We start from the raw sequence: 144,179 nt of genomic DNA, 5'->3' as shown, positions 1-144,179 counted from the left end.
GCCCCTCACGGCTCTTGGAATAGATCAAGATATCATTGATGAAAACAATAATGAACTGATCGAGATACGGCTGAAACACGCGATTCATGAGATCGATGAAGATCGCTGGAGCATTAGTCAGCCAAAACGGCATCACTAAAAACTCATAATGTCCATAACGTGTCCTGAACACCGTCTTATGTACGTCCGATTCCTTAACCCTAAACTGGTGATATCCAGACCTAAGATCTATCTTTGAAAATACCGAAGTTCCTTGAAATTGATCAAAAAAATCCTCGATTCCGAGCAATAGATACTTATTCTTCACTGTCACTCTATTTAGCTCTTTGTAATCGATGCACAGTCTCATGCTTCCATCTTTTTCTTCAAAAATAGTACTAGCGCTCCCCATGGAGAGAAACTAGGGCGAATAAATCCGTTGTCTAGCATCTTTTGAATTTGATCTTTTAGTTCCTTCATTTCATCGGGTGCTAATCGATATGGTGCCTTAGAGATCAGCCCTGTACCGGTCATCAACTCAATAGTGAATTCCACCTCTCGCTCGGGTGGGATACCAAAAACATCGTCGGGAAATACATCCGGAAAATCCTTACCTACCTCCACATACTCAATAGTTCCACTGTCAGTGTCGTGTGGTGATACAATACTAACAAGGAAACTTTGGCAACCCTTTTGAATGAGCTTCTTTGCACGAACACATGAAATAATATGCGGCATTTGATTGTTTTGCGCCGCCTTGAAGACAAATGCTTTCCCATTTGGTGGTCTAATAGATACTGACCTCCGCCTAAAATAAATAGTGGCCCCATTCAGTGTAAGCCAATCCATGCCTAAAATAATATCGAACTCAGGTATATGTAGTACTATAAGGTCCGCTCGTATAATAATCTTTTGCAATTTAATTTCCACATACATAATAATGCTACTAAAAACCATATGTTCGCCAGAAGGCACTATAACTTTGAATCCCGACTCCATGTCCACTGGTAAGATTCCCAATTTCTTCACAAAGGATTTAGATATGAATGAGTGCGTAGTCCAGAGTCTAGTAAAGCATAAGTAGCTATTCCTGCTAGCAATATTCGTCGTGGTAATATTTGTATTATTCTCGATTAAAGCCATACATATTAGGAATTTCATATCATCTAGGCCCCTCTAATTTCCCATATTAGCATTTCAACCCCCTTGAGCTTTCATAAATTGCTAGTTAGCCCTTTAAGTTTCGAAAATTTCCAAGTGACCCCTTAAATTTTCGAATTTTGCAATTATGTCCTAGGAATTTCGAAATTTTCTAAATCTTTCCCCAACATTTTTCGAAAATTGCAGTCTAGCTCCTTAGGTGTTCGAGGATTACCAGTGGCCTCTTAAAATCCAAAATTTGCATTATAGCCCTTGGAAATTTCGAGTTTTTTTTCCATACCCCTAGAGATTTTCGAAATTTCTAAGTAGTCCCTTTAATTTTCAGTGTTCTACGATTTGATCCATATAATTTAGTGTTCACAAGAATTCAATTCCTTAACCCCCAGAATTTGAACATGCAATTCTATTTCATCAAGTTCCATGCACCTCAATCCAATTCTAGTATCCATGCTTATTATTTCGAGAGATAAGGCAGTTTTAAGTACTTGATCAATAGTTTTTACTTGTAATAAGTATCGTGTCTGGCTCCGCTTGCATCACGTAAGCCCTTTCAGTCATGGTTTGCTTGAGCTTTGGGTAATCATCAGCCTTATGCCCCATTGCTTCGCACTTCAAGTACTTGTAGGTGTTTCACATGCACTTTCCATAATGATGGCGATCACGCTCCTTGCTCAGTGGATTCTCAGTAGACTACGGGACATTCTCTTTAGGTGGTTGTCCTTGTGGTTTCGGTTGTCCCGGCCGCTTCGGTGGCCCCGTATAAGGCTTCTTATTATGCTGACTAGCTTGATGGGTAGTGATTCCTCTTAGCTGCAACTCTCAAACAATATCTTTCAGTTACTGCTCGGCTCGAAAAGCTTTGGCAACAGTAGTAGTATAATTGACATGATCAGTGAGCATCACATTGCGATAGATCGTGGGCCTCAATCCATCAAGGAAGTGTCAAAATTTCTCCGCCGCATCATTCGAAATCAAGGGCACAAAATGACAGCCCCTATCAAACTTCTGCACAAACTCGGCAATTGATAATTCCCGCTAGCGGAGACTCATGATCTCCCTCTTAAGCCTAGAACAGACGTCAAAAGTGAAATCTTTATCATAGAATACCCTCTTGAAGTCTTCCCAAGTCAACGTCGCTAGGTTTACCTCTCGCTCTGCTCCCTCCCACCATAAAGAAGCGTCGCCCTTCAACAGATAGATGGTACAACGAACTCGGTTTGTGTCCACCATATTCATGTAACAAAAAATAAGCTCCAAAGATCGAATCTGTAGAGCCCAAAATAGTACACGTAAACCCATACATTTATTAAATCGTTAAATTATTTATTTAAATTTTTAAAATGATATTTAACGATGCTAGATTTATGATTTGCATTATTTTAAATTATTACATGTTTATTTGATGCACGTTAAAACGTTTTCTTGAGTTTTATGTATCAGATGAATATTCGATACGAGATAGGGAAAAGAGACCGATGACTATTTAGACAATTTATGAATATTGTGACATTTTATTTCAAGTCAAGAAATTGATATTCTAAATGATTAATGAAATTTTAAGCATTTTACAGCCTAATTTAATTTATTAGGTGATTTTAGGATTTTAAACTTTTAAAAAATACTAATTCGATTAGTTGGAGATTTTAAATCTTGAAAATTTCACACTTGTGCATTTTATTTAAAATTAAGAGTTCTAGTATGTTAGGGGTGAATTATTATTTTATTTATCATGTTAATTAGTTATTAGTATTTTTATTAAAATTAATTAACCCCTAATTATCTCCCTAATCAATAACTTACACACACCCCTACACGTTTCTATACTCCACACACAAACTTGGCATTCTTTATTTTGATAAGAAACTAAGGTTCTTAGAGTATTCAGCAACCAAAATTTACCCTTCGATTTTCTTCAGTACATTCACGTTTGATTATAGCAAGAAACATGCCACAAGTCGTCCAGGATCGATTCTCGCATTCCCTCGCATTGTTATTCGTCGTTTCGTGAGTATAATCTTCAAGGCATGTATATTCTTTTATTTTCTGCATCGAACTTTTCGTAGTAAGTATTTTGATGCTTATTGTGTGTAAAAATCCGGTTATGTTATGCAAAGTTTGAGTAAAAATGGTTGAAACGATTTTGAACAAGTTTTTAGATCTAAAAAACCAAATCTGTTGTTATTTTGAATCCTTCGAATTTTAGGTCGGCTTTCTGGAAAACCTTTCAACATGTAAAACGTAGTACTTTTTGATACTTTTGATTTGACAGTAAATTCGTAATTTTCGGACAAGAAACGAGGGAGTTATGATCATTCTCGTGTGACTGCTCAAACTGTGATGTTATAAAATATGTTCTTCATGTTTCTTGAGTTTTATTGGTTGCATGATTTGATGTAAATCGTCTGGTGATCATTGTTGCGCTTAGGTATGTCATGGGTTGTGGTCAAACGCTAATCGATGTTTTGTTTTGAGTCGGTCTGGGTTCGGTTACATTAGAAGTCATAGGGAAGCGAATGGGTAGAAGATGACATTTTTGGGGTTTTGTTCGCGCAGGGTTAGCACCACAACGATGCATTTGGAGCGCTGCAGCTTCATGCAAGGTAGCAGCCGCGGCGCTGGTTGATTGCGCCTAGGCGCTTGACCAAGCGCTGCAGCGCTACACCTCAGTGCTTAGGCGTTGGTTTAGTGGACTTCTAGCTTCAATTTAGGTGCTATTGCTTCATTTAGGTATTAATACGTCGTTGTGTCCAAGATTAGTGAGGGTTAGATTAAACGTTACAAATTTGAATAGGGAACGTTGAACTTTGGTTTAATCGAGATCTGTGTCTTCCATTGCTTGGGAAATGTTCATACTCCATGTCAAGATTGTTTCGGGGTTCGTGGTCATGGTTTATTATGTTGATTAAACGTGGTCAAGTCCTAAGTGGTCTAGAAAGCCAGAAGTTATTTAATTACTTCGGTGGTGAGTTTGATTGGTACGGTTAAGTTATGAAATTTTAAGTTGTTGGAGTAAAGTATTAGTATGTGTGTGCGTCAGTAGCCCAAGCGAGATCCAACGAAGCCCTCAACGCTATGTAAGTATGTTCGACGTGCAAAAAGAAAATGTTTTATGTTTTTGAGGTATGTAATTTGTCTTGTGACCAATTATGAACGGTTTTGGAAGCCGGAGAACATGTCTGGGGACCTCTCTACCCCGGTAAAGCATGACCAGGTTATGATCAGGATTGAGAAGCGGTAAAGCATGACCAGGGACAAATCCACCCGGTAAAGCATGATCGAGGATCCTATGTATATGACAGTGGACATCCCTGCTAGCCCAATACTAGTGGTTTAGTCTTATCAGACACATTATGTTATGGGTCACTTGCTTTGAAACATATCTGTACGCAAAATGATGATGTTTATACATGTTTAAGTATGTATGATGCAAGCATGTTTATGAAAATATTTATGCATTGAAGGCACGTCTATGTTTATGTTAGTATGTTCAAAGTTTATGTATGTATGTGTGCGTTACTTTAAAATGTATGTGGTTTTTTAATGTATTATTTGTTATTATCAGTTTATACATGTTGAGTCTTTAGACTCACCAGACTTGATCGAAGCAGGTGAGGATCAGGGAGTTGGCTCGGACTATGCGGAGGCCTAACCTGAGGACCGCTTTAGTGTCAAGATTTTTATGCATGATAAAATTGTTTGCTCTGATTTTTAATGAAGTTACTTTATATTGTTTTAAACAAGTACTCGTTGCAAGTTCGTTTACATTTCAAATATTTGTTCAAGCATTTTATTTTTATGGCATTTTGAATGAAAATTACTTATTTAAGAAAATTTTTTATTTTCCCAAATTTTAAGTATGTTTAAAAGTACGGTACGTTACAGAATTCATCCCTTAGCAACGAATGGATCCGTAGTGCCAGAAAAATCCCCGGGGTTCATCCTCCTAAAACACTCATAGAATGCCTCTGGTTGTCCCCTCGCAGCATATCCAACATGCTGCCTAGTAACTGTGCCATGCCTCACGTCCAGCATCAGTACCATTACGAAGAACTTGTCTAGGAGGCATATCTGTACAAGTCGTCCCAACCACGTAACCAACATGCACTTAATATTTAAAATATCATGTACCGCTCTATATCATGAATCATGAAAGATTTAAAATAATTTTAGAATATAAAATATAAAACAAATCACTTATTTTAGGCGTGACTTCTTGAGTTTCTCGGAGTGACAGTACACTACTCTTTGGGGATCCTCGCTCTGATACCAACTGAAACGTCCTCTATTTTTTAATTTTAAAATCCTACTAATTTTTTTTTATAAACAATATTTCATAAATTAATAATAAAAATAACTTAACCTTTCCATAAATCAAAATAGTTTAACCTTCAAAATTTCAAGTGCACAAAATTCTCTAAATCGTCAATTAATAAAATTCGATTTCACCCCTTAACATGAACAACCAAACTTCAAAATAAGCATAAAAATCTTTAATAAAATCATTCACGAAATCTTTTAAAACTTTGACTATCAAGCTAGTGTGAAAAATAAATGTCTCACGGGAATGTAATGTCGGACTCGATCCACTCAAGTGTCAGTGCCTCCCTCAATAACATCATCACCTGCAACATTAAAACCTAGTAAGTCTAATGACTCAACACGTCCTCAACATGAGTAACAAATAATTCATATACAAGCACATGCATTAAAATCATATTTTTACTTAAAATAAGCTTGTAAGCATAAATAAACCGTAAGTCGTCAAATCATGAAAGCTTTCAATCATTTATCAGTTTGGGTAAAGTTTGATCCTTGAAAGTAACTAGTCTTTTATTCTTTGGTCGACTGATCAATCTCATCTCACCATTTCGCATGGGGAATGGCAATAGACATCGACGTAAAATGGAAATACAATCGTCGGGCTCCCTCTAGGGCCTATTCCCTCCCGATATTCCCAAAAATCATGTATCATATCCTCTTTGTCACATCAATTCACATCCTTCAAAATATTTTTCATTTTTCTTTTTTAAATCATAAAATATCATGATTTTCCAAAAATAGAATTTTTACAGTAAAAATTGTACAACTTCACCATAAATCATAAAATCTCATATTTGCATCAAAATCATCATAATATATCATTTAACATGCGTTATGACCCTTCGGGATACTGCCAAAACTTTTCGTAATACTCAGGTATAAAATGATTGTTTTGCCCTTGGACGTAAAATTTTTTGATTTTAACTTTTTCTTAATTTCATTGACTCTAGACCATCCCAAATAATTATTTGAGCTTAAATTTAATTTTTAATATTTTTATTTAACGTAAAATCAAGATTTTTCGATTTAGTTTCCTATTTACTAATTCATGAAGCGTTTAATTCTCGAATTAATTCAAACTTTAATATTTTCTTCCCAAATTTTAAACATAGACTTTTATTACCTAAACCACCCTCATGAATCAGTGAATCGACCTCCGTGGACCATGGCTCAACCATTTTTTTCTACCTTACCCAAGTTCTAACCGTGTAATCTCCCTCGAGGAAACACCTGACCAGACCACCTAGGTACCCTACTGAACCCTCTTGACCCATCTAACCAGACCCTAGCCAACGCCACAACTTCATGCATGAGCCGCGACCGTGACTTAGGAGACTACCGAACTAGGACTCTTCTACGTGATGGACTTGGAATTGATGATTCTAAACGATTTACATGATGACATCATCTTGTTTTCAATATCTTACTCATTTTACGGGTTCAAAATGAATAACATAGATGATAACCTTGAAGAACTAATCAATATGCTTAAGACTTGCGAGGTTACCATAAAGAGGGAAAATGTTGTTTTCTTAGTGGGTTTCTTGTCAAGAACGAAAAATGGCCCACAAGGTAAGTGAAATAAACATTCTATCCCTCAATCTTGATTTTGATGTTAACAAAACTTGTTATTTTGCTGCAATTGAATTTACCTAAGTCCATAGAAACTGGAATTGATCAAGATTCAAACTGATCAATTATCAAGCCAAAACTGAAGCTATCGAGATGCAAACTGAAAGCGTCAACTAATCGCCGAAACTGAATCGGTTCAACTAATATATCAAAGACCAATTCAACCAATTGACCAACTGATAGGTAGTTCAGCAGAATACCTTCAGAAGCCCGACCAGCTGATTAAGAGCTCAGCTGACCAGTTCAACTAAATCAGTGAAATCAATTCACCTGACGAGCCAACTGATTTCACCACACCAGTTCAAGATCAGTTCAACTGACCAGTTCAAAACATCAGTTAGGAATCAATCAGCTTGGATAACACGACAAGCTTATTCAATGGAATCCAGCTGTGCGCACTGAGGAAAAACTTTTGTCGAATAAAAGGATAATAATAGACGTCGCAGCAGTGCTTAAAGCCAAAGCGTTCAGAATGGCTGTCAGAAAGTACAGACACATTTTTAAGAACAAATTCAAATTGCAACATTCATATTTGATGAGTCTTGGTGTACGTTCACATTGCCTCTATAAATACCAAACCAGATCATCAATAAACATGTATGTGGAAAAATACACAAGTAGGTGAAGATCAAAAGAAGAAGGGCACGCATAATGTACATCAGCTTAGAAGAAGAAATCAGCCCAAATTTGAGAGAGCACTTCAAAGTGTTATCAGCTTAGTTTAGAAGCACTTTCCCTCAATGTGTGAGAACACCTTCGTGTTGTATTCATAGTTTATTTCTCACACACGCACACATATAATCACTCACACATACATAGATTTGAGCTTATTGTATAGTTGAGCGAGTCTTGCACAAGTACGTTAAACTTGTGTATGCAGTCTTTAACATATAGACGTTAAACAAGTATTGGCCGGAAAATGTTGTTTTCAGTCTAGACTAGGAGTTCAGTTAGATAGAAGGGTAAGTCCTAAGCTGAGTGGGTTTGTACAAGGTATTGTATAAATCAAAGTCTTCTAGAAGAACCTACCTGAGGTGGTAGAAAGAGCGACGTAGGAGCAGTTGAAGTCTCCGAACATCCATAAACATATATTGTGTACTTAACTGTTTAACATATGTTTTCCAATTGATTTGATCAATTCTAGCTGTTATCAGTTCAGTTCTCACCATAACTGAACTGATATATGCAAGAACTGATCCCCCTTATACTAGTTAATCAGTTTACACAAGTTAAAAGCTTTAAACTGATTAGCTTTCTTAACGAAGGATTATTTCGAGTATTTTTCACTTGGTTTAAAATCAAACTCGATCTAATTCATCGGTGTTTACATTCTTAGAAAATGAGCTCTTGCAGATCATTGAAAATATTGTGTTTAAAGCACTTTCAAATGTGCCTGAACCGATCCATCAAGAGGCAAGCTACAAAAGATATTTAAAGGGCTCACAAAGTCTGATAAGTCAGGACATGTATGTTTCACTACAAGAATTATGGATATAAGAAAATATATGGGCCAAAAATGTTTTGGCAATGATAAGTGGATGTCCAACAATTTCAACAACAAACAAAGAAAACAAGATAATCTGAATCATGCACAAGTTAGTGGGAGAGAGAACGTTTGACTCGTCAGATGTAAACTCGCTTAAAACATGTGAGTCATTTCTGAAATGAAAGATGACCAAATCCACATTCTCTGTGATCTAGTGGATTTGATCTATACAGATGTATGTGACCCACTAAGTGTTAGCAATAAATATGAGCGATCTTACTCCATTACATTTATTGATGACTTCTCCATGTATGGGTATGTGCATTTAATGAAATACAAGTCCGAAACTTTTGAAAAGTTCAAAGAATTCTGAGCTGAAGTAGAGACACAATTAAAAAATCCTCTAAAATATTATTTCTAAAAATATGAGGGATGTCCTACTTATGTGAAGAATGCAAGAAGATAAAAATTAGATAGTAGAGCCAATTTGTAGTACTTTAAGCGATATCCGAAGAATTTTATTGGATATTATTTCTATAATCCTAATGAAACAAATGTATTGGTTACAAAGAATTTCACCTTCTTGGAGAAAAAGTTTCTATTAGATAGAAAATGTGGGATCATAGAACTTGATGAGATGCGAGAAACACCCACTTCGGAATTAGTAAAACCCACACCCCAACAGCTAGTTGAAGAAACATAAGCTCTTAGGAGATCCAAAAGGGTCTCAAGATCATTTAAGAAGATGAATCTGCTTCTTAAAAAGGCCAAGATGAGCTCATTCTTGGATTTGATACAAGAAAATTCAAAAAAGCATTGTTTGATGTCGATTAATCTAAATGACTTGAAGTCAAGCAGTCCGAGATGGACTAAATGTATTCGAACTAAGTATGGTCCTTCGTAGATCCACATGAGGAATTGTTCTCATAGGAAGCAAATGGATTTACAAAAGAAAACTTGGGATGGATAGGAAGATAATTATCTTCAAAAAAAAATTGATAGATAAAGGATATTGTTAGAATCGAATATACGAGTGAAAGTGATTAGAATGGGGGGTTGAATAAACACTTTAACTTTTTCAAATCTTTTTTGATGTGATGAATTAATTTATTGATAACTTGAATTCAAAAATTTTGTTGTTGATGTCAATCAGCTAACTAGTGTAGTGCGGAAATAAACTGACTGACAGCTTGAATACTCAAAATAATTAAAACAAAGAACATGGATATTTTACGGATGTTCGGAGACTTCAAATACTCTTACGTCATCCCTTATATCACAAGGATATGATTTTACTTAAAGACTTTGATTAATTACAGAAACTGTAATAACTTACTTTAATTTGGACTTAAAAACTGCCAAACTGAAACTCTTAGTATCTTTGCAAATTTATCAATAAATTACTGATATTCTTTTCTTAGCACAACTGATCTCAAAAGTTTGAATGCAATAAAGAGATGTGCTAGTACTTTTGCTCGAAAGATAGCCTGAAAGCTATGAATGTATTTGATAAGTGTGAGATTTTTCGTAACTGATCTTTGAAAGCTTTAACTCAAAATTCTCTCGGAATGAATGTGCGCGAAGTCATTTCCTCAGCTGAACTCCTTGGATATTTATATGATTTGCTTCCAACGGTAATATTGAATGTGTCACGCCCCGAGACCGAAGCATCGATGATATCCGACATTGTTTAACAATTACATTGAAAACAATAAATCTCGTATCAAACAACCAGTATTTTTCATAAATAAATATTGTCTTTACAATGACAACATAATAAAATTACATCAACAGTTTTGTGGAAGTGAGTTAAAAGAAAACTTAAAAATCTCGATCCTTGTTCTTTCCATACGATAACCATCCCCAGAACGCCTTATGTCCCTCTTCGTTCATTTGCTCCTCATTCTTATTTGGTTAAAGATGTAAGAGGTGAGTGTTTTGGGAAAACACTCAGCAAGTGGGGGCTGATCGATTTTCACAAATATATATAGAGATAATTTTAAAAGTATCTTTTAAAAGTTTTTTTTTTCAAAATTATTACGTTGACTTATCATAACAGAACCAAATCAAATTCGAAATGTGAGGCAGAGATTTTTAGACTATACAGAATAAATTAGAACAAACACAACACTGTTACTCATCTAATTTTCTATGGTCAAATTGTCCCTCATATATTAGTCCTCTAAGGGGTGAGACTAGAACACAGTTTTATACCCACTGATGGGGGCGAGAACACAGTTTTATATCCACTGATATGGGTCAGACAGAATTACAATAGTCGTTCCATATCCAACTTGAATTGTAACGGTCTATCACAAAAATCAGATTTATCGAACAAAACTTATCAGAATTTTGTACGAAATCAACGGAATCAAAGAATATCGAAATCAGAAAGAACATTTCATATATCAATCGAAATTTTAAAAAGAAGATAACATTTTTCGAAATGAATGGACAAACATGTAAGCATGTCATGATATATTTATACAAAGTTTAATTTTACAAGAAAATTACACAACAAAAACCCATTTACCGATAGTTTAAACATTTGGTACAAAATTTGTTCACGATAACCGAATTCGGACATGACCTTCCCACTGTTGACAATAATTTCAAACACGAAAACTCTGGGACAAGTCTTCATTCTTTCTCCTTGCTGGTGGCGGCCGAGAGTTGCTTGGAGGAGGAGATGACGAATTATTCTTGTGGATTTTTGGGTATGATTTCTTTAGCATGTGGCGCCCCTTTTATAAGTGAGAAATTTCCTTTTCCCCTCCCCATTTGGCCACCCCCTTGAAGCCCAAGAAAATCTTTAATGTGGTCAAAGGTTATCCAATCATCAAGGGTCACGTTGATCAACTCAAGAGTTATTTTCTACACATTAAATTTGTTCATTCCCTTAGCTCCTTTTTGGTTCTTTTAGGACAAGAAATGATGAGCTTCCTTGAGCTAGAATATTGAGTTCTTGACCTGGGGGTTTACTCCTCCGGTGAAGACGCTTCAATTATTGTGGTTTCTCATAGCGAAGATTCCTTCTGAGCTAATCCCGAGCTTTTGAGTTCCTCCCTCGAGCCGTGCTAGCTGAAATATTAAGTTTATTGTTGAGTTTTATGTTTAAGTTTAAATTTTTAATATTCATGTCGAGTTTTATGACTTACATGATTTGCTTCAAAATTCTGAATCCTCATAGAATGCATTTGAATGATTTATATCCGTTGAATTGCCCTTTCTGATGGTGTCAACATTTTTCTGACAATAGTTCACTGTATCATTCTGATATGCAGCGCTCCCACTATAGGTTTCAGTCTGCTATGTACAAATTGTCGGTTGTTGGATATGTTTCAGCTGATGACTTGTTCAACTGAATATCAGTTGAGTATATAGCCGATTAGATGCTCTGAGTATAACTGACCTCTCATAATTGATAGTTCAGTTGTTTTCATACATTCATTTGGTTTTGATCAGTTCGGTTTGCCTTTGATTATTTAACATTAATTATCAATTCGGGCGACTTCAGTTTGAGTAGATTCAGTTAAACTTATCAGTTCTTCAATCTTTAGTCACTTAATTTGTCAAACTCCGAAATTATGATTCCAACAGATATACTCAAAGACAAGGTATTGATTATGAATAAACTTTTTCTTCAGTTGCAATGTTCAAGTCCATTAGGATATTGTTAGCCATAGAAACAAGGTATGACTATGAAATACGACACATGGATGTGAAGACAACAGTTCCTTAATGACGACGTTAAGCAAGTCAATTACATATCTCAACCTGAAGGATTTACATCAGTAGAATGTGAACATAGAGTATGCAAACTTCGAAGATCTGTTTATGGACTAAAACATGCATCAAGGAACTATAACCTCAGATTTGACAAGACTAACATAAAGTTTGATTTTGTTAAAAACCTTGAAGAACCATGTGTATACAAGAAGGTTAGTGAGAGTACAGTGACATTCCTATTACTTTATGTTGATGACATGATATTAATTGAGAATGACCACTCAAATAAAGTATGTTAGCTAGTAAATTCGTCATGAAGGATATGGTTGAACCATCCTAAGTATTAAGGATACATATATATCTGGAAATCTCACATTCCAGTTACATTGATATCATATCGAGGAGATTCTCTGTGGAAGAGTACCCGATAGGATATCTCTCAACGTATCATGGTGTAACTTTATCTATGTCTATGTGCTCTAAGACTAATGATGAGATAGAAAGCATGAGTTGTATCCTATATTCGACTGCTATAGGCAGTATAATATATTATATGATATATACTCAATCTAATATTAACTTTGCACTGATTTTTACAAGCATATATTAGTCAAATCCCGGTTTATTGCATTGGAAAGTCGTGAAGGGCATTCTTAAGTACTTAAGAAGAACTAAGAATTTTTCGGTTTACAGGAGTGGAAAATTAAAATTGAAAATTTATATTGATTCAAGCTTCCACTCCGATATAGCTGATTCGAAATCAACATCTGGATTTGTATTCAAGCTCAATGGTGGTGTTGTTACTTGGAAGAATTCCAAGTAATACACCACAACAGATTCAGACTTTCCAAATAGTTATCACTTATAAAGAATTCTTCATACATATGAGTAATAATTTGATGATGCACTGACCAACCATCCCTCAGACTTTCCAAATAGTTATCACTTATCTAGTAGAATAGTTTACGATTATGGTTATACACCATTAGCCCTTTGATCTAGTACAATGTAAAGGCTCTGCATACTAACATACACTTTGATCCATTTACTAACTCTATTATTGATCATCAGGTGACCAGGTTGAGAGTAGTTTTGAAATACGTAAGAGCCAATGCATTGTAGTCGAGGATTCACTACTCGCCTACCGATGAAGATATCATATGTGATATGATGGGTTATAGTGCAAGGTGTCTCTGGCCAGAGCATGAAATGTTCTTTAGAGAAAGGTATTTTCCTAGTTACACATACGATATCACTATTATTACTCAAAGATATATCACATTGTTATCAAATTTATTCGCAATCTCGATATACCAATAGTTGCTGATTCACTCGAGATATATGAGTTGAAGGGACCGTACTGTATGCTAACCCTAACTTAATGTTCTTGCAGGAACTATTAGTGATACCTAGGGATCATGGGGCGATGCTATTAGTCGCTTTTACCATGGTCCGATAGGTGCAATCAGACTAGAATTATGACGTTTTTTTTTATCAAAGAGTTGATGAAAGAAATGTGGTTAGTTAGGGTAAAACCAAATAAGAATACATTATATTCTGAATGACATGAAGTTGTGAACCCACGGATTGCTGTTTCCTGAACTATGAAGGGTCACACAAGTATTGGATTCCGTGTTCCCTTTGAGATAATCAAGTTCAATGGGTTGAATTTCGTGACTATAGTTTGATGGAAATCGAACAGATTTCTTATGAAAGAGTTTATTAGTTTATTCTATGTAATGGAAGATGTGGAAGTTAGCCTAACAACTAATTAAGTAAGTAAAGTGGAACTTCATATTTTAGTTAATGAGTTCACAAAACTGACAGCTGCCGAAAATGGATCAACGCAAAATTTTTTCCTTCGAAATTTTCATTTTTCATTATACGAACGATTTGTACTCTCAATACATCGGTATTATTTGATCATCGATCGGAGTTATAATGAGTTCACAATTATTTATTTAGTAAATTTAAAATCTATTAGTTAAATAAAAATATTAGTAATAGTGACTATTAAATGAAAAATTCTCATGAAACATTCTATTAGAGTCTAGAATATATTAATTCATTAATTGAGTAAATAAATAAAATTTATTTAATTTAAATCATGAATTAAAAGTTGATAATAATTTAATCATGCATGATAATTTCAAGTGTAGAAAATAGATACATGGGAGATTTTGAATAATGGAATTAAAGTATCCTGATTCAAATAGGATTCTTGATTTGATCAGGATTAAAGTTTATAAATATTTCATTAAGAGTTATATGAAATAAGATAATTTTTACACACAACATTTTGACCACGAAAATTTCTTCTCCTCTCTCCCCTCACAAGAAAAATCAGCCAGTGTCAACACAAATGATCTATACGAGGAACAAAGTTCATATCGTAGATGTGATTAGGCGACTGAAGAAAGTTCGTACGGATTTACAAGAAAGACTATACCTGTTTAAAATTCGGTATAGTTGGAGTCAGCGTTATATAAGCAAAAGGTAAATCATATCTAAACACCCTATGAATGGTTTAAATCATACGATGCTCAAGTAACATTTTGAACGTCAAAACAAAATTTTAAAACTTCCGATACGTCTTGGGTATTAGAAAACAGTACTCCAATAGGTCGAGCTGTAAGCAAGGTGGTTGAGAATGAGGAGAAGGGGGAGATGTGCGCAGGGAAGGGTCAGATGACAAATCTCTCTGAGGACAATATCCTATCTAGATAAGGAAATATCTTGATAAGAAAATTCTTGAATAAACATGAGATTACTTGCAAATAGGAAATAACTTTTTCCTTAACCTGTTCGAAATTTGTCCATAAATATAAGGTTCGCATTACATTTTATTCATTCACTGTATTCATCATATTTTCATTCTTAATGCAATAAAGTTTTTATTTGTTTTCTTGATCCTATTTGTGATTCGAGCTTCGGAAACACGACATTGAAAAACTCTTTCGATGCCTTTTCACGTGTTTGTTGAGTGTGTGCAGAAGCTCGGTTCATGACTTCGACCATGCCAGATATTGTGAAATTAACTCCTAATTGTTATTACAATGCAAATTGATTAGGGTTAATTAATTACAATGAAAAACGAGTTTAAGTTTTCTTTACAATGAGCCCAAAATATTTTATTTGAATAATAAAAATAGTATTTCATCTCACATCATAAAATATGCCCACACATAATCAACCAAATACATACAAATAACGCATATCCTTGGGACATGCCCCGGTATATAATACACATACATATATACTGAAATAGACCACTAAACCTCAAATCAAATGTGACTCCCTCCAGAAGTACCATCTCCGGTATCCTGATAACCTGAAGTACATGTCATTGTCCACACACAAACACAACAACAACCCCCATTGGGGGTCAGCAAAGCTCCGTATTCCAACCATCATATATACAACAGACATCCACACAATGATATATGATATGCAATGTATGTATGTCGTGGAGATATCAAGTCAAATTCACATCCACTGAGCATATATCGGAACCAATTGAATCGCTATCAAATCTATGCTCGAGCTGGCACACGAGCCTCAATCAGGGATACTCGTATGATAGCGTCGAAAAAAGCGCCATCAAATCCCTAATCACAATCAATCATCGGGGCCACAAATTACTATGCTTTAAGAGCCACATAATGCCAAACATAGCATCGTGTTCACAAACCATAAAATCAAATCCAATCATATCAGGGTATCCAAGTATCATAGCTGAATTTGCATGTCATGTATCGATGTATGTAGCAAATAATACGTGTTAACAAAATATTTATTTTCTACATCGATAATCCAATCATAATGTCATGTATGCCACATCAACTCAACAATTAAGACATATAGACACATATTATCAATCAAATCAATCAAACATATGTCATATGATACATATACATATTGTATGTTACTCGGTCGTAACATACCTCAATTCTTCGTTTCCAGTCGATGTAGCTTAAAGATTTCAGTATAGAAACTATATCTACATCAATAATACATTCATTTCAATCAATAATTTCATTCAAATTCAACAATATAAGTTTCAAATATCTTTTGAAACATTGAAAAATTCGTATCAAATTGAAATCATAACATAATTCAATTTCGACATCAAAACTTAATTTCTTGTCGGTTATTCTACCACATATATGAATCTCGACTTCAAATACATGCTATTTCAGCATTTCATAAAATAGAGGTTTGAAACTAGAAGAAACTTACCTCAAAAAATGCTTTCGACGTGAAGATTCCGAATATATAATTTGTTTCAAGTTCTGATAGCGTGTCAAGGTGATTTCGTACGATAGAAATCCAGTTTCTCTCGTATTATCTAGGAGATGTGGTAAGAAAATGAATAAATAAAAACGTACAGCAACTTATTCTTATCACCTCGCCAAAGTCGGTTTCGCGCTCGGCGGTAACATCTCGTTCTCGAGCACCAGACGTTCTGTCGCCGAAAGCAATTTGTGGCGCTCGGACGGTAAAAATATCGCGCTCGGGTGCGAGATGTTCTGTCCAACATCCTAGGTTCCACATGAGCAAACGTGTTAAATGTGAAAGTTGTAGATTTATGTCTTGACTTTCATTTGCCACCGACCTCACTCAATTTGGATATCGGACGCGAGAGTTATGCCCATTCTCCCAAAATATTTCAGTGTAGAAACTATGTTGGGATCGATTAGGGGGGTAATCGTTGAGCTACAATAGCCCCGTTCTTGAAATATTGAACACCGATGAATTAAATCGAGTTTGGTTAAAAACCAAGCGGAAGATACTCGAAATAATCCTTCGTAGAAACCGAATAAATATTTTGTAAACCATTTAAAATATATGCAAGTTGAATGAGTAAAAGTATTTCAGTTGAAGCATTTTATCAAACACTTGGTAAGCAATATTTTGGTATTTGAAGAACACATAAAATGCTTCAACAATGCATCTTTAAAACTATGAAAATGATAAGTAAATGCAATAAAAAAATAGACACGAATTTGTTTATGGATGTTCGGAGATTTCAAGCACTCCTACGTCACCCCTTCTTCCCCTTGGGAAGGATCCACTAAAAGACTTTGATTTATACAACACCTTGTACAAACCCATTCAGCTAGGACTTACTCCACTGCCTAAACTGAACTCCTAGCACTCAAGATTGTAGGCAGCACCTCACAATCAGCATATTGTTTAATGTCTCATATGCAAAGACTACATACACAAGTTTTACGTCTTTGTGCAAGACTCACTCAACTAATCTTTGAACTTCAACTCTCTTCTATATGTGTGAGTAATTGTGTGTGAGGAATATATCAGTTACAGTGTACATCTCAAATGTATCCTCACACAAGGGCTTGTGCTCTCAACTAGCTGATTTTTTCATGCTAACTGCCCATGCTTTGAATCCCCTTCAAAAGCTCTTGTTTGATCTTCAAGATGTTGTATTTATAGGCTCCAACACTGATATATACGTTAGACACAAGAATATTACCGTTTGAAAAGTTTCTGTATTGTTTCCGATATTGCAACGGTCAAATTCAGCTTGCTGGGCATTTTTCCGACTGGTCAACTGGTCAACTCTGGTCAACTCAACTGGTCATTCAGTCGGACTGGTTCAGTTGGTCTGGTTCAGTTCAACTGGTTCAGTTGGACTGGTTCAACTGGTCTTCAGCTGGTTCAGTTTCACATAGGCTGATTTCAGCTTGTGCAGAACCAGTAGCTTCATCGTCATTTATCAGCATCATAAGCTTCGATTCAGACTTTGACTTATAAGAATGATTTGTAGATCTTTGTCTTAGCTTTCCAACGCATACTGAATCGCTTCGTTTCGATAAACGAGCTGAGAGATATGACCAAAATACGGCAGCTGCTCAAACACAACTGATTGCTGTTTTCGTGTGATCAGTTCGGTAATTGAGCGATCAGTTAGACCATGATAACATCCGATTTTGCCCAACTGACGTGAAATATGATTTGTTCCAAATTGAGTTTTCTACTTAGTATAGTTGGCGGATTGTCATTTGGATAATCCGGTTGAGAGATATCATCAAAATACCGAAACTCGCCAGAAATTCAGTTTGTGCATAATTCAGTTTCAGCTTGCTTCTTGTGTTTGCAACTTCACACTTGAGTAAATATGTTAGAAACACAATAGCAAGTTTTGTTAACATCAAAATCAAGATTGCAAACATGAAATGTTCCAACAAACTACAATGCACACATTACACTTCGGGATGATTTTTTCCCTATTTCCAAATGGATTTGGACAAAACTCAAAACATAAAAGTTTTAGTACTATGTATTAGCTTTCCAATGAAATTGGTTTAATTTAATTTGGACTAATAGTCAAATAATTAAGCTAAAAACCGTAACATGTGTCATTTTTCTATTGCGGTTCAGCACATCATTCAACTACAAATCAATTTCTAATACAACCTTTCATTATTACCACATATTTTCTCGCTTTCATTATCAATTATATACTTCATACACTTAATAACATAAAAATTCAATGAATTATCGATAATCAACATAGGATTTACGATAATACGATACACAGTCCTCACACCATATGAAAACATTTGGAAAAGTGACACGTACTCACCTCATTTTTTTTATATCATCAGCTACAAATATTTTGAAAGTTATATTTATTATCCTCCTTATTATTCATATATTACTGTATACCGTATAATTTTAGTTTTGAAAATTCACACGAAAAGAAATTCAAAAAGCGTGCTACATAAGGGTCAACTAACTTTTGAAATTCGGAAGGACTTGATTGAAATGAAATATGAATTTCTTTTTAGGTAATTTTTCTTGATGATAATAATTATATGATTATTTATAATTCTTTTAAACATGCAGGCACGATAATTGAAACGAATTAAAAACCACTAATGTCTAAAGAACTAGCATCATAAATCATATTTTACTAGTAATAATGCTATCAAGATTAAATAATTAAATATTCAAGAAATTATGCATGCAATCAAGAAGAATAAAATAAATAAAATAATGATACGCCTCGTGATTCAACATTCCTCCGCCATTTTCGGCTGCAATCTGCATACACGTCCACATGTCAATAATGCCACCTACGTGCCAATGGAATATACTTTCCCATATTCTGGAAATAATAATAATAAGAGTAAGTCTCACGTGAGACCGTCTCACGGATCATAATCTGTGAGACGGGTCAATCCTACCCATATTCACAATAAAAAGTAATACTCTTAGCATAAAAAGTAATACTTTTTCATGGATGATCCAAATAAAAGATCCGTCTCACAAATACGACCCGTGAGACCGTCTCACACAAGTTTTTGCCTAATAATAATAAATATTGTGATACACAAAAGATTTATTAAATAATAAATTGGTTTGTACATTTTTATCATTGGCGTAATTTTTATATATTGCTAAATTTCATCATTTTTTTCGTAAAAAATAGAAGAAAAACCTCATCTTTTAGCCTCATACATATATAACCATGCCAATAATAATTAATTTAGATTTTACCATTTCCGATTGTTAAGGACCACTATATATTTGTAATGCCTCTGGATTAATTAAAATCTAAATGAAAAAAATTAAGATTTGATTAATTAAATTCTTATAATTTTAAAAGTTAGATAAAATAAAGGAGAATGGAGGGTGATAGACACACGATTTGAAAGGTCTTAGAATTAATGACTCTTGCTATTAAAAAAAAAGAATTAATGAATCCTGTTGGCCATTATTTGAGATAATTTTGGAGATTTAAAGGTAAAAAAATTATTATCCCAGATGATATTAAATATGTTATAAAAATACGTATCGACATGCTGGAACAATATACCAAGTAAAATACATATTAGAAGTAAAATAATACTCAAGTATTGAAACAAGTTGGACCAAGTCCATTGTACAAACTCCACGATCGAGATCCAAGTTTATTTTAAATAAATTTTGAGTCCATTCCTTCAAAAGTTAATTTTTATATCCTAAAATAGTACGACTCCAATGGACTACCAACAGCCTAGAAACGAAAATGTAGAAGAGTTGCAGCCTAGGCATGCACCACCCCATTTTGCAGGATAGTAAGTCCAGCGCTAGGGCATCCGAAAAGTTTAAGGGTTTTCACGTTCGAATGTGTTTTAATTCAGATTTGAAAAGGAAGATTCATTTGTTCTTTCATTTGACCGAGAGAAGAGGGAGGCTCTTGAGATAAAAGCAAGACTCTGAACTAGATTCTGCCAGTAAATTCAGATTCGAGTACATTTTTATGTAAATATTTTATTAATATATTGAATTTTCTCCCATAGAGTTGTTAAGAATGGTGTTTAAATTTCTATATCTGACCTCTAGACGTAGTACGTAGTGCCCTTGCCAAGGCCGTCTTCACTGACAGATATATCATGCATGATTTAACATAATTAAACCATCATCAAGATAATCGGAGTTTAAAATTTTAAATAGTGAATAAATCTCATATTACAAGGGATACAGCGAATATGCATGCGCCGCAAGTCTTATTAAACTGTTATACAACCATATGAATTGACACAAAACACAAATCCAAAACCAACAGATAAACTTCCTCTGGATAACACTAGATCTTGCCTAGCCACTGTCATGTCAGCCTAGCCCATCCAATCTGAGCCCTCACCTGTGGGACTAGGGTGCCCAAGATAAAAGTAAATGCACGAGCAACAAAATCGCCCAATGCGTCAATATGAGTATTCAGACTTACAGGTATACACGAATCATAAATTGGTGATCATGGACATGTTAAATTAGGTGTCCAGCGAACCAATTTCTGGCTTGAGCTTTATTGACTCTGATGCAAAACCGATCTTTATTTTAATAATATTTTACTATTTTATCTAATAAAGATATTTATTTTCATGCAAGCTACATAGATAATTTTCTTGAATATCTAATATGTATCATGAGATCGGCCTCGCAACGTAAGATAATGGAACTCATTAGGAAGCGTATCATTTTTTCTAAACAGGTTTCTAGTCAAATCAGCCGCCTAAATAAGGATAAACGTCGCTTGAGCTCGAGACTAGCATCTGTGATGTTAACATTAATTGGTAAGAGCATGGAGATGTCCATTCATACAGATGAGTGATCATTTGATGATTCACTGAATAACCCTCTCTCGGACTGTCCAAGTGATTTTCACTTATCGAGTGGAATAGTTCGTGGTTATGGTTGTACAACATTATTCCTTAAACATGGGACAATGTAGATGCTCTACATACTAGCATCATTTTGATCAATTTACCGACTCCATTAAAGGTCATCACATGTGGAGGTTGGGTGTAGTTTCGAAATATGTATTAGCAAATATATTGTAGTCGGAGATTCACCATTTGTCTACGGTGAATTATGATAATAGAAGTAATATCCAACTGAGTTCTTTGGATATCACATAAAAAAGAGCAAAATGGATCTGTTATCCAATTTGTCTCCAACTGTCTACTTTATGTAAGCTAGGCATCATCATATTCTTAGATTAAATAATTCGGAGGTTTTCACATCCATATCTCAAATGGTTTTTGTTGACATTGTTCAATAGCATTGTCATTGTTTCAAGTGCTATCCTCAAAAATATCGTGAAATTTCAATAAATCTCATCATATCTCATCATAGATCGTACATGTCTATGAATAATTGATTACAACGTTCTGATATACCATTTAGTTGAGGAGTTGTGGCACCTCAAACCTTGCTACATAATCATACAGTATGTGACGTAATATGTATAAAATTTTCTTTCGACTATATAATAATATAGTGCATAAACAATAAAATAGTGCAATCAACACACTATTTACATCGGTGTATCAGATACAGTATAATCATTACAAACACATAACTCTCGAGTATGGAAATAAACTATATTGTCTTTCTCTATTATCAACTACATGACTTTTTTTTAGACACACCTAGTCCTTCGCCTCTATCATGTCCCAACAATAGTCTTGTAACATGTTCAACAAAGAAAACCCTCGAAGGGTGAGCATATATATATATATATAATCTGGCTCTTTTTTATCGCAAGTCTTGTGACTTATGTATATAATTCAACAATAATTATCAGATCATTGTCATCGTATTGACACAATCATAAAAACCTTAATATACAACATCAAATAGCCCAAAAACAATAAATTCAACAAAATATAAAACTTGATAACAATTAATATCTCGGTGTATTTAGTTCAAAATACTAAGAAATATACACCTTAAAAAATTAACTTCAAATAGCATAATATATCAAAACATCCGCTAAATTATTAAAATTTTGTATCAAAAGATAGCTGATCTCTCGTAGAATCTGAATATATAATTCAATTTAATAAAAACAAAAAAACAATGTCTCAATTTCAAATAAAAAATTAAAAGTCCACATCATAATAGATTAGAAATAATTTCAAATACTCAAACTAAATTTTTTTTATTCTTCATTAAAAGCGTACAATATTCAAAGATAACGAATTTCGATACGATTTTAAAAATTTATCAGATTAATTTTAGAAATTTTCAAATTTCAAATATCACCAGAAATATGAAATTTATATCTTTTGTCGAAGATCTCGTATCAACGATTTCATTATTCAAGTCGATTCATTTATTAGATAAACCTATAAGTCTCAAAGTCAAAAAGAAAAATAAAACATATATTTCTCTCTTATCACCAGGCTTCTTCTAATTAAACAAATTTGTTCTGATTTGTCGGGTTTTGTTGCCCCTTGAAGCGTTCAATCTTCACACATATGTAACTGACCTCCTATAATGAATATTCTACAATAATCGACTTTTTCAAGTGTATGAATCATTAAAAGTTTAAACTTAATCTCACTATGCGGTAGACATCACATTTTCATCCGAGAAATGGGAAAGAGAACTTTGTTAAAAAGTTCGTCTCAAGTTTTGTTGCAACAACTTTCATAAATTAGTTGTTCAATTGAACCAAGATCATCCGATCTCTAGTCTGAAAGGTTGGATTACTGCTATGATCGTTTTACTTGTAGATTTTTAGTCACATTACTCTTGATATGCAGTACACTTAATCTGTACTTAAACCTCTCATCTCATTAACAGATCTATCAAGTTATCTTTTAACTATAAATAGTTAACTGAGATAATTCCACTTGAGATCAACTGGATAATGATATTTTGTGTATGACAAATATTTAATGACTTACCAATATACTTTGTGCTCTTCCAATTTTTGATATACTATCCCAATGTATTATTATAGAAGTGTTAGAGTAGATGTTTTACAAGCCAACTATTAAATGAGTATTATTGATTTTTGGTAACAAACAGTCTTTATTTTAATATCTTTTACATTTTGTTTGCTCTGAAGTATACCCAGGAAATCTACATATATAAAGATTTTGAATAAACTATAGTACATTAAATATGAAGTCATACATATGATGGCGATCATGAAACTCATATTTTAGTTACTGTATATTCTAAATATGATCCTAGTTGATTCAGCCGTCCTAAAAGAATGATAAAGGTCGCGCGAGCTAGATATCTGTATCTATGATGTTGTGTACCACGTGTCATTGGTATGGAAATTGAGATGTTCAAACGTACATATGAGTACTTACATACTTAGTTCACTGAACTACTCTTCCTCAAACTTTTTAAGTGGTTACCATTTATTAAGTGGATAAGTCTGCGGTTTTAGTTGTATAACAATAGTCCTTAAGACTGAAGACAACACTGAGGCTCTACATGATAGTGCTACACTTTGACTTGTTTACCGACTCCATGAGAGCCATAAAACGTCAAGATTGGGTGTAGTGGCAACAAAAATAGGAGCAGTATGTTGTAGTCTGGGATTCACTGCTCGCCTATGAATGTAGATATCTTATGAGATTTGATGAGTTAATAATACATGAAATATTTGGCCATAGTATAAAATGTGCTTTAAGGTAAAGTGGTTCCCTAGTTACACATGCGATGCTACTATGTTCACTCAAATATGCATCACATCGTTATCGAATTCATATGTTACCCTTGTTGTACAAATGATTGCAGATTCGATCGAGATATATATGATGAACAGACTGTATTATGCATTAACCTTAATATGTTTGTTCTTACAAACAATGTCAGTGATACATAGTGAATTATGTGGAAGTTCTACTAGGAACTTATCATGATTTTATGGGTACAATAAGAAATGAGCTATGACGTCATTGTGAAAAATGAGTTGATACACAGAATGGGGCTAATTTGGATAAACCTGAATAAATTATAAGTGTTGTCTTGATTCACAATGAGTTGTGAACTCACAGCTATCTGTATCTCTGAACAATTGAGGGTCACAAAAATATTGGTTTATTATTCTCGTTGAGATAGTCAAATTCAAGGATTTGAATTTGGAAATTTGATTTATATGATCAAATTCCTAATAAAGAAGTTTATGAGCATGTTTCATTTATGGAAATGTGAAGAGAGAGTACGATTCTTAAAAATGGGGTGTCGAGAGGGACAATTCTATCCTACTCCGGGAGATTTACTCCCTGTCACTAAATAATATATACATGTATAGTATTTAAAAATAGCTACAATAATTTTATTAGCGTTTATAAATGGATAGAACATAGAATTTTTTATAATAATTAAATTTTAAAATATTTATTTTTTACATTTCATATTATTCTAACACAAAAATAAGAATAATAGAAATGAAAATCTCAAACCTTAAACCTAAAAGTTTTACTATCAAAAAAAAATTCACGTAATTTTTAAATATAAATATTAAGTTTTAAATTTTGAGAATAATAATAATAATGTAATGATATAACACATGTTATATACATTAAACGAAATTAGTTTAATGATTAGTTTGGTTGATTTTGGTTAAAGTAGTGTCAAAAGTAATAATAATAATAATAATAATAATAATAATAATAATAATAATAAAAAGACAAGCGTAAGAAAAAAAAAGTAAAGGGGAGTACCTCACCTGGTGTAGGATAGAATTGGCCGACATCATTGTAGTCGCTTGATTAAATATATAAGGTAATTTAAAATATTGACAAAGTCAAATATTTAATTTAAAAAATTTAATATAAATACGTTTTTCGTTTAAATGTCCAAAATCTTTTGACTTATGACAATAGAAAGGAACAGGATCAGTCTTAGTTCAAACTAATTAATCGACAGATTTTCACCAATTTTAGTCTTATGGCATCATATGTTGACAAAGTTTTTTTCACAAACACCAATCTCTTACATGTCACTTACACTCTATAACTACTATATCATAATTATAATTAAAAACAAAATATTACCCATCAGAAGTAAAACCAAAAGATAGAGTAAAAAACTCATTATAATTAAACAAAAAAATAGTTTTTTTTAGAATTTAAATGCACAGAAGACATTAATTGAATAATAATTTCAAAATTTGTTTTCTGAGAAAATTATTTTCATTAAAGTACTGCAATACTTTGTTTTTTTTTTTTTTTTATCGGTGCTACAATACTTGACTACTATGCATATAAATTTAATCAAGTATCTAATAGAATTGCACAAAGGTTTGCATAAATTCGATCAAAATTTATAAGAAAATTAGATTTTCTTGATGTTTTAAAATTGTTTGGTCAACGGAGTATAATTTTCAATATTTTAGAAGATTATTTAATACGATTTAGGTATTTTGCATAACGGTTGGTGTAAAATTCAAGCTAGTATCGTTAGTGGTTTTTTAAAAATTTTGAAATTAAAAGAATACGTTTTAGTTCAAATCGATTCAAATTGTAACAAAAACTGTTAGAAACCGAAATCGAAACGAACCATAATGGAAAGATAAAAATATAATTATCATTCAACTGAACCAGAGTGATATGGTAAACTTTAGCCAAGAAACATTTGGACAGAGAAAACTGTTTAAATGGAAAGATAAAACACATTTAAAATGTTGGGTAGGATGCGTAAATAATTGTATGAAAAAAAGTAAATATGTAATCGTTAGGATTGATTCGGAATCATCGTTGAGCTACAATGCTTGGTTTTTGAAATATTAGACACCGATAAATTAAATCAAGTTTGATTTTCAAACAAAGCGAAAGAAACTCGAAATAATCTTTCGTAAAAACCGATTAAATATTTTTAACGCATTTAAAATGTAATCAAGTTGAATGAATAAAAACATTTTGGTTGAAACATTTTATCAAACATTAGGTATGCAATATTTTAGTATTTGAAGAACACATAAATTACTTCAACAATGAATCTTTAAAACAATGAAAATGATAAGTAAATTTAATAAATAAATAAATAAATAAATAAATAAAGTCAAATTTGTTTCCGAATATTCGAATAGTTCAAGTGTTCGTACGTCACCCCTTCTTTCCTTTGGGAAAGATTCACTAGAAGACTTTGATTTATACAACACTTTGTACAAACTCAATCAGCTCAGGTACTTACACAACTACCTAACTGAACTCCTAGCACTCAATTAGACTGAAGGCAGCACCTCTCAGCCCGCCCCAATTTAACGTCTTTGTGTAAAGATTCACTCAACTAATATTTGAAGTTCAACTCTCTCGTATGTGAGTGATTATGTATGAGGAATTTATCATTTACAGTGTACATCTCAAATGTATCCCTACACAAAGGCTTGTGCTCTCAACTAGCTGATTTCGTCATGCTAACTATCCATTCTTTGAATTCCCTTAAAAAACTCTTGTTTGATTTTCAAGATGTTGTATTTATAGGCTCCAACAATGATATATACGTTAGACATAAAAATATGACCATTTGGAAAGTTTATGTATTTTTTCTGAAATTGTAACGGTCAAATTTACCTTACTGGACTTTTTCTGAGCCTAAACTGGTCAGCTTGTCAACTGGTTCAGTTTTAGCTGGCCCGATTCAGCTCAGTTTTGGTCTGCTCAACTGGTCAGTTGGTTCGGTTCAGTTCAGTTGGTTTGCTGCTCAACTGGTTCAATTTCAGCTGGTGTGCTAAAATCAGCCTTGTTGATTTCAGTTTGTGTATAACCAGTATTTTAATCACCATTTATCAGCATCTTAAACTTTGATTTAGACTTTAGCTTCTGAAGATGATTTGTAGATCACCATCTTATTGTTCAAACGCATACTGAATCGCTTTATTACAATAAACGAGCTGAGAAATATGACCAAAATACAGCAACTGCTCATACCCAACTGATTGTTATTTTCGTGCAATCTGTTAGGTCATTCAGTGATCATTTTGACCTAAATAACTTACGATTTTGCCCAACTGACGTGAAATAAAAACTTGTTTTAAATTGAATTTTTTGATCAGTCGAGTTGGCGGATTGTCATTTGAATCATCCAGCTGAGATATATCAATAGAATACCGAAGCTCGCCAGAAATTAAGTTTCGGTTTCTTTCTTGTGTTTGCAACTTCACACGTGAATAAATATCTTAGAAACACAATAAAAATTTTTATTATCAAAATTAAGATTGCGAACATTAAATATCCCAATAATAATTTAACTAAATAATTCAAAGATTACAAAGTTTCATCCCTTTGGTCATCTTTTCGTTGCTTTGGAAATAAATCCAATATATGATCTTCCATTTTCATCAACACCGATTATATTGGAAATAAATCCAATATATGATCTTCCAAGTTAAGGGGTCTTTTTTCTATTAGGTCATGAATCATAGGCCTTGTGTTGGGGTAAAATAATTTTTCTTACCAAGGAGAGCAATCGAACCTTGATGGTTAGCTTGCTAAGGTTTGGGGGGATGAACTAAGCTAAAGTTGTTGGACAAGTATGTTCTGAGGTCGATGAGTGTGGGGAGTTATCATCAATGCTAAGATATATCACGGAAAACGTGAGAGTCATGACGAGGCTTCTAGATGAAGAAAAAATGAATGAACCACACTGATCCCCCACACCAGATTAGAGAAAATTTAAAAGAATTGATATGTACTACTCATACTAACAAAGTGAATTTTAACTTTAAAAATCAAAAGTTAAGCATGTTTGACCTTGAACGGTTTTAGGATGGGTGATCCCCTGAGAATTTTTCTTAAGGAGTGAGTAAATGAGGATATAAACATACTGAAAAGCCTTGTGTTGGTCTGTAAGGACATCATAAACTCAAATCAAATCTTTCAATCAATACGGTGTGATCAGGTGAAAAAACCAAGGTGACAACAACTCGATCCTACCAACACCTTGAGAGGCTTAGTAAAAAAATAAGTGTTTCCAATGCTTTACAATACTCGGACAACAGTCCAAGAACTTTTGTAAGGGGCAGGATGTGAGGTAATATGTGTCATCCTCGGGATTTTTGAGGTACATGAAATGGTAAAGAATAAAACTGGAGATGGGGAGGTTGAGAGCTCTGAATAATATCTACCTCCCAATGAACATCCTAAAGGAATTAGGTGCGACCTTGTTAGAGTAAATGTCCTGTAAGTCAAAGGTTGACTAAAGAATTTATTGACTCATTTGTAATAAACATTTTATATTTTAATAAAATTTATATTTCATAGTTTCGTTTTACTTTATCTATATACTCATGCAATCGACATATATAAAGATCTTGATTGTATTTTAATACAAATTAATTGTAATTCGATTTTGAAACTCATTTGTAAACAATGTATATTCTAAATTTTAATCGCCTAAAACAAGATAAAGGCCGCTTGAACTTGAAACTAGCATCTGTGATGTTGTGTACCGTGTATCATGATAAGGACATAGAGATGTTCAATCATGCAGATGTGTAATCTTATGAAGATTGTACCGAACAACTCTCCCTTAGACATTCCAAATAGTTATCATTCATGGAAAGGAAACGTACGTGGTAATGATTGTACATCATTAGTCCTTACTACCTGGGACAACACTGACGCTCTACATACTAAGATTGTGCTTTGATTCGTTTACCGACTCCACTAGGGTCACAAGGTGGTGAGATTGGGTGCAACTGCGACATGAGTAGTAGCCAGTGCATTGTAGTCGGGAATTCACTGCTCACCTTCGGTTGTGGATATTCTATGTGATCTAACGAAATAGCTGTGCATGAAATCTCTAGCCAGAGTGTAAGATGTACATTAGGGACAAGAGTTCTCTAGTTGTGCATGTGATAGTACTATGAATATTTCATGAATGTATCACATAGCTATTGAATCTAATATGCGACCCTCGATGAACCAATGGTTGAAGATTTGATCGAGATATATGAGATGAAGACACTGTATTGTACGTTAATCATAATCGATTGGTTCTTGCAAGCACTATCAGTTATACTTAGGGCATAATGAGACGATACTACTAGACGCTCTTACCATAATTCAGTTGATTTAATCAGAAAATTATTTATGACATTCTCATGATCAAATGTTAGTACATAGAATGTGGAAAATTAGGGTAAGTTCGGATAAAAGACAATGTCCTGAGCCATGAAAATTTGTGAACCCCCAGCTAGCTGTATCCTTGAACCATTGAGGGTACATAATACTGAATATTTTGTTCTCGTTGAGACAATAAAGTAAAAGGGTTGAATTTATATAAAATTATGATATAGTAAATTCAATGAGTTGAATTTATGATAATTAAAATTTGGAGAGAATAAATTCAATTATTTGAATATCTGGAAAGTTGAGAGTTTGAAATATAAAACTCAAAGGTTTAGTTTATAAAAGATTAAATTAAATATAATGGGAGTATGCATAATGGGCTTGTAGGAGTACAAGTCCAACTTTCTAATTAATTAAAGTTCTTAATTGATTTTGAAATATTAATTAATTAAATTAGTTGGACTAGTCAAATTAATTAAACCCATTAATGTTTGATTAAGGAAGTTTAAATTTACAATTAAGGAAACTAGGTCAAGGACTCATGATTTAAAAGGGGACACACAACCCTAGCCTCAACCTTTTTTTCTTTGAGCTCTTAGTCTTCTATTCTATGCAAATTGTTGTTACTTGACTTGAGCATCAAAAGGAATACGTCAGAGCTCACTATTCAAGCTTTTAGGCATCCTTCAAGTGGTTCTGTAGTAGGTTAGCTATGTCTTTTCACATGAGGGAATAAAAACGAAGAAGTACATGCCTTATTTTTAGTGAAAAACTATATCTTCTTGTATTAAAAGGGTAGTCAACATAAGATTAAGTGATATTGGTGCGTGTTTTCTTCATTGCTCGCAAGCGCACGACGTCAAGTTATAGTAAAATGTATTTTTGAGTACAAGTGTCGATCCCACGAGGAGTGTATATAAATGTATATTAGTGCTTGTGATTAAAATAGTCTGGACTTTTTAGAAAATTCAATTAAAATATTTAGTTGCAAGAATAATTAAATTGAAAAGGGATTTAAATGTAACACCAAATTGTAACAAATAACAATGGAATAAAAGATCTAGAGGTCCGATTTCACGCAACTGTCCACCATGTGTAATTTCTTGTAACTATGTTATAAAAATCCTTCTTATTCATTAGCCAAGAATCCTATAATTATCCACTCCCTCTCCCGAGTGTTAAGTAGATATTAGTTATCTAAAAATAGATTGCAACGTTCCCATCAACAGTCTACAATTAAATAACACATCAAACACTAGATTCTCTATGGGCTTCGATAGCATTATAGGAACTACCGAACTCTATAAATACCATTGATGTATTTTTCCCTTTCTTGTTTATAATTTCCTCTTCCGAGTGATAAATTGTAAACATATAAATCATTCAAATTATGGCCAATAAATTGAAAGCATTAAGATTAGAACAATACAAATGAACAATATGAAGAACTTAAATAGATTAGCTCATAGATTCTAACACATGGTTTCTAGTTTTGTTCCATCTTTCCTCTAGAAATAAAAATTAGTTCATAATAACACAAGTAAAACAACAAAACATAGTTCTAAAACAAGACATATCAAATGAAAAATAAAAGAAAGAAGAACTTAGAACAAGAGTTTGAATTCCATCTCCGGAGTTGTGCAGCAAATTTCCCAAAAGAACTTGATGAACTTGAGTATTCATTCTTCTAGCAGCAGCCTCCACTCTTCCCTTGGCTCCCCAATACCCTATATGGTAAGTAAATGATGTTTTTTTATACTCCAGATAAGCCTCAATTAGTAGCACACCAAAATCTTGGACTTCTATGCGCAGCACACCAAAATACAGATTTTCCGGATTCTGTCTTGCAAAGAGCGCGGGTGCGGTCAAGAGGACACCGCGGGTGCGGTGTTGGTTCTGGTTTGCGCGCGCAGGTGCAGTGTGACATCACAGGTGCGCTATAAAAATGAACGCATGTGCGGTGTTGCCTCTGTATTTTTTTTTATCTTTTGCACTTTCCAATTCAACACTTTAATACTACATACTCTCATTCTAAGCTTCCAAACTAAAACAACAAAAACAACAACAAATCACATTAAACCTACTCAAGAATCATAAAATTCCAAGTTAAAAACAAGTAATAAAAGTGCAATAAATTGCACTTATGAGATAGTATAATTCAAAGAATTTCAATTAACAAAGCCCCTTGCGAGAAACAAATTGAAATGAATAACCAAAGGATCAAGGTGTTAGAATATGTGCCCAACGAGCAAACTAGTGGCTTGAGCTTTATTGATTCTCATGTAAAAAAAAATCTTTATTTTAATAATATTTTACGATTTTATCCAATTATGGAATTTACTTTATCTGTGTACAAATGCAAGTTGCATAGATAAAGTTCTTGAATATATAATAGGTATCATGAGATATGTCTCTCAATGTAAGATCATGAAACTCATTAGAAAGCGTACCATATATTCTAAGCAAGTTCCTAGTCGAATCAACCACCTAAATTCGGATAAAAAGTTGCTTGAGCTTAAGACTAGCATTTATCTAGTGGAATAGTCTACGGTTATGCTTGTTCACCATTAGTCCTTAGAACTGGGACAACATAGAGGCTCTATGTACTAGCATGCACTTTGATCTGTTTACCGACTCCATTGAGGGTCCTTGGGTGGCGATGTTGCATGTAGTTTCGAAATATGTAGGAGCAAATGCATTGTAGTCGAGAATTCATCAATTGCCTACGGATGAAGATATCATATGTTATATGATGTGTCAAAGTGCGAGGAATCTCTAGTCACAATAAGACTTATGCATTTTGGAATGGTTCTTCCTCAGTTGCATATTCCATGTCACTATTATTATTCATAGATACATCACATTGTTATCTAGTTCATATACGACTCTCGATATATCAATAGTTGAATATTCGATTGAAATATATATAAGTTGAAGGGACCGTACTATACGATAATCATACTTAAGGTTCTTGCAAGAACTAACAATGATACATGGGGATTCATGGACCGATTCTATTAGACGCTCTTACCATGATCTGATGAGTGCGATCAGAAATGAATTCTAGCATTCTTGATCAGGAGGATGATGAAAAGAATTAGGCTAATTAATTTAAGCCTGAGCAAAACTAAATGTTATTATGAATCACATGGAGATGTGAACTCACAGCTAGTTGCATCCCTGAACCATTGAGGGTTACACAAGTATCGAATTTTGTGTTTCCATTGAGATAGTCAAAGTTAAAAGAGTTGAATTTAACGACTGTAGTTTGATGGAGATTAAACACACTGCTTATAAAAGAGTTTATGAGTTGATTCCATAGGTTGAACAAGTGGAAGTTAGCTTAACTTTTAATTGAGCAAGGATAGTGGAACTACTTGTTTTGGTGAATGAGTTCACAAAACTGAAAACTTCCAAAATTGGATCAGTAGAAATTTAGATATTCGAAATTTTCAATTTTCACTATATGAACAAGATTTGTATCATTGATTCATCGGAATCATCAGATCGTCGATCGATGTTATAATGAGTTCAAAATTATTTATTTAATATTTTGAAATTTATTAATTAAATAATAATATCAGTGGTAGTGACTACTAATATGTAAAAAATTCTCATAAAATATTATAGAGGAATCTAAATCAGTTACTAACAAGTATGTCAATGAAATTAAATAATTGTTATTTAAATATATAATTAAAAGAGAATTTAATTAATGAAAATTAAGAGTCATAAGGACACTAAGATTAGAATCCTAGTGACATAGGACTTGTGTATTTTAATAAATATGTTATCAAATGTTGATAACAGATAACACACAACACAAGACACGAAAATTCACAACAAAATCTATCCTCCATCTCAATACAACTTTCGACCATAACATAATTATGAAGAAAGAATTTTGGCCGAGAACTTCCTTTAATGTTGCCCCGCTTCCACCACATCGATCCTGGATTTTTTAAATTCAGGTGTTCTAGTTTCAACACAAATTTTTTGTGATATCTAGTGTGATCCAAACAAAGAATTCAGTCTCTGATAATGTACTTAATTTGACGATCAAAGGAGGGATATCCGTTCGAAGGGATATACAAAAAAGAATATCTCTACTTAAAAATCGTAATAGTTTGGAGTCAACATTATATACACAACATGTAACAATTCTAAACACCCTATGGATGTTTTAATTCATATGATACCCGAAGAACGTTTCGAATGTCAAAACAAAGATTTTAAACTTCCATTGCGCTTTGATTGCGAGAAAAGAGTATTTCAAGAATGATAGCTAGGTTTTTCTCAATCGCATGATGTTTTATTTAAATCTTCTTGAGTTTATTATTACTAACCGTGTTTGAAAATTCTGAAAAATAACTGTCATTAAAATTTAAGTTTTCAAAAAAATAATAATAATAATTTTGGTGGCTACCTGGAAAAGTTCTGGGCATCGCACGTCAGTACTGCCTGCCCAAATTTTTTTAAAAAAAATTAATGTGGATGGGCAAGGCTGTGTGCATCCCCGCCCGCCGCACAGCCCACCTGAATAGTTTGGACAATGGGCAATCGCCATGCCCGAACTCTTTGGGAAGTGCATAAAGGGCTCAGGCAGGCTCCTCGATATAGTCTCTTGCGGTCCCATCCGACCGGGACTCTTTTTTGGGCGTCTAGGGTGTTTTTCAAAATTTCAAATTTTTTTGGTCGAAATTGATATTTTATGAAAATTGATAAAATCAACTCACGAAAATAATTTTTGAAGAAATTATGGAATTTTCTTACAAAATAAATAATTAGAATGATATTTAAATTTTTTATGGTAAAAATTGTTTTTAAAATAAATTTAATTAATTTAAGTTAAATAAAATTTTTTGTTTAGCTTATTAGTTATGACGGTTATTGATAATTTACAAGATACAATATTAGTTGAAAATATGTGATATTATGAACTTAGTATAATATTTGATATTATACGATAAAAGAATGATCAAGTGACATGACTAATTTGCTAGGTATGTGTTAGAATATTTTTACATGTTATTTTAGTTTTTTGATAATTATTAAAATTGGGTAAGGTTTATGGCTTGTTCCCACCCCTAGATTGATATCCCAATGAGTCATGAAAATTTACTGTAAATATTATATTTAGTGGGATATCAAGATTTGAGAGTGGTGGCCCAGATACTCTAAAATATTTTTGAAGATCGATGACATGCAAAATATTGGAAACTTATGTAATATTTTATTTTCATCCCCACATTTACCTATGTTTGGACATTAATCCATATATGGCTCATATGAATCAACTAATTCTCGGTTATCGATCATTTTTAACTTATAATAATGAGATATATTAGAAAATAATCAGCATGTGCGTTATTATTTATATATAATAATAAGATTTGAATGAATCCGACAAACATACTAACAAACGTGACGCAATATTTTAAAATTAATGATGAGACAAGTTTTAAAATAAAATCTCTCTTTTTGGATAAGATCCAAAATTTAAGTCAAGCCTATTAAAATAAAAATTAGAAGAAAGTTTAACATTTCCTTGTCTTCCATCAACGGTGGTTGGATGATGAATGATACCTGCTGTCGGTGCATGACTCATATTATTGGAGAGGCCTAGAAGTCGGAAAGTCGTTACTTCCACTGACATATTTGATGTGAACTACGTGAAACTCTCATGACTTCGGCTCATATTATTGGTGGATCTCATGGTGACCGTGCACTAAGATTCAATATTAATGAGTCAAGTTCGACACGTAAAGAGGAAGTGGATCATATTATGGGGCACTCCTAAAACGTAAGGCAAAATTACATAAGGGTTGTAAGGAGTTGCAAATGAGCTCTACCTTTTAAAATTGTGATTTGCTAATATTATTCGGTATCATAATTTAGTATTTGGGCCTTACGTACTCACTAAAGAAATTGGATTTTTCGTTTTCATCAGAGGGTGGTGAAAATATCAAAATAGTGGGAGATCATTCATAAAAGCAAAAGTCCATATTTAATGTTTTGCAAAATATTTTAAAATACTCACTAATGTTTATTCTGTTTCCATTTCAGTATATCTAAGATGTCATCGCGAAATCTTTTATCTATTATACTCGATCAAAAAAGCTAACCAGACCTAACTATCACGACTGATTGAGAAACTTAAAAATCGTTTTAAACTATGAGAAAATAACATATGTCCTCAAGAAAGCTCTTCCAAAAGAGGATGCTGCTAAAGCCCCTGCTGAGGAATTGGATAATCATGAGAAATGGTAGGATCATGATCTACAAGCTAAGAGCTATATGCTGGGTTATATGTCAAACGAGCTGCTGTAACGCCCAAAATATCAACCTACGTAAACCACATACATGCAAATTATGTAAATTGCTTAATTGTTTTATTTAATTAATTTTAAATGCTTATTTGATGTATATTATATGATTAAAGGTATGACTGCATGGTTAAATGATTATATGACATGATTTCATGAAATTATAGATTTTATCCGAATATTCGATAATAGGCTGGGGAAAAGATTCCAGAGAAGACGAAGATAAAATATATATTTTTCATTAAATATTTACAAGGTTTCTTAATATGATAAAAAAATGATTAAATTTTTCTAAAAGTTTCAGAGTTCGAATTATTTTACTAGACAAACTCGATTTTATTCGGGAAGCCGGTTTTGGACAAACGAGAGACTTTTATAATATCAAATGCATTATTTTTGTAAACTACTTTTATAAACTTTTATTTTTCAATTAAATAAGTGTTATTGGGTCCAATTTAATTAAATTGAGTAGGCCCAATTGCTCTTATATTTGAAAGTTCAAAACCAAAGCCCATTAACATGCAAATTAAAATTTATAAAAAAGATTCCTAGGTATTTTGGAGACACATATCAGCCGATCCTCACACACTTTTCACACACAAAATTCGAAATAAGGGAGAGTAAGAAAGCTAGGGCTCTTCTTCTCCGTTTGTTCCTCTTCCTGCCCCTCGCCGACGATCGTATATTCGAGCGTTTTAAAACGCAAAATAACGCTTTCTAAACCCTTTGACGCATCATTCAAATTAATATATGCATGTTTTGATTATTTTTACATGAAAGATATTTATGCTTGAATGATTTTACGATGGAACGAATATTTTTAAACTTTGTATTCTTTTATGCTTGTTTTGAAAATGTTATGATTCCAAGGAATAGGCTACCAACTAGGGACGATTTATGGACAAAACATGGACGTAAACGAGGGTGGGACACGAGCCGGAAGGGGCTGTGCATGTGGAAGGGAATAACCTTAGGGTTTTTAATCCATACTCGATGGGAAGGGCTCAACACCATGCATGGCTCGCCCAAGGCTTGGCTTGGGGCTGAGCTGGACATGGTCAAGGGTTGGGAAGATTCCTAGCATAGCTAGGACTCGAGTGCAGCGGCTACCGAAAAACCCACGTGAATTGGGACTCTTCCCCATGCGCAATCAGGAAGCTATGGGCAAGGGGCTCACGACTCGGTTGGGATGATCTAAGGGTGGTCAATGGAGATTCCATAGAGAGTTAGGAAGGCTAGGGTTCGGTGGTGGCTCGTGCAAAGAGTCCCACATGAAGCAGAACTCCTATGCACACAAGGGTGATCGTGCGGCTGCTCTTGTTTCTGATGCAGCAATTCGCAGTGTGGTTCAGGGGCTCGGGGCTGGTTAGGCTGGGTCTGAGCGTGGTCCAAGGAAGGTTGGGAAGGCTGGTGATAAGTGGTTAAGTCGATGGTTGGATCCTAAACTGATTAGGGATCCTAACTAGCTGCATCCATAAACTATTGAATGTCAAACAAGTATCGGATTTTGTGTTCTCGTTGAGATAGTCAAATTCATGGAGTTAAATTTGACGACTGTAGTTTGATGGAGATCAAACAAAATGCTTATAAAGGATTTTATATGTTGATTACATAGGATAAAACAAGTAGAAGTTAGCTTAATTTCTAATTGAGTAAGGAGAGTAGAATTGTCTGTTTTGGTGAAAGAGTTCACAAACCGATAGCAACCAAAATTGGATCATTAGAAAGTTTGAACTTCGAAATTTTCGATTTTCATTATATGAACACGATTTGTATCCTTGATACATCGACGTTATCAGATCGTCGATTGATATTATAATAAGTTCACAATTATTTATTTAGTGATTTTGAAATTTACTAATTAGCTAATATTATTATTAGTAGTAACTACTAATATGTACAAAATTTCATAAAATATTTTAGATAGGTCTATAATTAATTAACTAATAAGTTAATCAATGAAATTAAATAATGGTTATTTAATTTTAAAGAATATGTCTATGCATATAGTATATGTGCATATATAAATGTATTAATATATATATTTTATATGGAGATATAAAAGTGAGTATATAAATATATCATGTATTATCAAGAGTTGATTAATACATGATAAAATTAAATAAAAAATTAAGAGTCCTAAGGTGAACCTGGTTATCACACTTTATCCTGCGTTTGGTACGATTTTTATTTATCCAGCTCAATCCCTCCAATGAGTGATTAGGTGGTATTACGTGTGATTAAATAATACCTCCTTCCTCCGTAGGATTATTAATCCCTCCTTTATCCCTACTCTCTTTCCAATTTTACCCTTCTTCCTTCACTGCTATTGAACCACCTCGGCTGCCGAACCGTCGCCGCCGCCACCTCAGGACCGTCGCCGCCACCGCCGGACCGCCGCCGCCTCCGCCACTGGACACTCGCCGCCGCTGCCGCCCTCGCCGGACAGTCGCCGGACGCCACCTCACAGCCGTCACCGAACCACCGTCGACTCACCGCCGTCGCCGGAACGTGGCCGCCGGACCGCCGTCGCCGTCGGACCACCATCGGACCGCCGGACCGCCGCCGTCGGAGTGGAAGAAGAAAAATAAAAGAGGAAGGGCAATTTAGTCCTTTTATAAAAAATTTCAAAATTATCCTATTCTTAAAAATCTTACCAAACATACTACCATATATTACATCTCTACAACAATCATTTTCTTTATCATTTACATACTAATCATTAGTTTATTTTATCCTGCAACCAAACGCAACCTAATAAATATGTTATCAAATATTTATAACAAATAACACACAACACAAGATACAAAAATGCACAACAAAATCTCTCCTCCCTCTCAATTTAACTTTCGGCCATCACATATTCAGGTGTCTCAGTATCAACACATAAATTGTTTGTGATATCTAGTGCGATCCAAATAAAAAATTCAGTCTCCAATCGTGGACTTAATTTTACGATTAAAAGAGGCATATCGGTTCGAGTTGATATAAAAAAAGACTATCCATTTAAAAATCAAAATAGTTTGGAATTACCGTTGTGTTATATACGTAAAATGTAACAATTCTAAATATCTTATGAATGTTTAGATTCACATGATATCCAATGAATGTTTTGAATGTTGAAACAAAAATTTAACTTCGTGGTATCGTAAGCATGAAAAATGATAATCCAACATAGGGATGTGTGAAAAGATATCAAGCAAAAGTACTGGAACAATGTTTCACAAATTAGAGTCGCTGTCAAAAGAGTTTGAACAAAGTCAAGTATTTCGGCTAAGGCAGACTAAAAGAGAGAACCTGGTTAACATATTGCAGCCAGTTCACAGCCAGTTCATAATACTACTTGTATCCCACAATCAATATTTAGTATGCGAATTGTATAACATGTAATTTATTAAAATATCCTTGAAATTCCGGACAAAAATTTGAACACGAATTATTGAAAAATAGCTAATAACTACAAATTCATGTTCCTATATACACATATTTTAGAGTTAAGAAAAAATTAATACGGTTATACTTGATGAGTATGTCTTTCGTGAGACGGTCTCACGGGTCGTATTTTGTGAGACGAGTCAACCCTACCGATATTCACAATAAAACGTAATACTCTTAGCATAAAAAGTAAGAGTAGCTCTCAGACGGTCTCACGGATCTTTATCTGTGAGACGGGTCAACCCTACCGATATTCACAATAAAAAGTAATACTCTTAGCATAAAAAGTAAATTTTTTATATGGATAACCAAAATTAGATATATGTCTCATAAAATATAACCTCTGAGACCGTCTCACACAAGTTTTTGCCAAAAAGTAATAATTTTTCATTGATGATCCAAATAAAGATTCGTCTTATAAAATACGATCTGTGAGACCAGTCTAACATAAATTTTTATTATTCTTTGATTCTTAATAGAGACTAAAAATGATCATCTGTACTAGCGATTTGGGCAAACATTGCATAGATATAATAATTTGATTACTAGAAATCATTTATTTATAATAAAATTATAGTAAATCATAATAAAAATTTATAATAGCTACTAAACAAAATTTAAGAAAATATAGAAAATTGTAATATAACCTATTTTAATTTTAATTTTTTTTATCGTATTGATATGTTTTGGAAATATCTTAAATATATAATTTATAATATCCCCTCCCATAATAACCGTTGAAAAAGAAGAAAAACCCTATATCCGCGTATTATATCTCTCTCTTGTCCGTCACCTTAATCTTCGCCGTCTACTCTTCTACACAGTTTTAATTATTGTTATTGCTACAAAATCCAAAGTAAAAATTTTCCTTACGTTGTATTTTAAGATCCACAGCACTCAGTAGCAGAATACAAATCCGCTGTCCATCCTCGTTACAGATTCTTTGGAAAAACCCATCTGGGTTTCGAGTTTTTTTTAGCATACACCGCCCAAATCAAGGGAGGAAAATTGGTTTTTGTGCTGAATTACAGTAGCCCATTTTTCTACTTTATTCAAGGTAGATTCAACTGGAATGCTCAGATCTTTGTGTTTGTTAATCCATTTTTTAATGACGATGTGGTTGAGGCACAATTTTTTTTTGACTTGGTATTTATCATGTTCAAAAATGCTAGCCGGGCACTGAAATGTGCTTTGACGATTTCTTCTTGAGTTGGTCGGCTTTGTTGGTAAATTCTGTTTGGTGACGAGTTGCTAGTTTTTCATTGCTACCCAGTCTTGGGTTGGATTTTGAATTCATAAAGGTTTTTTGCCAATACAAAGACGTAAAATTGTATATTTTTATTAGTTGTTTTGATGACATTAGCGTGTAAGAAAATGTTTGTGTGAGAAGACAATATCAGACCTTGTCCGATACCTTTGGTATTACAGTTGTAATTATTATTTTTATATTTTAGCTTACCATTTGTATGTGTGTGAACGTATGAGTTATTAAATTACTATTTGTTTTTTTTTTTATATAGTTTCTTACACGTCTTTGGGAGGCCGTGTCTTTGATTTTATATGGACAGGTCTCTTTTATTTAAGCATCGGGAGACTGAGTAGTAGATGAGAAGCTATTGATCCTTTTCTCCATACCCGTTTTCTGATTATCTTGTATATGTCGGCCATGGTCTGATTGGAATTTTTCAATTGATTTTCATCGTTCGAAGAAGTTTTTGGGTTTCGAGATTTGTTGGGATTCTTAGAAAGTTTAGATCTTCGGAAGGTATGGTGTGTGATCTTGGTGACGTTCATCTTTATTCCACTTTTTGAAGATTATAGGTGCTTATTCCTGTAGTCTTAATTAGTTTATGTATATTATTTCTTTAGATTAGTGGAGAGGATTTGAAATTTGGCCTTTAAAGCAGTAGCTCTTTATTCCTTTTGTCTTAAAGAAGTAGACGACTTTGCATAAAAAGAATATATTTTAATCTCATTTCAAGTTACAGTACCATGTACCATTCTGTCTTTTTCTTGATCTTTTCTGTTAAAAGAGAAGGTTATGCAAAACAGAAAATTTACGAGGCTTCTCGAAAAGTGTGCTTTAGCGAAATAAGAATAAATACTTTTGAATTTGAATTCGAATTCTTGTGAAACAATTACTGTTTTTCTATATTTTCTATCGAATTAATAGACTCCCTCTTTGTGTTTATGTTTTTCTTTGGAGTTTCAGGTTTTGTTAACAAGTATATGATTTTCTGTTGATATCGGTAGGATGGCCGGAAGATCCTTCAAACCTTCTGATCCAAATACTGGGAGGGGTCCAATTCCCCCAACTGTGACCTTTTCGAGGAGGACATCATCAGGTCGATACGTCAACTTGTCGAGGGATAGTCTTGATAGTGAGATGAGCGGTGTTGAATTCTCGGAGTATACAGTACATATACCACCTACACCTGATAATCAGCCCATGGATCCGGCAATGTCAATGAGGGTGGTGGATCATCCTCCGATATCACAAAGGGTTGAGGAACAGTATGTATCAAGTTCTTTGTTTACTGGTGGGTATAAAAGTGTTACCCGTGCACACTTGATGGATAAGGTGATTGAATCCGAAACTAACCATCCACAGATGGCTGGTACAAAAGGTTCCTCATGTTCGATTCCAGGCTGTGATGGGAAAGTCATGAGTGATGAGAGGGGCGAAGATCTTCTTCCATGTGAATGTGATTTCAAGATTTGTAGGGATTGTTTCATTGACTCAGTGAAGACTGCTGATGGAATTTGTCCGGGATGTAAAGAACCATATAAGAATACTGAAATTCCTACAAGCTCAGTGGAACCTGGTCAGCCATTGCCTCTTCCGTCAAATGTTGGCATGTCAAAGATGGAGAGGAGGTTGTCGTTGATGAAATCGGCCAACAGATCAGCAGTGATGAGGAGCCAATCAGGGTTGGCGAGGAGCCAAACAGGGGTGGAGTTTGATAATAATCGATGGTTGTTTGAGACTAAGGGAACTTATGGGTACGGCAATGCCATATGGCCGAAGGATGGAGGATTTGTGGATGACAAAAGTGAGTCTGGTGAGCCTCCTGAACTTCTTAACAAGCCATGGAGGCCACTCACTCGTAAATTGAAGATACCAGCTGGTGTACTCAGTCCATATCGGTAACAATGTTTCCTTTATTCTTGTTAATGCTATTTCTATTGCGATTCTGTTTTGCTAGGAAAAAATCAGATTGATATCTGATGTAGAGTGAGCATTTGAAGGAAAGTAGTTAATAATTAGGTTGGTGTAATGGAGATAAATACGCAGGTGATGTAGATATTGGGCAGATTGTGAAATTTAAAAAGTTGGCCAAGTGTCATTTTGCAGGACTTACCTGTTGAGTCGTCGTTGCTTTCACTGTGCTAAGATTCGTATCAAAATATTTACCATGAAAAATAGTGTGTGCTGATGCTTTGGTAGACTAATATACTGATGACGTGGTTATGGGAATGTCTATTATGAAAATGTGTTGCATCATAAAAGCAGTTAAAAAATTTAGTTTATGGGTTATATGAAGTTTTGTTTTTACATGTCTTCGATTTTGAAGGATTGTGTTGATGATAGTCTAAAATATTGTAAACGTATCCATTCTGTTTGGGTGTGTTTGTCTGCAGCTTATGAATTAAATTTACCAATCACTTTTTAATTTTTTTTTGGAAACTTTCTCCTCTAGATGTTCTTTTGTTATTCTTAAATGTAGTGAATTAGCTCGTCTGTATGTTGTTTGGATTTATAGCGTTATAAAGACTGACAAGAATCTCCTCTAACTATACAATTTCAGACTCTTGATTTTTGTACGTATGGCTGTTCTTGGATTATTTCTTCATTGGAGAGTTAGCAACCCCAACGAGGATGCGAGATGGTTGTGGTTGATGTCGATAATCTGTGAGATTTGGTTTGCCTTCTCGTGGTTGCTCGATCAGCTTCCTAAGCTCTGCCCTGTTAATCGTGCTACTGATCTTAATGTTTTGAAAGAAAAATTTGAAACATCAAGTCCTGCAAATCCCACCGGAAAATCTGATCTTCCAGGAGTAGATATTTTTGTTTCCACAGCTGATCCCGAAAAAGAACCGCCACTTGTTACAGCAAACACTATTTTGTCCATTCTCGCAGCAGATTATCCTGTTGAGAAGCTTTCTTGCTATGTTTCTGATGATGGAGGTGCCCTCCTAACATTTGAGGCTATGGCTGAAGCTGCAAGTTTCGCTAATTTATGGGTGCCATTTTGTCGGAAACATGATATTGAACCCAGGAATCCTGAATCTTATTTCGCCTTGAAAAAAGACCCTTTTAAGAACAAGGTGCTTCCGGATTTTGTGAAGGATCGTAGAAGGGTTAAACGTGAGTATGATGAGTTCAAGGTTAGAATCAATGGACTTCCCGATTCAATTCGTCGTCGCTCAGATGCTTATAACGCTAGAGAAGAAATCAAGGCCATGAAGCTTCGGAGAGAGGCCACAGATGATGAACTATTGGAACCGTTGAAGGCCTCTAGAGCAACATGGATGGCAGATGGGACACATTGGCCAGGCACCTGGATGGTTTCTGCTCCCGAACACTCTAAAGGTGACCATGCTGGAATCATACAGGTAATTTTAAAAAACCTGGTGGATGTTAAAAGCTTTAACTAACTATCTATATTAGGTGGAGGTATCAATTGTTAGTGTATGTCCCTTAGTTCTTCCCGATGACCCTCTTTTCTTTTGTGAAATACTTTCCTTCATTTGTTTTCTGCACTTGGTCAGAGCATTTTCAGTATCTTACTTGTTCTTCAGAATTCTTGAGTGCTTTATTGTTCACTTTGTCAATAATTTTGGTCCGGCAATCTTGAATCTCACTGTTCCTTGTATAACTTTTTTGGAGTGTGGATCTATGTTTAATTTTAGGAACAAATTAAGGGTTCGTTTTATTTATCCTTTTACGACTTCTGAAGCAATAGCTTAATTGTTTTCCTGCTTGTTTTACCGCTTAAGATATTTGACCTGTGTAGTTCTTACTGGTCTTGATGTTGTTTGGGCTATGTAAATTGCAGGTAATGCTGAAACCTCCAAGCGACGAACCTCTACACGGCACTGAAGACAGCAGTCCACTTGATTTTATTGAAGTAGATATCCGACTCCCCTTGCTAGTGTACGTTTCTCGGGAAAAACGACCTGGCTACGATCACAATAAGAAAGCTGGGGCCATGAATGCATTGGTTCGAGCCTCAGCTATTATGTCCAATGGCCCCTTTATACTAAATCTTGATTGTGATCATTACATCTACAACTCTCAGGCAACTGAAAGAAGGCATGTGTTTTATGATGGACCGCGGCGGAGACCGACTTTGCTATGTTCAGTTTCCTCAAAGATTTGAGGGAATAGATCCATCCGACCGTTATGCAAATCACAATACAGTATTCTTTGATGTCAACATGCGTGCTCTGGATGGGCTTCAGGGTCCGGTTTATGTAGGCACTGGGTGCCTCTTTCGACGGACTGCACTTTATGGCTTTGACCCGCCTCGATCAAAAGATCATTCTGGCTGTTGCAGCTGTTGTTTCGCTCGTCGGAAGAAAAGTGCATCCATTACTTCCGCACCCGAGGAGCACCGAGCACTTAGAATGGGGGATCCTGATGATGAGGAAATGAATCCTTCTCTTTTCTCTAAAAGGTTTGGTAATTCAAGTTTCTTGATCGATTCCATTCCAGTTGCAGAATTTCAAGGCAGACCACTCGCAGATCATCCTGCTGTGAAGAATGGACGACCTCCTGGTGCTCTAACAATTCCAAGAGAACTTCTTGATGCATCCACTGTTGCAGAGGCTATCAGTGTCATCTCCTGTTGGTATGAAGACAAAACCGAATGGGGCAATCGGGTGGGGTGGATTTACGGCTCAGTGACAGAAGATGTGGTGACAGGATACCGCATGCACAACCGAGGGTGGAGGTCTATATATTGCGTCACCAAGAGGGACGCTTTTCGTGGAACTGCACCTATTAACCTGACAGACAGGCTTCATCAAGTGCTTCGATGGGCCACCGGTTCAGTTGAGATCTTTTTTTCACGAAATAATGCACTTCTAGCCAGTCCTAAGATGAAACTTCTACAAAGGGTGGCTTATCTTAATGTGGGCATCTATCCGTTTACGTCCTTGTTTCTGATTGTCTACTGTTTCCTCCCGGCATTGTCACTCTTCTCCGGTCAATTCATTGTCCAAACTCTGAACGTCACATTCTTGACTTACCTTCTTGTAATTACCTTAACTCTCTGCATGTTAGCTGTGCTCGAAATCAAGTGGTCTGGTATAAATCTCGAAGACTGGTGGAGGAATGAGCAATTCTGGTTGATCGGAGGAACAAGTGCTCATCTCGCTGCTGTGCTACAAGGGCTACTGAAGGTGGTGGCTGGAATCGAAATTTCATTCACACTGACATCAAAATCCGGTGGAGATGACAATGACGATGACTTTGCTGATCTTTATATCTTAAAATGGTCGTCTCTAATGATTCCCCCCATTACTATCATGATAACAAACTTGATTGCTATAGCGGTGGGCGTCAGCAGGACGATTTACAGTGCCATCCCACAGTGGAGCCGTTTGCTTGGGGGCGTTTTCTTTAGCTTCTGGGTTTTAGCTCATTTGTATCCATTCGCTAAAGGGTTGATGGGACGAAGAGGTCGGACACCGACTATAGTGTTTGTCTGGTCAGGACTTATAGCAATCACAATTTCTCTTCTCTGGGTTGCGATTTCTCCGCCGGCCGGGAGTAACGAAATCGGAGGGTCTTTTCAATTTCCATGAGTTTTCAGGGAAACTAAAATCGTCTGGACCATCGGTCAGGAGATGTTATCATTTATTTTGTTTTGTATGGTCTATACTCCAAGCCTTGAGGCAAAGACAAAGTATACATTCTTTCGTGATTCTTGGGGATTTTATGTAGAGTATCAACTTTTATTCATTAATTTTTTTTTTTTTTGTTTATTTGAGCATATTTCAGATGTTCGGACTGGACGACTGTTTATGAGTTGCCTTTTCAAGGTTGCTACTGTCGGGATGGGTTTATTCAAGCTCGACTCGACTGATGGATACTTCGGTATTTGAGGTCGAACTTAGATGAGTTCGAATTTTATTCGAAGAAATAAATTATCTTGAACTTTGAATATAAAAGAAACCAACGGATTAGACGATGAAATTAATAAATACTGATGATGCCAAAAATTTCATGCATCTCAAATTCGGTCTGGTGAGTCAAATATTTCCACGTACTTTGTAGTTTTACTATTATACAAGCAAATATATCTAGGTCAGGAGATGACCGATGTGGATATGCCCAAACTAAGGAGGGACAGGGTGTATTTATTTTATACTTTTATAGACTTTTTTTAAAAAGTGGACTTTTGTGGAGTTGATGGATTTTAATTGACTTTTATAGAATCTCATAGAATTGTAAAACATATTTCATAGACTCTTATAGACTTTTTTCAAGATTTTTGTAGACTTTTATAAACTTTTCTATAGAATTATATGATTTTTGTAATTTATAATTGTAATTTATTTTTTTATTAATTTCTTTTAAATAATTATTGGACATGTATAACCTCTTCAATTTTATTTTTTTTTATTTATGAAAATGTAAATGAATTTTACTTACTTAAAGGTTAAATAAATTTAATTTGTGAAAAACGACAAATGAACTATCCAATTTATTGAAATCAAAATTTTAATTCTTTATGTCAATTCAACATATTAACGAACAATATTTTTATAAGTTCATAATAAAATTTAATTAAATGAACAATCAAAATAATCAGTAAACTTTTATATAAAAAAAATATATAATCATTATTGACAATTTGATCAATATCGCTCTACATTCCATTGGCTATGGTATCCCTCCATACATTAGCTTTTGCTCGTTGTTGTTCTTGAGTATCAAATAACTGATCAAAGTTGTCATCTTCATAAACTTGTGCCGATGAAGACAATTGAGCTTCATTATCTGGTTCAACTTGAAATTCATCACATCGACACTTGTTTTGAAGAAAATTGTGTAATCCAGCACAAGCCAATACAAGCTCTGTTTGGGTCGTATATGGAAATGGAGGAGCCATCTTGAATATTTTGAACCGTGATTTAAATATACCAAATGTCCGCTCTATAACATTCCTCAAAGAAGCATGACGAAGATTGAACAACTCTTTAGCATCTTCAGGGTGACGACCTTGACCTGTGAATTCTGAAGATGATAACGTACACCTCGAAAAGAGTCAAGAATTGACGTCGAATTGGATATCCATCATCCACTAAAAAATATTTACCTATCAAATCATATTTGTAAAGTTAATTAACTAATGAATAATATACATAATCTTTGGAAATAAAAAAAATATAAGTAGTCATGTAATATATAGGAAACAAATATATATTTTGTGGCACTTTAAGTCCATTATTCTTGATAAAGCAACAGTCAATACGTGTGAATCATGGGCAGATCCCTCCCATCCGCTGAGTACGTAAATGAATTCTAAATCAAAGTTACAAGCTACCAAAATAGAAATTACTTCATGGCGATTACGATAACTGTTATTGTCATGCCCACACACTTTCGCTGGAATATGAGTTCCATCAATAGCTCCAATGCAATCCTGCACCAACAACATGAATAGCAATAACAATAGTTACAACAATAAAAACAACAAAAATAATAATATAATAATTTCATTACTTACTTTAAAGTAAGGGTAGAATCTTGTACTCCCTCTTATTATTTCTGGTACAGCTGATTCAAGTTTAGCCATCATATCTACTGCAATGCTGTTTAATGCTCACAACATCTTGTTGAACTTTTGACTAGTATTGTAGTGTGATCGACCAAATGTTTTACGAATCAAGCAATATATAAAAAATTATATTGTAATGTGATCGACCAAATGTTTTACGAATCAAGCAGACCATGAGTTTTAATAATTTATTGCTCTCCTCAGTCGTCCACAAATTATATTTTGTTTGTGAATCGCCCATTATAATTTCTTAAGAAAGGTAGAAGTTAAATATCTCAATATTATATTAAAATATAAACATGGAGTTCTTAAATTTTTTCAAACATGTTAGAACATTAAAAATGCATCAGCCTACACGTGTAAAAATACATCATACCTTCATAGTATATATATTGAAACAAAAATGAATACTTGCAAGAAAATAAAAGGGTTCACAGTCGAGAAGGAAAAATTACTATGCTCCTAACTCTTCTACTCCTTACAGCTGAAAAATGGCGTTATCTTCCCACACTCATTAAAGCAAACAAAGAAACATTATATAATATGTGGTGAATAATAATAAAAAATTTAGATGAAAGGCCTATTAAAAAATCACGAATTTTTAAAAGTATTAAATAATCGATTAAATAAGTCAAAAATTAAACTTCAATACAAGAATTTCAATTTTACTGTGTACGTATGAATGATTCTAATCAAACTACTTATGTTCAAAAGATTTTTTACAAATAATAAGTAATATTTTTATTTTTATTCCCTATATAACATGTGGTGAATAAGGACCACCAAACTATTACCACAATCTTTTTTACACATATATATACAAATACATCGGATCATTCATCGTTTTATGAGATGAAAAAAAAATTATGAAATGCAATAATCATAATGATTCAAGAAAAAACAACAATTCATTTATTTACACATAAATATTGGCAATATAAAATATTCAAGAATGACCAATCATACCTTTGAATAGAAGAAATTTTTTTGAGAGAGAAGAACCCTAGTGACGGCTTGAGATAAAAGAGAGATAGCATATTTTTCAAAAAAAAAAGTCCATCAAAATCTTTGGTATAGGTGGAAGAATATTTTAGATTTTCTGTAATTGTATATAAGGCTTCAAGGTTTGTACATAAATAATAAAATTAGAATCCTTGAAAATCTATGTATTTTTTGGATATCTCTCGACTTATGGAGAGTTTTAAAAAGTCAAGTTTGAATCCCACATGACTTTTTAAAACTCTACCAAAATCCATGTTGAATACCATTAAACATATATAGAGTATATAAAAGTTTAAATTGAATACCTCTAGATTTTAAATTCCATAAAAGTCTTTAAAAGTATAGATTGAATACACCCTCCTAACTATAGTCGAGCTAAATCCTGCGGATGAACTAACATTAAGGGCACCTGAAGTGTTTTCGGTATAGCTCCTTCGATGCTTAAGTCGATCCGGATAGCAAACTTAAGAAAGCGAATATAATAATATTTGTGTAAAACAATGAGTGATAAATCAAACCACGTAGAGTACTGGATTTATAGAGTAGGAACTGAGTATCTTGTATGGTAAGAGTTGTAGTATGACAAGTTACCTTGAATATTATATTTGTGATGATCTCATATAATCTTTGATAATTTATGGGTTTGAATGACATATCCCGACTTCTTCGGGATTCTTCTCTTATCACAGAAGATTTATTTTAAAGTTTTACATGGATAAGACTTTATTCACCGTCATACTTGTATGAGTTCAGGTCGGCTCATAGATTATCTCGAACTAAACTTCTTGACCAGATCTTTATCGAGGAATTACTCCTAAGCAAAGGTGATTAGGTCGGGTACCCGTGGTCGGCACGAGCTCTATCACCTTCGAGTCTGTGCGCCCATAATTTGATCGATCCACCAAAACATGTTGGGATGATTGAGATTTATTGTGCTTTTTTCCCTCCCCGAGCAGTGCGTCACGAATTGGACTCAAATGGCTTATTGGACCATTACTCTAGTCTTAATTGAATTTAATATAAGCCTTTTGTTTTAGTTAATGGGCCGCTACTTTAATTGGGTCGCATTCTCGAGTTCGGCTCGGGTCGGGTCAGAATTACGAGGCTGTCAATAGTAACTCTTCTCTTTGGTCTAAAAGAAGTATGAATTTTAGGCCAAGTATCTGATCCATTTACCTGACACATGAAAATCCCTATTGTTTCTGAATGCGTTTCTTTCATGCTTGCATCTGCTGAGTTTCATAATGGGCAATCGAGGATGAGATTTTTTAAAATCAAAACCCCAGTCTGTGTCATTTTGTATTCAACTGTTGGATGTGCATGCAGATGAGCCTGATCTTGTAATTGTTCCACTTCTTGAGATGATGACACGGACTCCAGCTACCGTCCGATTAATTTTAATCGTGTGGCCATGATACCTTGCACTTTTCTACAAATACTTGCCTTTTTTTGTCATTTTTCACTTCAAAATTCTCATTACTTTGCTGAGTCATGATTTATGAGTTCAAGTGGAGAACGACTCGGGAAATTCCTATATTCTGGGTGTCCTTTAGTCCGAGTAAGAGAGCTTCGTACTCTGCCTCATTGTTCGATGTTATAAAGTCTAGCTTGATGGCTAAATTTGTTTTCAATGTCGACTGGTCCCCAACTGACAAGAAGATCCATCCAAATAAATATTAAACTGTTCCCCTTCACCTATTTGAATAGTTTCCGTTATAAATTAGGTCAATGACAGGGCCTTTATAGCACTTCGGGGCTCGAACATTACATTGTACTTGCTGAGTCTTGTTACCCAATTTATCAGTCTTCCTGAAGTATCTGGATGAGAGAAAATCCTTTCCAAAATGTTGTTGGTGAGCACAATGATAGGGTGATAAAAAAATACGACTTTAATTTTCGAGCCGTGACTACAAGAGCTAGAGTCAATTTCTTGAGTACTGTAATTGAGATCAGCTTCCTTCAGAGCATGACTGGCAAAGTAGACTGGTTGATGATCTGAGCCTTCCTATCGAACTAGGACCGAGTTGACCGCTCGGAAGTGACAACCAAATAAACATATAGCACTTTTCCCTGAGTAGGCTTGATTAGGACAAGTAATTCACATAAATAAGTCTTCAACTTTTGGAAAGTTTGTTCACTTTTGGGCTCCATTCAAAATTATACGCTTTTGTTAGGATTTTGAAGAAGGGCAAGGCCCGATCATCTGACCAGGAAAAAATCTAGACAACGTTGCAATCCGGCCCGTCAAATTTTGCCCTTCTTTAATATTTCGAGGAGATCCCATGGTGACCAAGGCCTGGATTTTTGCCGGATTAGCTTAATACCCCTTCGAGTAATCATTTAGCCCAAGAATTTGCCATTTGCATGCCAAATGTGCATTTGCTCGGATTCAACTTCAAGCGTTAATTTCAAAAGAGTAGAGAAGGTTTCTTCCAAATCGGTGATAATCTCTTTGGCTGCTCTAGTCTTGACCAGAATGTTATCCACATATACCTCCACATTGCGACCAATTTGATTCCTAAGCACTTTGTCTGTTAGCCTTTGATACGTGACCCCAACATTTTGAGCCTAAAAGGCATGACAACATAACAGAAAGTTCAGTCTGACGTGATGAAACTTACTTTAGTTATGTCATGCAAGGATAAAGGGATTTGATTGCACCCTTGGCAGGCATTGAAAAAACGCATCAATTCATGCCCAGCAGTGGAATCGACCATCTGATCGATTCAGGTATGAGGTAAAAATATTTCGAGGAGGCCCGATTAAGATCTCAAAATTTCACGCACATTCTCCATTTTCTTGAAGTCTCAGGCATGAGTACCACATTTGATAGCCAACTCGGGAATTGTATTTACTTCACAATGCTAGCCTTCAATAATTCTTCCACCTTCCCTCTGATGAAGACATCTTTTTTCGGCACGAAATTTCTTCTCTTTTGTACTACAGGTCGGGAATCATTAAAGACATATAGGTGATGTTCCATGGTTTTTGGTCGGACCCTGATGAGATCAGAGGCTGACCATGCAAAGATATCTATGTTTATTTACAAGAATCCACGCAAACGACCTTTTATAGTCTCGACTAGAATTTTGGCTATTCTGACTACACCCGAAGGAGCAAATATAATTGTCTCCTCTCATTCTTCCTTAGTAGTTACATGGGTAGACTCCTCGATCAAATTCAAGTGATTGTAACGCCCTGGATTCTGTTGGCTCGGATGCTCGGTTTTGATCATTTTTGCTCCATTCGAACTTCTTCCACATAGCATTTTCGAGCTATTATCTTATCGCCATTGACTTTCTCGATAGTGTTCCCAACCGAAAACTTAACTTTTTGATGGAAGGCCGAGGCTACCGCCATAAAGGTGGCCATTATGGGATGACCTAGTATAACACTGTACGCAGAGGAGGCTTAGACTACGACAAAATTATTATTCAGGTCTTTCTCACGTGCTCTTGGCCCATGGAGAGGGGCAAGTTTATCATTCCAACGGGTTCAACAGCGTACCCTGTAAATCGAATAGAGCCGTCACCACTGGCTCTATTTCGTATTCACCCAAATCCATTCCATTCATGGTTTCATTGAATAATATGTTATGGATTTTACCAAATCCGCATATATTAGAGTTATTTCATAATTGGTTACAATATCTTGGATAACTATAGCATCCTTGTGAAGGTCAGATACTCATTTCATATCTTCATGTCCAAGTGAGCCAGTTCAGTTTAGAAGCTTCTTTCTTTATTCTCCAAATTATTAATCATTTGGATGCTAGTTTTCTTTCCTCGATTGGAGTCTTAATCGGTAGGTCATCCAGAAATTATATTCATAACTCCTAGAGAGGCAGGTGGGGCGTGGGTTGGTGTCCTAGAAATGTTTTAGGCAGGGCCCTGGGGTCTCTGCCTCGGGAATTATGGCATCCTCCATTCATGACATTTCTTTTCTCCCCTAGATCGTTTGGGCAGCCGATTATCTTCTGTGGTGCGGGTCAATATGTATTTCATGCCCGATTCCTTTTAAATTATGCGCTTAATTTCATCCGCCAAATATTTGCACTAATCAATGAGATGACCATAATCATTGTGGAAATCACAATATTTGTCGAAGGGTGGTGATCGAGGACCCTTATCACTTCTTTTGTGGTCTCTGAATGAGATGTTTTTGTTCGCAAATTTACAAAGCACGGGACTTGCTCATTTTCAATTAAGCATATGTAGCAAATTATCCGACCAAGATAGTCGAGGGCTCGTGTAGGCCAAGCTGCAAAGATTTCTGGTCAGGCTTCCCTTTGTGTCTGGGGAGCTTTCTCGGGTTCTTCCATCCGAGCTTTCTGTACTTCCTCCATATTGATGTATTTTTTCGACTTGGATAGTAAGCCTTCAAAGTTGATAGAAGGTTTTTTCACCATTGAATTGAAGAAGTCCCCTGGCCTTACACATTGAATAAATGTATAGATCAACAAATTTGGCGTGACGGAGGAAACTTCTACAACTTTTGCATTGAAGCTCAATAGATACACTCACAAACTCTCCTGCTCGGGGCTAAGGTGGAGGGGTTCCTATCCTAGCTTCCCGTAATTGTTTCACTTCTTCTCTAAGCCTTCTCATCTTCTCTGTAACATCATTCTAACCCAGAGGAGGGTTGTTGGCTAATCGTTGTGCACACTTTCTCTATAGTGTTAGTGATCAACTAGGTGATCTGAGCTATATCGAAATCGGGTGGAGGAGGTAGTGGGCCATTATTTCCGCCATTTAGAGTTTGGTCAACATTCCTTCCATTTTCACCTTCTCGATTTGGGCCATGTCTTTTCTACCATCTCGTCTTCCTCTACCTCTCATCATCTTATCTCTTGTTTCTTCGATTTCTCAAAGACAATGCCAATTGATGATGTCAAAAATTTCACATACCTCGAGTTTGGTCTGGTGAGCCAAATACTTCCATGTTCCTTGTAGTTTTACTAACAAATGTTAGGGGGCACAAGAAGTGTTTTCGGTTTAGCCCTTTCGAAACTTAAGTCAGTCCATAGAGCAAACTTAAAAGTACAAATGTAATATTGTTTATGTAAAACAATGAGTGAATGAATCAAGCCAAATAGAGTATCTGATATTTATAGAATTGGAACTGTGTACCTTGTATGATAAGAGTTCTAGTATGGCAAGTTACCTTTATCTTATCTTTGGTAATTTATGGATTTAAATTGTATATTTTGACTTCCTAGGGATTATTTCCTTATAAGATTTATTCCAAATTTTTATATGGATAGGACTTTATTAACTATCATATTTGTTTGAGTTTGGTCAACTGATAGATTATTCCGAAATAAATTCCTTGACATGCTCTTTATCGAGGAATTGCATCTGAGCCAAGGTGATTAGGTCGGTTATGTGTGGACGTCATGGGCTCTATCACCTTCGAGTTGGTGCTCCCATAATTTGGCTGATCTACCAAAACATCCTCGGATGCTTGGGACCTATTGTGCTTTCTTCCTCCCCGAGTAGTGGGCCACGAGTTGGGCTCTAAATGGCTTATTGAGCCCCTGCTCTAGTCTTAATTAGATTTGTTAAATGTCCCACATCGGTAAGATAAATAATCTGGGAGTTGCATATATTGGATTGGACAATCCTCCCCCTTGAGCTAGCTTTTGGGGTTGAGTTAGGTCCAAGTTCCAATCTTAACAAGATTTAATGTGTCTTGTTTTAGCTCATTGGTCGCTACTCAAATTAGGTTGCATTCCCTCGAGTCTGGGCTAAGTCATAATTACGGGACTATCAAATATCATTTAATATTATGTATTTTTATTTTTTTAAAATTAAATATATTTAATAATAATTTAAACAATAAACTATACATATTATACTATTAAATTTGAGAAACTAAAAATAATTAATTTTTATATCATATTAATTTTTTTAAAATAACAGCAATACCCCTTTAAAATTATAAAAAACTGTATCACTTAATAAAAATATTATAAAAATCTATTTTGGTAAATTTATGCATTTTCTTTTTACTATCATGTCAACTTTCAAAAATTTAAAACTATTAAAATAATTTCTTTAATTTTTATCCAAAATTTTTAATTTAAAATTGTTATAAAAAAATTAAATTAAAAATAACAAAATTAAAACAAAAAATAGGATCACTGGTAGATATAGAGGAACAATTCATTGTTATCATCTAGGCTCAAAATAGCTCGATATGCGTTAAATATATGGACTGTTGCGCTCGAGTCAAACAAATATGCCCAAACCACTCGAGTTTGATGAAATTTGGGATCTAATCATGACCTGCCTCTGACTTGGTTGTTTCAATTTTTTCAAGCTTAAACATAAAAAGAGTGGCTAATATATCAATCTACCAAGAAAAACATTGTCAAATCCTTCGATAAAGATTTAAATTCTGCTAAATTAAATTATTATTCATTTTACACAAAAATTCTTATTAAACCGTATCACGTGTAAGAATCGGGTTGCCCTGTTTCACCTAAAACCTACTCTTCCTTTCAAAGTTGTCGACGAAAGAGAAAAATAATTGATTATTTCCTTCCTCCAACTGCAAGAACGATTAACTCCATTAAATTTTGCAAAAAACTTGTGTGAGACGGTCTTACGGGTCGTATTTTGCGAGACGGATCTCTTATTTGGGTTATACATGAAAAATTATTACTTTTTATGCTAAGAGTATTACTTTTTGTTGTGAATATCGGTAGGGTTGACCCGTTTCACAGATAAATATTCGTGAAACCGTCTCACAAGATACCTACTCTTAAATTTTTGTACAAATGATAGAAAAATCTCCAATTAAAAACTTGATTTGGTGTCCAATCCCAATATCAAGAAATTTTGATGTGCACTCCATGACACACAAAAGCTTATTTTCAACTCCGTGATGGAGCAATTTACACATTTACCATTATTTCTCCCTATTTTTTGGTGTTGGGTATGAAGTACTACTTCAGACTGCAAAAGTGACAATTTGTTTTCTTATGAAATGATCACTATTGCATTTTAATGAGCAACCACTGTTGGGTCACTTTTATTACATCCACCTATATTGATAATCGTCACAATCAATTTCAATACTAATTCATAGTGTCGTTGGTTTTTTAGATGCATATATAATTTTTTTTTTTGGTGTAGTAATTATGTAGTTTATGTATTCGATTTGTGCTAGTTTTTTTTCCGCTAGTTTCTCTTCGATTTATGTTGGTTTCTCAACGAACAATAATGGTCTGTCTTCGAATTATTATAGTTTTTATTCGATATGTGCTGGTTTGTTTAATTTATAAATTTTTTAACAAAAGACGTATATGAAAGCAGTATACATTTAGTGTTTTTTTATATCATACTATAGTATATCTTTAATATTTAATGAACAATCTTTTGTTTGTTTGATTTTTTGGTATGTTATGCATTGTGTTTCTTCGTGGTGTTTTTATGTTATTAAGTTTGATTGTGCATGTTGTTTGAACGTAATTTAAAAGTTTGTGTTATGTTAGAATTGATTATAGTGATATTGTTTAATTTTTTTTCTTTTATGCAGAAATTGTTAAAAAATGTTGATGAAAATGAGGCTAATATACTGAACAAAAAAGATAAAATTCCAAGATGTTCTTCTACTTATTTTAGAAAAATAATGAACAAGTTTGAAATAAAACTCAATAAGAGACAAAAAAAAAAAAAAAAAAGCACAAGTACTCTTTGGGTTAATGGTTGAAGTTGTTGAACTCTCCATCTAAAATGCTAGAGCTGATGTGATATTAAAGAGTTTCAACGACGCATCCTCCTTTGTTTTTGGGAAAGACATTATCATCCCTTTAACATCCTTCGAGTTCTGCATTGTTCTTGGTTTGTTGTATGAGGTCTCAACCGGTAAATCAAGACCTCATAATGAAGTCAAATTTTTTATCATGTTATTTTGAAGAGAAGCATATCAAAGCCGTGAGGAAGATACTTTCTGAAAATCTCTTATTATTAGCTGAATCAGATGGTGTTTAGATGTGTTGGCGTTTTGGATAATTTTATCTAGTACTTTTTTTCAAATTTAGCTTGACGAACTTATGTTGATATTTTCATATTTAGCTTGACTAATTAATGTTCATTTGTATATTTACAGTTAATGCTCTAATAGTGCAATTTTCTTCTTTGCAATTGGGAGATTAGTATCTTTTCATGTTTTCTGTTTGTTAAAACTCTAAGTGTTCAGTATTGGCACCAAACACAAGGTATTTTCAACTTAATTATTGCCACAAATAGGCGAATTCCAGCATAAACACGACACAATTCTAGCGGAGAGTCTATGCTCCTCCAGGAGTCATGCTCCCCATCTCCTTTTTATTGACATGTGTCCTACTATATTATTTTTTAACTTTCTCTTTCTAGTTTTGTATTTTTTTTTTAGAACGGTTTTGTTTTGCTTTAACCATGATTCATTGGTTATTTTATGTTTCTGATTTTTCTTTGTTCTTTCTTTTTAATTGCTTTGATAAGTTTTGAGCTTTAGGTTCTTTCTTATTTTCTAATTTTTTATTTTGGAAAATATTTCTTATTTTTTTATTTTACTATCTATTTATTATTTGACTTTTTTCCTACCGTATAGAATCGAAAAATTCAATTTTGAGTTATTCAATTAAAATTTTAAGACTTTATATGATAAAATTAAATATTATAAAAAATTTATATTTACTAAAATTAATTTGAACTCCCTATAATGCACAAAAAACTACATCAGGATACTAAAAAAACGATGTAAATGATATTAAAATTCAAACATGATACAATCATCATAAAAACAATATATATTTTCCAACCAATAGACGAGTAGCATTATGTTTTCATTGCAATATTTGAGCAAAAACATATTTAAGCAATGTCATTCAAAATCTTCAAAAGATGTCTAGAACTTTGAGGTCGTCAATTATCCTGTAAAAAAATACACCCAATTTATAATAGTTAAAGACTTTATGCTTTATATAATAGTAGTATCCATATACATTTAAAACAAGGTACAAACCTGTAGAATGTTATGACATAAATATTGCATCAGATTTGGAGTCAATCCACTTAAGTTGTTATGTAATCCATATTCATGCTCCTTTTTAAGTATTATGTGAGTAATATCAATGTATTTAATTATATAATCAAACAACATATATATTTTTCACTTACCATATGGATTACCGAATTTAATGTTGGACAAGATAATTGAAATGGCAAATGAAGAGGAGGCATTTCTTGAGCTCCATTTTGAGAAGAATACGATGGATGAGTGTTTGCTCCTCCAAGTGAAGGTCCATCTCTTGCATGATGAATCTTTTCAACTCTACCCATCATATTTTTAGTTGTTCTTTCTATATATAAAGAAAAAGTATCATTTAAAATATTTACACAATAACAAAATCAAGTAAACAATCAATATAACTAAAATGTTAAATTTGGATATAAATATTACCTTTCCTTTTCTTCCCTTTGGAAACCCAATGGTTTCCCATACTAGAGTTATTTATTCCCTTTGATCTAACAAAAGCAGGATCACGGACGACTGTTTGATTTCTTTGACGATCATCTTCACCAACATTTTCATCATTGACTTTCAAGTTCTCAAGCATGACATTCAACTCTGTCGAAAGACTTTGAAGCCCTCTTCTAATCAATTTTTTCGCATCAACATGAACCGTACTTTTTTTGATAAGATCGTAACAAAGTCTCATCATTTGATTTCTGTACACAACATCCGACTCATGCTCGCTTTCCATACCAAATTTTCACCACATTGTACTCTATTTCGAATTGTTTTCATCCATCGCATCTTTACGTATTTCTCCGGTATCTCATGCACATTCATAAATTTTAGAACAATCAAAATATGTCTACACAACACTCCAACAGTCTCAAAATAATGACAAGTGCATTTGATTTCGTTAGTTTCAACATCTAGTGTGACGTTTCGAATCCTAGTTGATTGTCCAAGTGATCTTATAGCAAACTCAAGTGGATTGCCCATGAAAGAAGGCAGACTATCAAACTCAATGTCTAAAGAATTCACCAATTCTTTTTCAAATATTTTGTAGACTTCAAGTGTGTAAACAGATGCGGCATGCCGTAGCAATGGCTGTTTTTTCACCAAAATTGCAGGAAATTTATGTCGACACTTGTAGTAGTCTTCTTCACTCTTTTTTATCCGCCACCGTTTTTGAATTTCTTGCAATCTCTTTACAAATTCAAAAAGAGTACCAGCTTTCTTTCCACCATCATTCAAAATAGAGTTTGTGCATTCACTTCTAGAGGTAGCCTTAAGTCCAGCACAAAATCTATCATTACTGGATGATGTTGACCATTTACGTCGTATTTTGTACATTCCCCTTAGCCACGAATGGTTTTCAAGAGCAAAATCATGAATCATTTTTGTCCACACTCCCTCAAATCTTCTTCAGAATCACAAGATTGCATACACTTCATAAACATACCCTTAAATGCTTGATTGGTATCCAACAGTCTCAAAATAATGACAAGTGCATTTGATTTCATTAGTTTCAACATCTAGTGTGACGTTTCGAATCCTAGTTGATTGTCCAAGTGATCTTATAGCAAACTCAAGTGGATTGCCCATGAAAGAAGGCAGACTATCAAACTCAATGTCTAAAGAATTCATCAATTCTTTTTCAAATATTTTGTAGACTTCAAGTGTGTAAAGAGATGCGGCATGCCGTAGGAATGGCTGATTTTTCACCAAAATTGCAGGAAATTTATGTCGACACTTGTAGTCTTCTTCACTCTCTTTTATCCGCCACCGTTTTTGAATTTCTTGCAATCTCTTTACAAATTCAAAAAGAGTACAAGCTTTCTTTCCACCATCTTTCAAAATAGAGTTTGTGCATTCACTTCTAGAGGTAGCCTTAAGTCCAGCACAAAATCTATCATTACTGGATGATGTTGACCATTTACGTCGTATTTTGTACATTCCCCTTAGCCACGAATGGTTTTCAAGAGCAAAATCATGAATCATTTTTGTCCACACTCCCTCAAATCTTCTTCAGAATCACAAGATTGCATACACTTCATAAACATACCCTTAAATGCTTGATTGGTATCCAACAGTCTCAAAATAATGACAAGTGCATTTGATTTCATTAGTTTCAACATCTAGTGTGACGTTTCGAATCCTAGTTGATTGTCCAAGTGATCTTATAGCAAACTCAAGTGGATTGCCCATGAAAGAAGGCAGACTATCAAACTCAATGTCTAAAGAATTCACCAATTCTTTTTCAAATATTTTGTAGACTTCAAGTGTGTAAAGAGATGTGGCATGCCGTAGGAATGGCTGATTTTTCACCAAAATTGCAGGAAATTTATGTCGACACTTGTAGTCTTCTTCACTCTCTTTTATCCGCCATCGTTTTTGAATTTCTTGCAATCTCTTTACAAATTCAAAAAGAGTACAAGCTTTCTTTCCACCATCTTTCAAAATAGAGTTTGTGCATTCACTTCTAGAGGTAGCCTTAAGTCCAGCACAAAATCTATCATTACTGGATGATGTTGACCATTTACGTCGTATTTTGTACATTCCCCTTAGCCACGAATGGTTTTCAAGAGCAAAATCATGAATCATTTTTGTCCACACTCCCTCAAATCTTCTTCAGAATCACAAGATTGCATACACTTCATAAACATACCCTTAAATGCTTGATTGGTATCCAACAGTCTCAAAATAATGACAAGTGCATTTGATTTCATTAGTTTCAACATCTAGTGTGACGTTTCGAATCCTAGTTGATTGTCCAAGTGATCTTATAGCAAACTCAAGTGGATTGCCCATGAAAGAAGGCAGACTATCAAACTCAATGTCTAAAGAATTCACCAATTCTTTTTCAAATATTTTGTAGACTTCAAGTGTGTAAAGAGATGCGGCATGCCGTAGGAATGGCTGATTTTTCACCAAAATTGCAGGAAATTTATGTCGACACTTGTAGTCTTCTTTACTCTCTTTTATCCGCCACCGTTTTTGAATTTCTTGCAATCTCTTTACAAATTCAAAAAGAGTAAAAGCTTTCTTTCCACCATCTTTCAAAATATAGTTTGTGCATTCACTTCTAGAGGTAGCCGTAAGTCCAGCACAAAATCTATCATTACTGAATGATGTTGACCATTTACGTCGTATTTTGTACATTCCCCTTAGCCACGAATGGTTTTCAAGAGCAAAATCATGAATCATTTTTGTCCACACTCCCTCAAATCTTCTTCAGAATCACAAGATTGCATACACTTCATAAACATACCCTTAAATGCTTGATTGGTATTCAAATGACCCAGATGCGAAGGAGCAATTTTTGAAATGTGTCATTGGCAAAGACGATGTTGTGACGAAGGAAACACCGATTCAATAGCATTCATCATAGCTTGACACTGATCCGTAAAAATTGTTTCTGGTTGTTTTCCTCCCATAGATTCAAGAAATGATTTAAACAACCACTAAAATGAAGTCTCTGTTCATCAGACATGAAAGCTAAACCCAAACATCACATTATCCATATGATGGTTTATGCCAACAAAAGGAGCGCATATTAAATTATACTTGTTAGTCCGATAAGTTGTATCAAAAGAAAGCAAACATCACATTATCCATATGATGGTTTATGCCAACAAAAGGAGCGCATATTAAATTATACTTGTTAGTCCGATAAGTTGTATCAAAAGAAAGCACATCGCCAAAGTATTCATAATCAATTCTAGATCGACTATCTCTGAAGAAAAAATTAGACAGACGACCATTTTCATCCATTTGGACATCCCAATAAAATAAATCTTCATCATTTGATTTAGTTTTAAAATACTATATCAATTCGAAAGCATCACCATTTTCAACCCTCGAGTGTCCCTTCGTCACAATTCAGATAATTGTAGGCATCTTTTCGAATGAAACCTAAATTCTCCACCCCGTGTGACTCTTTTTCCATATACGACAATGCACTAGAAGGTTTTATCCCGGCCTCTGACATTACTCTTAAAGTTTCACTTTGAGCATATGAAACCTTACGAGCCGATCGCAGCAAATATCTTTGACTTTCATCAACCATTTCATGATTATGTTCAATCTCAAAAATGGTTACTTCAATTTTCATTTTTTTCCCTCCGAATTCTAAGACTCGCCTTACAATTGGTTCTTGTTTCTAAATTTTGATACACAGGTCTATTATTATTTGCACTCCACTTTTCATCCTTTATTCCTTGGGATGAGCATTCAAATTCTTTCATGTAAAGATCTTTACAACCACTGAAATAAGCTTCTTTTCCCCTCCGAGCACTAAAACATTTCGTGTGTGCATACTCACAATATAATAAATATGCATCGTCAATACTTTTAATAGTTTGACCAACATCTAACCTTTTCTCAAATTCTTCTATTGTAGAATCAAGTTTTTTCTCAACATTCAGTGTCTCAAATCTTTCAGCTTTGTCACCTCCATCAATGCAATTAACATCATTTTCATCATTTGACATCCAATCTATACAAAAAATAGAGATAAAAAGTATCAAAATAAAACATCCACCCGCACAATATAAGTCAAATAATAAATAAATAAATAAATAAATCTAGAAGTCATATTCTGAATCCAAAAATGTTAAGCACCCGACAATGTGTCAAAAATTTTGTTAAATCATGAAATTACTCTTAATATTCACACATAGTATCGAACCTGCACAAATAAAAATGCTAAAACTTAATGATGTTAAATATCATGACTCCACAATATTAGAGCCAAAAGAATCAAATCATTTAAAAAATAATAATTATTCAGATTTTATATATATTTTTATAAGGAATATATAATGAGTTTTAAAAAAGTCAAAAGCCAAATCTTCCCTTCTGCATATTCCTAGATAAAAAAGCTAGATATTTCAATATAATGCACGCGGTCTTTCCATATTGAGTTATTTTGGAATCTCATTTTTTTATTTTTCATTATGTTAATATTTCGTTCATATGCATGAATGGAGATAGTAATATATAAAGGAAAGTAACATCTGTGTTAGAAATAATGAAATAAATGACAGTTAATGCATTAAAAGAACACTACAAAAAGTATACCTTCCATTACAAAATTACAGATGCAGCTGCGGTCGAGAAGGCGGGAAGAGGATGCTCGGTCGAGAAGCGGGAGAAAATGCTCATTAATTAATCTAATTTAGTGTTATGAAGAATCACGCCTATTTTCTCTTGCCTTTACTTAACTATGGTTGGACATTGAAAACATAAAAGAAGAACTATGATTAAAGCAATAAAAAAATAAGAGAAAGAAATTTTAAAAAATAATACAATAGGACACGTGTCAATCAAAGAAGATGGGGTGTATGACTCCCGGAGGAGCATAGACTCACCTCAATTCTAGGATGAGTATGAGTATGAGTTAGGAAACAATTTCTTACTATATTTTTATCTACCAAACACAAGATACTTTCAACACAATTATTGGCAAGATAAATCATCATCGTCTTGACCAAAGAAAAATTAAATGTCTTGTCAATAAGTAAAGTTTAGGAAAACTACTGCTTATCAAGTTTTTTATCTACTAAACACAAGATACTAGCAGCTAAATTTTTGACATAAAATAGATCAATTTCGGCACAAAATAAAACAATTGCTATATAACATGTATGTGATTTGGTACATAACATGAGAATATGGGCATGAATTCCGAGGGAAATCACCATTGTCTTGAACCAAACTTATATGTCATATCAATTAATAAAGTTTAGGGAAATTACTTCTTATCATGTATTTTATCTATTAAACACGAGCAACTAAATTATTAGCATAAAATAAGTTAATTTCGATACAAATGAAAACAATTGGAGTATATTTTGTTGGCAATTTGATACATAACATGTGAATACGAGCATAAATTCCGAGGGAAACCACCATCATCTTGACCCAAGTTGTGTATAACAACGAGTAAGGTTTAGGATAACTACTTCTTATCGTGTGTTTTATTTACTGAACGCAAGATACTAAAAGTAAATTCTTAACATAAGAGAAATCAACGACAATAAAAAAAGTAAGTTGGTTGGCACATTGCGACAAATCAAAAAAATAATAATAAATTCAACTAAGAAAAACAGCGACAAATTAAATCGACGATAAACTACATCAAGAAACCAAAAGCAAATCACATATAAACATGGAAATGTGAAGAGAACCCAACACAACTAGAAGAATAAATAATACAAATTGAAAAACTACCATTAATCAACAAAGAACAACAAAAAATATAAAAATACAGCACAAACCACAGAAAAATGGAGAAATCGAACAAAAATATAGTAACTTGGAGAAAAAAACTCACTTCGTCTCATGTTCTGCTTCGGCTCTTGTTCTTTAGCCGTGGGTTTTCTCAAGTTGGTTCTCAAGTTAAGAAAAGAGTGTGGGATATTCCGAAAAAAGAAAGAAAAAAGCGTGGGTGTTCAATGAAAGAGGAGAAATGAGTTCAGAAAATAATAATTAGGAAAAAGTGTAAGTCTCATCTGAGACCGTCTCACGGATCTCAATCTGTGAGACGAGTCAACCATACCCATATTCACAATAAAAAGTAATACTCTTAGCATAAAAAATAATACTTTTTCATGGATTACCCAAATAAAGATTCGTCTCACAAAATATGACTCGTGTAGATCGTCTCACACAAATTTTTGCTTAGGAAAAATGGGGGAGGAGAGAGGAAAGAGTGCAGACGCACGAGAAATGATTGGTTAATTAAATGGGCAAAGATGTAAATTGTCTATCAGGGAGTGGAAAATAAATTTCAGAGTGTCAGGATTGCAAAAGAAGGTTAGTTCGATTATGGGTGTGTGGGCAGTGCCCACACCCCATATAAGTGGTTGAGATTCCATATCATGGGGAAAAAAAAAATTAAAAAAAAATAAAACTGGGCCAGAAAAAATTCTGGCCCTTAGATATACTCGTGCAGACAGTGCCTGCAGAGGTAGGATGAAATAATCCGCAAAAGAACTGGACACCAAATCAAGTTTCCGGTTGGGGATTTTTGTCAATTTGTCCTAAATTTTTTCCCAATAAATCTTATCTTCCACGTAGACAAACATAATCTAAATAATTACTTTTTAATCAGAATTAAGAAAAACACATTTTTACATTATTACAGACACACACACAAAATATATATATTTTGTCAATTCGGATGGGTTGGGTGGGTTGAGTCAGATTGAACAATAATACTATTAAAAAATTGATCAATATGAACCCGAACCAACTCGAAAATTCTCAACCCGAATCAACCCGATCAACCCGATTTTGAATTTGTTTTTAAAAAAATTTTAAAAAAATTAAATAAAATTTAAAAAATAATAATGTTTTAATTTAAACACATAATAACAAAATCTCCATCATGTATGATTTAAATTTGAAAGTTTAATTGTAAAAAAATAAAATATATTTATTAAATCAAATAAACAATTGTTTAAAAAATAAAAAAAATTCAAAATAAATATTAAATTATGAAAATTTATGATATAAATATACAATAAATATTTTTTCAGACATACAATATATAAAAATGTATGTAATATTTATTAATCATATTTTTTTAAAAAAAATTAAAATTATCAGGTCAACTCGGGTTGACCCGAACCTAACCTAACCCGGTCATTTTTTCGGGTCATTTATCGGGTCCAGCCCGATCTGACCCGAACCCGAAAACTCCAAACCCAAACTTGATTTTTTCGAGTTGAACCGTGTCGAATTAGTGAGTCGTGTATGATTTTGACATCCCTATACCCGATGTCCATAATTTTGGGAGATCAACGTTTTTTCCTGGTTTGCTCCATATATCGATATTAGATGTCGGTTACTTCACCAAAGCGAAGATAAACTTGAAAAATAATATTAAAAAGAGTGATGGTCCATAGCTGAAATCAAACTCGTCTCCCCTCATGAACCTTGTAAACTTTCAGAAATTACAACTGCCGGAATTAGCTATACATCTATTTCCCGACACTGAAACTTCAAAGCACCAAATTACCACACCCGCAATCACCAAAGATCTAGAAATTAAAAAAAATTACCTCTCTAGCTGTTAATGAAGGGGTACTTGGATTCAACATAACTTTCTGTATCCCATAGAAATGATCCAAATGTAACAGCCTCCAGAATCAGCAATGTCAGTCCAGAAAATGTTAGAGAAACAACTTCGTCATTCGATGCATCAAGGGTACCACTTTGTGTAACCGTAATATCAGGCCTTCCAAACAACGCCTGTGTTTGCTTTTCAATCAAAGATAGTGCTTCTTTAGATCTTATGGTTGCGTACCGCTGAAGTGTTTCTGCATCCAAATACATCACATAGGATCTCAATTTGTATGTTTTTTCTTCAGTGCCAGAATCTACAATGCGTTCCCCATCACCATCATCAGGATAGATGGTTAATAACGAATCGGGATCAAAGAGTTGCTTCTCTGATGCGCTCTGTTCTGATTTTACCGTATCTGCACCAAAACCTTCAGGAAGGGTGTTCATAGATTGCTCAAGTTGGTAACGTTCGTCGACTCTTCTTAGAAAATACCCATACATAATTGAAGCAGCATAAAGCTTGCCAAGCTTTATTTTACTGATCTGTACTATTGTATCTACAGAATCTATAACACGCTCCCCAAGAACAAGAGACAGGTGGCTAATTATCATCTCAAATGCCTCTCGAGAGTGCACAGATTCCAGCTTTTCTTCTTGATCTGGCCAAATATCCACTCTTCCAGCAGGATATGAAGTAGTTATTTTGGGGTTCATTGAAATATCATTCTCCACAAATCTTTTCACGATTAAGCAGTAGACGATATCTTCCAGTGTTTTCCTCCTATCTTTCTCCTTTACTTCAGCAATTCTCCTAAAATTAATAAAGATTGTACTCAAACTCATACTAAAAGCAATGATGGTTACAAATATGACACGTGAATCCTTTACATTATCTTTTTCCACAACTTCTGAATGGAAAGCTAGAAAAGATACACAGGCCTCAAGAATTATTATCATTTTACATAATGTTGATAGTGTCACACAAGGTCCAATTCAAAGCTCAATGTTATTCATCTGAAACAACCGAGAGGTGTTAAGTGAAAGAAGTTTATTTGTATAATACAGGAAATTTCAGGAGTGTTGGGCTTTCTACCATATACTTCCTTGACATAAATTCCTGCTTGATATCTAGCAGTTTATCTTTTCTCATTCCCATCTCAAACATCCCTCAATTGTTTTCAGTTAAATCTAGTTACTAGTTAGCAGGCCATATATACACGTTAACTTGGCAAACCCTACACATGCATGATGAAGGGTGGAACATCATGAAAAGTGTTACAGATACTTCTACATTGAGAAACTATAATATAACAAGTTCAAAATAAACCTGAAAATCTTCCCCAGAAAGACTATCTGAACTTCATTTTTTGAAGCTTAGTAGGAGCCACACATCGTTTGCATTTTATGTACGAAACATTAAACTTATCAATGAACTTCATTTGTTCCCAGAAAGACTATCTGAACTTCAAATTAAATGGATGTTCACCCTCAGTTTGATAACGCAAGCAAGATTAAATATCAAGATTGGCCAATGGGAGTTTCATCAACAAAAGCAGGCTGGCTATCAATGAGTACGTAAGCTAAGAACGGTAACACAGGATTTTACTAGTCAGCTTTTTGCAGGAAATTGACAATTGAAAGTGCGGTTAGGGAGTTGTAGTAAAAATGTAATTATCACAAAATACACCTTTTTCTTTCTACTGTTTTCAACTAATAACTTCTCTGTACGAAACATTAAACTTATCTTTTCGATAAGTAACTCTTCAAACTCCCTTAAACCTGTCAATTCAGGATGCTGATATCTACATCCTTACATGTATAGATGTAAGACCAGATACACGAGATGTGCAGGCCTAAAAGGTTAAAGGCCAGTGTGTACATGGTCTAAGTGCATCCATTTGATTGTTGAATAAATAGAAGCATAATCATAACATTGGCAACAAAACCCGACTTTACTGAATAATATTTATGATCAAGCATGTGGCAGGCTATACGGTCAAACAATGGAAATACTATCATTTTGTTAAGCATCAGGATTGACACAACAGAAGTATAGAGAAGTAACAGATACTTGTTAAGGAGATCTTGTGATGATGATGTAATCATCTCTCTTTGTGCATCCCTTTGACTCTGGAGGTTCTCAAGCTGCTGATCAACAGTTACCAGAAGAAGATGTGGATGTGTTTGTAGAATTTGGGTCAAAAGCTGGCCTATAGGGGACTCGAGCTGAAGAGGAGCCACTGGAATCAAATCACCTCCTGAATTTTCAGAGGTTCTCACCATGAACCTTCTAGTTCTGAACTTCTCTGACTGAAACTCTAGCTTGGGGCCAGAAAAAGGGCAGGGGCAGTTCTACCAACAAATCATATTTTAGACTGGAACTTTGGAATCATGCAAATAATACAAGAATCACCGTGGAATTTAACAGAATTTAAGGGGCTTTTTTTTGTTATAAAGCTACCATTTTTGCAAGCAATTTCATTGTTCATGCCATATATCATGCATCTATTTCAGTGAAATATGGTGACACACTTGGCTTCTGTTTTATGAAAAAACATATTTCAATTGTCCATACCAGGTACTCATTGTCATCCCGTAATTCTATTCTCCACTCTTCAAGTCATTAAAAAGAAAAAAAAATGCGGCACCACTTTTCACAATTCAATATCCAGTTCAAACATTGTGCACGAGTTTTTCCAAATCCAGAAAGTAATTCTTTCACTAGGATTTACAGAAAATTCAATTTCGCCATGCTTCTGCATCAGGTGCAAAGAAAATCGTCCCCCTGCCTTAAATCGTCAGAATAACATGAGAAGATATGGTAACTCCATATAAATAATCTCCTCAGCTACTGAATATCCCACCAAAATAGAAGACAAGGCAAAAGTACACCAACGAACGAGATATCGAGTCGATAGGGAATGGACTATGGACATTTGGCAAAGAAATATAGAAAGCTTACTCTGGAGGACGAAAGTAAAGATTTGGCGTCGAACGAGGACCTGCAATGCTTGAAATCCGGAGACCTACATCCACAGGCCGGCGGGAGAACCGCCGATACTTCTGATATTACGGCGGCGAATTGCATCTTCTTTGTCTCCCAAACCGCAATTTGCTAAGCAGATATTTTATGGCCTTTTTCATTTTTATTTACTTTTTTTTATACACCGTCTAACTAAACTTAAAACAATATTAAAAGTACAACAAAAATATTAAAATTTTTACAACGGTTGAAAAATATATTTAAAATGTGTGTATTGAATATTTGAATGTTGAAAATAAGAGTTGTAAATATTGAATATTTGAATGTTGAAAATAAGAGTTGTAAATATTGAAAATTAGTGTGTGATGATGTAGGTAATGATGTATTTTATTTTTGCATTATTTGTAAAGATTTCCTATAAATAGATCTCTCATTTGTGAAGAAAATCACAATTGAGTAGAGAGAAAAATATTATAAAGTGTGTAGTTTGGTAAATTTTGAGATTTTTACTTTTTACCATAAATTTTTACTTTTTCACAACACGTTATCAGCACGAAGCTCTAAAAGTCCTACATACTTTTCCAAGCTCCAAACAGAAGAAAAAGGTAACAAAAGTAATTATATTTATTTTACTGTTATTTATTTATTGTGTATTTATTTAATATACAATATAATGTTATTATTAGAAATAATAAAAATAAAATTTTCATAAACTTGTTATAAATCCTAGGAGGATGTTAAGACAACATCCCACACTCCCGGTAAGGGATACGACAAGTATAAAAGCCTATAAGGTTTTTAAACAAAATAAATTATGACATTCATTATAATATTATGATATTATATACATAATTATTTAAACATGTCTAATATTATATATATCATATTATTACCATAAAATTATACAAATACATACCTTTATTTTTTTGTACACCAATGGTCATAAATGGTAAAAAAACGGCTAGTTTTTGCCCTATAAATATGATCTCACAAACACATTCAATCACTCCAACTTTCTCTTCTTCTCTAAAAATTATTCATCATCAAATTTTTCGAAGAAAAAAGAAGATGGCTTTGTCAAGGATATTTTTAATTATTTTGGTTATCATACTCACGAGTCTTGTATTTATCGGAGAATATCCTCCTCGTGCGTTTTCTTTATTTTTACAAATACTTGTACTTGTTGTTTATCCGTTACTTTGTATTGCAATATTTATTAACTAATAAAATGCATCGTAATTTTTTTAGTACCACCATGTCAAATTTAACAAAGCTCGAATTTGTTGCGCTCGACATCACGGGAAAGAATTATATGCCATGGACTCTAGATGTAGAAATGCATCTTGAGTCATTGGGTCTAAGCGAGACCATTAAAGAAAATGGCATATGCACGTCACAAGAAAAGGCAAGAGCCATGATATTTTTGCGTCGACATCTCGACGATGGATTGAAATGTGAATATCTGACTGAAAAAAATCCCATGGCTTTGTGGAAAGGATTAAAAGAAAGATTCGAACATATAAGAGAAGTTATACTTCCGACCGCCCGGGATGAATGGAATACATTGAGATTCCAAGACTTTAAAAAAGTCAGTGATTACAATTCGGCGATGTAAAGAATAATCTCGCAATTAAAATTTTGTGGACATGAGGTCACAGAATCTGAGATGCTTGAAAAAACATTTTCCACGTTTCATGCATCAAATATTACTCTACAGCAACAATATAGAGTACGTGGATTCGCGAGATATTCTGAACTCATCGCCTATATTCTTGTGGCGGAAAAAAACAACGAGCTATTAATGAGAAATCATCAGTCCCGACCCACTGGATCAACAGCATTTCCAGAAGTAAATGCTGTAGATAAAAATGAATTTAAACCTGGAAACCAAAATCAATTTCAAAGACAAGGTTTTGGTCGAGGTCGTGGACGTGGACGTGGACGTGGAATTGGTCGTGTTCGTGGACGCGGCCGTCGTTTTAAAAATAATAGAGATAGTTATTTTTATAACTCATCTCAAAAGAGCGTCTCAAACCATCCACTAAAAAGGCATCATGAAAAAACAAGTGTTAATGAGAATCACTCAAAAAGATATGAAAGTTCTTGTTACAGATGTGGTACTCCAGGACATTGGTCCAAAGTTTGTCGAGCCCCTGAGCACCTTTGTAAACTTTATAAAGAATCATTAAAGGGGAAAGAAAAAGAGACCAACTTCACTGAACGCAGTGACCGTTTGAGTGATTCAACTCATTTTGATGCTGGTGATTTTATGAATGATTTCTCTGGAAATGATCAATATGTTGGTGGGATAGAAATGAACAATATTGATGCTGCAGATTTTCTCAACGATTTCTCTGAAAATGAACAATATAATGGTAGAATATAAATGTACAATAATTTATTTTTCATGTATTCATAGAATAATATTTTATTGTATAATTATGATATGTGTTATATTTAAATATATATTGCCAATAATTTATTTCATTGCATATTTTTTTGAAGTTCAAATATGGAAAATGCTATGAGCAAAGCTGAAGTTTGCATACCCGATAGTGGTACAACGCACACTATCCTCCGAGATAAAAGATATTTCTTGGAACTAAAACCAACAAAAACAACGGTGAATACAATATCAGGTCATGTAGACTTGATTAAAGGATGTGGTAAAACACAATTTTTGTTACCTAATGGTACAAAATTTTTGATCAATGATGCTTTATATTCACCACAATCTAAAAGAAATTTGTTTAGTTTTAATGATATATATTCCCATGGGTATGATACTCAAACAATGAATGAAGGGAATGAGAAATATATGTGTCTTATCACATATAAATCAGGAAAGAAATATGTGATTGAAAAACTACCAATGCTCCCTACTGGATTGCATTATACACATATAAGTCTCATTGAATCAAACATGGTAGTTGATAATTCTTCGATATTAACCAATTGGCATGATCGATTGGGACATCCTGGTTCAACAATGATGCGAAGAATTATAGAAAATACACATGGTCATCCACTGAAAGACCAGAAGATCTTTCAGAATAATAAGTTTCAATGTAAAGCATGTTCTCTTGGAAAACTTATTATAAGACCATCACCAGTCAAAATCCAAACTGAATCACCAATGTTTCTTGAACGTATTCAGGGTGATATTTGTGGACCAATCCATCCACCATGTGGACCATTCAGATACTTTATGGTATTGATTGATGCCTCCAGCAGATGGTCACATGTATGTTTATTGTCAACTCGAAATGTTGCATTTGCAAGATTACTTGCTCAAATAATAAAATTGAGGAATCAGTTTCCCGATTATACAATCAAGAAAATTAGACTTGATAATGCTGGTGAATTTACTTCCCAGACTTTCAATGATTATTGTATGTCTATGGGAATCATTGTTGAGCATCATGTTACTCATGTACATATACAGAATGGATTGGCTGAATCATTGATTAAACGTCTGCAAATGATTGCTAGACCAATGATTATGAAAACAAAGCTCCCTATTTCTATATGGGGACATGCAATTTTACATGCTGCTTCATTAATTCGCATCAGACCAAGTGCATATCATAAATACTCCCCATTACTAGGGGTGGGCAACGGCCGGTTCGGTCCGGTTTTACACTACAATGGTTCGATTTTTCGGTTTTCGGTTTTGAATATCTCTAGTCCAAAACCGACCCATTTTATTACGATTCGGTTCGGTTTTTTTGTAGTTCGGTTCGGTTTATACGGTCGGTTATATACGGTTAGCTAAAATTTGTTACGAAATAAAATTATACGTCACTTTATGTCTTTAAAATCTAAATCATAGTATTTTTCAAACATTTAATTTGTGGGACTTAATTTTTTATATAAAAAATTAAAGAAATATATACATAAAAGAAAAGAAAACATCGACTGGTGAGTGGTGAGAAAGAAGAAAAAACAATCGGATTGAAAATTGAGAGTTAATGATACTAAGTTCTAAAATCTTAATAGGATCATTATACATAAAAAGTCTTATACTAAACAATAATATGACCCATTATACATAAAAATCATATACTTAACAATAATATGACCGGTTCGGTTTTTCGGTTTTTTCGGGGATGAAAACCAAAAACCGAATCGAAAAACCGAATTTCATAAATTTTAAAATCATAACCGACCGAAAAACCGATAAAACCGAACTATTTAAACCGAATTATTCGGTTCGGTCGGTTTTTTCGGTTTTTCGGGTTTTATGCCCACCCCTACCCATTACAGCTTGCATTTGGTAAAGAACCGGACATTTCTCATCTGAGAATTTTTGGATGTATGGTGTATGTGCCTATTGCACCACCACAACGAAAGAAAATGGGACCTCAAAGAAATGTTGGAATTTATATCGGTTATGATAGTCCATCAATCATTCGATATCTTGAACCTCAGACAGGCGACGTGTTCACAGCACGTTTTGCTGATTGTCATTTTAATGAGGAAATCTTCCCAATGTTAGGGGGAGAACAGAAACATACCGAAAAGGAAATTACATGGTATGTATCATCATTGTTACATCTGGATCCAAGAACAAAACAATGTGAAAAAGATGTACAACAAATTGTACACTTGCAAAGAATAGCAAATCAAATACCAGATGCATTTGAAGACACAAAGGGGGTAACTAAATCATATATACATGCTGCAAATGCCCCTGCTCGAATTGAAATTCCAAAGAAACAAATGGAAGATACTCATGATGTCATTAAACGCCTGAAGCGTGGAAGGCCAGTCGGTTCCAAGGATAAAAATCCTCGAAAAAGAAAATTCATAGAGAAACACGATGATCACAAAATAAAGAATGATGTTTCTGAAAAAAACACATGATGATCATAAAATAGAGAATGGTGTTCCTGAAGAAACACATGATGATGAAAATGTTCTGTCAGAACCACAAACTGACGAGAATCATGAAATCTCTATCAATTACATTAATACTGGAAAAATATGGAACCGAAAAGATATAGATAATATTGATGATATATTTTCTTATAATGTGGCAATCGACATCATAAATGATAACGGAGATCATGAACCAAAATCTTTTGGTGAATGTAAAAATCGGCAGGATTGGATAAAATGGAAAGATGTCATCCAAGTTGAATTAGATTCGCTAAATAAACGTAATGTTTTTGGACCTATAGTCCTTACACCTGAAGGTGTAAAACCTGTTGGATACAAATGGGTTTTTATTCGAAAGCGAAATGAGAAAAATGAAATAGTAAGATATAAAGCTTGACTTGTTGCACAAGGTTTTTCTCAAAGGCCTGGAATTGATTATGAAGAAACGTATTCTCCTGTGATGGATGCAATTACGTTTCGGTATTTGATTAGCTTGGTGGTATCTGAAAATTTAGAAATGCGTCTTATGGATGTTGTTACAGCTTACATATATGGATCACTTGATAGTAATATATATATGAAAATCCCTGAAAGATTTAAGATGTCTGAAGCACAAAGTTCAAAACCCAGGGAATGTTATTCTGTGAAATTACAAAGATCATTATATGGGTTAAAGCAATCAGGTCGAATGTGGTATAATCGACTAAGTGATCACTTGATGAAAAAGGGATATGTAAATAATTCAATATGCCCTTGTGTTTTCATTAAGAAAACAACATCCGGATGCGTAATTATTGCTGTATATGTTGATGATTTAAACATCATTGGAACGAATAAGGAAATTCAAGAAGTTGTGTCATACTTGAAGAAAGAATTTGAAATGAAGGATCTTGGAAAAACCAAGTATTGTGTGGGTTTACAAATTGAACAAAAAGAATATGGAATGTTTGTTCACCAGACAAATTATACAGAAAAGATCCTTAAACGTTTTAATATGGATAAAGCAAATCCTTTAAGTACTCCAATGGTTGTTAGATCATAAAAAATAGAAAAAGATCCATTCCGTCTATGTGAAGATGATGAAGATATTCTTGGTCCAGAAGTACCATAACTAAGTGTCATTGGTGCCCTTATGTACCTTACAAATTGTACAAGGCCTGATATATATTTTGCCGTAAATTTGTTGGCAAGATTTAGCACATATCCAACAAAGAGACACTGGAACGGAATTAAACATATATTCCGTTATCTACGAGGAACGACAGACTTGGGACTTTTGTATTCAAAAGATGCTAATCCAAGTATAATTGGTTATGCTGATGCTGGATACTTATCTGATCCACACAAGGCACGTTCCCAAACTGGATATGTTTTTACTCGTGGAGGCACTGCAATTTCTTGGCGTTCACAGAAACAAACGCTCGTAACAACTTCATCAAATCATGCCGAGATTATTGCCCTACATGAAGCAAGTCGTGAATGTGCGTGGTTAAAATCAATGACCCAACATATCCAAATCTGTGGCGCCCCAAACCTCGCCACGTAATCATGCAACATGTGACGTCATATGCATAAAATTTTTCTTTTCGACGACGTAATAATATAATGCATATACGACAAAATAGTGCAAGCACCACACTATCTACGTCAGTATAGCAGAAACAGTATAATAAATACACATATACAACTCAAATAAGACAATAAGCTATATTGTCTCTATCTACTATCAACTACAGGACTGTTTGACTAGACACACCTAGTCCTTCACCACTATCATGTCTCACGCATAGTCCTGTAACCTGCCCAACAGAAACAGCCCCCAAAGGGTGAGCATATACAACAATAATCATCGTAATACATAACAGTTATATTAACAACAACATAAGATATAACTGAAATGATAACAGAAATACCCTCTTTGCCGTTTCTGGACAATCAGCCATCAACAACCTCAACAACACACACTGCAACAATAACATCGACGATACGTCGCACCCCAACTCCGGCGACAGCAATATCGTCGAACGAACAACAACATCGACGATACGTCGCACCCCAACACCGGCGACAGCAATATCGTCGAACGAACAACAACATCGACGATACGTCGCACCCCAACACCGGCGACAGCAATATCGTCGAACGAATAACAACATCAACGATACGTCGCACCCCAACACCGGCGACAGCAATATCGTTGAACGAACAACATCAACGTGACAACATCAACGAGAAGTCTCCCAACAACGATAGTCAACAATATCAACAATAATAAACAACAACAAATATAATATCAAATCACCCGATTCCGGTGATTTATCATCGTTCAACACAATAGTATTCATCAATACTAAACAATAACAACATATGCTCGTACGTCAACACGTACCTGATAATCGAGTATATATACAATCTGGCTATTTCTTTGATCATGAGGCTTGTGATGTATCTAAATAATTCAACAATAATTATCAGATCATTGTCACCGTATCAACACAGTTATAACAGCCTCAATATATAACATCAAATAGCCCAACAACAATTAATTCAACAAAATATAATACTCGATTATAAATTATTATCGCTCAACAATTTAATATTCTGGTGTATTTCATTTACAATATTACAATCAAATACACCCTAATTAATTAACTTCAAATAATAGGCTATTTTACAACATCCGTCAAATTACGAAAACTTTATGTCAACGTGTAGCCTATACTTCGTAGACTCCAAATATATAATCAGAATTACTAATAACTGACAAACAACTCTCCAATCTCAGCCCAACGATTGAAAATCCATAATTATAACAAATTAGGAATAATTCAAAACAACAACACAATAATCTTCTCTACTTCGTTAAGATCATACACTATTCAACAATCTTCAATTTCAGTATGATTTAACAATTTATCGGATTTATTCCAGAAATCGACGAATTTCAATCATCACCAAAACTACAAAATTTATACCTCAAATCGAAGACCTCGTGTCAACGATCCCAGAAATGAAGTCGGTTCGTCGATTGGATGAACCGATAAGTCGCACGATCGAAAAGAAAATCAAAATATTATTTCCTCATCTTCTCTCGATTTTCTCACTGTGGAAAATGTCTTCTGCCCAAATGTTGAAACTCACGTTCGTGACTTTCAGATTTATCCATTTTTTTTTGTTTTGTTTTTTTTTAAAATATTATATTATATTAATAAAATAAAATAATATAATATAATATATAATATTTAACATTTTAACACCGATACATCCTTTTGGACCAGTCAAACGATCAAATTTTCCAAAACTCAAAACATGAAACTTCTATATCTTTGAGTTTTCTACGTCATATCCAAATTTCAAATCATTTGGACTTCATATGACCAAGATATGTCATATTTTTCTCTTTAAAAATCATTAATTATTTAGTAATCTCACACTACTAAATCAACAACTTGTGATATTACTTCAGGCATTACATTTCTACCCCCCTTAAATGAATTTCGACCCCGAAATTAAGTAAAAGCAACAATAACATGCGTAAATAAAGATACGTCATACCATCAAAATAAGTAGGGGTAGAACTCCCTCATATGCCGCTCTGTCTCCCAAGTGGCCTCTTCGACACCTCTATGTTCCCACTGAACTTTCACCATCGGTGTAAGCTTACTACGAAGCTTCCGTTCAGATCGATCCAAAATACAAACTGGTCTCTCAACATAAGACACATCAGGATCTAACTGAACATCAGAAATATCCAACATATGTGAAGGATCCGGCTCGTACTTTCGCAACATCGACACATGAAACACATCATGAATACCAGATAAAGATGGAGGTAGAGCCAATCGGTAAGCCAAAGTGCCTATCTGCTGCAATATCTCATACGGGCAAACATATCTCGATGCCAACTTTCCTTTCATACCAAATCGCACTGTGCCACGAAAAGGAGAAACTTTCAAAAATACTCGATCGCCTTGCTGAAACTCTAAGGGTCTTCGTCTTTTATTGGCATAAGCGGCATGTCTATCTTGAGCTGCTTTCAATCGCTGTTGTATCAACTTTACTTTCTGTTCCATCTCATAAATCATATCAGGACCGGTAACTGCAGCTCGATCAACATCATCCCAGTATAACGGAGATTTACAACGTCTCCCATACAATGCCTCAAATGGAGCCATCTGAATACTACTCTGATAACTATTGTTATACACAAACTCTACCAATGGAATAGATGACTGCCAAGCAGATTTAAAATCCATAACATAAGCACGCAACATATCCTCAAGCGTCTGAATAGTACGCTCAGTCTGACCATCTGTCTGAGGATGATAAGACGTACTCAATCTCAACTCTGTCCCCATCGCAGTCTGCAATCCTTCCCAAAAATGAGAAGTAATTCGAGGATCTCTATCAGAAATAATAGACACTGGAATCCCATGCAATCGTACAATCTCTCGTATATACAACTGTGCCATCGTCAAGTACGTACTACTCATGCTATAGGGTATAAAATGTGCAACTTTCGTCAATCGATCAACAATCACCCAAATAGCATCAATAGTTCCAGTGCTTCTCGGCAAATGAGTCACAAAATCCATCGATATGTGCTCTCATTTCCAAGTCGGTACTTCTAAACTCCTCAATTCACCTCCTGGCCTTCTCCTCTCAGCTTTGATCTGTTGACAATTGAGGCATCGACGTACAAAATCAATCACATCCCGTTTCATTCCCTTCCACCAAAACTGAGAGCGTAGATCCTTATACATCTTCTTGCCACCAGGGTGGATAGAATATCGACTACAATGTGCATGCCGCAACAGGCCCTGGCGCAACTCAGATATATATCAGGAACTACCCATCTATCATTCATCCTCAAACTGCCATCATCAGCCACTCTAAAACGAGTATCTTGTTTCTGAGAAACTAACTCCTTCCATTGCTGAACTCTCTCGTCTGTCATCTGTGCATCACGAATACAACCATATATATCAGGTTCAGCTAATAAGGTAGATACCTGGATAGGAGTCGTCGAGATATCAAAATCATATCCCAAAGAACAACAAGACATCATCATAGATGATAAACGACTGACATCCTCTGCAGTACAACTCACTTTACGACTCAATGCATCAGCTGTAAGATTGGCTCGACCAGAATGATATTCAATCTCACAATCATAATCTTTCAACAGATCTAACCATCGTCTCTGTCTCATATTCAACTCTGTCTGAGTAAACAGAAATCTCAAGCTCTTATGATCAGTATAAATTGTAAACGAGGTACCATATAAATAGTGTCGCCATATCTTCAAGGCAAAGATAATGGCTGCTAACTCCAAGTCATGCACGGGATACCTTGTTTCGTGTGGTTTCAGCTGTCTCGAGGCATATGCCACAACATGTCGATCCTGCATCAAAACACATCCCAAACCATGTAATGATGCATCAGTATAAACAACAAACCTCTCGTTTTCTGTAGGGATTGATAACACCGGTGCAGTCGTCAGTCGGTGCTTCAATTCCTGAAAAATCCTCTCACATTCTTCAGACCACTGAAATCGCACACCTTTCTGAGTCAACTGTGTCAAAGGTCTAGCAATCTTTGAAAATCCCTCGATAAATCGACGATAATAACCTGCTAAACCCAAGAAACTACGAATCTCTGGTACAAATGTAGGTGCAGACCACTGTAACACGGCTTCGACCTTCGTTGGATCAACAGAAATCCCATCTCTCGATATAACATGACCCAAGAAGACCACTCGATCCAACCAAAACTCACATTTACTGAGTTTGGCATACAAGTGTTTATCTCGCAGCACCTGTGACACCTATTCATCAAACTCATGAACACAACTGGAGCATTCGTCAACCCAAACGGCATAACCAAAAACTCATAATGCCCATATCTGGTCCTGAATGCTGTCTTCTGAATATCTTCCTCTCTAACTCGTATTTGATGATACCCTGATCTCAAATCAATCTTCGAATACACTGAGGTTCCCTGTAACTGATCAAACAAATCATCAATACGAGGGAGGGGATATTTATTCTTAATCATTACCTTATTCAACTGTCGATAGTCAATACAAAGCCGCATCGTTCCATCTTTCTTTCTTACAAATAGGACTGGTGCACCCCAAGGCGATACACTAGGGCGAATGTATCCCTTGTCCAACAAGTCATGCAACTGGGCTTTCAACTCTCTCAACTCTGCTGGTGCCATTCTGTAAGGAGCACGAGAAATAGGAGAAGTACCTGGCATCAACTCAATCCCAAACTCCACCTCACGAGCTGGTGGGAAGCCTGGAATCTCATCAGGAAATACATCAGCAAACTCAGCAACTATAGGTATCTCCTCTATTCCCACCTCCTTCTTTTTCTTTGTCACATCTACAACATAAATAAGATAACCCTCGTGTCCATGCTCCAATAACCGAGACATCCGGATGACAGATACCAATGGAACACGGGGACGAGAACCCTTCCCATAGAATGTCCAACGCTCTTTCTCATCTATATAAAATATACCACTCGCTGATAACAATCAACTGTCGCACAATATCTCCTCAGCACATTAATTCCCACAATACAATCAAAATCAGTCATCTCTAGAATAATCATATCAGATCTCAGCTCATAGCCCATATAAGAAATAATACCATCTGATATCATAGATACAACTGATATATCAACTCCAGAAGGTGTCGAAACAGAAAGAGGTATAGACAATGGAGACGAGCGCATATGATGCTCAACCAAAAACTTCTTCGATATAAATGTATGCGAGGCACCAGTATCAATAAGGATATAAGCAGGATAAGAACACAAATAACACTTACCCGCTATCATCTCCTCTCGTGCCTCCTCTGCCTGCTCCCGGGTCAAAGCATACACCTGTGCCTGAGGCGGACCAGCTCCCTGCATACGGGGCTGTCCTCCAGAAGGTCGCGGTGTAGACTGCTGATGTTGTCGTCCTCCTCTCCCTGAGGATCTACCTCTAGCACTCCTAGGCTCTCGCTGTCCCTCACGACTAGGACACTGTCTCGCCAGATGACCAACACCGCCACACTCAAAACAAGTGATCTCGGTCTGTGTACACTCTCTGATCAGATGAGGTCCCCCACAATGATAACATCTCACTGCTCTGGACTCTCCTCTCTGCCCCTGAACAGACTGAGAACTGCCCCCACGACTCTCAACACGTCGTGAATCAAATCGACGCTTCCCAGATGATGCTGAAGAAGAAGATGAACCCTTCTGATATTTAAAAGACTGTCCCTGAGGTCGCAATGACTCCCTAGTCGGCTCTGATAATCTTCCCTGAGTCCCATACTCCTGCATAACCAACTCAGCCATCTCAGCCCTCGTCACTGCATCCTCAAATGATACCGGGTTGTTTGACTGAACACGATCAAACAACTCTAACTTCAACCCTTTCAAGAATTGTCTCATCTTAGCATGAACATTCGTAGCAACATGTGGCACATATTTCAATAATGCAGAATACCGAGACTCATACTCAGCAACAGACATATTGCCCTGTCTCAAATCCTCGAATTCTCTCTCTTTCTTTTGTCTGACTGCTATAGAAAAATATTTATCAAGAAAACGAGATCGAAATATATCCCAATCAACAGTACGGCCCTGAGCTCTCAATCCGGCCTCAGTCGTCTGCCACCACAATAGTACATTTCTCGAAAGCTGAAATGTAGCCAATCGTAACCAAGCAGACCTAGCACACGGAGCAGTCACAAATATCTGCTATATCCTCTCAATCCACTCCTCGGCTCGCTCACCAGTCTCAGAACTATCAAATCTCGGTGGAAGATAACTGCTGAACTGTGCCAAAGTCAACTCACCAGGTAATAAAGGCTGATCTACAGGTGCCTGTCCCATAGGAGGAGGTGGCAATGGATTCATCTGTCCAAACCCACTGTCAATCTCTTCCGTTTCCTCGCGTGGATGTACCTGTTCTCTAGCTGCCATCACTGGAAATCAAATTGTTAATCATAACATTTAACAATTACAATCCAGTAACCATCATCACACCTTTCGCACGAAAGCACACGCAACTAAAGAACAATCAATCATATCGAGAAATCATCAATCACAAGTCAAATGCACAGACACACGCATATAATATCGTCATCCAACTCCCTCATCACAAACCCAACTCCTAACCATCCCAGACATCTAACATATGCTCTGATACCACCAAATGTGGCGCCCCAAACCTCGCCACGTAATCATGCAACATGTGACGTCATATGCATAAAATTTTTCTTTTCGACGACGTAATAATATAATGCATATACGACAAAATAGTGTAAGCACCACACTATCTACGTCAGTATAGCAGAAACAGTATAATAAATACACATATACAACTCAAATAAGACAATAAGCTATACTATCTCTATCTACTATCAACTACAGGACTGTTTGACTAGACACACCTAGTCCTTCACCACTATCATGTCTCACGCATAGTCCTGTAACCTGCCCAACAGAAACAGCCCCCAAAGGGTGAGCATATACAACAATAATCATCGTAATACATAACAGTTATATTAACAACAACATAAGATATAACTGAAATGATAACAGAAATACCCCCTTTGCCGTTTCTGGACAATCAGCCATCAACAACCTCAACAACATCACACTGCAACAATAACATCGACGATACGTCGCACCCCAACACCGGCGACAGCAATATCGTCGAACGAACAACAACATCGACGATACGTCGCACCCCAACAGCAATATCGTCGAACGAATAACAACATCGACGATACGTCACACCCCAACACCGGGACAGCAATATCGTTGAACGAACAACATCAACGTGACAACATCAACGAGAAGTCTCCCAACAACGATAGTCAACAATATCAACAATAATAAACAACAACAAATATAATATCAAATCACCCGATTCCGGTGATTTATCATCGTTCAACACAATAGTATTCATCAATACTAAACAATAACAACATATGCTCGTACGTCAACACGTACCTGATAATCGAGTATATATACAATCTGGCTATTTCTTTGATCATGAGGCTTGTGATGTATCTAAATAATTCAACAATAATTATCAGATCATTGTCACCGTATCAACACAGTTATAACAGCCTCAATATATAACATCAAATAGCCCAACAACAATTAATTCAACAAAATATAATACTCGATTATAAATTATTATCGCTCAACAATTTAATATTCTGGTGTATTTCATTCACAATATTACAATCAAATACACCCTAATTAATTAACTTCAAATAATAGGCTATTTTACAACATCCGTCAAATTACGAAAACTTTATGTCAACGTGTAGCCTATACTTCGTAGACTCCAAATATATAATCAGAATTACTAATAACTGACAAACAACTCTCCAATCTCAGCCCAACGATTGAAAATCCATAATTATAACAAATTAGGAATAATTCAAAACAACAACACAATAATCTTCTCTACTTCGTTAAGATCATACACTATTCAACAATCTTCAATTTCAGTATGATTTAACAATTTATCGGATTTATTCCAGAAATCGACGAATTTCAATCATCACCAAAACTACAAAATTTATACCTCAAATCGAAGACCTCGTGTCAACGATCCCAGAAATGAAGTCGGTTCGTCGATTGGATGAACCGATAAGTCGCACGATCGAAAAGAAAATCAAAATATTATTTCCTCATCTTCTCTCGATTTTCTCACTGTGGAAAATGTCTTCTGCCCAAATGTTGAAACTCACGTTCGTGACTTTCAGATTTATCCATTTTTTTTTTGTTTTTTTTTAAAATATTATATTATATTAATAAATAATATAATATAATATAATATATAATATTTAACATTTTAACACCGATACATCCTTTTGGACCAGTCAAACGATCAAATTTTCCAAAACTCAAAACATGAAACTTCTATATCTTTGAGTTTTCTACTCATTTGGACTTCATATGACCAAGATATGTCATATTTTCCTCTTTAAAAATCATTAATTATTTAGTAATCTCACACTACTAAATCAACAACTTGTGATATTACTTCAGGCATTACAAAATCTCATGCGGATTATCATTCGACGAGAAGCATGTGATACTATATGAAGATAATGCTGCATGTGTTGCTCAAATGAAAGAAGGATACATAAAAAGCGACAGAACTAAAAATATTCCTCCTAAGTTCTTCGCATTCACCAAGGAGCTTGAGAAGAATAAATGTATTGATGTTCGTCACATTCAATCAAGTGAAAATTCATCAGATCTCTTCACAAAGGCGCTTCCTACGTCAATATTCAGAAAGCACATATATAATATTGGGATGCGCAATCTACGAAATTTGTGAAGAATTGTTCGTGTCAACATGAGGGGGAGTTTACGTGACTGCACTCTTTTTCCCTTGCTATGGTTTTTATCCCAATAGGTTTTTCCTAGTAAGGTTTTTAACGAGGCAGTATAAAAACACATAATGAAGACAATCATTATGATCATCATCACAAGGGGGAGTGTTGAAAAATATATTTAAAATGTGTGTATTGAATATTTGAATGTTGAATATTTGAATGTTGAAAATAAGAGTTGTAAATATTGAAAATTAGTGTGTGATGATGTAGGTAATGATGTATTTTATTTTTAGATTATTTGTAAAGATTTCCTATAAATAGATCTCTCATTTGTGAAGAAAATCACAATTGAGTAGAGAGAAAAATATTATAAAGTGTGTAGTTTGGTAAATTTTGAGAGTTTGAGATTTTTACTTTTTACCATAAATTTTTACTTTTTCACAACAACAACAATTATCTCGTGAGATTTTATTATTATATCACGATATTTTACTATTATTTCATGAGATTTTATATTGAATTTATCACGAGATTTTAATAAATAAATTTTTGTATTGAATTTTTTGTGTTATACAAAATTGGTTGTACATATAACATTACTCCTAAACATTATATGAATTAGAAGTCCTACCAAAGTCCAGTCAGCATATCATTTTACTTCCTCAGCAAATTATGTAGCATGTAGGGGTGAGGATTCGGTTAATTCGGTTACCGACCGAACCGAATTAGCCATAACCAAATCGAACCGAAATAATTAGTCATAATCGAACCGACCGAATTAATTTTCATAACCGATGAAAACCGAACCGAATTAAAATCGGTTAATTCCGTCGGTGACCGAATTAACCGATTAGTTTTAAAAAAAATTGTGATTTAACTTTAATTATATATGTAATTTTTTTTAACACTATAGTTTACACAAATGCATAAAAACATAAAATCACACACATCACAAAAGTATAAGTTTTATTTGAACACAATTAATACATATTATATCGATTTTAAAATTAAAAATTAAAATATTTATAAAAATTGATAAATAAATTTTTTTATTAAATAATAATATTTATTATATAGGTTAATTCGGTTAACCGATTTCAAAATTTTGAACTGCGTGGTTATACGTAGATGTCCTCGCCGCCCGGTAGCGTGGTTATACGTAGATAGATCCATCTACGGTTAATTGTGAACTGCAATAGACGAGAGCCGCAACGTCAAAATGTAGAGCCACAACGCTCATTTGTTCGAAAGACAAGCGCCTAGGCCCTGCCCAAGAAGCGCCGCAATGCCTCATTGCCAAAGAACAAGCGCCTAGGCGTTAAGGAACAAGCGTCGCGGCGCCCACATTCATGAAGAACGGGCGCCTAGGCGCTGCACACCCAGTGCCGCGGTGCTAAGGGCGGCAAAACAAGCAATTGGGCTTTCAAATTATGGCCCGAACACGGAAATAAAAGAAGAAACGAGGGTTCAGAAGGAAGCCTGTCACGCCCCGAGCCCGGGTCCGCGCCTGCGTGACTGCACGATGGGCCTCTATAGAAACTACTTCGTATTCGTCCTCGCTTTACGAAAATGATTAACCCAAGTTGCTATAGAAGTCCATTGTAGCCCTTTATAAACTCATTTTAAATCTTTAATTTTTCAGATGTGGGACAAGGGTATAACAATCACCCCTCCTTCAGAACGCGACGTCCCCGTCGCGGCCTGACCACTCGATCCACCAGCACCGAGAATCTAGAGGTGGCTCCTACAGGTTCAAGAGGTGGCTCCCGTCATGTAGCACTTTGCCCCGCAGGTTCAAGAGGTGGCTCCCATGCACGTAGCACTTTGCCCCGCATAACACTTATTTCTCGGTGTTCCATGCCGGTGACCGGCCTCTGATACCATTCTGTCACGCCCCGAGCCCGGGTCCGCGCCTGCGTGACTGCACGATGGGCCCCTATAGCAACTACTTCGTATTCGTCCTCGCTTTACGAAAATGATTAACCCAAGTTGCTATAGAAGTCCATTGTAGCCCTTTATAAACTCATTTTAAATCTTTAATTTTTCAGATGTGGGACAAGGGTATCACAAAGCCAGCCATCCTAGGGAGAAAAAGAGACGAGTGAGCAAGAGCGAACACGAGACGAAGATCCGAGTGAGAAGATCGATCACAAATACGAAGAACGATGAATCTGGGGACAAAGACGACACTTCAGATTTTTCATCTATTTTTTCGTTTCTATATTTTCTTGTGTTGCGATGTCTAAAACTTCGAACATGTCTTGTTTTTGCTTGAATTTCGTTATGAACTAATTTTCTATTCTAGAGGATGACATAGCTTTGTCGATACGATGATTTGACGTGGTTGTTTTTATGATTGAATTCTGTTTGGTTTAATTATGTTTTTTTTTGTTTTTATTCGACTGAAATTTACTGGCCATAAATTTTGTGTTGTCTGATTAATTCTACAACTCGGAAGAGGGACTAGAATTATAGATCATTAGATAAGCATCATTGAATGCTTATATCGTTTGGAAGATATATAGCTTTAGCGAGGTCTAGGTAAAACATCGTTTGCAGATATCAATTGAACTTAGATTCTTATTAGGATGTTTCGATCAAAGTTTGAATGATACAATTTATTCGTCACTTGGGAAATGTGGAATAAAACAATTAAGTGTTCTTGGCCATTAAATAATAGGAATTCATGAGTATAAATTCAAACGGGAATAATTATCGTGGAAACTTATTGAAATCACTCCTCTAGATATTTTCTCTCGTTGATATTTCTCCATTCGGTGATTAGATTAATTATTTATTTGCAATTAATTTGTTTTAAACAAACCAAACCTCTATTGATTTTTCTAAATTAAGTCGTGACTATTTTAATTACAAGCACTAATATATTTTTATATATACACTCCTCATGGGAACGATAATTTACTTACATATATTAAAACTTGACAACCGTGCGCTTGCGAGCGAAAAATACGCAACAAATAACATAATATATTTATCTACTAAACATATGTGATGTAATTCAAGACTATATAGAGCTTGAGTGTATTTCTTTTTCTTCTCTGTATATTGACTGTTAAAATAGTCTATCCCTATAAATTTTGCTTTTAAAAAGGGTAGCCATTCTTCTTGCTATCTCGCTAAGAGATTCTCTAGCTAGGACTGACTCTTTGGTTTCTACCGAAGTCATGTCCCAAGCAATTTTAACTGATCCCATAAGGCTCGTTTCTAAAAATTTAATGAATCCTTCTCTGTTGAGATCAAGTGTGCCCGCTGCAATTCTCACGTCAGATGTCCAATCGTCTATGAGATCTTCTCTATTTTTGAAATCTAATACATCTAGGTCAAGCATAAGGACGTAAGGATGTTTAGGTTCTAAAACATATTTTCCATAGGGTGATTGATTCAAAGGAATTTGATTTCTCCTTAACCTTGTCCCCGTTAGTTATGATTCTCCACGGGTATGAAAGTCTGGTTGGAATTCTCTCGTATTTATGTTATGAGATCCTACACTTTCTCTTGGTGGTCCAGATGACCATGTTATGGTGAGTGGTTCACCCCCAGTTGTGTTCATCTTTAGATCTACAACCTTGATATTTGCAAAAGATTCTGCAAAGTCTTGGAGATCTTTGACACCAATTATTTCTAGCTTTGTCATCAAATCTTTCTTTTCTGAGACTGTTTTGATTAGAATGATCATTTTTTCTTCTTGAGTTAAAGGTTTTGACATCACTTTGGTTTTCTTTTTTTGGTGTAATAAGAGTTCAATACCAAAGGATAATAGTAACCTTCCTTCTAAAGTATTTTTACTGGAACTTGGTTGATGTTTTAGGTTTTGAATTCTTGTTTGAATACACTTTAATATTTCAAGAATTTCTTCTTGGTTTTCAAGTATTTTCTCCATATTTTGTGGCACATAATATAGCATATTGTCATAATTCTGTATCGTCTTTTGAATTTCTTTAAGATTTCCGGAAAGTTTAGAGGAATCCGGTACTATTTTTTGAATCATAAGTTTACCTTAGAACTATGATAAGTTTCTCTTTGTTTTTGATATATAACCTTAGTTAAATCTTCATGTTTCAGATATTCTAAAGTTTTGGAATAAATCCTACAAATAATTAATATCGAACCTGGATTCATATTTATGTTATTTGATAAAATTTTCCTCCTCAAACATTTAATTACACTATAATAATAAATTTGTATTGTTTGAAATAATTTGTACCTAAACTTTGATACCATTTTCGGCTCAATAAAAATAATCATTTTAATTAACATATATAAGAATATTTTTGTCTTTTTCAATAGTTTAGAGAGTGGAAACAAAATTTTTAAATGTAGAGAGTAAAAATAAAGTTTAATTTGACCATGAGATTAAATTCGTATGAGCTCGTACAGGTACACAATCGACGAGGTATATAAGTAACTACCTTCCCTCGTAACAGCTCCAACACCACCTTGTGGTACAACCTAAACAATGGAAGGTACAACCTCAAAGCACCCACTGAACTCATCCCAGCTCCTCCCCCGCCGGTTTTTCAATCGCGCTTTTGCACTTATTTACTCCTTTGCCATCCTAACCCTGTTCTACCACCACGCAAAAACCCTAATCCACTCGCCTTTTAATCTACAGACCTTCTTCATATCCCTTCCGATTCTAGTTTCCGATCTCATTCTAACCTTCACATGGCTGAATTCACAGTGTTTTCGAATGAATCCAGTCATAAAAACCCCCTTCCCCGAGAATCTAGCAAAAGTCTTCACCACGGAGGAGTTTCCGGCGCTCGACATATTCATATGCACGGCGGACCCGTACAAGGAGCCGCCGATGACGGTGGCGGCGACCGCCTTGTCGGTGATGGCGTACGATTACCCGGCGGAGAAGCTCTCGATCTACGTGTCGGATGACGGGGGATCGCAGCTTACGCTCTTCGCTCTGATGGAGGCGGCTAGATTCGCCAAGGCGTGGTTGCCGTTCTGTAAGGAGAATAAGATCATGGAGAGGTCCCCCGATGCTTTTTTTGCCAAGACTTGTGCTTCCCATTCTGATACTCGGAACATTCAGGTAACAACTGTCATTACCATTTTCACTCTTATTACAATGTTTTTCAATTTTAATTATTAGTTTTTATGTGAAAAATTTATAAAATAACTTTGATCAATTATTTAAATAAAAAAATAACTTTTTCAAATAGAAAAATTAGAAAAAATTATTTTATTAATTAAATAATTGACTCATATTAAAAAAAACAAAATATCTCTCTATAACAAAAGCAAAAACTTGTGAGACGATTTCACGAGTCGTTTTTTGTGACACACATCTTTTATTTGGTTATCCATGAAAAATATTATTTTTTATGCTAAGAATATTAATTTTTATTGTGAATATTGATAGGTATAATCTGTCTCACAGATAAAAATCTAAGTAAGAACGTCTCACAAGAGACCTACTCTTGTACGAATATTTTAGTGGAGATATATTTAAATTTTTCATAATCAAAAGTACGATTCTTTGAAAATATTTATTATTGAAGATAAAATGGAACAAAATTTGTATTCTTGATTATGAAAAATATATAATTTGATATATTGTTATTTTTTATATCTGTTATTGAAGTGATATATATTTATTAAATGTGAAGACATATATCAAAATTATATTTGTAATCTCATTTTAATGATGTATAAAAAAATAAACAAGATAATAATAATAATAATAATAATAATAATAATAATAATAGATATTATATAATCTCATTTTAATGATGTATAAAAAAATAAACAAGATAATAATAATAATAATAATAATAATAGATATTATATATTATAATAGGACGAAATACAAATACACTCCTTGTCTTATCGTTTACCACTATATAATTTTTATTGACTTATTAGCCTCTCTGTTCTTAAATGCATACTCATCCATGTGATGGTGATTGGTTTTGCACGCGTCTTGGTATATATATATATATATATATTGTTGTGAAAAATAAAAATTAATGGTAAAAAGTAAAAATCTCAAATTCTCAAAATTTACCAAACTACACACTTTATAATATTTTTCTCTCTACTCAATTGTGATTTTCTTCACAAATGAAAGATCTATTTATAGAGTTTCATTACACATAATCCAAAAAATAAAATACATCATTACCTACATCATCACACACAAATTTCTAATTTTACAACTCTTATTTTCAACATTCAAATATTCAACTATTACTTTTCAATATTCAAATTATTTATTTTCAACACTCCCCCTTGTGATGATGATCATGATATGATGATGTCTTCATTACGTGTTTTGTACTGTCTCGTTAAAAACCTTACTTGGAAAAACCCATTGGGATAAAAACCATAGTAAGGGAAAAAGAGTGCAGTCACGTAAACTCCCCCTGATGTTGACATGAACAATTCTTCACAAATTTCGTAGATTGCGCATCCCAATATTATATATGTGCTTTCTGAATATTGACGTAGGAAGTGCATTTGTGAAGAGATCTGATGAGTTTTCACTTGATTGAATGTGACGAACATCAATACATTTATTCTTCTCAAGCTCCTTGGTGAATGCGAAGAACTTAGGAGGAATATGTTTAGTTCTGTCGCTTTTTATGTATCCTTCTTTCATTTGAGCAACACATGCAGCATTATCTTCATATAGTATCATAGGCTTCTCATCGAATGATAATCCGCATGAAATTTGGATATGTTGGGTCATTGATTTTAACCACACACATTCACGACTTGCTTCATGTAGTGCAATAATCTCGGCATGATTTGATGAAGTTGTTACGAGCGTTTGTTTCTGTGAACGCCAAGATAGTGCAGTGCCTCCACGAGTAAATACATATCCAGTTTGGGAACGTGCCTTGTGTGGATCAGATAAGTATCCAACATCAGCATAACCAATTATACTTGGATTAGCATCTTTTGAATACAAAAGTCCCAAGTCTGTCGTTCCTCGTAGATAACGGAATATATGTTTAATTCCGTTCCAGTGTCTCTTTGTTGGATATGTGCTAAATCTTGCCAACAGATTCACGGCAAAAGATATATCAGGCCTTGTACAATTTGTAAGGTACATAAGGGCACCGATGACACTTAGATATGGTACTTCTGGACCAAGAATATCTTCATCATCTTCACATGGACGGAATGGATCATTTTCTATGTTTAATGATCTAACAACCATTGGAGTACTTAAAGTATTTGCTTTATCCATATTAAAACGTTTAAAGATCTTTTCTGTATAATTTGTCTGGTGAACAAACATTTCACATTCTTTTTGTTCAATTTGTAAACCCAGACAATACTTGGTTTTTCCAAGATCCTTCATTTCAAATTCTTCCTTCAAGTATGACACAACTTCTTGAATTTCCTTATTCGTTCCAATGATGTTTAAATCATCAACATATACAGCAATAATTACGCATCCGGATGTTGTTTTCTTAATGAAAACACAAGGGCATATTGAATTATTTACATATCCTTTTTTCATCAAGTGATCACTTAGTCGATTATACCACATTCGACTTGATTTCTTTAACCCATATAATGATCTTTGTAATTTCACAGAATAACATTCCCTGGGTTTTGAACTTTGTGCTTCAGACATCTTAAATCTTTCAGGGATTTTCATATATATATTACTATCAAGTGATCCATATATGTAAGCTGTAACAACATCCATAAGACGCATTTCTAAATTTTCAGATACCGCCAAGCTAATCAAATACCGAAACGTAATTGCATCCATCACAGGAGAATACGTTTCTTCATAATCAATTCCAGGCCTTTGATAAAAACCTTGTGCAACAAGTCGAGCTTTATATCTTACTATTTCATTTTTCTCATTTCGCTTTCGAATAAAAACTCATTTGTATCCAACAGGTTTTACACCTTCAGGTGTAAGGACTATAGGTCCAAAAACATTACGTTTATTTAGCGAATCTAATTCAACCTGGATGGCATCTTTTTATTTTATCCAATCCTGCCGATTTTTACATTCACCAAAAGATTTTGGTTCATGATCTTCGTTATCATTTATGATGTCGATTGCCACATTATAAGAAAATATATCATCAATTTCATCTATATCTTTTCGGTTCCATATTTTTCCGGTATTAATGTAATTGATAGAGATTTCACGATTCTCGTCAGTTTGTGGTTCTGACAGAACATTTTCATCATCATGTGTTTCTTCAGGAACACCATTCTCTATTTTGTGATCATCATGTGTTTATTCAGAAACATCATTCTTTATTTTGTGATCATCGTGTTTCTCTATGAATTTTCTTTTTCGAGGATTTTTATCCTTGGAACCGACTGGCCTTCCACGCTTCAGGCGTTTAATGACATCATAAGTATCTTCCATTTGTTTCTTTGGAATTTCAATTCGAGCTGGGGCATTTGCAGCATATATATATGATTTAATTACCCCTTTTGTGTCTGCAAATGCATCTGGTATTTGATTTGCTATTCTTTGCAAGTGTACAATTTGTTGTACATATTTTTCACATTGTTTTGTTCTTGGATCCAGATGTAACAATGATGATACATACCATGTAATTTCCTTTTCGGTATGTTTCTGTTCTCTCCCTAACATTGGGAAGATTTCCTCATGAAAATGACAATCAGCAAAACGTGCTGTGAACACGTCGCCTGTCTGAGGTTCAAGATATCGAATGATTGATGGACTATCATAACCGATATAAATTCCAACATTTCTTTGAGGTCTCATTTTCTTTCGTTGTGGTGGTGCAATAGGCACATACACCATACATCCAAAAATTCTCAGATGAGAAATGTCTGGTTCTTTACCAAATGCAAGCTGTAATGGAGAGTATTTATGATATGCACTTAGTCTGATGCGAATTAATGAAGCAGCATGTAAAATTGCATGTCCCCATATAGAAATAGGGAGCTTTGTTTTCATAATCATTGGTCTAGCAATCATTTGTAGACGTTTAATCAATGATTCAGCCAATCCATTCTGTGTATGTACATGAGCAACATGATGCTCAACAGTGATTCCCATAGACATACAATAATCATTGAAAGTCTGGGAAGTAAATTCACCAGCATTATCAAGTCTAATTTTCTTGATTGTATAATCGGGAAACTGATTCCTCAATTTTATTATTTGAGCAAGTAATCTTGCAAATGCAACATTTCGAGTTGACAATAAACATACATGTGACCATCTGCTGAAGGCATCAATCAATACCATAAAGTATCTGAATGGTCCACATGATGGATGGATTGGTCCGACAAATATCACCCTGAATACGTTCAAGAAACATTGGTGATTCAGTTTGGATTTTGACTGGTGATGGTCTTATAATAAGTTTTCCAAGAGAACATGCTTTACATTGAAACTTATTATTGTGAAAGATCTTCTGGTCTTTCAGTGGATGACCATGTGTATTTTCTATAATTCTTCGCATCATTGTTGAACCAGGATGTCCCAATCGATCATGCCAATTGGTTAATATCGAAGAATTATCAACTACCATGTTTGATTCAATGGGACTTATATGTGTATAATGCAATCCAGTAGGGAGCATTGGGAGTTTTTCAATCACATATTTCTTTCCTGATTTATATGTGATAAGACACATATATTTCTCATTCCCTTCATTCATTGTTTGAGTATCATACCCATGAGAATATATATCATTAAAACTCAACAAATTTCTTTTCGATTGTGGTGAATATAAAGCATCATCGATCAAAATTTTGTACCATTAGGTAACAAAAATTGTGCTTTACCACATCCTTTAATCAAGTCTACAGGACCTGATATTGTATTCACCGTTGTTTTTGTTGGTTTTAGTTCCAAGAAATATCTTTTATCTCGGAGGATAGTGTGCGTTGTACCACTATCAGGGTATGTATAGGGTATGCAAACTTTAGCATATCATTTTCTATATTTGAACTTCAAAAAAATATGCAATGAAATAAATTACTGGCAATATATATTTAAATATAACACATATCATAATTATACAATAAAACATTATTCTATGAATAAATGAAAAATAAATTATTGTACATTTATATTCTACCATTATATTGTTCATTTTCAGAGAAATCGTTGAGAAAATCTGCAGCATCAATATTGTTCATTTCTATCCCACCAACATATTGATCATTTCCAGAGAAATCATTCATAAAATCACCAGCATCAAAATGAGTTGAATCACTCAAACGGTCACTGCGTTCAGTGAAGTTGGTCTCCTTTTCTTTCCCCTTTAATGATTCTTTATAAAGTTTACAAAGGTGCTCAGGGGCTCGACAAACTTTGGACCAATGTCCTGGAGTACCACATCTGTAACAAGAACTTTCATATCTTTTTGAGTGATTCTCATTAACACTTGTATTCTCATGATGCCTTTTCAGTGGATGGTTTGGGACGCTCTTTTGAGATTAGTTATAAAAATAACTATCTCTATTATTTTCAAAACCACGGCCGCGTCTACGACCACGACCACGACCACGTCCACGTCCACGTCTACGTCCACGACCTCGACCAAAACCTTGTCTCTGAAATTGATTTTGGTTTCCAGGTTTAAATTTATTTTTACTTACAGCATTTACTTCTGGAAATGCTGTTGATCCAGTGGGTCGAGACTGATGATTTCTCATTAATAGCTCGTTGTTTTTTTCCGCCACAAGAAGACAGGCGATGAGTTCAGAATATCTCGCGAATCCACGTACTCTATATTGTTGCTGTAGAGTAATATTTGATGCATGAAACGTGGAAAATGTTTTTTCGAAGAAAAAAGAAGATGGCTTCTCAAGGATATTTTTAATTATTTTGGTTATCATATTCACGAGTCTTGTATTTATCGGAGAATATCCTCCTCGTGCGTTTTCTTTATTTTTAAAAATACTTGTACTTGTTGTTTATCCGTTATTTTGTATTGCAATATTTATTAACTAATAAAATGCATCGTAATTTTTTTTAGTACCACCATGTCAAATTTAACAAAGCTCGAATTTGTTGCGCTCGACATCACGGGAAAGAATTATATGTCATGGACTCTAGATGTAGAAATGCATCTTGAGTCATTGGGTCTGAGCGAGACCATTAAAGAAAATGGCTTATGCACGTCACAAGAAAAGGCAAGAGCCATGATATTTTTGCGTCGAAATCTCGACGATGGATTGAAATGTGAATATCTGACTGAAAAAAATCTCATGGCTTTGTGGAAGGGATTAAAAGAAAGATTCGAACATATAAGAGAAGTTATACTTCCCGGGATGAATGGAATACATTGAGATTCCAAGACTTTAAAAAAGTCAGTGATTACAATTCGGCGATTTATAGAATAATCTCGCAATTAAAATTTTGTGGACATGAGGTCACAGAATCTGAGATGCTTGAAAAAACATTTTCCACGTTTCATGCATCAAATATTACTCTACAGCAACAATATAGAGTACGTGGATTCGCGAGATATTCTGAACTCATCGCCTGTCTTCTTGTGGCGGAAAAAAACAACGAGCTATTAATGAGAAATCATCAGTCTCGACCCACTGGATCAACAGCATTTCCAGAAGTAAATGCTGTAAGTAAAAATGAATTTAAACCTGGAAACCAAAATCAATTTCAGAGACAAGGTTTTGGTCGAGGTCGTGGACGTAGACGTGGACGTGGACGTGGTCGTGGTCGTGGTCGTGGACGCGGCCGTGGTTTTGAAAATAATAGAGATAGTTATTTTTATAACTAATCTCAAAAGAGCGTCCCAAACCATCCACTGAAAAGGCATCATGAGAGTACAAGTGTTAATGAGAATCACTCAAAAAGATATGAAAGTTCTTGTTACAGATGTGGTACTCCATGACATTGGTCCAAAGTTTGTCGAGCCCCTGAGCACCTTTGTAAACTTTATAAAGAATCATTAAAGGGGAAAGAAAAGGAGACCAACTTCACTGAACGCAGTGACCGTTTGAGTGATTCAACTCATTTTGATGCTGGTGATTTTATGAATGATTTCTCTGGAAATGATCAATATGTTGGTGGGATAGAAATGAAAAATATTGATGCTGCAGATTTTCTCAACGATTTCTCTGAAAATGAACAATATAATGGTAGAATATAAATGTACAATAATTTATTTTTCATTTATTCATAGAATAATGTTTTATTGTATAATTATGATATGTGTTATATTTAAATATATATTGCCAGTAATTTATTTCATTGCATATTTTTTTGAAGTTCAAATATAGAAAATGATATGCTAAAGTTTGCATACCCTATACATACCCGATAGTGGTACAACGCACACTATCCTCCGAGATAAAAGATATTTCTTGGAACTAAAACCAACAAAAACAACGGTGAATACAATATCAGGTCCTGTAGACTTGATTAAAGGATGTGGTAAAGCACAATTTTTGTTACCTAATGGTACAAAATTTTTGATCGATAATGCTTTATATTCACCACAATCGAAAAGAAATTTGTTGAGTTTTAATGATATATATTCTCATGGGTATGATACTCAAACAATGAATGAAGGGAATGAGAAATATATGTGTCTTATCACATATAAATCAGGAAAGAAATATGTGATTGAAAAACTGCCAATGCTCCCTACTGGATTGCATTATACACATATAAGTCCCATTGAATCAAACATGGTAGTTGATAATTCTTCGATATTAACCAATTGGCATGATCGATTGGGACATCCTGGTTCAATAATGATGCGAAGAATTATAGAAAATACACATGGTCATCTACTGAAAGACCAGAAGATCTTTCAGAATAATAAGTTTCAATGTAAAGCATGTTCTCTTGGAAAACTTATTATAAGACCATCACCAGTCAAAATCCAAACTGAATCACCAATGTTTCTTGAACGTATTCAGGGTGATATTTGTCGACCAATCCATCCACCATGTGGACCATTCAGATACTTTATGGTATTGATTGATGCCTCCAGCAGATGGTCACATGTATGTTTATTGTCAACTCGAAATGTTGCATTTGCAAGATTACTTGCTCAAATAATAAAATTGAGGAATCAGTTTCCCGATTATACAATCAAGAAAATTAGACTTGATAATGCTGGTGAATTTACTTCCCAGACTTTCAATGATTATTGTATGTCTGTGGGAATCATTGTTGAGCATCCTGTTGATCATGTACATACACAGAATGGATTGGCTGAATCATTGATTAAACGTCTACAAATGATTGCTAGACCAATGATTATGTAAACAAAGTTTCCTATTTCTATATGGGGACATGCAATTTTACATGCTGCTTCATTAATTCGCATCAGACCAAGTGCATATCATAAATACTCTCCATTACAGCTGGCATTTGGTAAAGAACCAGACATTTCTCATCTGAGAATTTTTGGATGTATGGTGTATGTGCCTATTGCACCACCACAACGAAAGAAAATGGGACCTCAAAGAAATGTTGGAATTTATATCGGTTATGATAGTCCATCAATCATTCGATATCTTGAACCTCAGACAGGCGACGTGTTCACAGCACGTTTTGCTGATTGTCATTTTCATGAGGAAATCTTCCCAATGTTAGGGAGAGAACAGAAACATACCGAAAAGGAAATTACATGGTATGTATCATCATTGTTACATCTGGATCCAAGAACAAAACAATGTGAAAAAGATGTACAACAAATTGTACACTTGCAAAGAATAGCAAATCAAATACCAGATGCATTTGCAGACACAAAAGGGGTAATTAAATCATATATATATGCTGCAAATGCCCCAGCTCGAATTGAAATTCCAAAGAAACAAATGGAAGATACTTATGATGTCATTAAAAGCCTGAAGCGTGGAAGGCCAGTCGGTTCCAAGGATAAAAATCCTCGAAAAAGAAAATTCATAGAGAAACACGATGATCACAAAATAAAGGATGATGTATCTGAATAAACACATGATGATCACAAAATAGAGAATGGTGTTCCTGAAGAAACACATGATGATGAAAATGTTCTGTCAGAACCACAAACTGACGATAATCATGAAATCTCTATCAATTACATTAATACCGGAAAAATATGGAACCGAAAAGATATAGATGAAATTGATGATATATTTTCTTATAATGTGGCAATCGACATCATAAATGATAACGAAGATCATGAACCAAAATCTTTTGGTGAATGTAAAAATCGGCAGGATTGGATAAAATGGAAAGATGCCATCCAGGTTGAATTAGATTCGCTAAATAAACGTAATGTTTTTGGACCTATAGTCCTTACACCTGAAGGTGTAAAACCTGTTGGATACAAATGAGTTTTTATTCGAAAGCGAAATGAGAAAAATGAAATAGTAAGATATAAAGCTCGACTTGTTGCACAAGGTTTTTATCAAAGGCCTGGAATTGATTATGAAGAAACGTATTCTCCTGTGATGGATGCAATTACGTTTCGGTATTTGATTAGCTTGGCGGTATCTGAAAATTTAGAAATGCGTCTTATGGATGTTGTTACAGCTTACATATATGGATCACTTGATAGTAATATATATATGAAAATCCCTGAAAGATTTAAGACGTCTAAAGCACAAAGTTCAAAACCCAGGGAATGTTATTCTGTGAAATTACAAAGATCATTATATGGGTTAAAGAAATCAGGTCGAATGTGGTATAATCGACTAAGTGATCACTTGATGAAAAAATGATATGTAAATAATTCAATATGCCCTTGTGTTTTCATTAAGAAAACAACATCCGGATGCGTAATTATTGCTGTATATGTTGATGATTTAAACATCATTGGAACGAATAAGGAAATTCAAGAAGTTGTGTCATACTTGAAGGAAGAATTTGAAATGAAGGATCTTGGAAAAACCAAGTATTGTCTGGGTTTACAAATTGAACAAAAAGAATGTGAAATGTTTGTTCACCAGACAAATTATACAGAAAAGATCCTTAAACGTTTTAATATGGATAAAGCAAATACTTTAAGTACTCCAATGGTTGTTAGATCATTAAACATAGAAAATGATCCATTCCGTCCATGTGAAGATGATGAAGATATTCTTGGTCCAGAAGTACCATATCTAAGTGCCATCGGTGCCCTTATGTACCTTACAAATTGTACAAGGCCTGATATATCTTTTGCCGTGAATCTGTTGGCAAGATTTAGCACATATCCAACAAAGAGACACTGGAACGGAATTAAACATATATTCCGTTATCTACGAGGAACGACAGACTTGGGACTTTTGTATTCAAAAGATGCTAATCCAAGTATAATTGGTTATGCTGATGCTGGATACTTATCTGATCCACACAAGGCACGTTCCCAAACTGGATATGTATTTACTCGTGGAGGCACTGCAATATCTTGGCGTTCACAGAAACAAACGCTCGTAACAACTTCATCAAATCATGCCGAGATTATTGCACTACATGAAGCAAGTCGTGAATGTGTGTGGTTAAAATCAATGACCCAACATATCCAAATTTCATGCGGATTATCATTCGATGAGAAGCCTATGATACTATATGAAGATAATGCTGCATGTGTTGCTCAAATGAAAGAAGGATACATAAAAAGCGACAGAACTAAACATATTCCTCCTAAGTTCTTCGCATTCACCAAGGAGCTTGAGAAGAATAAATGTATTGATGTTCGTCACATTCAATCAAGTGAAAACTCATCAGATCTCTTCACAAATGCACTTCCTACGTCAATATTCAGAAAACACATATATAATATTGGGATGTGCAATCTACGAAATTTGTGAAGAATTGTTCATGTCAACATCAGGGGGAGTTTACGTGACTGCACTCTTTTTCCCTTACTATGGTTTTTATCCCAATGGGTTTTTCCAAGTAAGGTTTTTAACGAGGCAATACAAAACACGTAATGAAGACATCATCATATCATGATCATCATCACAAGGGGGAGTGTTGAAAATAAATGATTTGAATATTGAAAAGTAATAGTTGAATATTTGAATGTTGAAAATAAGAGTTTTAAAATTAGAAATTTGTGTGTGATGATGTAGGTAATGATGTATTTTATTTTTTGGATTATGTGTAATGAAACTCTATAAATAGATCTCTCATTTGTGAAGAAAATCACAATTTAGTAGAGAGAAAAATATTATAAAGTGTGTAGTTTGGTAAAATTTGAGAATTTGAGATTTTTACTTTTTACCATAAATTTTTACTTTTTCACAACAATATATATATATTTTTCACGTAGGTTTTACCCAAATTACCCATTTTTAAATTTAATTTTGTTTTATATTTTTCTCTTTTTTTCCCTCCACAAGTCTCTACACAGAAGAACAATAAACGGGAAATTTGGGTTCAGTCCCCAGCCGCCATTTTTTTTTTGTGTTCAGTCCCTAGGTACTTTTTTAGTACCACATTTCCACATGAAGTTTACCATATTTTGTATTACATAGTACCACAATTTTGTGGGTAGGGAGTGAAACCAAAGAAATTTTTTGATTGGAGATTTTTCAATAACTTCCCCAACAATAAATCTCAGAAAATTTATTAAATTGTTTTGAAATTCTATCTAAATTATGGATTTTTTTGGGTAGAGACAGGATATCCCGAAAATTAATTATTAAATATCTTTTATTTTGTATAATTTTATTTGAATTATGATATTTATGCATGTGAGTTTTTTATTTTGGATGAATTAGTTAATCATTTAATTTAAGCCTTAAAATCGTCATCTATGAGCTAATCTCTAGTAAATTCGTTCGTCAAGCATCTACCCAATTTTTTTAAAAAATTACAATGTTCCAACTCAATAAGTTATTAATATTATAATATTTTTATTTTTAAAAATAATTTAAAAATAATCGGGTTGAAAATCCCATCGGGTAGATGTTAGTTTCTCCATCCATCTCTCGACATTGATCGGGACGAAAAAAATTCCGAAAACTCATATTTTCGAGTTTTTTGTCGGCCTCAGTATTACTTGTACAATTGTTCATAAAATAATGCATAACTTAATTACAATTTATTAAACTGTTCTGAAAATTTAGCAATTGCAAAACAAATATAAAATATATTGATTATCATATGACTTATAAAATTATTCTCAAAATAATGAATAAATTAATTACAAGTATTAAAGAAAATGTGAGAAAAAATTTTGAAAGGATCTGTCTGAAAAGTGCTTCAAAAGTTCGAAAAAATATAATCTTCGAGCTTTTATTTTCGCTTCTTGTCTAAAAATAAAATGGGATTGTATCTCTTTCTTTTCGAAAAACATTTAAAATTTGGGTTTAATAAAATATTTTTCAATAATTTGTGCAAAATATATATTTACGTTTATTATAATGCAGATGATGTATGAGGATATGAAAAGCAGAGTAGAAAAAGTCGTGGAAAGAGGATTTGTTGAGGATGAACACAAAATTAGTGGTGAAGCTTTTGGAAAATGGACCCAAGGATTTACAACTAAAGATCATCCCACAGTTGTTCAGGTAAAGTTCAAATTTATTAAATTGCGTCAACACTTCTAATAAAAAAATCGAAAACAAAACCGCTTTATTTAAAATTAACACTATTTTAGACCTCGTGTTTTTAAAAATGAGACAAAATGTCGTAAGGTAAATGTGGCAGAGTTTTTAAAAGGGTAAATTTGTGAAAAATCCCTCTCCACATCTTTGATTTAAGAGTAGGTCTCTTGTGAGACGGTTTCACGAATCTTTATCTGTGAGACGGGTCAACCCTACCGATATTCACAATAAAAAGTGATACTTTTATCATAAAAAGTAATTTTTTTTCATGGATGACACATAATATATCCATCTTGCAAAATATGACCCGTGAGACCGTGTCACACAAGTTTTTGTTTTAATTTAAAGATGTGTTGAAGAATTTTCACAAATTTACTCTTTTTATAATGTATGGGCGATAGTTTTTTTGGGAACTTTATGATTATTAAACTTTTGAGTTGGTGAAATTAGCGTTGCCTACTGTGTTAAAGATGTTATTTTAATTTTAGCCCCTCAAAAATTCAATGGAAGATTATAAATTTTGTTAATATATTAATTTGAATTATGTTTATAGAATCATTTTGGTCATCTTTTTTATGGGAATAATAAAACATATTTAAGCTGTTGTTTTTATCTGAACACTTTATTTATAAGTTTCTAAATTAACATTTTTTTTAAGATATGATAATTAACTATTCAAAATAATTTTTAAATCATGAATCACAGTGTTTAATTGGTTATAAATTATGTAGGTTGTGTCAGAGAGTGGTGATGATAAAGACTTGGCAGGCAGTTCCATGCCAAATCTCATTTATGTTTCAAGACAGAAAAATAGGGCAGTCCCACATCATTTCAAGGCTGGAGCCCTTAATGTTTTGGTAAATATTTAATTTACAGCTTCAAAAATAACACCCGTAGTTAAAAAAAAAAAAAGGTATATTTAGAGAAAAATTTCACTTTGAAAAAATAGAAAATAATTCACCGCTGAAGGTCTTTAATAAACACTAACGATTTTTTTTTTTCCCAAAACACTAACGAATTACGCACACATGATACATGTGTAAATAATGACGATTACGTATATGAATCATGATGATCAGGGACGGGTCTAAAAATTAAAGTTGAGGTGTGCTTGAACTTAATATAATAAATTAATTTATATATATGTAATATCAAATATGAGATATTAATATGATATATATTTTTTTTAAAAAAAACTATTGTTCCAGCGTATTCGAAATAGGAGAGTTAATTTTCGAAAAAAAAAGTTTAATCAATATCATTTTTCAAAATTTATATATTATTTAAATTAATATGTAACCCGCGTAATATAAGAAAAGTTTCACTTAGATTCAAAATTTATATTTTCAAACTATTTTAATATATTTTAAATGTACTTTCAAAATTAAATTCTATTAAATAAAAGAATTGATAAACTAAATCTATCACTTTTATGAGTTATTTGCATCAAACCCCTTTTGAAATATCGAAAATCTACATTTATTCACTGTGAAAGTTAAATAAGTATTCTAGATATTAACTTATGAGTAATTTGTATTGTGATATCTTTTTAAAAAAATTAGACTATGCTTAAATCTTTATATATATTTATAAAAAAAAAAATTGAATTGGCTCGAATCTATATAACTCCTTATAAAAAAAAAAAATTAGGCTGAGCTACAACCTTGGCCCGTCCCTGATGATGATCGCTTAGGTCCGTCCGTGATGATGATGATCATTAATAATTTGCGTGACAAAGTCGAATCATTAAACACTTCAACCTTTATATCTAATATAGATATGATAGCTCATGTATCTGCTCATCATGAAAAAATATCACCCTCTTGTCTTCTCTATACTTTTTCAAGGAATAAAAGTACTTTGTTGCTTACATGTTTAAAAAAATCCTAAATTTTTGGCATATGTGTGTAAATTTTAAATAATTTTGGGTTAGTTAAATATTTGATTACGATCAATTTTTATTTTTTGACTTCTCTTTAGTTTTCCTTTCATGACCTTCTTATTGACAAAATATATATAGTCCATGTTTAAAATTGAAGAAGACATGTATGTACATATAGTCCTACCATTAAAAAATAAAGAGTTTATTTTAAAATTAAAATTTGAATTGAAGAAGACATGTATGTACATATAGTCCTACCATTAAAAATAAAGAGTTTATTTTAAAATTAAAATTTGTGGGGATTTCATTAACTATCATAAATTTCCTTAATTACTTGCTTATTCGTATGGTTTTTTATTTGAAGCTTCGAGTGTCAGCAATCATGACAAATGCCCCAATCCTTTTGACCTTGGATTGCGACATGATCTCCAATGACCCGACAACACCCCAAACCATGTTATGTTTCTTCATGGACCATTCAATTAAGTCCAGACTCGGGTATGTCCAATTCCCGCTTCGGCTCGATGGGATTAACAATGCCGATATTTACGGGTCCGAGTTAAGACGGATGTTTCATATAAACCCTGTGGGTTTGAATGGCCTTTTAGGCCCGGATTACTTCGGGACGGGCACCTTTTTCAGTCGACGGGCTTTTCACGGAGGTCCGTCATCTTTTATCGAGCCTGAAATGGCTGAATTGGGCCCAGACTATATACGGAGAGAGAGGATCAATTCTCCACACATTTTGGAGCTGGCGCACCGTGTGGCAGGTCGTAGTCACGAGAATGGAACCAATTGGGGTTCAAAGGTACGCCCACGCCCTCTTCTCCCCCTTCCGAGATAGCTTCAAGGTTTTGTTTGAATTGATGGGTTTTTTTTTATACTGTGGATTTCAAATTTTTTTATGATAAACAAAATTTAAGTGAATTTTTAAATCTACTCGATATCAAACTATAAAATTATAATAATAACTGTGCTGAATTTTAAATATACTCAAGACCAGTGTAATTTAAAATCGATACCTCAAAAACTTTTCCCAAATAAAATATGTCCGTTTAAATGAAATCCATCATCGAATCGCAATAAAAGTAGGTGTTTGAACATGTTTACTCTTTAAAACAACTTAAAAACTCTAAGAAACGGTTTGGTAATAAAAATAATGTATAATATAAATAATAGGTCTCTTGTAAGACATGCTCACAGATCCATAGACAGATCAACTTTGCTCATATTTACCATAATAAGTAATATGTTTTTGCTTAAGAATTAATATTTTTTTATGAGGATCGAAATAAGAAACCTGTCTAACAAAATTGATTCGTGAGACCATCTCACAAAAGTTTTTGTGTAATAAAACTAGGTATTTTCAATTTACTTTTTAGGTTCTTATTTTAATATTTTATTATGATTATCTTCTAAATTTTTTTATATATCAAATTCACGGTAGAGTCGATCACTGCCCCACACCCAATCAAGGGTCAAGATTCAATCATGGGGGGTGGAATTTTTTAAAAAAAATAAAATAAAATGGGCCAGAAAATTGGATCTGCCCGTGCAGGCAGTGCCTGCACGGGCAGCATCGAATTTTCCCAAATTCACCCAATCAAAATTTAATGACACAAACCCAAGATATATTATTAGGGTTAGCATATATGTTTAGAGATGAGTGAATAAATACTTCACAAATTATTCTTCTTCATGGAGATAAAGGGATCTCAACTGGTTTAAATAGTCAAGATCAAATCTTGATCTACTAGGTTCAATATATAACTTGTAAAATTAGAGCGGAAAAAGTTCAATCGAACTTATTGAATCAAACGCTTATCTGAAATGAAAATTGCAACTGAAAATAAATGACACAAAATATAGTTTAAGGAAGTTTGAAGGGCAAATTCTTTCTATATCTCTCTTTCTTCTATTTTCAGAATGTTTTCATTGAAATACTTTGATAATTACAAAAATTACGACTACAAACTTCAAAAGGACTATCACTTCCTAATCTGAACTCTTAGTATCAGCTTTACACGACTCAATTAAATCTGCACAAAAAGACTATTTTTGTCATTTACAGGACTCGTACTAGAAACAATAGAGATGTGTGATACAATTACGAGTAAAAATTTCAGCACAGATGATCCTAAAAATAGATCGGATATAACTTTATGATTGTGTTTGTAAATATCAACAAAGTTTGAAAATATCAGATAACAGATTTAGCAGGTCGCAAAGTGTAGAGTGTTTTTTGAAACTTTAGAAGGCCTTTTATAGAAGAATTTCAACATTCAGATTTAAACGTCTATAATTTGATTTTAACTGAAATCAAAGGAGAAATAGTATTGAATGTTACATATCATTCGTGTTTTATCCAAAATAGTATAGAGGAATAAATACCAGGAGTATTGACATATATCGATTGACTCTATTTCCCAATTTTATAATAAATTCCGACTTGAAGTGAGAAAAATTTAGAAACAAAAATTGATTCTATATGGACAGATAGGATTCAGATACGGCTCATTGGTGGAGGACTTTTACACCGGCTACAGGCTACACTGCGAGGGATGGAGGTCCATATTTTGTAATCCAGAGAGGCCTGCTTTTTTAGCGGATAACCCCATCTCTCTTAATGATATGATAACCCAGCAAAAGAGATGGGCCGTGGGCCTATTTGAGGTGGCCTTTTCCAAATATAGCCCATTAACATTTGGTACAAGATTTTTGGGCCCACTAATGACCCATTGTTACTGTTACTATGCTTTTGGGCCCATGATGTCATTTCCTATCACCATCTATGCTTTCCTCCCTCAACTCACTTTGCTCAACAATATCTCCATCTTCCCTAAGGTACGTCCAAAGCAGATGTTCTGTCAAATTAGTATATATGTTTGGATTCTGGTCGCGTTTTGTACGAGCTCTTCGGTTTCGAAAATTTAAAAAAAAAAGGCTCCTTTTCGTAGCTACTAGCTAGCAATCGGATACATGCATATTTTTTAATCAAATAGTAAGATATATAGAGATCTCACTTGTGTGAAATACTCTATTGATCCATAGTATAATATGTATCGATACGTCTCAGGTTTCAGATCCATGGTTTTTCTTGTACGTTTTCCTGTTTGTCGGATCCTTCGGGCAAGATTGCCTGGAGTTCATCTCTACAAAAAGCACTCTCCTAAGGTGGTTGAATGATCAAAGAATGGGACTAACTAGGGCGCTTTCATCCGACGTATTTGGTACGTTGGAATACATAAGCAATCAGTTTAGGCATTGGAACAAGAGATTTTGGTGTCACTAGCAAAGTAAATGGCGATGGACAAAGAAAAAGGTATGATGAAGGGAAAATTGAATATGGGGTTGCCTCTCCTTTGTTTGTGCCATTTTCAAGTGCATGCGATCTTGAATTTAGTAGCGTTTATTTATGGGGTTCTTCGCATAGCGAGTTTAAGGAAAATCGACGAATTTCTCGGGCAAGTTTTGGTTACGAGTTTTGGAGTTTTGATTTGCTTGCCAATTTATGAGGCTATGTTCTTGAGAAATGATGAAGGGAGAATGCCTATCAAGATTACAGTTGCTGCTATTTTTCTTGCGTCGGTTGTTTTTGTGGCATTTTCGGTTGTAGCTAAGTTGTAAATTTGGATCTGTAATATTTTTAGCTCTGTGAAATTTTCTGTTGTACCCCGTTTTAAATCAATAAAAATTGTCATAAAACATATATTAATAAATTTGTAACCTATATTAAACTACCATATCTTATATTACTTTTTCGAATTCTCGAATTACTAAATATTTCATTATCATCTCAGATTGATAAAGTAATCATCTCAGATTGATAAAGATTTAGATAAATATAATTTCTTGTTAAAACATTGTAACAGTAGTTAATTAAATTAATATTTTAATTACATAATCTTTTTGTCTTTATTTAACAATATATTAATTAGATAAAATTAAAATAATTTTGTATCTTATTGAATATATGATATTACAGTTTTTTTCCTATATAAGGGGGGCTTGTTTTTTAATCTCCAATAGCATAGTATTTGTGTCTGGTCCCTGTAAGATCAAAAAAATTATGCAGTCCATGATATTCCCAAAAAAAAAATATTTTTCACTCCCTAGACTCACATGTTTTTTCGGATGAAATTTGATACAAAACATTAAAAATATGTAACTAATATTTGATATTTGACTGAATGTTTTCGACATTGAGGTTCGTTGCCATATCTCCCTTCTAACATAATAAGTTTTCAGCTCTCTCGATTCGTCACATCCCAATTTTATGATCTATTAGACATTAAAGTTGCGACAAAATATGCAAAGTGCAACATATATTTCTGCTATTTTTACTGTAATATATAGACATGGTGTTATGAATAACCAAAACTTATAAGTTGCTCAAATTACTTTCACCCGATGTTAAACTTATATCGATGCTGATACTAAACATTGAAAAGATCAAAATGACTGGCATTACTTAAAAAAAATAGCTCTTTTTTTTAAAAAAAACACACTTGGGCAAATGGGACCTCAGCTCAACAAAATCACCACCCCTATGCCCTCCATCTTATTATACAAATGTACTGTCGATGCAGTTCGAACAAAGAAGCGATGCAAAAGGCTCGAAAGGTAAGAAAACTAGCTTAGTATTATGAGATTTATATAAAAAATTGTTGAACTCCGATGGAACTCAAACATTATCGCATATGTCCAAAATGGAAGTCCAGATTATCTTATTCAACCATTGCTAAGTTTTTAATACATTTATTAATGTTCTATGATAAAACATTGAAGTAAACTAACTCATGCGCTCAAATATAATTCAACACTTTGTTTAATAGAGAATGGTGACTGAGTTCAAGCAAACACATCAAGCTCGGCTACAAACTTTAATTCAAATTAAACTTGAGACTAAATTAATTAATCTCAAACTAGCATTAAAAAATTTAAACTCGAATTCAATGATGAAATATGAGTAATATTTGATTCAATTTTGATTCCTTAGCACATCTATAGCAAACATTGAGCAACAGATAAATCTTGCCTGATTTAAGCTTGGTTTTTACAGATCAACTAACACAGTTACTTCCATTTTACCTAAACTAACTAAAAATCTGTGCAGGCCCTCGCCCTTATCCATAAAAATGTCTTTGTTTCCTGGAAGCTTAGCAAAACATATAAACTTGATTTCTTATCCATACGAACCAGCCTAGATGTGTTAAGCCCACACAACAATTGCGAGGAAGTTCTTCAACACAATTTTATGCTCTTCTCTAGTTCATGTCAAAAACTGAGAAAGTGTATACTCAAGGAAACAACTTATGGTCATTTCGCAAATTTGAACACAATATTATGCTCTTCTAGTTCGAACTTCAAACAAAAAATTGAGAAGTGTGTACTCTAGAAAGCAACAGAAGGTCATTTCACATATTTAAACCTGACGTTTCTTCTTTCCACCCTTCCCAGGTTTGGAAGTACCACCTGTAGAGGCAGAGGCAGGCTCTTGTTTTTTAGTTCGACCAGGATGTCTAGGTACTAGTTCCGCGACATGAAGCATTAGCTGTTTCCCTGCAGTATCTCAAAATTAATGAGATGTAGATGAATAATCATGAAGTCACATTGAGACAGGCATGGTTGAGTTCTGCCGCTAAAAGAAATGTTACAATTGAAGTATCTCATGACATGCCCTGATGGGTGGATATTGGTGACCTACAGTGGTATGATTACCATGTACAAGGTCAGGGGGGTAACTAAGTTATCTAAATGCATCACATGGTACAGTTGGGAGACTAACAGCAGTTTCTCTTCTCAAAAATTTATTCTCTCGCCCTCACAACTAGGAGCAGCACAACGTATCTCACATACAAAAACAAGGTACCGTCAAAAAAAAAAGAGAGAGAATAGTTTAGGATGTGGTATTGTAATGGGCTCAATCAAAGTGGGTATAGTAGTAACTTGCAGAAAGGAGAAAAATGAATATAAACATTAAATTTTGGTTGACGGATTATTCACATTTTACAATTTAGTGAGTTCACTAGCTTGAGCTAGGTTATCTAGTAAAGGATTTAATCCTTTGACGGAGTGTTTCACTCAGATTATTTAATACCTTTAATTTTGTATCGATTGAAAATTTAGTTCGTAACAAATTAGTCTGACCTAACGGATTTCGGAGTTGAGAAGGAAAGAAAAACCACACAAAGTTGAGATAAGAATTGAAGCATTCGGAACTGATATTGAATAACAGTTTGCAACTGAAATGGAGACAGAAGAACAACTCACGGTGGCTGGGTACAGTCTTTGTCAGCCTCCCTCATCTTTGGATGAGCTCCCTCCTCTGTCTCCTTGATTGGATTGAGGCTTTTCAGTTAATACTGTTGGTTTTTGTGGAATTGTTACACTGCTGGCAGAGTGAATGTTCTCGAAACCATGGTTAAGGTAGGGGAAATTTTTTAAAAAAATCCTTTGTCAAACTACGTTTTTTTTTAAATATCCCTACCCAAGTATATTTGAGTGTACATTCAAATACACGTAAGAGTGTTAGTTTTCAAAAAATAAAAAGTTTGACCAAGATTATTTTGTTAACTATTCAGGCTAAGGTCATATATTTTGTAATCATGTTGGATTTAGAGTTGGATTGGATGATTATTGAGATGTTTCATCGATTAATTAGATAACAAGAGTTCGCCATCCAGATATTGTTGTTGAGTCAGCAGTGGCTGTGACGACTCTTATTTCAGGAGAAATTGAAGATATACCCTTAGCTCTACTCAATCCATTTCGGTTGCCTTGAAAAGAAACTATGAAGATGTTCTGCCAAATGCAAAGGAATTGGTAGAGAATGTTATTCATAACTGTGCAGAGAAGCTTAGACCTTATTTGACCCAAGACTTGCAAACTGCAAACTTCAGACCAGCAGGTGGTAAAAGACGGAGATTCTCTTGACGAACCTGAAACAAATGGACAACCATAGGCAATGGAATATGAAGAGAGAGATGACCAGGTGAGATGGAAATCCATGGTCGAGCGATACCAAGTACTCACCGTGGATTTACTCGGATGGTACAACGGGCGCAAAGCAGAGAAACAAGAGGAGTTCCATGTATTGTCGATGCGGCGCAGCGGCTGGAGAAAGGCGTAGGCACTGATTTGTTCAAGGTTTGCTATGAAAAAATGGATTGGGCTGGAGAACAATACTTGGGTAGCAACATAAAATCCCTCGGAGATGGAATTTTGAGGGGAGGAATATCCCAAGATCCAAATGTCATTAGTGTGCTGAATTGGAAGTTGGGAGCAGGGGAGACGACTAAAGCTAACCAGGATCTGGACTTGATAAAAAGAATTCCAGGTGATAAGATTTCTACTAAGTTTGTTCTCATTTTGACTCAATTAGCTGTCTTCTTTGAACAAAGTACCACCCCAATAATAATTGAGGAAATAGCAACCCATTTTTCTGGAGATGGGACCCCTGCGTTGGTGTTGGGGGATCCGTCCAGAACATTTCCAGTGCTTAATGCATTAAATGAAAAAGGAAGAAATTCACTCAGGCGAGTTCTTTTGGAATGCACGCAGCAGAATGTCTTTGATGGGTACTACCAGGCAATGAAATTATTTGGTGAGTTATTGCATGTAATGATGCTTGAAGAAGAAGACTTCAAGATTTTGGTTGCTGGGATTTCGGATCCCTGGTTCCTTTCAATCTTTGTGAAGATGCTTCCATGGGAAATTCTTCTTCAAGTGTGTGGATGTTGTTCCAGCCACTCTTGATTTTGATTGAACTTTGCATTCGATTATTCTTTCCATCTCAATTATATAGTTCACTTTATTTTCACACCTATTAAGGATGCCACTGGAAAAATAAATTATACATGAAAATTTCCCAATACACCCATACTAAATGATATTCGGAAAACAAATTGAATACAATTATATACATTAAATAGGGGTATATTAGTAAAAGGATTTATTAAATGTGAAAAGTAGACTATATTTGAGACAGATAAAAAAAGAAACATGAACTATATAATTGGGACAGATGGAGTATGCTTTTTGGAATGAGTCTAGATTTTCGTGAGTTAAATGGATGGGCAGCACTAAGTGGGGAAGGATGTTCAACTAGTAGCAAATCGACTACTTAGCTCCAGCGTTGAGGACAAGGCCGATTTTGAAGAAGGCGGTGATATTAGGAACCTAAGTATACGAGGCATGAATAGTTTAGAATGTGGTATTGTAATTGGCTCAATTGAATTGGGGCTAATAGTGACTTGGAGAAGGGGGGAAATGAATATAAATAACATTAGATTTTGCTAGAGGGATTATTCGCGTTTTACAGTTTAGTGAGTTTACTGGCTTGAGCTAGGGTATCTTGTAAAGGATTTAATCCTTGGGCTGAGTGTTTCTCTCAGATTATTGTAATACCTTCTATTTTGAATAGATTGAAAATTTAGTTCGTAACAGACGAAGCATATTTTTTTTCAAGAAATTCAGAGTGCCCAGTTTTTGTTTATCGAACAAAATTTACCAAATCAACATGTGTTAACAACATTGGTTCTTCAAATCTATATGTTTAACATGGTAAGTGAGGCATGAAAATCTTCCATTGACATGAACAAAATTTACCAAATCAACATGTGTTAACAACATTGGTTCTTCAAATCTATATGTTTAACATGGTAAGTGAGACATGAAAATCTTCCATTGACATGAACATTTTTTAATAAAAGATACAAAAAATATGGAAACTACAAATTTAGTTGGGTTCTTCATTAAGCTATAAGTCAACCTACTTAAAAAGCAACATAATTTATCATTCAAAGAATTTGTAAAAGATATATAAAAGATCAACCCCAACACAAAAAACCAGTGTACAATCTTCTAAACAACATGCCTAGTTATCAATCGACTGCATAAAACCAACATTTATCTCAAACATACTAACTCGAGATCACAAAGACCTAATGTTAGGAACTTATGTCTAATGGGCCTAATTAGAAGTGAGGGTAATATTTTCATGGGCTTAAATAGATTGGGCCAAAAATTGTATCTAGTTATGAAAGGAATTTTGGATGGAATGACATGGGGTAGGGACAAGAAAAATATCAGAGGAAGTAGAATAGAGTTAGGCATTCATTTATTTTCTTTTGAGTGTTGAGATTCGAGACTAGCAAAAAGCTAGGAAGGGTATCATATCCCTTGTACAGAGGATTTCCTCTGGGTTCACCTTTTCATTTCAGTAATATAGTATCATATTTTATCTTTCTTCTTCTTCTTTATTTTGTTGAGTATGTATTGTGGTTGTAACAACTGATCCGACCTGTTGGATAATCATCAGAGGATAAGACATGGCAACCCCAACAGTTTTAAAAATGGGGGTGGAAGAACAGTTCACAGTAGTTGGGAATGCTCTTTCCTGGCCCTTCCGTCTTTGGCTGAAGTTATCTGTCTCCTAGAACGAATTGAGGAACTTTGATCAAAAGTGGAACAGTCACCTGGGAAATCTATGCTAACCGCTATTTTGCCTTTAATGGATGCATTGATAGCAAAAAATCTTTTAAAGCATTCTGATGCTGATGTGAAAGTAGGAGTAGCTTCATGCCTCAGTCAGATCACCGAGATTACAACACCAGTTCCTCCGTATGATGATGAGAAAAAGAGGTATGTTTTTCGGCTGATAGTATCAGTTTTTTAGGATTTTTCGAACACTGCTACCAGATCTTATATTAAGAGGATAACTATTCTGGAAACCATGGCTAAGGTGAGGTACTGCATAGTCATGTTGGACTTAGATGTAGATGAGATGATTATTGAGATGCTTAAGAACTTCCTTAGATCTGCAAGAGTTCATCACCCAAAAGTTGTCGTTGTATCCATGGAGGCATAGATGTCGCTTGTGATAGAAGAAGTGGAGATGAATCTTCAGCTCTACTCACACCGATTTTTGCTATCGTGAAAAGAAACAACAAGGAGGCTCTTCCAAATGCAAAGAAATTGTCTGAGAATATTATTCAAAATTGTGCATAGAAGTATAGATCTTATTTAATACGAGTATAAAAAATTTCACAGACCAGAAGATGAAGGGTGGTACAGACTCAACTGGATGAAGGGGCCGAACATGGATTGGAAATGGCTTACAAAAGAAGCGATCAAAAGATATCGTGGCAAAGAAGCGATCAAAAGATATCGTGGCACAAAACCAACGGATCCTTGTGAACTTGTTTCTACATTGATGGAGGATGGGTTGGGAGGTTGTGTTGTGGCGGTGGGTCGTCTGTTGGAGATTTTGATAAATGACAACGAGGAGCAATACATAGGTCATGTGTATAATGGGCTCACAAATAAATTATTTAGAAGGATGAAAACCCATGGGCTAGAATCAGTCAATTTAGTTATGGATGAAAGATATCAAAGGGAGAATAGTGGAGTAAGCTTTTGAGTTGTAAATCACAAACAAAATTGTGACAAAACAATTTATGCATGCAGATCAACTATTGGTACGTCCCACTTTGCGTCAAATCCCAGAATCAAGGCAAAGGAAGGAGAAAACATTGTCGGGGGTGAAAACCTCGGATCTGATGTGGAGAATCAGGCTTCCAAGAGAGTAAATTCACTGGGAGTTGATGGGAAAGACTCAATTGGATGGATTTTGAGAGCTGAGCAAAAATTGGCACCAAAAACAATTCGCGACTCTCTTTTGTTAAATTGATGCAAAGGCGCTCAATTGAAGAGACATTGATTATATGGTTTGGGATTTAGCAAATCCAGGGGTGGTTATGGCTGAACAAGGTTGCTTGGGCTGTCACTAATAGGACCATAAATGAGATTTGGACAAGAGAAATAGACCCAGGCCCAACAATAGTTATAAGGGTTTTGTACTTTATCAGCAAAAGTGAGAAGCAAACTAAAGGTATCGCGATTTGTTTCTACTACTAGGCCGGATTTATGTTGGGTTCGATTAGGAAATTGAGTCGGGATATATGTTTAAGGGGAAAGAATTGCAGGATGGTGGAATCAACTCCTTAGCACCTTTTCAATGTCCCATGAGGAGCGTTAAAAAATTTGTTGTGGAAGATTGAAATTCTAATTTTGAATGATTTTTGTGAATGTGCTTTGTGTCCTGCTGCTAGGTCTTCTCATCAAGAACTTTGTAATATCCTTCTTGGATTGCATGATTGAGCAAACAAATCCATAACAAATTCCACCAAGTAGATTCTTATTTTGAAGTTTCTTGATATCATCTTGCATCTTACTCAAGACACTTAGAGGAAGTTTTTCTTACTTATAGTGGGGCACGTGTGTCTTTGATGAATGTAAAATCTCTCTTTAAAGATTTTACTTTACTTGGTCCACAGATTGACTGTTGTGCCCCAACCACTGTTGTGGTTGACAAATCACGCATTAAGGTGGAAGTTCAAATTAACAATAAGAGGTTCACAAATTGGAACTGTGAAGCCAAGCAAATGAAAACTTGGAAGATCGAGTTCTTAAGCTCAGCCTTGAGAACAAGGCTGATTTTTAAGAGGGCGGTATTGCTAGGAACTTATGTCTAACAGGCCTAATTAGCCCTTAGGTTAATATTTTCATGGGATTAAATAGATTAGGCCAAAAACTTTATCTAGTTATGAAAGGAATTTTGGATGGAATGACTTGGAGGAGGGGCAAGGGAAATATAAGAGGAAGTAGAATAGAGTTAGGCACTCAGTTGTTTTCTTTTGAGCGTTGAGACTCGACACTATCAAAAGGCTAGGGAAGGGAGTCATATCCCTTGTACAGTACAGAGGAAATTCTCTGGGTTCACCTTTTCATTTCAGTTATATGATATTTCAGCTTTCTTTCTTCTTCTATATTTTGTTGATTATTGTGGTTGTAACACCTAAACACCTCTTAATCCTTATTCCAACTGCGAAATATATTATACTGGAAAACAATTTAAGCAAAAAGAAAATCATCCATTACTCACTCGAAGAAATAGCAGGATTGCAGAGACTCCCATCTTCCCTTTTAAATAAAACCCTCACTCTCCCTCTTTGCATAAAATCTCGTGGATAGGCCTTGTCCGCCTAAATTAAATTATAAAATCAATTCAAATCAACAGAAAATAAAGACACACACCACAATAAAATCACCTCGATTGCACAGGGTAGTTTGAGGTGAGCGCAGCAATCGTAGATCTCCGAACAGGTTGGATTTTCACATGCTTTGCTCGCGTTGATTCTACGCCCCTCGGCTAAGGTTTTCTTCGAATTAATGTAAATTGGGTAGAAAACAACCCACTTTTTTATATTATGCACATCCACGTCCATGATCCCTAGATATAAAGAGCAGATTCATCGATCCATAACAGAATAATCCTAGAACTAAATCCCTAAAACAGATAACCCAGAACGACAAAGATTATAACGAAAACATGTGAAATATTAATCTTTTTCCTAAATCTATAACCAGGAAAACATGTGAAAAATTTATATAACCAGGAAAACATGTGAAAAATTTAATCTTTTTCCTAAAAATATATTCAAAGATTAGAACGAAATTTTTTCAAACAATTCACCACTTAAAGAACCCATTCTCCAACCTACGATACATCATGTGTTATCTTTTGAAACCAACAAGTGTTTAAATTTTAATGTAATTAAATTCTATTATCAAAACCATACAATGAAAAATTAAATAATTATCTACAAAAATAACATTAAATTAATGTTCTAGTTAAAAAAAACTCATACATGATTTACAAAATAAATATAATCTACTACGCTAAAATTCGTCAACAACATATTACGTTAAAATTCATAATTAAACTATTACGCAAAAGTAACACATAAATATTAAATTTTCGTTAAAGAAAATGCTATAAAAATCTGACGTTCGTGAAGATATGCAGAACGACGTAACGCTGGAAGATCACACCAACGAACAAATCTACGAAATTAACACGAAAAGATGTTAGTACAAATAAAAAAACCGAAACTGCATGCGAAAAAAATTATAGAGTTTCGACACTACCAGAAAAGAACTGCGAAAATGGGAAAATGTTCGAGAGCCTTGTTATATATAGAAATTATAGCGACGGTTTATGAAAACCCGTCGCTATCAGCAACCGTGTTAGGTAAAACTGTCGCTAATAGCGACGGGAATTGTCCGACTGTCGCCGATTAAGATCGGCGACATTTATGTACAACCGTCGCCATTAGCGACGGTTGTACTAACATTTTTGTACAACCGTCGCCAATAGCGACGGTTATTAAAATCGTCGCCATAAGCGACGGTTATCCTTACCCGTCGCCAAATATTGCGATTGTTAATATAACCGTGGCTAAAAAACAACCGTTTATTAAGAACCGTCGCAATTAAAAGCGATGTTTTATTAAAAATCGTCGCTATGATAGCAACGGTTTATTATGAACCGTTGCTTGTCACACCCGTCGCCATTAGCGACGGATGTTATAAAATTGTCGTTAATATTGCGACAGTTTGAACATAACCCGTCGCTAATGTTTTTTTTTTTTTTAAAAATGTTATAATTTTTTAAAGACAAAATTTATATCAAAAGAACAATTGAAATTAATTTGCGGAGTTAAGCTAATGCTGCTTCTCTGTCATATATATACGTACAAAATATAGGTATGCAAACTATTCATTAATTATGTGCACAAAATAAAATATATTTTTTTCAAATTAAAATTCAATCATAAATAAACTCAACCTTATTCACTTTCGTTGTAAAATGTCACGAACATCGTCGCTCGAATATTGAACCTCTTCTGTTTCACTTTCAGTGATGTTCAAATCAATTTCGTTGTCGTACATAACATTAACATCGACTAGATTTTGAGACGTCAAAAGAAATTGAGTTGAGATGTCATGAGGTCCACATTCGTTGTTTTGAAAGTGCATCGTTCGCATCAATTTGATTCTGCTCAGTATTTGGCTCAACATCAGTGACATAAGCTCGCCTACGTAGAGTACTCACATGTGTCCAATCTGATTCTGCTCTCTTCGTTGTTGGATAAGTCAAATACACAACTTGCGAGTCTTGCGTAGGAAACACAAATGGTTCGTAGTATCCCACTCTTTTTTCGATTGACATCAACAATTTTGTACTTTTTATTAGAAAACACAAATGGTTCCATATTGAAATTAGGATAGAACGGGCGAATATATTCCTCTCCATGAAAATACCAAATTATAGTAATCCGGTCCAAATCCATAACGACCGGGATGTACCTTGACGGTATCTTCGTCTAAATATGTTTTGTTCTAACATTTTTTTCGATTGTAAGGACAACGGATATTTCCATTTAATAAACACTCAGGATGACTAAGTGCAAATGTTACAAACGACTCTACACCAAAACAATATTCAACCGTTAGAAATCTATTCTCCAACCGACGATACATCCAATTTCTATCGTTATCCATTTTATAGACAGTTTGCTAATAACGACGGTTTTTACATAACGGTTGCCATTTTATAGACAGTTTGCTAATAGCGAAGGTTTGATTAAAACCGTTGCTATAAGGTCTTCTTGAACCGTCGCTATATAGCGACCGTTTTATTAAAACCGTGGCTTATCAAATTAAGCGACGGTTGGTTAAACCGTCGCCATATAGCGATGGTTTGATTAAAATCGTCGTTTTTAAATTTAAGCGACGGTTTATTTAACCCGTCACACAAAATGGCGACTGGTTTGTAGAACAGTCGCAATTTTAGCGACGGTTTGTGAGAAACCGTCGCTATAATAGCGACGGATTTTAATAAACCGTCGCTTAATTTCATATGCGACTGTTTTAATGTAAACCGTCGCTATAGCGACGGTTAGGTAAAAATCGTCGCTATGCCTTCTGTTTTTTTGTAGTGATTGTTCGTATGGACCAAGTCTTCAACTTCAAAAGATAGATCCTAGAGATGTGCATTAGAGTACTGCACCACTCGTTGTCGAGCTTGATGAAGACTTTAATTGAGTTGACATCTCATCTCTTTTCTATCGAATCTTGAGAGAGAGTTTCCATTACTGTCTCGTCCAATAAATATTGAACAAGAGCGGGCAGTGCCCTCCCATAAACCACCTTACCTAAAATGGCGTAATCTATTTAGTTGTATGAAAGGTCTTATCGTACAATATTCTATCCAATGTAGCCTCTCCACCAATAACCTTGGTTTCGACATAAAGCTACGTAAGTAACTCTCCAATCATCTATCTATAGTCAACAACAGTTTGTCAATCATCTCAAACTCCTCAGTCATTGCTTATTTGGACTCAAACATATTGGATTGTATCTGGTTAAGATCAAGTCATTGATATGGAATGGGCCACAAAACCATGGCTAGCCCAAGCTGATGGATATCTTAACAATTTTTTCAGTTTATGTTTATCTTTTAGTTTGTTTAATTTGATCAGTTTATCTTTTGATTTGTTTGCATTTTTTAGTAAGTGGATAAATTTCTAGATGGAAAGAGGTCTTAGGAGATTTGGGTGTATCTCTTCTCTGGCATGCTGGAACTTTGAATTTTATTAGCACTTTCTGATTAAATAAAGCATTAGATATTTTCCTTACAACAATAGCTGTCACGAGATATGAGGTTCTTTCCAAATGAGCATCAAAACCAAGAGATAGTGAGATCCTCTCTTCAATGAGCGTCTAATCCCCCACTTTCATCGATAAAAAAACACCATAACGAGATCCATGATTTGGGACCCTAACACTCCTCGATTCCCATTCTTAAATTTTCTTATTTATTACTCATACACACACACACACACATATATATATATATATATTATTTATTAGGAGAACAAGAGCAAATGAACATACACAAAGAGTGAGTCTCCTGGATCAGAAACCAACTCAAGTGAAAGTGACGAAGAGGCGGTCCAATGCCTGATGGCAGATTCGGAACCGAAGAAGATGATGAAGAGGTATTTTGGCAAATGAACATACACAACGAGTGAGTCTCCTGGATCAGAAACCAACTCAAGTGAAAGTGACGAAGAGGCGGTCCAATGTCTGATGGCAGATTCGGAACCAGAAGAAGATGATGAAGAGGTATTTTGTTTCAGATCTAGTGAATTTACACAAGAAGACCTTGTCATCGCACTTCATGATATGACTAAAGAGTACAATATTTTGTCTCAATCATTTGAGGAATTGAGCAGAGAAAGTAAGCCTAAAAAACAAGTCGAGTGAATATAGTTATAGTTGCTTGCAGCGAAAGAAACTCGACGGTCTAAAGGTGGAACTAAGTCTACTAGCCACTAAAAATGATAATAAGCGGAGACGGTTCGAAGTCACTTTAAATGAAAATAAAAAAAGTTACTAAAAAGAATCAACACTTGGAACAAAACTTCAGTTTCATTAAGTAAAATGCATGAAAAGTAAAAGCAAGCTGGTGATAGAACCGACCTAGGCTTTGACAATGATGATTGCACTCATATTGAAACAAGTACTCGATCGTATACAGACAAAGACGAGTTTAATATGATAAAATTTGTCTGGTCCAATGCGACATATGAACATGATAAGCTCGAAATCCAAACAGACCAGAAAGTAATTTATGAGAACAAGGATAAGCATAGAGAACTGGGTACGTTGAACCTCATGACTATAAGTTTGGAAATACATGGCTAAAGCCAAGATAAAATAAAGATGCACACAACTTTACTCAACAGATATAATTTCTGGAGACACACATGGGTAGGTCCACGAGGGTAATTCAAGTTTGGGTCCCGAAAAGCTTAATCCGATCTAGATCCAACTAGATGTGGGTACCAAAAGTGTTTTGTGTTGTTGACTGATACATAAGGCAAAAACGATCAAAGATTGAACTTGGTACATTGATGATGGATGCTCAAGGCATATGACTGGAAACAAAAAGCTTTTTTCAGAAGTGAATAAATGCAAAGGACCGAGAATAACATTCGGTGATAACTCCAAAGGTACAACCATGGATAAGAGTAAGAATATTGTCCATGGTAGAGTTATTGTTAAAGATATTTTGTTAGTTGAAAACTTGTGTTATAACTTGATTAACATTAGTCAGTTGTGTGATAATGGTTACTCTGTTGAATTTCACACACACACCTACACTGTGAAATTTAGCAATGGTGATATCATGCTAACCGGATTAAGAGAACAAAACACCTATAAAATAAGTTGGAAAGATAATCAACTTTCGTCCCTTAAATGTTTTGTTGCTCATAATAGTGACAAGAATTGGTTGAGGAACAAACAGTTGAATCACATAAATTTCAAATATATTGTCAATTTGAGTAAACAAGAGTTGGTGACCGGTCACAACCCAAAAATGTTTTCTTCAAAAATAAGATATGCACTACATGCCAGTTGGGCAAGCAAGTGAAATCTATTTTAAATTAAAGGGTGTAACTCTTCCACCAAATGTTTGGATTTACTGCACAATGGACCTATTTGGGTACTCTTCTTACTATCCAAAGATCAAATCATTTTGAATTTGATAAAAGATTTAAAATTGTTTCAAAATGAAAATCTACCGTGATATATAGGATAAAGAGTGACAAGTATACTGAGCTTAAAACAAAACCACCTTGGGTCCTTTCTAGATGATTAGGGAATCAAACATGAGTTATTGGTTGTCCGATCTCCTCAACAAAATGGTATATCTGAAAGAAGGAACCCGACTTTAAAAGAAACTGCTAAAACAATGATTGTTAATTCAAATTTTTCTCAAAGGATTTGGGCGGAAGTAGTCAATACAGCGTGTAATACTCAAAACAGATATATGATTAACAAATACACAATAAAACTCTTTATGAGATCTGAAATGACATGAGACTGGATATCCTTTTTTTCGAAATCTATGGTTGCAAGTGTATCATTCACAACAATGAAAAAACTCATTTATCTAGCTTCAATGCTAAAGCTGATGAAATATTATTTATTGGTTATTCATCTGTGAACAAAGTTTACCGAGTCTTCGACAATAAGTCTCTGAACATTGAAGAAATTGTTCATGTTATCTTTGATGAATATACTATATGTACAATTCAAGAGCAGGTGAATGTTAATAAGCTAAATCAAAGATTGGAGAACAAAACCCCATTTATAAAAGCAACAATGAGATTGAGCTCAGGAGGCACAATGAAGAAACTCCTGAAACCAGTCCAGTAATCATGGAAAACAATCCTACCAAACTAGATCAAGAGATTTTGGAACCGATCGTGGAGAATAATCCAGGAAGATGAGAAGAAGAGATTATCATTGAAGAAGAAGATAAAACCCAAAAAGATCAACATCCTCTTGGACCAAACTACCGGTGGAGTAGAAGTCATCCACCCAATTTGGCCATTGGTAACCCTTATGCGTCCCTTTGAACTAGGAAGCAAATGATTGATGAGTTTCTGTATGCAACTTTTATCTCTCAACTTGAGCCAAAGAAGGTTGATGAAGTATTACCAAATGTGAACTGGATAGAAGTCATGCAAGAGGAACTCAACCAGTTTGAGCCCAGCAAAGTTTGGCATCTAGTCCATCAACCGAACATGCAAAATGTTATTGGGACTAGATGAATGTTCGGGAACAAACTAGATGAAAATGGAAATGTTATAAGGAACAAGGCACGTCTTGTGGCCCAAGGGCACGAACACGGAGAAGGAATTGACTTTGATGAGTCATTGCACCGTTTGCAAGATTGAGATAAACCTAATCTTCCTTGCATATGTTGCATTTAAGGACGTCAAAGTCTATCAAATGAATGTAAAGTCAGCGTTCCTGAACGTTTCTTGCAAGAGAAAGTTTATGTTGAACAACATCTATTTTTTACCAATCTTGCTTGTCTTGGTTATGTTTTTAAATTATATAAATCTCTATATGGACTTAAATAGATACCTAGAGATTTGTATGATATTCTCCTGAAATTCTTACTCGATCACTATTTTGTGATAGGAACAATTGATAAGACTTTATTCAAATTCACCAAGGTAGATCATATATTGCTAGTGCAAATTTATATAGATGATATTATATTCGGTTACACTAACCCCAAACTATGTGAGAAATTATCTAAGCTCATGCATGAAAAATTCAAGATGAGTATGATGGGCCAGCTTACATTTTTTCTTGGATTGCAAGTCAAATAGCTAGGAAAAAGCATTTTCATTAATCAATCCAATTATACCAAAGAAATCATCAAGAAGTTGGAATGGACAATTGTTCGGTTGCATCAACCCCCATGAGTGCATCAATCAAATTAGATAAAGATGAAGAGGGAATTTCGGTCGAGGTAACAATGTATCGCGATATCATAGGATCTCAGTTATATCTAACTGCTAGTTAACCAGATATTATGTTTGCAGTTTTTCTTTATTCTAGATTCCAAGCTACTCCCAAGAAATCACATTACACTGTTGCAAGCGTATTCTTAAATATCTTAAAGGCAATATCAATGTGGGTCTTTGGTATCTCAAACACTCAATTTTTAACCTTATTGGACATTCTGATGTAGATTATGCAAGTTGCAAGATTAACAGGAAAAGCACAGGCGGATCATGTCAATTTCTTGGAGATAGACTGATATCTTGGTTCAGTAAGAAGCAGACATCCATAGCCACTTCAACCGCTGAAACAGAATATCTTGCAACCGAAAGTTGTTGTGCAAAAATTCTCTGGATTCAAAAACAACTCAAAGATTATGGGTTCTAGTTGAATGAATCTCCCGCTCCTATTCTTTGACAACACAAGCGTTACTGTCATAACATACAATATCGTGATGAATTCCAAAAAAAAACATATTTATATAAGACATCACTTTATTTGGGATCATGTCATGAAAAAGTAGATTCGATTGGAATACATCTCAATCGATCAATAAACATCAGACATTCTTACCAAACTGCCACTGGATGATAAGTTTTCTTACTTTAAAAATATTCATAGTTCGGTAGATTTATCTCAGTCCATATGTTCAGGAGGAATAATCCTTGACATTTCATTGCATTATAATGAAGTACAAAGTGTGTCAAGCTTGACAAAAAAAATTGTACATCTAATACATAAGTTTTCGATCAAAACAATTTAATGATTTTTAGAAGCTGCGACTTTAACCGACCTCTTACACTTAATATCTTCATTATTGTAATTGATTTGAGGGAAAAACATTTCATATTCGTCTTAATTTTAAAGTGTTACTGAAAATTTTTGCAAGTGTTTATCTCATAAAATATCTCGGTGACGTTTCATATATTTTATTTATTCAAATTTCAAAGTTCAAATTCACAATCGTACTGACATGTGTTCTGTTGTGGTTGTACCATCAAATCACATATATATTTCATCTTCTTTCTTCAAACACTTTACGCTCACATATTTTTTTTTTCAAAATATTTATGCAAATTTACACTCTCAAATCCTCTGTGCTTTTACTTTCCTCTTAGAAAACTTCTCAACAGTTTGAAGATATCGATCTTGAAGACATTCCTCGCAGTCAACTTTGAAGCTATTATGTGTCTAAAGAATGACTCCATTTCTTCAATCTTAGATATGCTTGAAGCTTCCGGTCTGAGGAAGTTTCTTACTTGTGGCTTTGTTCTGAGTCTATCTGTGCTCAAGAAGTTCTTTAGAGCATTGAAGCATAATCTACACAGTTGGTGGAACCAACTACATCATTTCCCAACAATTTTTCAAAGATGATTTGGAATTGCCCACCACTTGTTTGGCTAAAGTTTCTGATATTCTAGAGGGCAACACACACATCTGGTGTGCTGGATTCTATCTGATCGGAAATCACATCTTTATTCTAGAAGAAAAGCATGATTTGAAGGTGGAGTTTCATTTTCGAACCACTATTGTTGCCAAAGCTCTGGTTGCTAAGGCAAGGGCCTACGATAAGATCAACCAAGAAAAATTTAGTATATGACGGTGATTGCATCAAAGATCGATGTTAACTGGTCTGACATTCTTTTTGGAACCTTGTGTGAGATTACCAAAGGCAGGGGTCAATTGGAAGGTTTTGCTCTGCAGATTTGTTATCTACTTGGATTGTTGAAGGTTACATTTGGATTCACCGAACCGTTACATGCCAAGAAGTGGTTCAATGCTGTAACCGTTGCAAATTTGTTGAAGATAAATTCTTCCGTTGCTGCTGCTTCACCAAAAATCAACTTGGTGGAACAGAAGAAGAAATCTCTTGTTAGAGCACGCGTGAAGAGGAATATGGTGTATTCTAAAACTGATGAAGAGGAAAATTAAGAGAACGTCTCTCTTAAACAAGTGTTCACCATTCCAAAGACCCCAACCACTACATCCAAATGGTCAGATGCTGAACCAAAGTGGTCGAAGGCTGATAAAGAGAACAAGAAGAAAAAACTAAAACTAATGTCTGAAGTGACTCAACATATGGCTGGCATTCGCATTTTTGAAGATTCTGTTCCTTCAATTGCCCCTTCAGTGAACTCTACAGACAACGGTAAGGGGAATATGTAACCACCCTCACAAATTCCTACTGCTATTCAGACAGATTTCATTTTGACTCTGTCACAAGCAATGAAAATATGGCAAAGAAACTGAAGATATTTGACAGATGGTTTGAACACCAAACTTCAATAACCATTCTGGAAGAAAATCTGTTGGAGAAGCTGGTCAATCTGGAAGGCCAGAGCTCCAAATGAGGAAGTGCCTTCTATGGGTGATTATTGTTCAGAGGCAGAACAATTTTGATGCCACCTGTCGTACAGCTCCCGATGATTTTATAGTTATCCTATAGCTGGAGCTCAATGTTCTCTCCATCACCTCCATGATTTGAGATAAGCGAAGGGAGTTTGAAATTCCCAAGATGTATCTTGACAAAACCATTGAGATCTATGCCAGTGAGGCGGAAGACATGCTCAAGGAGATGGGCATGGGGGAACGAGAAGTAGATGAGAAGAAGAAGAGAAAGGCAAAAGGGATGAATCAGTTGTCCAAGATCCTATTGTGTGTAACTGGTCAAAAGACGAAGGTGGTCCCTCTACTGAAAATTTGGCGAGTAAAACCATTGTTCCTGCTACTGAGCATTCAGTACTCAAAGATTCTTCTTTCACCACTGACCCTATTGTAACTATTGATCTCATCGCGACCACTGACACCAATCCAACTGGTGTGCAAACCAAATCTCAGGTACATTCATCTTCCCCCCTCTCAAAAACCATCAAACAGGTCCTTCCATCGATGTTAAAATGAAGACATCACTACCTGAGGTTCCTCTTACTTCATTGGATGTCTATGACGGATTTTGATATCTTCGGTGACCGGTACATTCTCATGGATACTAATCAGGATACAGATCCTAAGAGAGCATATCCTGATATTGTTTTTGAAGAAAAAGCTCCTTAATCGCCACCATCTCAGAAGATTGCTGTCGAATCTCCCGCTTCTTTTTCTCCACTGGTCGAGTCTAACATTCCTAAAGACATTACTCCCATTCTTCCCGATTGTGAAGTCACCTCTAGATCCGATGACATGAAACATGTGGAGATAATCCATGATAATGAAAACGACCGGTTGGATTCAACTGATAATGATGAAGTTGAACCCTCGCACAACACTAATCAAATTGCGACTGATGCTCGTTTTGCAGAGGTCACTTTCCATATTGCAAAGGTTTGCTAACTCATGGTCGACTTCAATGCTCATTTGCTGGCTTCTGATGTTGGTATCTCTAATCTTTTCCAAGCAGTTAAGAGGAATGTATATTATCTTTCAAATGACATAAAACTATGCATTCCTGAGTTAAAATCCCCCAATAAACACACCAACGATGTCATAGTCACCTTTTCTGGTCACTTAACTCAAACTGAACAAAGACTTTGGACTCGTATAGACGGTCTTCAGGCTACTCTTGGCACTCAACTTCAAGAAATGTTAGACTTTTTTCAAAATGATGATGCCAAAAAGGTAGAAGAACAGAGAAGGCAGGAGAAGGCCGGACAAAAGTAGAATGAAGCTAGAAGAAGAGCCACAGCAAAATTGGAGATGAAGAAGAGAGATTATCAAAAGAGAGGAGGTAGATCAAGAGGTGGTGGAAGTTCTTAGTTCAGAAGATAGCATAGGTCTTTATTTTATGCACGTAGGAATAGTATGATTTACTGCCTTCTCATTCTTTGTAATATCATCTCAATGAAACTCATCTTTTTACAAGCATTTGATATCTTGGGTTATAGGTTTTGTCATCACCAAAAAGGAGAAAATTGTTAGAACCCTTAGTTTTGGTGATAAAAAACAATAATTCAATATATTAGTACAAGATGACTTTTTGCGTGTACTACAAGTACACCAATGTCTCTCTTAAGATTGAAGATATGCTCGTTCAACCCTCAAGGTTACATCCAACCAATCTCATAATGCAGAGTCATCCAACAGTTGTAATTATTCCAATTTTTAGGTCTAAACATTAAAATCAGTGCACAAAGTTTAAAACTTTGATTCCCAACAACATTGCAAACGGTCGGATTTGAAGTTTCCCATAAGGATATTGCAAATTCAATAATATAGAAAAAGCTTAAAATAAAAAGATTGCAAAAAGATCATACCAACTCTCGAATGACAGAAAATATGCAGTATGACAGCTTTTTTGATAAAGTATGAACTTAAAGTCGCAAAAGCAGGAAGCATATAAATGATCATTAAATGATAGTTGCAGCGACTAGTGGTGACATGTCTATATTGTCGGAAAAAAATATAAGTTATCGTTGAAAAGTAAAATTCAAAAGATACTATAAATAGAGGATGCCAAAAAGAGTTAAAGTCAAGAAAAAAGAACACACATTCAAGCTTGCATTCTCTGAAAATATTTCTAGGTGCTCTTAATCTTCACATAATCTCTACTGCTCAACAGCCCACACATCAAAGAACATTTATCAGATCTTCAAGAATCATCAAAGGCTTCTGTCAAACCAATAGACCATTTCTAGTAAGAATTTTTGAATAGTTTTCGATAGTTTGAATTTAAGGATTCGTTTTTTTACTTCATTTGTATTGTATTAGTTGTTATACTATATGTCTCAGCCATCTGAGTTAACTAGGAGTTTTGACTTAGGAAGTGGATAATTCCTAAGGTTGAAGTGGGTAGTTTTTTTGGTAAATCAAAATCTTCTAGTGAAATCTTTCCTAAGTGGAAGAAGAGGTGACGTCGGGGCTTGAGCCTCCGAACATCTATAAAAATATATGTCATTATTTTTACTGCATTTACTTATCTTCCTTACTTGCTATATTTGAATATATAATCTTCATAAGAACCATCAAACCTTTTTCCGCTGTGGTCCGGCCGTTTCTTAAGTGTTAAGAAAATTAGGTCTTGAATAAATAACACTATCAAGACTGGTGTAGTGTTGTAAAGAAAATTTTTAAAATTTTTGTTTACTCTCCCCCTCCCACTAAACCGATCATGACCTGAACTAAGAACCATTATAGTTGACACCATATTTGACTTTCTAGGAGACGCCTGTGCAAATCCTCGAGAAACAAGAGAGGAGGTGGAGGAGTAGAACCGTTCTTATGGTTTAAGTCCAACAGATGAACCACACTGGGGAGGAAGCGACTTGGGAAACCTAGTAATATTCCATGTTTTTGAAATGCACTCAAAAGTAAATATGTAAGAGTCATTCTTCACTCATTTACCATCATTTTAATGCTATTTTGACCCATTATGAATAAAAAATGTAACAGCTACCATAAGAGCAAGATAATGGCTTTTAAGACAAAGTAAATAGCCATAAATATGTGGCCATTCAGCTCACCTTTTCGAACCTATAAATATAGGCTTTTAGAATAAGGAAAATCACACTAAACTACATCACAAACACTTCATATTTTGAAGCTCTTGTGCTATCAAATTCGAAGGAAATCTGTTCATCTCTAGAATCATTTACGCAGAAATATTCTGACCACTTTCAAAACTAAATCTCTGCCCAAATGTTGAGCCTCTTAGCCTCATTTTCAAACCACCATTCTGCTCAAATTAGAAGCATATTCAATAGCAGAATTTGAAAATTTACCAAGCCATTTTCGAAAAACAAAGTGTTGTCCTAGTTGGCCAACTTCAAGCATTCGGGGGGCAACCCTTGTTCGAAATTTTCCTGCAACCTTACTCCTAGAGACGGATTTATTCTAGGGCTGTACTGGGCTGTAGCCCAGCCCACTTTTGTTTAGCGACGGTTTTTCAGCAACCGTCGCTAATATTTGCGACGGTTTTAGTACAACCGTCGCCGATGTGGATCGGCGACGATTTTAATTCAAACAGTCTCTATTAGCGACAGTTTTTTGAAAAACCGTGGCTAATAGCGACGGTTGTTTCAAAAACTGTCGTACATCAATGTCTTAGTCCAATCAAGTCCCGTCCATTTACAAGGATGAGACCAAATTCATCCCATATCCTCTGATCCGCCCCACCTCAATTCTACAAAATTTCTCTCCCAAGTCCCAAGCCCTTTAGCGACAGAATAGAATTGCGGACTCCCGAAGAAATCGAATTGCTCATTGGCAAGGCAACAATCCAGGTAAGAATCGGCTATACATTTTTTATTTTGTTTTTTATAGCTTCTCTGTGCGTGATTTGTGGTTTCTTGATTGTTTGTTGTTCAGTTGTTGATTGACTATTACTTGTTTATTTGTTTAATAATTATTTTATTCTTGTTTAGGATTATAACTTGAACTATTTCAAAATGGAACATCAATCTGTTGCAAAGAAAGGAAAAACATTGATATCCTCTTTCTTTAAGAAGAGAGATCGTCAAGCTAAGTGAAGATACTTCAATTCCTACGGTCCTTACAATGCAATATCAATCCAGTGAAAGTCTTCTATTTCCCAATATCCAAATTCCTTCACTGTTCCTCTCCTAGAGACGATCATCAGTCTTCGTCTACTTTTATTGAACGAGATCCGGGAAAAAGAAAACAGATATGTGAATATCATGTTAATGTACGAGATGAGATAAGACGTTCATATCTAAATATGGGGCCTTATCAACCAGATATGTTGGAGTATCCAGGTACAAAATTTGGAAGCCAGAATCATCGTTTTCAGAAAAAATGGTTTCAGAAATTTTATTGGTTGGAGTATTCGCCTTCAACAAATAAGGCATATTGTTTCTATTGTTTTCTTTTCCTGAATGATGTTAATTCATCTAATGTAAATTTTTTTTAATAATATATAACTTATCATATTGAGTTCAAGCCCCCCCAACTCTTATTCCTGGATCCGTTCCTGCTTACTCCCATTTTAAATCAAGAAAACAAGGTAAGTGGCTTTTAAAACTAAATATATATGTTTTCAATTGATCATTCATAATATTATTTTTTCTATTCGACCTTTGATTCATCGTTTTTTGCTAAGTATATAATTTTTTTCATTCGACCTTCAATTCATTCTAAGTATGTTTATATCACAAGAATCTTCATAAGTTGAAAGTAAATGTTATGATCGAATTAAAAAGGGTAAAATGGAAATTTTTCGAAAGATGATTATATATTATATGTTTATGTTGCGTTTTGAGCTACTTTTTCATACTGCTCATTCTTTCTCGTGACCCTTGTTGCGACATGTTACTGTGACATGACACTTTCGAGCCTTCATGATATGAATACGATACTGTTTATGATATGTTTTGAGCCATGTTTTACGTTATGCCCATCCCTTGTCATGACCCTTGTTGCGACATGTTACCGTGACATGTCAATTTCGATCTTCATGATTATGTATATGTATATTTTGTTATTTCTGTGTTTTATTGGTCCCCACTTATTGAGTTTAAAAGTTAAAAGTTATGGATTTAATTAGATAGAAAAATAGCAGAATTCGAGAGTTTACCATGCCATTTTCGAAAAACGAAGTGTTGTCCTAGTTGGCCAACTTCAAGCATTCGAGGGGCAACCCTTGTTCGAAATTTTCCTGCAACCTTACTCACATTTTAAATCAAGAAAACAAGGTTAGTGGCTTTTAAAACTAAATATATATGTTCTAAATTGATCATTCATAATATGATTTTTTCTATTCGACCTTTAATTCATCTGTTTTACTAAGTATATAATTTTTTTCAGTTGACCTTCAATTCATTCTAAGTATGTTCATATCACAAGCATCTTTATAAGTTCAAAGGAAATGTTATGATCGAATTAGAAAGGGTAAAATGGAAATTTTTCGAAAGATGATTATATTATATGTTTATGTTGCGTTTTGAGCTATTTTTTCATACTGCTCATTCTTTCTCGTGACCCTTGTTGCGACATGTTAATGTGAAATGACACTTTCGAGCCTTCATGATATGAATACGATATGTTTATGATATGTTTTGAGCCATGTTTTACGTTCTGCCCATTCCTTGTCGCTGACCCTTGTTGCTACATGTTACCGTGACATGTCAATTTCGATCTTCATGATTATGTATATGTATATTTTGTTATTTCTGTGTTTGATTGGTTCCCACTTATTGAGTATTTCACAAAATACTCACCTTTTACCGTAACGACCTTCACTTACTACTTAAAATATAGGAAAAATAATATTTTTCTATCTAATTAAATCCATAACTTTTAAACTCAATAAAAACCCGTACATCATTTTCGAAAATTCCAAACAAATAAACCTAAAATTCGAAACTAAAAATATATAAACAATTCAAATTCTTAATATTTAAAAAAATGATCTACGTAGACATCCATAAAATATTTTAAAACACCCAAAGAAGTAATTTGTTTCAGCACCAAAATACAATAAAATAAATTAGAGTATTAAATCAGTTTTAACATGCATAAAACTCATAAGCTGCAAGGCCATTGGGCGTGCACTGCCTACGGTCCGAGCCTGCTCACTGGTCATCACCTTCAGTCTCCTCAACAACGTCATCTGCATCAATAAAGTCTAATGAGTCTAAAGACTCAGCATGCATTAACCGTGAATAACGAATACTACATAATAAAAATTCATGCAATTTAAACATACTGGATACATAAATTACCTAGGCATAAATAAATATGACGTGACTTTTCTGCATAAACATTTTCATAAACATGCTTCGCTTGACATAACATAAACTTAAACATTTTGCGTAGAGTTCTGCTCATTGAAATGTGGCACCATAACATAATTTTTGATCAAACTAACACCACAGCTCTTGGACTGGATATTCACTACCAATCATAAGATAAGTTGGAAAGATCCTTGGACACGTTCTCCGGCTTCCAGACCCGTACATGTGTAATTTGGACACAAGACAACTTACATACCTCAAAATAAATATTTTTGCACGTTATATTTATTTTAAAATGCCGTGGACCTCGTTAGATCAATGCCTAGACCCGCTGTCACCACTTATAACTTACAAGTCAAAAATATCATAACTTGCATCTACTACTCCCGAATTAAATAAAACGACTTGCGACTTACCCCCACGACTCGAGACTCGACTCAACCTTTACCAAAAACTTCACAACCTGTACATAGCCTTAGAATCACCTCTATAACAGCCCCAAACCATCCCGAAACTAGAGAAGCAACTCTAGGCTCTATTCGGCCCATTTTTTGACACGTTTGTGTTCTATACAGCTCCAAACTTGCCACGGCTCAAATCAACCCTTAACCAAGCCCTATACCAAGACCTTAGACCCTAACCAAGCCATTGATATGGTCTTTACGAACTCAGGTCGCATGTGGATGTCGTGGAGCAATCGACCGTGACATGCCCTTGCGCGCTGCTGCTCTTTTTGTCTCAAGCGACTTTCCTACCCGACCAGCCCATAAACGACCAAGCCCAAACCCACCTTAACACCCTAGTACATTGTCTAGACCCTAGGCATGAGCCCTAGCCCAGCCCAAACCTAGCTCAACCAGCTGAACACCGAAAATAGCCCCCACGCACATACGGCGGCAGCTTGCGCACTGTCTTTTCTTTAATGCGACCAGACCACTTCTGAACCCTTCAGTAACTGACAAATAATATATAAACACATCCTAATACATCCCCATACACAACAGAAATAGCTCGGACAATCCACACAAAGCCAACACATCAAACTCATGAAAACTTGAAGGATCTTGCGCAAAAAAATTTCAGCATGAAAATTCATGTTTTGATTCAAATATTTCGTGTTTAAAAATGCTTTTCATGCATAAATATCGTCAAACAACAGTATATAACCAGATTGATGTGTCAAGAAAGGTTTAGAACATGCTTTGTGTTTCAACGCTCGAATAACGAATAATGGCGCGAGGGAATATAGAGGATGAACGGAGGACGATTACTAGACGTTTTTCTTGCCAAAAACTTGTGAAAAACCACAAAATATTGAAGGTATGTGTGGAGAACAGGTGGAGGCTATTTGGAGGCCAAACCCTACCATTTCACTTTTTGTGTTTGTTTTAATGTGTGTTCGCGAGTGTGTCTTTGTGTGTGTTTTATTATTATTTTTAAAAAAAATTTGCAAATTAATTAAATAATAACTAAAAAAATTTATTAAGTCTTAACATAATTTAATAAAATATTAAACATAATGCCCTATAATAATGTGGCCCTTACGATTGATTGGTTGAGATTTTGGATTTAATGACTCTTTGTTAACGCTACCTATGGATATTCCCTTATACTTGATTGAGGCCAGTGTGTCTGCTCGATCTATGATGATTTGATAGTGATTCGTTTGATTCTGATACATGCTCAATGGATAGGAATTTGACTTGAAACCTCCACGACATTCATGCATGTCATATCATATATCATGTTATATCATATTATAGATACATGTTGTATTTATTATGGTTGTTCCATACAAAGTGTTTCCTCAGCCCCATGAGAGGCTGATTGTTGTCTTTGTGTAAGGACAATGGGTGGTACTCCAAGTTATCAAAAGAACAGAGAGAGTACTTCTGGAGATGGTTACATTTGATTTGAGGTTGAGTCGTCTATCCCAAAGTATATATGTATCTATATCGGGACATGTTTCAGGGATATGCGTTGTTCGTGCGTATTTGATTTTAGTTATGTTTGGGCATGTTTTATACTATGACGTGTCTAGGGGAGATTTTATTATGTACTATTTTTAGTATTATAATCACAGTTGGCATATTATTTAACTTATTTTTCTTGTTATAATGAATTAACTCTAATCAGATTACATGGTAATAACGATTAAGAGTTAAGGGCCACACACAAAATGGTATCAGACTATAACTGACAATGCTTGATTGATTCTTGTGTACACTTGAGTAGACACAAGTGAATTGTGTGTTTGTGTTTGACTTATTTGTATTACTTGATCTGAATTGAATAGTTTGAGTTGGTTGTTCACGAGATTAATGATTTTATATGAGGAGTATGTATAGTTGATATTTGTTTGTGATATTCAGACTTTACTTTTGTAGATGGATGTTACATTTCCTGAAATTACTATCAGTAGTAGTACTGAGAGGATAGTCGGACAATTCGAAAAATGTCAACGGATATGGTTATGGCTCGATTCCAGGATCTAAAGCTATCAAGGTTATTTGGCATTGAGAGTGTAACGTACTTTTAACTACTTTAAATTTGAGAAAAATTAAAATTTTTCTTAAATGAGTATTAAACTTTCAACATGCAACATAATAAAATGCTTGAATAAGTATTTGAAATATGAGCGAGTTTGCAACAAGTACTTGTTTAAAACAACATGAAGTAATTTCCTTAAAATTAGAGTAAATAATTTAACATGCATAAGATTCTTGAAAACTAAGCGGTCCTCGGGTTAGGCCTCTGCACAGTCCGAGCCACTCACTGGTCCCCGCCTCTCGCCTTCTCGTACTCGTTTTCACCTGCATCGATCAAGTCTAGTGAGTCTAAAGACTCAACATGCATAAACTGAGAATAGCAAGTAATACATAATAAAACCACATGCATTTTAAAGTAGCGCATACATACTTAAACTTTGAACATACTTACATAAACATAGACGTACCATCATTTCATAAACGTTCTTGTATCAAACATACTTAAATATGCATAATCATCATCATTTTGCGTAGAGATATGTTTCAAAGCAAGTGACCCATATCATGATGTGCCTGATCAGACTAAACCACAGTACTGGGCTGGCAGGGATGTCCACTGCCGCATACATAAGATCCCCGATCATGCTTTACCGGGTGGATTGGTCCCTGGTCATGCTTTTACTGCTTTTCAATCGTGATCAAAACCCGGTCATGCTTTACCGAGGTGGAGAGGTCCCGGACACATTCTCCGGCTTCCAAACCCGTTCATAATTGGTCACAAGACAATTAGCATATCTCAAAAACATAAAACATTTTCTATTTGCACGTCGAACATACTTACATAGCGTTGAGGGATTCGTTGGATCTCGCTTGGGCTACTGATGTACATACTAACACGTTATTCATGCAAATTTAATTCCATAACTTAACCGTATCAATCGTAATCATTACTGAAGTAATTAAATAACTTATGACCTTCTAGACCACTCGGGACTCGACTAAGTTTAATCATCGTACTAAACCATGATATCGACCCCGAAACAATCCTGATATGGAGTATGAACATTTCCCAAGCAATGAAAGACATGGATCAACTATCTAAAACTCTAGACTAGAAACTAGGTCTCCCTTATACTGGCAGCGCGCTCGGGCGGTAACATCTTACCGCTCGGGAGCCGGGTGCACTGGACTTCGCGACACTTGTGGTTTAATCCTCCTAACTCAATCACACGGACCGTGACCCAACACATCGAGACCCATCCTAGGACTCTATGGCCTTTACTCAAACCCATACAAACGTCCCAAACATCCCCAAGCAATGACATGCAACCACAATGCGTCGCCCTCCTATAAACCCGACATTCGACATAATACGCTTCCCTACGACTTCTATTGCAACCATACCCTTATCGACCCGAAACGTCACACCAAAAATCGTATGATCACCACACTCGACATACCTAAACGCGGCAATGACCACTCGGCGATTCCCAACGAAGCCTGCAACCAAATAAACTCAAGAAACATGAAAACACATTTTTAAAAAGTCACTATTTGAGAAGTCACACGAGAATGATCATAACTCACTCGTTTCTTGTCCAAAAATTATGAATTAACTGTTAAATCGAAGGTATCGAAAAGTACCACATTTTATATGTTGAAAGTTTTCCAGAAAACCGACCGAAAATTCGCAGAATTCAAAATGACATGAATTGTTGAGCGTTCTTTTGAGGTAATTCTTTTCTTTGATTTGACACATTTATTTACTGAATTGATGGAATATCATATATTTGAATTCGAAATCAAAATATGTGTTAGAATAGATGACGAGAAAATTAATTTCAAAGTCGAAATTGAATTATATTACGATTTCAATTTTATATGAATTTTCAAAGTTTCAAAACAATTCTGAAACTTGAAAAAATTTTGATAAATGGTTGTATAAAAATGAGTTATTAGGTTTTATAATACGATATAATTATCCTAATAATGTAAAAGTTAAACTGAATAGCATAGAACGAATTTATACATTCAAATATGCTATTAGAGATGCATTTGAATAAATTAATTATTGAAATGAATATTTGGATTACGTATATTGATTTTCTGGAATGCAATCCTAGTTATGGATAGAGCTACATTAAATTGAAGATGAAAAATTGAGGTTTACTGCGACCGAGTAACATACAAAATGTATCTGTGTGATATGATATATGATTGATTGAATTGACTGAAAATATGTCAATATGAATTATGTGTTCTGTTGACGTGTCATACATGACATTCATGATTGGTAGATCGATGTATGAAATAAATATTTTGTTAACACTCGTCATTTTAAAATATTCATCGATACATTACATGCACGTTGAGCTATGATCCTTCGATACCTCGATATCAGCGCATTATGAGATTGATTTTGGGGTTTTGAGTACGATACTATGTTTGAAATTATATGACCCGTAAAAAATAGTCATTCGTGACTCATACGATTGGTAGGTTGAGATTTGAGATTTGATAACACTTTGTTGATGCTATCTATGAATATTCTCTTATACTTGACTAAGACCAGTGTGCCTGCTCAATTATTGATGATTTGATAGTGATTCGTTTGATTCTAATACATGTTCAATATATGGGCATTTGATTTGGAACCTCCATGACATGCAAGCATTGTATATAATATACCATGTTACATCATGTTATAGATACATATTGTATTTATATGTTTATTTCACACGGAGCATTTGCTCAACCATAAGGATGGTTGTTGTCGTCTTTGTGTATGGACAATGATATGTATTTTTTATCAGGAGACTAGATATGATACTTCTGGAGGGAGACATCTAAGTTCAAGTTGAGCCGTCTATCTTTGTGTGTATATGTATTTATATATCGAGGCATGTCTCGAGGATATGTGTTAGTAGTGCGTATTTGATTTCAGTTATGTGTAGGTATATTTTATACTGTAGCATGTCTAGACTAGATTTTACTATATATTATTTTTAATATTATAATCACATTTTGTGTGTTTTGGGCTCATTTAAAAAAAAATTAACTCGTTTTTCCGCTGTAATGAATTAACTCTAATAATCAGATTGCATAATAATAACGATTAGGAATTAAGGACACCACAAAACCGATACAAACCATGTGGTATGGTTTGATTCGGTTTGGTTCAGATTTTGAACAACCCTAAGTTATTAGATAGGAAATGTATATATTGTTGAAGTCTTGTATAAAGATTGCAGATTCATTGAATAAACAAAAAATTCACACCTTTATTCTTCAATTTTAACATATATTCCCTAAATTTATCGACTAGATTTATTCCAAGAGCCTGTATGCGTTCTATCAAATATAAGCCATAATAAAATGTGCATGGGCTTTATTTGTGCAGGCTTTCACTTGGGCTGTGATAATTGTATTTGCACCAACCATTATTTACTTGATGTATCTTGTAGTTCTTTCTAGGATGACATTACTCAAATGAAATATTTGATCATGACAATCAAATATAAGTTTGAGCATTTAACCTCTTTTTACTTCACAAAAATTTTAGTGAGAGTATTATTTTTACTGCATATTATCATTTTTGTATTCATATTATTCAAAAAAGTGTGTAATATATGTTAATTTGAGTTAAAAATATTAATTTTTATATCAAAAATATCACTTTTAACTGCATATATGAACCAGGTCAATCCGTCTCACGGATATAGATATGTGATATCATTGCATAGGAGATCTACTCTTCTTACTTATCATGTTAGCCAGATCCAATACTTCATGCATAACATTTGTCCGAGGTTTTACTTTTTGATTTTGTCACAAGTTTACGTTATTATTTGTCGAAAGGGATTTATCATATATCCTTTATTAATTATTTGAGTCATAATCAGATACCCGACTATAACTACAGGAACCCCGACAAAACCCAATCCACACCCACACCATATATATTTGTAATGTTCATCAAGGCTTCACAAATTAAATTAATTAAAACAATTTTTATAGGTCATATAACATTAAAAAAATAAAAATTAGTAGAATATGTGGTATGATAATAATTATAATATAAATAATGGTCAACAATGCTTAATGTTCACCTAATTTATTCTCTTTTTTTCACTAACTACGTTATTTTATTGTATAATATTTCTCATATATTATTTCCTAGAAATATATATAATTTATCATTTATTCACCTATAAGTGTTGCACCGATCCTAACACTCCTCTTTATTCTTATTTTCAGCTCGATATTTGATAGAAAATTGAAGGATTCAAGATCACCCTCGTTGGAAAAAGTTGCACCGTTATCTCTTATTCCAAATTTAGACCAACTTATGTAACAAAAAATTAAATTTTACACTATCTATTTGTCAGATAAAGAGAGAATAATGATATGGGAATTCGCCAAAAACTACAAGAAAATGAGAAGAAAAAATTGTTTTTTTGCAGAAAAAATTAGCGAATTCATCCTGTAATTTGGTAAGATGACTTTTTTTAAAAAGAATTCCAGAAACATTTGCGTTAATTATTTACACGCCACCGAATATCACTGATAAACATTAAATATTGCTGATATGGCCAGATGTCACTGCCATGCGATCTGCTATCGGTCCTGAAAATGAAACAAAAAATTAAACCAAAAAAAAAAAACATATTGCTGAACAATGAAATATTGACAGATACAATAAAACCAAAACAAATACAATCTACGGAATATATGTTTTTGTAATTTTCTCTATGTTTGCATGGATCACATATTCAATTAATTTCAGAGCACTTAATTAGATATTGATCAGTTCATGTATACTGTCGAAAATGATTGGAGACTTTCGACGTCTTTTTTTTTAAAAAAAAAAATTGATTATTGACGTCTTTTGAAATCGACTTTCCAAAAGTGGTCACGAAAGAAAGTTCTAGCGAGGGAAAAATATATATTTTTTTACATAACTTTATGCAGCATTTATCTTACTTTTGTTTTTTAAGCCGAGCATTTATTTTACTCAGTGCATGCATAATGTACATTCTATACAAGAACAAGTAAAACTATGTGATATATCTCTCTGGAACGATGGAAAGCATTCAAATTGATTAATTAAAGTGACAATAAAAGTTGCATGAAATTGTATTTTATTTAAAATTTAATACATTACGAAAACGTAATTAATTTCATTATTTATTCGATTGTTTCATGATGCAGGGATGTGAGATTAGTACAAATTTAGTTATTATTATTACTGTTACCTTTGCCCTGACCTGCAGGTATAATTTACTTTAATTCTTTTGATCAAGGCATTTAGTAGTCTACATTTCACTATGTAATTATGTATTATCGAGAATGATCAAAACATAACTTTTGGATTTTTATAAGTTTTTAAAATCAGTTGTAATTTTTGTAAAATGACAATCAATCGATAATAATAATTGGTGAGATAAATATAATCAAGATTCATGTGTTTGATTCCAAAAGTTTGCAATATTGGGGAGTGGGAGTAATAATTGCTCCTACAAGATAAAATAATAATGTGTTTGATTCCAAAAGTTTCCAGCAGAGAAACTATTGGATTAATTATGTTTTGGTGATTTAACAAACAAAGTCAAACATAAATGAAAATGAGCTAAAATGAAAGTATTATAAGATAAAATCTGATGGAGCTTAACTGATATCAAGGTCTACCGAACTGATAGATGAGTAAACGAGCATGAAGAATCAGTCAGACTATTCAAAGTTACAAAGATGAATTATTGGATAAAGTATTGATTAACAACAGTCTCTGGTTTGTCAAATATTCAAGAGCACTACCTATGTTGTATGATTGTCAGAAAGAACAATGACGTAGAAAAAGACGAGATTAATGATTACAGAACGGTTATAATATTTTATCTTACTGACTGTTGAATCCAGTTTTATAAATAAAGGAACTTATCAAACAGTTAGGTTCTCCGGAACCATCACATAAGTTCAAGATTTCTGAGCACATACTTAAATATTATATCAGACCATTGAGAATCAATTTGAGCATAGTATTTTCATTTCGAAACAGTTGTAAGAGGACAGTTAGTATATTTTTCAGTGTTGTTTAATTAAGTAAGTTAAATTAGGAGTTTCAGTTAGGCAGCAATAAAGTTATACTAAATCGGATTGCTACAAAAGTTATAATCTCCAAAAACTTCTAGTGAATATCATTTTCACAAAGAAGAAGAGGTGACTTAGAAATATCCGAAAATCCTGAAACATTTTTGTGTTACTTACATTTCAGTTAGCTTACCATTGATAACCCAACTTTCTTTCCTACTTAGCATTTTTTGAGTGTTCAATCTGTCAGTCTAGCTTCTTTTAGCACATAACTTATCTGATTAGCTAACTGACATGAATTTGAGATAATTACAAAATTCAAAGTTTTTAACCCTAAATTTTTTTGTATAAGCTAATATGATTGTTTATTCAACCTCTACAAATCACACGATCCTATCAAACTCTCAACAATTTTTACTAAGATAATAATCAAAATAACGTGTTTGGAACTATAGTATAATTTAAAAGATTTGAGTTACATCACTATTATTAACTTTCATTTTTTAATAAACCGACAAACTCTCCATCATAACAACCATTCCTTCAAAATAAAAAAATATTCAAATTATAAATTCTTGTATCAAAACTAATAGCGTATCAGATGTATTTATTATTCCATGAAATACCCATTTTAATATGGTTAACCAGTCAATACAATTTTTATTTATTTATTTGTGGAACATGATGTCTTCTAACTTTATTTTATCACACTTAAAATTATAATAAGAAAAATTAGTGGTTAACGACACATAATATTGGATTAGTATATATGGTTAGTGTACATTATTGAATTGAACATTATAATATAAACATACATAATTTTTTTAAAATATATTCGTGGGTCCCACTAATTTACAAATTTGTGAATATGCATGGGTCCCAAGAGTTAGAAAACTTCATACCACAACACTTTAATATGGAATTATTTATTAAAATAATTAAATGATAACGACTTATATTTTATATTAAGAAGAAGATTTGGATTCTAAAGATTCTATAATCAACTTGAAATGGTAATATTCAAATTTATTAAATTGCTCACTAGTGCTCAATTGCTACCCGGCAATCCTTCTTTTCAACCAAAAAATCATCTCTAATTCAGTTATAATTTTAATTTTATTTTAATTTACTTTTTTTTTACTTCGAAAATTTATATTTTGAGCATTATATAATAGTTCAAACTATCACGTTTCAACCATTTTTCCGACAAGAACTTTCCTTTCCAGTATTATATTATAAAATAATTTTAATTATATTGTATTTCAAATCTGTACGTTAACTCGATCACTCATAGTTATTTTTATTATAATTAAACGCATAAGAAATTGGGAATCATTTTTGGTGATTAGGAGCAAATATAGTTCTAAAATTTACCACTGAATCGATTAACTAGAAGGGTCCAAGAATTCAAATCTAAAAATAAAACCGAAAAAAGAATTTTTGAAAAATGAGACAAATTGATCTTTATCAGTAGACACCTATCAATGTGCGGTTCCATACTTGCTTGGATTTTTCTCCCCACCTTCGCAAAGATTCTTCTTTCCTCGTCAACGATGGACCAAATCATATTCAAATAAATCTATTAATTTTTATAATATTTAATTAATTTGTATGGAATAAATGAATTGATTTCTCTTCTATGTTCTACATCAATTAATGATTATCATGACAAGGAAAAACTTGACAATAATGTGTTTAATTTAAGATTAACAGTTATCTATAGTATGAATCTATAATCGGGGTTGAAATCCTCCACTAAAATTAGTGTTTCGTCTTGTGCAACATGTTAGAGACTAGAATTTATCACTGGCTAAATCGAAAACTCTTAGTGATCATACAACAGTTTCTGATTGTTTAAGAATCATCTGTTCGTCAGAAACAATAATACAATCCAACAGTTAGCTTTGACGTCTTCAGTTGGTAGAATAAAAAAAAATTGATCCTTAGATGATCTAATAATCATATGCTTAGATGATTTGCTTGATATATGATTGCTTGAGAGTGCTCCAAGATCTTGGAATAATGCAGATTCTGAAATTGTTTTTTCAATGTCTTGAATATGCATATTTATAATTGAAAATCTCCAAAAGGTCATAAACGTTTTTCAACAGTCATCTGTACTATCTTCTGACAGAATGACATTGTCACTTTCAATCATCGTGCATATAATTAAATAGTCATTTAATGTTTCTTTGTTTTTACGACTTATAACTCTTATATTCAGAAAAAGCCTATTGAATTTAGATACTTTGGGAAATATTCTGTCCATTAGGAGTTGGTGATTTTTCAATTTATTTGAGTCATACCGTTTCCACTTTTACTTATTTTTAGTAGCCCAACAAAGTCTAGTTGTTCAAGAAAGTGCCTTAACAACCTAAAAATTGTTAAAGCATGCTTGAATTTATAAAATATTTTAAACTAGTTTATTCACCTTCTCTAAACTCTGTTCCGATCCCAATAACTCTGGTAATTATATATTTATTATGGCATCTTTTAACAAGATTCTATTGTTTTAAAAAGAATATTATGATGATTGCAAAATACGTATGCATGCACAATTAGTAGCTCAAAATGATGATATATGGTATCTCATCCCATACGATCCAATGATAAATACTGAACGCCAACACAACAATAGTCATATAAAAGGATGCACCTCAAATGGTTGAAAATAATAGATCATAATGGATCGCCAAAGACAAAAAAGGAAAATTTGGATAACGTGGTTAAGTGCATTCTATACAAGACCCTCGACAAGAACATGTTTATCAAGATCGAGACATGTTCAACCGCAAAATAAATCTGGGAGAAGTTGATGCAACTCTACGAGGAAAATTATAAACTAAAGAAAAAAATATAAACAGCCGGACAGAAGAGGAACCCCGTCCACTCTACAAAGAACCAAATCTTTAGCCGCCCCAACTCCGACATCTGGAGAAGAATCTTCCAGCAGAAAATCTGCCGATCAGATAAGTAATGAGACCATGTTTTTATTTGTTAAAAAATTGGCAAACTTATGAGGAAAAATCAATCTAAGTTAAACATTCATCGTAAGAAGATTCAAGCTGATAATTATCATGCTTGTTTTAACTGTGGGAAAAAAATGATTTTTATTACATATTGTAATAGGTCCAAAAAAGTAGATAAAAAGCACTTGGATAAGAGATTGTCCAAAAATGAAAGAAATCTTATAAGAAGAAGAAGTACCAAAATGTTCTTTTTCCTGAGGAACTTAAGAGCAAGTGGACTAATATAGATTCAGAAACTTCAAGCTGAGAATTCCTTAAATGAGAATGAAGAAGAACAAGGTTACTGCCGTATGACAGATGTGGATCTAGAAATATAAGAACTTGAGCTGGAAACTTCCAATGACATGGTATTTGACATCAACTCTCGTGAATTCACATGACAAGATCTTGTCATGGTACTACATGACATGGTAGATGAGTTTAAGAGATTATCACACTAATTCAAGGAACTGAACGCAGGAAAAAAATCATAAGAAACATGTTAGGAAAGTCTAGCTGCTCCTAGAGAAAGGAACTTGACAGTTTGAGAATTGAATATGTTGGTAGCATAGAATGGTGACTTTCATACAGTGTTTCAAGTTATTATTAATGAAAATAAACGACATACACATATAGTCAGTTCTTGGAATAAATCTTCTGCTTCCATAAAAAAATGCGAAGTTGCAAAAACTAGTCGGAGACAAAACTGGCTTAGGGTTTAACAATGACGAGTATAATTCTTCTAATGCAA

General features: G+C 34.3%; 9 protein-coding genes and 2 long non-coding RNA genes across 13 annotated transcripts; 2 read left to right on the top strand and 9 right to left on the bottom strand.

The window, feature by feature from the left end:
• Nucleotides 1–345: 345 nt before the first annotated feature.
• LOC140811265 (uncharacterized) lies at nt 346–1,122 on the bottom strand. The gene has a single exon (XM_073169132.1). It carries the CDS (start codon nt 1,120–1,122, stop codon nt 346–348), a length of 777 nt encoding a protein of 258 aa, XP_073025233.1.
• A 39,399-nt stretch (nt 1,123–40,521) lies between these two features.
• On the top strand, nt 40,522–46,374 carry LOC140812124 (cellulose synthase-like protein D2). Its single transcript, XM_073170328.1, is given in 5 exon segments — nt 40,522–41,169; nt 41,617–42,551; nt 43,214–44,021; nt 44,465–44,710; nt 44,712–46,374. Coding segments are annotated over 4 exon segments (3,453 nt in total). The 5' UTR covers nt 40,522–41,169; nt 41,617–41,658; the 3' UTR covers nt 46,218–46,374.
• Nucleotides 46,375–47,284: 910 nt separating this feature from the next.
• LOC140811264 (uncharacterized) lies at nt 47,285–48,214 on the bottom strand. The gene is made up of 3 exons (XM_073169131.1): nt 48,146–48,214; nt 47,992–48,061; nt 47,285–47,652 (listed from the first exon to the last, which is right to left on the bottom strand). Exons 1-3 carry the CDS (start codon nt 48,212–48,214, stop codon nt 47,285–47,287), a joined length of 507 nt encoding a protein of 168 aa, XP_073025232.1.
• Nucleotides 48,215–51,538: 3,324 nt separating this feature from the next.
• LOC140811263 (uncharacterized) lies at nt 51,539–51,915 on the bottom strand. Its single transcript, XM_073169130.1, has 2 exons — nt 51,820–51,915; nt 51,539–51,766 (listed from the first exon to the last, which is right to left on the bottom strand). The coding sequence occupies exons 1-2, from the start codon at nt 51,913–51,915 to the stop codon at nt 51,539–51,541; spliced, it is 324 nt and encodes a 107-aa protein (XP_073025231.1).
• Nucleotides 51,916–57,941: 6,026 nt separating this feature from the next.
• Nucleotides 57,942–64,660, bottom strand: LOC140812603 (uncharacterized). 2 transcript variants are annotated; one of them, XR_012113701.1, is made up of 4 exons: nt 64,539–64,660; nt 58,649–62,699; nt 58,366–58,547; nt 57,942–58,119 (listed from the first exon to the last, which is right to left on the bottom strand). XR_012113701.1 is itself a non-coding variant. In XM_073170912.1 (4 exons), the coding sequence occupies exons 2-4, from the start codon at nt 58,950–58,952 to the stop codon at nt 58,111–58,113; spliced, it is 495 nt and encodes a 164-aa protein (XP_073027013.1). In that variant the 5' UTR covers nt 58,953–62,699; nt 63,284–63,548; the 3' UTR covers nt 57,942–58,110. The 2 variants fall into 2 exon arrangements, 1 of the variants encoding a protein (XP_073027013.1); XM_073170912.1 differs by lacking the exon at nt 64,539–64,660 and adding an exon at nt 63,284–63,548.
• Nucleotides 64,661–66,073: 1,413 nt separating this feature from the next.
• On the bottom strand, nt 66,074–69,436 carry LOC140811658 (UV-B-induced protein At3g17800, chloroplastic). The gene is made up of 3 exons (XM_073169688.1): nt 69,237–69,436; nt 68,346–68,626; nt 66,074–67,085 (listed from the first exon to the last, which is right to left on the bottom strand). The coding sequence occupies exons 1-3, from the start codon at nt 69,360–69,362 to the stop codon at nt 66,275–66,277; spliced, it is 1,218 nt and encodes a 405-aa protein (XP_073025789.1). The 5' UTR covers nt 69,363–69,436; the 3' UTR covers nt 66,074–66,274.
• Nucleotides 69,437–75,776: 6,340 nt separating this feature from the next.
• On the bottom strand, nt 75,777–77,251 carry LOC140813181 (uncharacterized). Its single transcript, XR_012113848.1, has 3 exons — nt 77,114–77,251; nt 76,528–76,587; nt 75,777–75,937 (listed from the first exon to the last, which is right to left on the bottom strand). It is a non-coding gene; the product is annotated as an uncharacterized lncRNA (long non-coding RNA).
• A 444-nt stretch (nt 77,252–77,695) lies between these two features.
• LOC140811262 (uncharacterized) lies at nt 77,696–82,123 on the bottom strand. Its single transcript, XM_073169129.1, has 8 exons — nt 81,934–82,123; nt 80,797–81,717; nt 80,256–80,650; nt 79,770–79,839; nt 79,598–79,656; nt 79,249–79,542; nt 78,991–79,149; nt 77,696–78,370 (listed from the first exon to the last, which is right to left on the bottom strand). Exons 1-8 carry the CDS (start codon nt 82,121–82,123, stop codon nt 77,696–77,698), a joined length of 2,763 nt encoding a protein of 920 aa, XP_073025230.1.
• A 383-nt stretch (nt 82,124–82,506) lies between these two features.
• LOC140813195 (uncharacterized) lies at nt 82,507–83,882 on the bottom strand. The gene is made up of 3 exons (XR_012113850.1): nt 83,745–83,882; nt 83,159–83,218; nt 82,507–82,636 (listed from the first exon to the last, which is right to left on the bottom strand). It is a non-coding gene; the product is annotated as an uncharacterized lncRNA (long non-coding RNA).
• Nucleotides 83,883–88,888: 5,006 nt separating this feature from the next.
• Nucleotides 88,889–107,587, top strand: LOC140811904 (cellulose synthase-like protein G3). The gene is given in 8 exon segments (XM_073170026.1): nt 88,889–89,569; nt 101,824–101,964; nt 102,732–102,857; nt 104,247–104,690; nt 106,379–106,726; nt 106,959–107,138; nt 107,140–107,268; nt 107,270–107,587. Coding segments are annotated over 8 exon segments (2,196 nt in total). The 5' UTR covers nt 88,889–88,981; the 3' UTR covers nt 107,510–107,587.
• Nucleotides 107,588–109,122: 1,535 nt separating this feature from the next.
• Nucleotides 109,123–116,894, bottom strand: LOC140811701 (signal recognition particle 19 kDa protein-like). 2 transcript variants are annotated; one of them, XM_073169754.1, is made up of 5 exons: nt 116,876–116,894; nt 116,736–116,791; nt 115,996–116,177; nt 115,830–115,929; nt 109,123–109,444 (listed from the first exon to the last, which is right to left on the bottom strand). In XM_073169754.1, exons 3-5 carry the CDS (start codon nt 116,170–116,172, stop codon nt 109,308–109,310), a joined length of 414 nt encoding a protein of 137 aa, XP_073025855.1. In that variant the 5' UTR covers nt 116,173–116,177; nt 116,736–116,791; nt 116,876–116,894; the 3' UTR covers nt 109,123–109,307. The 2 variants fall into 2 exon arrangements, with proteins under 2 accessions (XP_073025855.1, XP_073025856.1); XM_073169755.1 differs by lacking the exon at nt 116,876–116,894 and having other exon boundaries at nt 116,740–116,780.
• Between the last annotated feature and the right edge of the window lie 27,285 nt (nt 116,895–144,179).

Source organism: Primulina eburnea, chromosome 14 (genome assembly GCF_022965805.1).
Source record: "Primulina eburnea isolate SZY01 chromosome 14, ASM2296580v1, whole genome shotgun sequence".
NCBI classification, from domain to species: Eukaryota; Viridiplantae; Streptophyta; class Magnoliopsida; order Lamiales; family Gesneriaceae; genus Primulina; species Primulina eburnea.
This window is presented reverse-complemented; position numbering and strand designations above follow the sequence as displayed.

Excerpts from the sequence above, each read along its gene's own strand:
- LOC140811265 (XM_073169132.1), bottom strand. The coding sequence starts at position 1,122 with ATGGCTTTAATCGAGAATAATACAAATATTACCACGACGAATATTGCT.
- LOC140811264 (XM_073169131.1), bottom strand. The coding sequence starts at position 48,214 with ATGGCTAAACTTGAATCAGCTGTACCAGAAATAATAAGAGGGAGTACA. Across the intron at positions 48,062-48,145 it reads GATTCTACCCTTACTTTAAA|GATTGCATTGGAGCTATTGA; the intron begins GTAAGTAATGAA and ends TTGTTGGTGCAG. Across the intron at positions 47,653-47,991 it reads GCATGACAATAACAGTTATC|AATTCACAGGTCAAGGTCGT; the intron begins GTAATCGCCATG and ends TATCATCTTCAG.
- LOC140811263 (XM_073169130.1), bottom strand. The coding sequence starts at position 51,915 with ATGGTCGATTCCACTGCTGGGCATGAATTGATGCGTTTTTTCAATGCC. Across the intron at positions 51,767-51,819 it reads CCTTGCATGACATAACTAAA|GCTCAAAATGTTGGGGTCAC; the intron begins GTAAGTTTCATC and ends CATGCCTTTTAG.
- LOC140812603 (XM_073170912.1), bottom strand. The coding sequence starts at position 58,952 with ATGGAAAGCGAGCATGAGTCGGATGTTGTGTACAGAAATCAAATGATG. Across the intron at positions 58,548-58,648 it reads CAAAGGGAAGAAAAGGAAAG|AAAGAACAACTAAAAATATG; the intron begins GTAATATTTATA and ends CTTTATATATAG.
- LOC140811658 (XM_073169688.1), bottom strand. The coding sequence starts at position 69,362 with ATGCAATTCGCCGCCGTAATATCAGAAGTATCGGCGGTTCTCCCGCCG. Across the intron at positions 68,627-69,236 it reads CTTTACTTTCGTCCTCCAGA|AACTGCCCCTGCCCTTTTTC; the intron begins GTAAGCTTTCTA and ends ATTTGTTGGTAG. Across the intron at positions 67,086-68,345 it reads TCACAAGATCTCCTTAACAA|GAGAATTGCTGAAGTAAAGG; the intron begins GTATCTGTTACT and ends TATTAATTTTAG.
- LOC140811262 (XM_073169129.1), bottom strand. The coding sequence starts at position 82,123 with ATGGCAGCTAGAGAACAGGTACATCCACGCGAGGAAACGGAAGAGATT. Across the intron at positions 79,840-80,255 it reads GGGGTGCACCAGTCCTATTT|GTCGAAGCCGTGTTACAGTG; the intron begins GTAAGAAAGAAA and ends GATCCAACGAAG. Across the intron at positions 79,150-79,248 it reads CTGATGCATTGAGTCGTAAA|GTATCTACCTTATTAGCTGA; the intron begins GTGAGTTGTACT and ends ACTCCTATCCAG.
- LOC140811701 (XM_073169754.1), bottom strand. The coding sequence starts at position 116,172 with ATGGACGTGGATGTGCATAATATAAAAAAGTGGGTTGTTTTCTACCCA. Across the intron at positions 115,930-115,995 it reads AACTACCCTGTGCAATCGAG|GCGGACAAGGCCTATCCACG; the intron begins GTGATTTTATTG and ends AATTTAATTTAG. Across the intron at positions 109,445-115,829 it reads CAATCCTGCTATTTCTTCGA|GGAAACAGCTAATGCTTCAT; the intron begins GTGAGTAATGGA and ends GAGATACTGCAG.